At 39.1% G+C, this 144,179-nt stretch overlaps 4 protein-coding genes and 1 pseudogene across 5 annotated transcripts; all 5 read left to right on the forward strand.

Moving 5' to 3' along the window:
- LOC134000929 (neuronal vesicle trafficking-associated protein 1-like) overlaps positions 1-2,699 on the forward strand; it is a 7,512-nt pseudogene extending 4,813 nt beyond the window's left edge.
- A 33,832-nt stretch (positions 2,700-36,531) lies between these two features.
- LOC133997318 (homeobox protein MSH-C-like) lies at positions 36,532-38,042 on the forward strand. The gene is made up of 2 exons (XM_062436894.1): positions 36,532-36,956; positions 37,611-38,042. The coding sequence occupies exons 1-2, from the start codon at positions 36,532-36,534 to the stop codon at positions 38,017-38,019; spliced, it is 834 nt and encodes a 277-aa protein (XP_062292878.1). The 3' UTR covers positions 38,020-38,042.
- Positions 38,043-40,363: 2,321 nt separating this feature from the next.
- LOC133992539 (ATP synthase subunit d, mitochondrial-like) lies at positions 40,364-44,368 on the forward strand. The gene is made up of 6 exons (XM_062431194.1): positions 40,364-40,413; positions 42,254-42,384; positions 43,260-43,356; positions 43,745-43,816; positions 44,015-44,077; positions 44,185-44,368. The coding sequence occupies exons 2-6, from the start codon at positions 42,263-42,265 to the stop codon at positions 44,314-44,316; spliced, it is 486 nt and encodes a 161-aa protein (XP_062287178.1). The 5' UTR covers positions 40,364-40,413; positions 42,254-42,262; the 3' UTR covers positions 44,317-44,368.
- Positions 44,369-49,810: 5,442 nt separating this feature from the next.
- On the forward strand, positions 49,811-78,154 carry pnpla6 (patatin-like phospholipase domain containing 6). 2 transcript variants are annotated; one of them, XM_062427920.1, is made up of 35 exons: positions 49,811-49,899; positions 54,755-54,805; positions 55,065-55,152; positions 55,265-55,347; positions 55,554-55,645; positions 55,769-55,909; positions 56,243-56,402; positions 56,789-56,869; positions 57,332-57,460; positions 57,688-57,768; positions 58,007-58,142; positions 58,351-58,425; positions 59,754-59,854; positions 60,293-60,472; positions 61,592-61,669; positions 61,827-62,032; positions 62,320-62,451; positions 62,595-62,718; positions 63,297-63,410; positions 63,485-63,560; positions 63,759-63,908; positions 64,018-64,081; positions 64,372-64,540; positions 64,684-64,866; positions 65,038-65,156; positions 65,597-65,753; positions 65,986-66,102; positions 66,226-66,295; positions 69,183-69,299; positions 73,121-73,269; positions 73,453-73,605; positions 74,312-74,428; positions 74,537-74,624; positions 74,757-74,902; positions 76,106-78,154. In XM_062427920.1, exons 1-35 carry the CDS (start codon positions 49,852-49,854, stop codon positions 76,178-76,180), a joined length of 4,050 nt encoding a protein of 1,349 aa, XP_062283904.1. In that variant the 5' UTR covers positions 49,811-49,851; the 3' UTR covers positions 76,181-78,154. The 2 variants fall into 2 exon arrangements, with proteins under 2 accessions (XP_062283904.1, XP_062283897.1); XM_062427913.1 differs by lacking the exon at positions 69,183-69,299 and adding an exon at positions 71,143-71,259.
- A 2,827-nt stretch (positions 78,155-80,981) lies between these two features.
- LOC133988314 (ependymin-2-like) lies at positions 80,982-88,532 on the forward strand. The gene is made up of 8 exons (XM_062427932.1): positions 80,982-81,052; positions 81,271-81,339; positions 81,549-83,706; positions 84,259-84,293; positions 84,408-84,527; positions 86,868-87,051; positions 87,675-87,762; positions 88,081-88,532. Exons 3-8 carry the CDS (start codon positions 83,631-83,633, stop codon positions 88,229-88,231), a joined length of 654 nt encoding a protein of 217 aa, XP_062283916.1. The 5' UTR covers positions 80,982-81,052; positions 81,271-81,339; positions 81,549-83,630; the 3' UTR covers positions 88,232-88,532.
- Positions 88,533-144,179: the final 55,647 nt, after the last annotated feature.

The following is a 144,179-nucleotide window of genomic DNA, read 5'->3' on the forward strand; positions in this document are numbered from 1 at the left end:
ATTGCATTATGCATTCCAAAGTAGTCTGTGTGACACCCACTCAAATGGTAATTAACACAGTCTACGATGCTGCTCATCTGGTGCTTTGTTTCTCGGCACACCCTCACATCAGTCACTTGAGCAGATTTCTCTGAACACTGGAGCTGGAAACCCAAACTCATTATCTCCCAACGACACCTTGGAGGCATTGTGTACCGAGCCGACTCTGCCACGCATGTTAGTTAAAGAGCCTGTCTTGCAGAAGAAAATGAGAGAGTGGGAAAGCAAAGGAGGGAGCTGGAGCAACGCAGCCTGCTTTCTGGTCAGGCAGAGATTGGGATGCCCGCCTGTGAATCGGAGGGGTCTTTAATTAGGGCTGAGCGTGACTAAACTGTGATTAAAGGCTTAACAGTGAGGGGGGAAGCAAGGAAGGGAAGGAGGGAGGGAGGGGGCCTTCCGGCAAGGCTTTTGATGTTTTTGCCGGTTACAGTTGCTTTCAGCATTTTTTCCTGCTAATGCGTTGTTGGAGACATAAAAAGAAGAGTGAGGATGGAGGGCGGCGTAGTCACTGCTGTTCTTTTGAGATGTGAAACTCCTCACTGTGAGGGAAGGTCAGGTAGTAGATCCTTGAAGGGAAACTCTCGTGAGGTCAACACAACTCCGAGTGCTCTTCCCCAAACATAACATCGGGGTGGACGTTCAGTTTGTTTTTACTTTATTCACTCCCAGAGTCTCATGGTACACAGTTTTTCTCACCTCAAAAAGTACAAGTGGATGCTCTTTGATAACCAACTAAATTGACTTTTCTTCTCTGAGCTGAGTCTGGAAACTGTGGCCTATTAGTACTTTAAATCTTAAACTAAGCCTGAGCTCAGCGATTGAGATGAACTTAATACTTAATTTACTCCCTTGATCAGATTCGTGGAAACATTTGAAGCACACATTAGTAAAGAATCAATTAACATTTATTCTCTCTAAATGCTGGTGTGTAGAGACAGTCCAGTGTTTAGATACCATTTTCTACTGATAAAGGTTGTGTATAGAACTTTTTTTTTACCCATGCCAGTTTTTTAATTGCAGGAACTTAAAACCTGTGATCTGAATCAAGAACAAAGAACTTGAGAGGCTTTGGTGATTATTTCTTCTTTGCATTTGTGTTGTATTGTAAGAATTGTAACACTTGATGAAATCCAGTTGGTGACCCAAAGCACTTACTTTTTGTTCTACTGTGCATTTCTGTCCATGATTTTTCTATAAACAGGTTCAATTTACTTTTTATATGTATAATATTTTTCCTGCACTGTGATGCATTCTTAAGTTTTCCAAACCCTGCATTATCCTCTGGTGCACCTTTTAATTTGAACTTGAAAGTTTATTCTTGGCCTTGGAAATTAACACCAGTGAGAAAATTATTTTGTCCAATATTTTTATTTCCTTCAGCCAATTCCAACCCTCTAATCTCCCCGGAGGCTTGTCAGGGCTCAGATGTCATCACTTGTCCAACACACATCCGGTAGTTTGGTCTATTAAAATAACAGCTGTTGTTGCAAATGCAGTACTCCATGGTACTGTAGTTACTGGTTCATGCTTGTAGTCCTTGTTGTGATGTGACACTTTTACTTGACCAACTCATAAGCAGGGCTAGTTTAAGGAGCTTCCTATGGAGTGTGCGTCCTGGTTTGATCAGAATTTCATATCCAGTTTATGTGTTGAGGTTCTACTTCAATAGAAACCAGGATAATGTGCCATGTAAACACCATATCCATGTTTCTAATAGTCCTCTGCTATGTTTCCAGGTGTATTATCAACTTAAGTTACATAGTAGTAAGTCAGTTATACAAAAAAAAAGATGGTAAATGATGAGTGATGATCAACATGCTGAAAGGGAAAGTCAGTTGTTACTGTTGTTTTCCATTACCAGTGAAGAGATGAAGAGGCTAAATCCAGCTACATGATAAATGCAGCGTGTTCAGACAGCCAGAAACCAACATGTGTTCATTCTCGTAGAGGGAACAAAACTACGGAGCAAAGATGTTCAGGAATCAGGACATGCCTGCAGGCAAATCATCAGAAACCTGGCTATTGTATGATTATGTAAACACAGATATGAATAATCAGGTTTCTCATTTTCAATGTAAACACTTTATCATGAATGAGGAACTCTGACTGTGAAAGAACCAGAAACATTTTGTACCCTGTGGATCAATTAATGCTGACAAATACCATTATCATATACATGTATATGTAAACGTAGAGAAGGAAAAGTTAACGATCATTTCTTCAACAAGGATTCACCGTGCATAATAAAGACAAATGCAGGTGTTCAGTTTCATGAACTGCACTTCAAAACTGGTTTATTTACAAGTCTATTAATCACTATTAATAATCATCATACATCATCAATAATTAATCATACAGTAAATGCATTTCAGGAACAAATGTGCAGTGTGTTTTGATTTTTTTTCTTCTTTCTTTCATAACAGCAGAAGCACTGCACCCCGGCAGCTCTTGAGATGTATTACACAGAGCAGCAGCAGGAGCCGGGTGTTCACGGCAGCACCAATCCTGGGTTGTATGCCGCCCTCAGCCACCTCAACCAGGTCAAGAGGACTGGGCCTGAGCTGCCATCACCATGGTTACCAGTCATCAGCGCTCTGAAGGAGGCTGAGTTAGCAAAACAAGGCAGCGAGCCACTCAAAGGACTGGAGCGAGAGGAGTGAAGGGGCTGATAGAAAAGCATGATGGGAGGTAGTGTAGGTTATTTGTGGGTGTGTGTGTGTGTGTGTGTACGTGTGTCTGTGTGTGTGTGTGTGTGTGTGTGTGTGTTATCAGGTTTTCTTTTCTTCCCCTGGACAGTCCACTGGTGGTGCGTCAGAACCTTTAATGTGTCTGAATATCTGCTGAAATTTGGAATCAGAAACACAAACCACAAGTTTACACAACTTCAATCTAGTTAGATTCTGTTAATATTTAACACAAGTTAATACCCAGCTGTGGCAGTGTGTGTAAGTGTGAGGATATATGTGCGTGCATGTGTGTGTTTGTGTGGTGAGTTGTTGTGGTTAAAGGCAGGAATGTTATTAAAGTGTGAGAGACTGTGCCTGACTTTTACAGTGTTACTGAGTCATGACTAAACTCTGCCATCTGCATTCTGTATGTGTGTATACACTTGTGTATAAACTGTACACTGCAAATACTTACATACATATGAGTGCACATGTATGTACTGTACAGTATATATTCATTCATGTGCAGTGTGTATGTATTGTACACACTACATGACTTGAGTTCTCAGTTCCTGTCTGAGAAAGTTGGAGGTGAGAGAAGGGAAGCACAGTGAGAGCACAGAGCGAGAAGTGATGATAACAGGTTTTAATGAGATTACCGCGAGTTTCTCCTCATCACTGTGCCTCGTTATCTCACCGTCTATTTGAAGGAATGTATGAAATCATCAGTGAGTGTGCTCACAGCATAAACATTAAGACAAGAAACTATAATTGAGTATTTAAAGTTTGCTGAAGTGAGTTGATTTCACATCTTATTATCACAAGATTGCAGCTCTGTGTTCGCTCACAGTTCAATTTATGGGATGGGAGAGTGTGTTTTTTGAAAGTCAGGTGTTGTCAGACTCACACAGTGGCTCTTGAAAATATAAAACTATTAAAAATCTGAAATTAAAATCTATGAAAATGACATTAGTAAAAGGGTTTGAATACTTTCCAAAGCCACTGTAAAAATTTTTATTTGAAGACGTATTATGTACGATATGAGCTACTACCTGAATCATGGATAAAACTTGAGTGTTTAATGTATTACTACAAAAGAATCTACATTTTAATGATGCTGTATGTTCATATATGCAAACTGATTGTAAAAACTAACCAATTTTGCTCCATCCAAGTTTTGTTACTTTAGTTTGTTTTTGATTTACGTCACTGTAAGTACTCTGTAATGCCCTTGTACAGTAAATGAACATGTACAGTAGAACCACGAGGGTGATGTAACGCTCATCAAGATCCTTATATGAATGTATATGAGTGGCTGCAGTAGATAGAATTAGTGCTTATAATGTACAACCTAAAAGCTTCTACAGTATTGACATTTTTCTATTTATTTAATTAACAGACTATTTATGTGTGGATTATTTGATGCCTTTCAAATGGAAAAGTTCTGTTTGCAGATCTTGTAGAGTTCTTCTCCCATCCATCATACTGTACATTCATCTTAAAGGGAGCAAACATATTACCCACAATTCTCTGATGGACCTTTATAGTTTGTTGACCAATCTTTCCTATTTTTGTTGCTCAAACAGTGACTTTTTAAAAAAAAAATTTAAATGATGGATGTCTTGTTTAGAAGAAAACTCTTCATGCGAGTAGGAAGAATGTGAGATCACAGCACAGCTTGTCCTTTGGGCTCAGGTGCCAAACATTTACATCAGACCCATCTGCTCTGATATCACCGATTGGACAGAAATAAAATGACTGAAGTGTTGAGTTCTGTTATTCACAACAAGCCCTGCTGATTTACATTCACCACCTCTAATGAACTGAATTATTGATTCGCTGAGAATGATGAAATTTTAGTTTGATTCAACAGAAACCAGTCATTAGATGATTTTATCTAGGACTGTTGCATGAACTCAACTTTGAGGTAGTATAATAGTTTGTACTCCACTACATTTATGTATTTGACAGATACTTTGTGGAGTAAGTTTTAACAAACAACACATATTATCAGTTTGTAAAATATGATGTATTATTGTAGTATTCTGGTGACCCGACATATTGTATAAAGAACCGTTAAAACTAGCTCTACTTTGACCTGCCAACACTTTAAATGCTTCTTGCACATTTATGCATCAATAATAATAATGAAACACTACAATATTGTATAATATACAGGTATGTCCAGGTAATATACAGGTACATGACATACTGTGCAAGGAACAAATCAGGAACAATTCAATCATTTATAAGCAGTTCCTGAATAACTGTGTCACATATAGCAGATATTGATAAGTTACTTAAAAAAGGAATTGATATACTATATTAATGGAACCATATGTGATGATGATTAGTTCACAGATACCAGTGAATCGACATACTGACAACTTTATTCAGTCACCTCTGATTAACGTTGAATCAGCCACTGAGCAACAAAAAACTAAAAGTTACTCATTAAGCATTACTTTTTTTTTGTCCCTTCTCAAGTAAATTAAAACATCATACTACAGAATTAACAAATAGCTACTGAATTTTTACTGAGAATTCATAGGCAGAGAATGACTGAAAATGACAAACCCAAAACAGCAGGACTCTCTGTCAGTTATTTCCTGATTTGTTCCACACTCAAGATTTAGTAAATTGTCACCAGTATAACAATGACAGGGATCATCTGCAAAATGATTCATTTTACTTTTTATACTCACATTTAGCCAGAAGTACTTTGAACTTTTAGTTGGACAGTAATGGTGTGTTTTTTACAATCTGATATTGCTACTTTCATTTCAAGGATTTAAAGGATTTAAATACTTTTTCCACCACTGCTCGAGCTACACAGGAGGACGCTCCTGCGTGTGTTTTTGTGACAGATTTGTCATTCAGAGTCTAAAAGATCTAATCCTAAATTACAAGCATAAAAAAACCTGCTGCTCCTTTTACACTCTGCTGCTCAGAGATGATCAGTATGCATAGAATTCAAAATATGATTCCTTCCTTCTCCTCAAAGTTTAGTTTAACAATTCAAAGCCAAGCCACATCCTCTCTCTCTCTCTCTCTCTCTCTCTCTCTCTCTCTCTCTCTCTCTATCTCTCTCTCTCTCTCTCTCTCTCTCTCTCTCTCTCTCTCTCTCTCTCTCTCTCTCTCTCTCTCTCTCTCTCTCTCTCTCTCTCACTCTCTCTCTCTCTGTCTCTCTTTCTCTCTCTCTCTTTCTGTTCACTGCTGTGAGCCTGTCTGCATCTCATTTACAGTCACATATTTTCACCACCATTTCTCTAAACCCAGGGATGTGTGGCTTGAAGGTTTTTGAGTGTTGTGTGTGTGTGTGTGTGTGTGTGTGTGTGTGTGTTTGTGTGTGTGTGTGTGTATGTGTGTCCATGCTTAGCTTGTTAATTAAATCTACATTACGCCCTGTTTAGCCTTTAGGGTTTTGATCTCCCCACTGTTACTGGGTGACATACTTTAGATGCTGTTGGCCCAGGGCATGGAACTAAATAAAGTGCTAAAAATATTTATTAGGGCATTTACAGAGCCCATGCTTGGTCAAGGCATAGCATGTTGTGCCAAAGAGGCTTAGATTCAGGGCCCAGGGAAAATCACGTAAAATCACCCGAGTAGTCACATAAAGGCTGCCAGCCCCGTTCCCCTGCTTTATAGCATCAACAGATCTGAACAGTAAAATAGCAGGTTGGCTTTTTAATTTGTCCTGACCGTTCTGAGTCCACGCCCCCCTTCCCCAGCATTCCCCGGGAAGATTGTGAGGAGGAGCCGTGCCAGGAGTCATTTAACCGTTAACATCCCCCAGAATCAAATTCCTCTGAACCCTGATGTCACTCAAATTCTGGAGAGAAGGAGGGAGGCTGCATGGTGATGCAAGTACTGTCTTCCTACTTTTCCCTTTTCTGTGGATTTCAGGCTGATCACACAGGAGGTGTTAAGATCATGCAGATCCCTCTGAAGCAGTGTCAGCATTTCAACACAATGGAAAACAAATAAAAAAATGAAAGATAAAAGTTTAAAGTCACTTTAAAAAACGTCTTATACTCCCATAAAGAATAAAGGCTAGCTATAAAATGTCATACATTTTAAAAATTCTCTCAAATTTAAGAGAGCTCCAGAGGTCTCTCAAGTTATTTAAGAGTGGATTACTGAATACACCTTCTGTGCAATATACCATTAGTCATCATCCATATCATGTTAGCTGAAGTAATAGGTACTGTAAACAGGGTCATTTTAACATTCGATAGGATCTTACTCCCCTCTCTTTTTTAGCTTTTATCAAGGGTGTGAACAACAAGAATAATGCTGACTATTTTGTTAGCAGTCACTTTCAAAGCAGTTTCATTCACTGCATGTGGCAGTGCGGCGATAAATTCTCCTCATTATATGATTTCTCTGATGCACCTCGTCTACCAGCAGCAGAGTTTGTTTCCTGCTTCAGTTTGTTTTTCATTTTGTTTCTATTTAATTCAAATTATTGCATCCTTGAAGTTACTTGAATGTTGGAGAGAAGGAGGGAGGCTGCACTCCAATTATGAATCCTTATTTATATATTGTAAATAATGTAGGTTGTTATTAATTTTACATATTAATAGCCAGAGGGAGTATTAATGATTTCACACACATAGAAATAATACATTTTTATTAAAATAAAAATATTTTATTTTTTTGTGTGGTAGATTTTATTTCTCAAAACAAAAATAATTTTTTTTTAAATGTAAGGATTTAAAAAAAAAAAAAAAAAAAAAGACTGAACAAATATGGCAGATGTAGAGAAATCCTTGTCTCTGATTGGCTATTCCTGCACAGAACATACATGAGATCGATCGTGATTGCTTGAGATTGCTTATTGTTCACACTCAACGAAGAATGTTCTCATAACAGAGAGCGACCCTGTTTACATCAGCTAGTTTGTAATATGACTAATACTAATAAAACTACTACTAATAATAAACTTTATTTATAAACTACTTTTCTTAACAATGTTACTAAATGCCTTACAAAAAGAAAAGAAACCATGTTTTGAAGTATTGCATTAGAAAAGGCTGATGGAAACAGCAACATTTGAAAAAACATCTTCAATTTCACAAAAAGCATTTTTTGAAAAAGAGTTAATGTGCTGAATAGAGGATGGAAACACTTTTGACGAAGAACTTCTTACATAATGAATATTTAACTCACATTACTGATCCGCTGTTTCTGTTGTCGGCATCCTCTCAAATATTCCCCTCATGAGCGTAAACATGACCAATACTAGTTCACATGATAGAACAATTACAACTTTCCCAATTTAAACAAATTACTGAAAACGTTCCTCTATTTTCTCGCATAGATGGCCAAGGTGGCAAACTCTACTTCTTCTACTCTGTTTATTATGGCCATGTGTAACGTAGCCTACACCGCCAACTTCTGACCAAACTACACTTTGTGTAGCCTAATTTATTCGCTCCAAACCAGTTGATGGAAATGTGCCTAATTTGCATTTTTTCTTTTTTTCTTCTTTTTTGTGCCATTTTAAAAGTTTGCTTACAATTCACTTGACATTAGATAGAAACACAGTTGGTGAGGGCGAGAAAAAAGAGACAAAATGGGAGGAAAAGCCGAAGAAGTAAAAAGGATGAGCATAAGAGAAGGAGCAGATGAGAGGCGGCGCGGCCTGGGAAGGGAAAGCGGGGGGTGAGGGTTTGGGCTGGAGAAGAGGAGGCGGTGGAGGCCAAGAGGCCTGGAGGTGTCGGTGGTGGAGGAGGAGGGTGAATCCAGGCTGACCCCTGTGTCTGTGTGTGTTGTTGTGTGTCTCAGTGGGTTTCCTCTGCCCTGGCGCCAGCTGGAAATGCCTCCACTAAGCAGAGGCAGTACACACATCATCCTCCATTCACCCCCATTCAGTCCCCTTTGATGAGAGTAACACTATACATGCCCAGCGCGCCTCACAGATCCTATCAAGCTGCTGTTTAAGGGCGGGAGCGAGAGCCAGGGCAGCTGATCATAACTTATCGAGTGTTCGGACGCACTGTCATCCAGTTTCGTTGCCCGCAGAGCAAATAAAAGCGAGCACAATTGAGGAGGTTTTGTAATTGGAGTGATGTTGTTGCAACAGAGGTGGAGGTTTCATGAGATACACTGCCACCTAGGGGTCATCTCCCATGGTTGCAGAAAGGAATGTGGTGCAAGGCTGTGTCCTCTCTTATGTTTTCTTAAAATTCATTAAAGTAACTACAAATCTGGTGTGTGGAGACATCATAATGCTCATCTTTTATCACTTCAGTAGGGCCTTTTACCTTGCTGACCATACCTTGAATACTTGCTATTGGGTTAGTCACTTGGGTTAGTCACAGTTGCTCTTTAAAGCTGATCCTCATGATGGTCTTTTTAAAATGACTCAGTAGCCATGAAATTAGTCATTAGCTTTTTATCCTGCCGTGATGTTGCCCTCATGCAACAAAAACTTCACCAGTAAACAATTATCCGACCGACACAGCAAGGTAAAGGCCCAAAGCTGCGGCCCAGACATGCCATGAGGAAGAAAAACAACCCGCTCTGCTTTGCTTAGATTTAGTTTGCTTTGTTCTGGCCATTACGGAGCCGAAATATTGTCATTACTCATAGACCAAATCATTTTACGACATCCTGCAATTAAACTTTAAGCTAATAGGTTAATGAGACAAATGGAGTTTGAACGCTGGAAGTTGGTTTCTATTAGTGATGGCATTGCAGGGAGAAGTGCACTGTTGCACGCTCTACAAACATACACACACACACACACACACACGTTTTCCTCTCTCTCTCTCTCTCTCTCTCTCTCTCTCTCTCTCTCTCTCTCTCTCTCTCTCTCTCTCTCACACACACACACAGACACACACACACACACACACACACACACACACACACACACACACACACACACACACACACACACACACACACACACACACACACACACACTCATGCAAACACAAACACAGAGAACAGACTGGTTTGATTTAGGTTTTGTGGTCCCCTCCCGCTGAAGCCTCAGACAGGCAAAGAGGACCAGAGCAGAGTGAACTCCAGTTCAGCCTTAGCCGGGCTGTCTCTGCTAAGCTTCAAGTTGAAACCATCCAAATTGGGTTTAATTTGTGTTTTGCTTTGCCAATTATCGACCCGCAGAGCTGCATGGCAAATGGGGATGAATGAGCCTTAGATGGGTCTGGTGGAGAGGAAGGTCACTGCGTGATTAATGGGGATCTATTGAATCCGTGACTCGGCCTGCAAAGATGTAGCAAAGGATGCACATCTGCAGGGAAAAAGATAAGATGTGATACAGCAGACATTCAGTTTGAGATCTGAGACTGAACACAGAGTATAAAACAAAATTAATGTCAAACACTTACTAAAACCAAGAAGGGTTTACCAAACAGTACATTATTTTTTCAATCAACATGGCTGCTGAAAGTTTCCAGACAAGAGGTCTGGTTTCTGTGTCATGTAATACCATTGCTGTGGTATCAGGAGTTTTATGAAGATGTATATGGGCTACTGTCTTTGAACTTGCTGTTCATTGTAATCACTGTAATTATAACATGTTCACATCATAGTGGAGCACTTAAAGAATGAGATGACATCTCATTTCCACAACTTTGAAATGTTCATACGCTTAAAGGATGAGTCTGGTGATAGTTACATTTTTCTTGTCAGCAAATTCCACAAAAACACTAAAACCAATAATGAACTGATCTTACTAACATATCTTGTCTATATTGTCTAAAGCTCTGTGCGAGAGCTCCTAAAAACATCAACGAGCCACACCATTGCACTGGGTGACATGTTCCTTCATTACAATCATCCATCTTGCTGCTATAAACACTCAACTACTAAGTTTATATTTATCTACAGCTGTAAAAACAATAAATGCAATATTTACTCCTGTTTAAGGACATTTTAGGAAATGATATACCTTTTTTTTATTTTAAAGTGAAACATTAAACCTAAGAACAGTTTTTGCAGATCTATACATTTATTGAGTAGGAATCAATGACTGAGTGCCACAGACAGGCGGTGAAACTCTGAGATAGACTAATGCAGCGTGAATTATTTAAAGGAATTTGTTGACAATAAAGCAATATACAGAATACTCGCAGCCTTATCTTTGAATTAGTTGCACCTTTTATATCCTCAAATTCAAATAAACCTCAACCCCCCTACAGAAGACAATACTTATGTCTGTGACTTGCATTATTGTGAATATGACTAATCATCCTCATTTTATTTAAGAGTTCTGCTTCCAATGTGCTGATAAACTTTTTCCATCTGTGTTATTATCTGTGTTAAAACATCAACATGACAAACACATGGGGATAGAGTGTGTGAGCGTCTCCCTCTCAATTTGAGTGTTTCTCTCTGTCTCTCTTCTCTTTATTTCAGCTACAAAAACTCACTATTAATGACATTAAACTAGTCTTAATTGAGGATTTTAGAGTAGTTTACCAAGAAACTCTATAGGAAACCTGTAAATACAATACACAAGGACCAGGTTATCCATGTAAACAAATGTGTCTCTCTGCAGGTTTTCATTCCAGCATGATTAGTTAACAAACCACTGCTCTGCTCTAAATGCACTTTACAAACTGATCTCACTCAGAGCCTGTTTCAGCCAACTTTTCATGATGAAAGTGAATTACTTATTGTCAGTTCTCCCATCATCTCCCATAATTGTTAAAATTGGGCAATTTGAATTTGCACCGCTTTAGCTTCATAGCAATTTGTTTTATCTGGGGACAGTTTTGAGGTATATCACAGGGGCGCGGTTGGAAATTCTGGGAGCCCTGACAACATCTCACAACCCCCAATAGGTTCCTGATCCCTGACATGTTCCAGTGTGTCTGGACTTCTCGGAAAAAAAGCCATCACAGCCCAAAACATTGCAAACCATCACATGTGCTCCAAAACCAAACAACCATTTCTTTAAGTAACATTTTGTATGTGATTTTGTCAGATGATAATGCTGGCACAGCCACTAAGTGACATTTCTCCTCTCTGCAGTAAAACCCACAAATGTTAAAAATGTTGTGTCAGAAAACCAAATGAATACTTTTGATATGTGAAGTGTGACTGTGTTTTGCATCTCTCTGTCAGTGATGGAGATATCACAGTTACATTTTTTTAAATGTGTTTTTAATTACCCATAAAATGATGATTACCCATACAATTATTTACAAAGCAAGTGTGGTAACTAACTAAATTGAGCCTTAAAGGAACTCAACAAAACAGAACTGAACTGAACTTAAAATACTGAACTGCACAACTAAACTACCCTCAACAAAGATAAAACTGACCTCACTGATGATACATGAGGGGAACATATTTACTGGCTGACCAAACTATTTAACTAAACTTGGACTAAACACAATAGCTATTTTAACCACAAAGCAAATAAACACTACATAGACAGTTTGCTTCAAACTCCACACACACTGTGCAAGTTATAAACAAAATAACTTTTTTAAATGATAAATGAAACTTATAAAATTAGCTGCCAAAGTATACAAACAAAAGCCCCCCCTTGCCGAGGCAGGGGGTTGGTATAGTCCAGGCCAGGGCCCAGGTGTAACACAAAAAGATAGTAACTGATTTTAGTTCAGCTTATGTTACGTTCAGACTGCACGCTATCAGCCTGATAATAGCCCGACGTAGGGCAAAATTGGGCATCGGGTGCGAAACGTGATTGTTTTAACCTGTGAGGTGTATCATAGTGAACCAACAATAGTGGACCGATCGGATATGATTGGTTGAGTATTAACATGTACTATCATTCTCTCGGCCACGTCACGGCAGGTATTCATGACTGTATAATTGCCTAATTGAACACTGTGACGTCTTATCAAACTAAAATATTGTCTAGTCTGAACCTGGAATTAAAGACAACAGAACTTAAGTGTTGAGAATGCAAAATTAACTACATGTGCACACGTAATCCTAAAAGTATGTATGTCAAAAATTATAATAACCTTCCAAAACAAATTGTGTTGATTGTTTGATTATGAAAATTGTTTAAGTGAATGTGAATCTAAATGAGAAATTAAACAATTAAAGGTTATTAGATAAGCTATTATTCAAAGTATTAGTCTTCTGGTATGGCTTTCACACAGAGGCTGCAGAAATTCCATCATATCATTCATGTAATTTCCATGAGGAGGATGAGATGAAGGTCTTTTCCCAGTTGGACGCTTGTGTTAACAGTAATTCCATCATTAGGCTGACAGGTGGGTGTACTCTACCACACCCAGCTTCAGAGGTGGTTACACTTCCTACAGGCTTACCTCAACGCACCATCAATGGCACTTTTGCTCTACACTGTCATTATCATGCAGGACTTCAGTTAACAGGCAGCTTATATGCAGATTTTTGCAGGATTAACTTTGATTGGCTCTGCTGACAGATTCCCCAAAATCCCTCAGTGAGCAATGCAGAGCCACTTACCAACCGAGTCGACTGTCAGCAAACTCACTGAGATCCAGTTAGAGCTGCTCAGCAGCAGTATTCACTCACGCTGCATGGGTTATTCTTCAAACTATACAGTTTCATCTCTTGATTTTCTTGCTGCCCAGAGATGATATATCATTTAAGCCACAAAAAGGAATGAAAACGTCTTTGTCAATTTGAGGTGTTATCCAGGTCTTCAGGTCTGGTTACATGGTGTAGCATGGAAGCTAAATCTGAGACAAGAATCTGTTCTTAAAGAAAGGATATTGATATTTATGAGAGTATCTCTTGAGCAAGATTCTTAGCAAAATGAGACCCCCTCCCCACCACCACCACCACCTCAACCTCACCATAAATAGTTGAGAAAAAAAGATGTAATGTGCTCATTGCCTCACAGTGGCCTAATTCTTGACATGTTTTCACCCCTCACTTCATTTGACAGTGGTCATAACTGCAGAGAAAACAAAGAAATACTTTCAAGAAAGTGCAATAAATTTTGAAACGATGATGAACAACTGTCAACAAATAATGACAGTCGCTATTAAAAACCGAAGCGACCCCTTGCCACAAGCTTCTCTCGAGGGGGACGAGGGAAGCCAAGAATAAATTGCCTGTCTGTAGTCATTTGAATGCAACATTTAGCTGTGATTTATGTGAAGGGGGAAAAGCATTATGAGAAAACATTTTCCAAGTGCAACAGCTTGCAGCAATTTACATTATATGGGGGGAAAACCGCTGAAACAAATATTTGACTGGCCTCCATAATGAAATGGATATATTTATACACAGTGAATTGAGTCAAAGGCTCTGTAATGAACGCATGGCTTCACCAAAGGACCTCTCTGCGTTCTTGTAGTAAACATTTTACTGATGCTACAGGGGCCGGGAATGAAAGTTATTAGAGCCATAATTCTCTCAGTAAGCCAAGAGATACAAAGATAATCCACATGAAGAGGGAGAAGATACACTAGAGGAAAATCAACACTGTGTTTGTATCAGTTGCAAAAAGGGATTCAGAGATTCACAAATTCAGCTTCAATTAGCCTCAGTTAAAATAAGTAAAGCTGAAATTGATTTGTCTTTGCTATTCTAATCTGTGTGTTACTCTTAAACCTGCTGCTCTGTGCCACCTTTTTTTCTTCTTTTTGCAAAAATGCAAGGAAAATGTGCAGCTATTTCCGCAGAGTGACCTTGAAAAGAGAATACATATAACAAGTTTTACTTTACAACATGTAGTATCTAACCTTTGCACAAAAACACCTCCTAAAAATGTCATCTGCATTCTTATTTTAACACATTATACTCAAACATTTTGAAAGCTACTTTGATTTTTTTTTCTTAGCATGAAACCAGTGTTGTACATGCAATTTGTGTGTTTTTGTTCATTCTTATATACTGTATATATATATCTCTAATCCCAATGACATTAAAAGTTTAGATAAAGGATTTTATCATCTTTTTTAATGTTTTAGTGGAACACACACACAGTGGGTATTTTAAAGCTGATTACAGTCATTTTAAAATGTCACTATGTTCAGGTTTGTCTACTTTTAGGCCAACAGAATAATAAATAAATAAATAAATGAATAAATAAAGACATCAGCAATCCCACAAGAAGTTATGTCAGCGTAGTGGAAAAGACTTTAAAATATAATTCGTAGAGAGAAAACCGAACAGTAAATTAAATAGATGAAAATTCCAAATAATTAGAAAAGAGACACTCAGTCTTTTCGGCAAATGCTCAATGACACAACGCTACAAAGCGGCTATGGAAATTATGGTTCTTGTCTGTCAGGAACAAAGGAGGAAATAGTGTGAAGTCAGAACCACAGAGTAAATACTAATCTCTTTTAACCATGACCATGACGCTTCATTGCCTTTTCATGCCTAAATCTAACCAAACTTAAAACATAGTGGTGTCAATTGAGAAAACAAATTCTGTCATCCAATATATTTTGTTGTTTATCTTACAGAGACTTTCTCTTTGTCTTTGTTTTAAGTGAGCTGACGAGTGACAGTCTTGTCCCTGTCCCTGTGCATAATGTAGCATGCACAAAGGGACACACACACACACACACACACACACACACACACACACACACACACACACACACACACACACACACACACACACACACACACACACACACACACACACACACACAAACACACACACACACACACACACACATATAAACACATTTACAAGCACACATGGAGAATTTCAGCACCCCTCATGCACAGGCGAGAAGACACAAACGCAGCACTCTAATTAATATGTCACAGAGAAAATATTTTAATGACTTACAAATGGGGGTGACTGCACACTGCCCTGTGCCATTTATTTACAGTGAGGCTGAGACTTACTGGCATGAGGCAACACATACAGCAAATTCTTAGACATCTAAATTAGAGGGGGCCTGGAGTGTCGTGGCTTCAGATACATGTGTGTAACCCCTGTGGTCTCCAAACCCCCTCCTTCAAATTTGCGTCTTCCCTAATCAGTGCCAAATGGAGGTTTTTTTCCCCCCCAGTCTTCCCCAGCTTGGGCGATACAAAGAGAAAGAGAGGAAGGAAGTCATTGTATTCAATGAGAGCCTTCCATTTTCATTTTTTTACAACCGCGTCACATTCACCCCCCCACATAAACTGCAACTCTTACAGTTACCAACGCTTTCATGTGTCCCAGTCAGTGGTCGCTGGGGAAGGAGGGCCAATTGCTTATAATTAAGAGGTATTTGTTTGGGAGCTGCAGGGTGCTAAATTCTTCATCCACATGGCACTTTTTTTGTCATATTAGCAGCACTATAGGATAAAATCTCCAGTACAAAAACAATATAAAAACTGAGCTCAAGAGTTTACTAAAGAGACTCTGAGCTTATGTATCTTATGAGATTTGAATGTAATATAACATTTTAAATACAAGTAAAGTTGTTTTCATTATTTTTAACCTTTATAGAGAAAAACTAGTCGTCGACGGTGCTGTTTAAAACAAAGTTGTTGGATGGATGGTCTGAACAGCCATTACTGCACTTTTAATCTCATTTGCACCTAATGCCACAGTAAAAGAATTCCACACTTTGAGCAGCATATGCTAGTGATTATTAATTAGTGTTTTGCCTGCATTTTAGGTAATAAGAGAGAGAACCAGTAAAATTGCAAGCCCTCATACCCAAGGCAAATGCCTACAATTAAAGTTTACTACGTGTTTGTTTTTCAATAGGTTTTTAATGTCTGGCTGATGCAACAACTTGGCAGACATACAGACTCAGAGCAACTATAGTTCCTCCTGCAAGATAAACAAGAGCTGCTGCGAAGTTGAAGGATGGTGTTGCCACAATCAGCCTCCTCACAGTGTATGTGAACAGGTCAAGGTGAACTGGAGGAGAGAACCACTTTAAAAAGATAAAAAATAAGGAGAAGATTGTCTCAGCTAAAAATTCAAAACAAATGTTTAATGGGAAAATGAGCTTAATTTGTCCAATTCAACACAGTTGAAGGTGCTATAACACAAAATATTGTACTTATAAAGAGACTGACAACATAGGACCATTTATCCTGTATTTTGAGATGGATATGTTTTTCAGTAGCCCATAACCTTTTTAGGTCTTCCAGTTTAAAATGACTTATATACTGATATATTGATACCTTGGATATTAATAATAGTTTTAGATACATTTAAATAAAAGATTAATCTGATTATATTTATTGTTCTTCTAAATCTAATGATCATATTACTTAGTGTTAAAACCTGCTGATAATTGATTTGTCTGTCATTGTTCCACACAGTTGCACTGGGTGACATGTTCCTTTATTACAATGAAAATAGGCATTGTAGTTTATATTGAGTCAGTACTCAGATACACCATCCTGCCAAATGTGTATTAATCTGCAGCTGAAAATGGTCCCCAGCAAATATACCATTTACCTATGTTTGAGGAGCATTTGCTAAAAACTTTTTCATGAAATTACTCTACTTTTATTTTTATTTATTCCCCCTCCCCAAAAAATAAAAGTATTTATCAAAAGAGATGAAGACAACTTTGCAACTATTAAGAAATACATTGTTGGTTTTGGTCTTTTCAAAAGGTTTTACTTACAATAAGAAAAATACAGAATATCATTAACCTTACCCTCTAAACAAAGAAAATTCAAATGCTGTATCCTACTGATTCAGTCTTTCATCACATAGAACTTTTGGATTTTTGTCTCAGGCACAACATTTATGTGTACTAGAGTATATAAAGTTTTTATCCTTCCTGCTGGTGTCTCAGCCTGATGGGACAAATAGGAGGTCGCTTCTTCTCTGCTCACCTCCGGGGACGACGCAGTCATTCAGCTGATCAACGAAGGAGATGTCCAATTCTCCACTGAGACACACACACACACACACACACACACACACACACACACACACACACACACACACACACACACACACACACACACTCTCGCTCTCTCTCTCTCTCTCTCTCAGCTATTGTGTGTGTGCGTGTGTGAGGGTATTACTACCATAGCACTGTCATGTGGTCCTGCTGACATGGCAGAAAACCGTCTGGGTCACAGAGTCAGCTGGCACCAAAGCTAATGGGCCAGGCCTGTGTGTGTGTGTGTGTGTGTGTGTGTGTGTGTGTGTGTGTGTGTGTGTGTGTGTGTGTGTGTGTGTGTGTGTGTGTGTGTGTGTGCGTGTGTGTGTGAGTTGCTCCCCGGCCCCCCAGCTATGCTCTCCATCCACAATGAGCCTTGCTCTGAAACGTGGAGCCGTGTGATGACAGGCCGATCGGCGGAGGACAATGCAGTGTAATTTGTGAGGGGCCTTGCCGCGAGAGGAATGATGGGTAATTAAGAGGAAGACACTGAGAGACATGACGGGGGTTCGGTGACAGGCGACAGGCCATTGGCTGTGTGTGCCAACAAGCCAACAAACCCTTCTCTGGTTCTTCCATAACAGACTGGTCCCCCGCTCTGTTCCACACACACACACACACACACACACACACACACACACACACACACACACACACACACACACACACACACACACACACACACACACACACACACAGACCCGCTGTCTCAACTACTTGCCACATATTGATTCTAACCTTGTAGTGTTTCAACTCTAGATAAATGAAAATAACTATACTTATATTAAAATACCTAAATGATATTTACGCTTTATAATATCACTACGACAAAGTCTGACATGACAAAGAACACAAGCAGTCAGACAATCAGGTTGTGTACAAGCAAACAGTTTAGTCAGATTACCAAAGTCACTTTATTTGGAGGTAAAACTAAAGAGAGTACATAAGAAATGACGATAATAATATCTACACAAGAAAGTTGTGTTTACACAGAACTATGGCAAGTTGTCTGTAAACTGTGATTGATGTTCACAACAGACAGTTTAGGTCATACTTTGTTTTCTCTTCCTAATAAGTTTGGCCTGGGAATTGTTGAAAACCTTACTGATCATCTGTTTCTCGTCCATTTGACTTCTTTTTATTGATGCTGATGCATTCTGAGAGCACAGCAATTAAAGGAATAGCTCAAAATCCCAATCCCAAAAATGTTTAAGTATTCTTTGAACTTGAGTATTAGTATTGTTATTTCATTGTTTTAACTTTTGATTTAGTCTTTTATCATTTCCCATTTGTACAAAACAGTGTTAGCATGTGTAAATAGTGTTTTTACTTTACAATTATAATATACAGTTTTATTGAACTGGGACCCAGTGTCTTTCTCTCTGGCTCTCTCTCTCCCTGTCTGTGGGTGGGACAATACCAACCTGAGGCCTTTGTGTACCTGAATAAAAGGACAGAGGAGGCACTGATGTGTTGCATATCAAATGATAAGAAGCCACATGCTCTCTATGCTCTTAGACTGAAACATTCAACACACTCCATCTTTTTAACAAATCTCACATCTACAGGTATGACAACAACATGTGCCAGACGTTCACCCATTGGTGTTTATTTAAAAATTACCGTCTACATGAGGGCAATGAGTTACATCTGTGAATGTAAAGAAAATGGAATTAATGCATGTTGATATGTGAACACATAGAACACAAATGTCATACTTATGCTTGCTCCTTAGGTAAAAGTCAATCCTCTGAACCAAAGTGTTTATTCATGTGTATTTATGCACAAATCTAAAATGACCATGAAAAAGCAGGTTATGCATATGAGGTGCAAAAGTTGGCATATTGATAGAGGGAAGACACTGAATAAAAGATGAGTTGAGGAACCTGCCAAAGAGTTTTATTTTCAGCAGTGCAGCCATCAGCATGTTGCTTTCACCCACTTCACCTTCAAGCAGACAGAAAAGACAAGCAATTCATGGCTGTAAAGTTTTTGTGACTACATAATGTTGTTGTACCCTCTTCAGAATTTTAACATTGTTGAAAGTTGTTTTTGTTTTTTTTGTGCCAAATTTTTTTAACTTTGCTCGAAATCTATGCAAAATAGTATTAAAACTTTTAGCGGGCGATTTCCTTACAGCCCTCAGAAACTATGTGTGTTTCACGTGCCCTGCGCTGCAGCACAGTGATCAGGTTCCTTATTTTGTGCCTTTAAGTCACTGGAAAGCATTTGCAAAAAATAAACGCAACATATAAAGAAATAAACAAAATCAAAAAGGGTTAAAATGAGTTCATCTGTTCAAAGGAGCAGTCTGTGAGGTATGTTTGCCTGAAGGGAGTGTATGATTTTTAAAAAAACAAACACAAGACTTGTACCACTTAGTTAAAATACAACATTTATTAAATGATTGACTATTGTTGCTGAAGTAGAGAAATTCTTTTGGTATTTGCAAAAAGCCAAATGATGTAAAAACATTCACTGTTTTTATTTATTTTTTGGTGCACAAGAAATACCTTCATATGACATCACATAATCTACATTTGATTAGTGAGGGAAATACACCAAACAACAAAACCCAAAACCCCAAAAAGTGCAAGGTGTATCATGTTAGCAGTTTTTGAACAGTGCTGTGGTATTTCTTTGAAATCAAAATTCTAAATCCACAACATTTATACCTTCTGTTCTTTGTCTCAGAGCATTTCCATAGCATATCTGAAGAATGCAGATCAAGCACAAAAAAGGCTGTGGTTGAAACCCAATACATATGAAAAGAGGCATTAGGCCCTCCAGAAAATCTCAAAAATGTTCTCTTTCCTTTGCATTTCTTCTCTTCCTCTGCAATCCTTTTCATCTTATGGAGGTTTCACCGCATTACTACAGGGACCTTAAACCGCAGGACCAAATCCTCAAGGTACACACTACATATAGGCTTGGTTCCCACAGACTTAAAAAACCCATATCAGCCCATGTCTGCACATCTCTCCCTTACATCTCCCTCGCAGCCTGTAAATCACCAAAGCTCACTCCCAGCCCCATTAAATAAACGTGCTGGAGTCGCTGACTAATTGATACCGTTACAATCTGAACTGGTTCACAGTGCTGCTAAATTGAAAACATTGGGGGAGGAAGACAGGGGGATGTTGGTAGTAAAGAGAGGGAGGAAAAGTTTAAGAGGAGGGAGACAGAGCATGGGGGAGATGTCGGGAGGAGACAGAGAGAGGGAGGGAGAGGAAAAGGTTTTGATGATAGAGGAGAGAAGAGAGGGAGACGAACGGATGCCGATAGCAGAAGGGAGGAAAGGTTCCTGAAGAGGAAGTTCAAGGAGAAGAGAGACGGTAGAGGAGAGGAGGAGCAGTATAAGCAAGATGAAGCTAGAAAGGCATCTGAGAAGGAGGTTTAGACTACATCCACATTAAGTCGGCTAAATATGAAAACACCATAAAAACAATGTGTAGCCACACTAGTGTCTCCAATAATCTCTGCCCACAATAAAACACCTCAACAAAGAGCGCTTGTCTAAATATGTGAGTCTTTGTCTTTTTGGGTCAGTAAACAACACAACTGCACATCACAGGCAACATCCTGCACTCTTTGATCACCCAAACTGGGTTTTAATAGTTAGACTCAATGTTGTTTTCATTTACATATTTTTTCAGTTTCTGTTGTTGGACAACAGAAATGGCTTTTTCTACATTTTAACCAGATGAAACCACAAATCCTCTAAACTGAACATTTGCTCCAAAACTACACATATGAGCATTTTAATGGATGGCAACACATTAACATATCTAAAAAAACATTAAATTTGACCATTATAAAATGATTTTTATGACTGTTTGTGAATGTTTACTACTTACTACAGAAGTTTCACCCATCAAATATCCAGTGTCAGCACTGACAGTCGGTAGAGAAAATTTACTCTGCTGGAGAACACTAATGTAGTGGGCATTATAATGGTAAACACTTAAATATCTTCTTTTTAGAATTTTGACCAAATAAGTGCAAATGTCAAGACAAACATTAAGGATGTGTTTCATATGAAAAATGAATTCAGTTTGACTTTAAAGGGACGTACTCTTAGAGGATGCATATGGAGGGAGAGAACGAGAGATAGAGAGACAGAAAGCTGACGGGGAGGAGGAGGAGATGAGGGAGGAGGGAGGGGTGAGTTTGTCTTTGATCTCAGTGCATGTCTGCCATGCTGTTTTCCTTCAAGGCTTCCTGGTAAGTTTCAGTAGACACCAGCGGGTCCACTCTCGGGGATCGGACGCTAATGGATCTGTTAAAGGGGCCTATTCTTTATGGCCGGGCTAAGTGTTATCATCTGGGGTTAAAGACACTGACCATGGAGCAAACTCCTGCCAGATAGCTGCTCCTCTGGGGGATTACAGTAGGCCCTTTGCCAAAGTAAGGAGGTGACTGAGGGAAAGTGGTCCTTGTTCTTTGTTTTGTTTTGGTTCATTTATCTCACTTAGATCTTTCTCTCCTATCTATTTTTTTCTGTTCCTCTGTTCCTTTCTACTTTTGTCTCGCACTTTCTGCAGACACACATCAGGGAATACCTCTGTAAAACTCCCTGAATGCTGTTTGAAACCATTTGTCAGTTGTGCAAGACAGAAAGCTGACGATGGATTCCAGAAGTTGAGGTGACCCCTTTCATACAGCAGTTTATCCGTGGGACCTGTCAGGGCCGACTGCTTCAAATACGACACAGGGCCCGTCAGATAAGGATCACAAAGACAGAGACATGCCTTCTAAAGTGATCACTCTGCCTGTGTTTTTGTTTAACGAGCAGTCCGAGGGCTGGATTGACAGCTCATAGACTCCCTCTAATTGAATGTGATAGATTCAGTCATTACGTTAATTGGCAGCTGGTTTTGATCACGACCTGTCACACTCGCTCAGAGATTTTATGGCATAATTTTTGAAGCCAGTTGCGAAAACCTCGGTCTCTCAGTGAATACCAGCAGTGTGAGAGTGTGCCGGACCTTTCAGTTGTGTCTTTTCATCACGTCATGTTAACAGCATGTGCTGTGCCAATGTGTCACTATCAATACAAAGGTAACACAGATGCTTTTTTTCCTAAATTAGTGCTCAAGACGAAGATATTTACTTCATGTTAATTCAGAAAATCCTCTTATTTTCTAGTATTTTTGATGACTATATATTATATACTATATATTCATGACAGACAAGAGACTCAGATACAACTACAAATTGGCAAGAAAATATTACAGCTGCATCTAACCATTCTTTTCAGTGTCGATAATCTGTATCATAATCATTATATACTGTCGATCGGTCAATCATTGGTTCCATAAAACATCTGGAAGCATGGAAAGAAGACCACTACAGTTTCTTAAAATCCAATGTGACTTCAAATTGTCTGATTTGTTAGACCAACAGTCCAAAAAAAAATTCAAATATATTAAATTCATTATTGCACAAGAAGAAGAAAAGCATCAAATCCTCAAAAATGACTGTCTGGAACTGGGGAAAACTTGACATTTTTGCTTTAAAAATGAATAAAATGGGCGCGCAGGTGGTCGAGTGGTCAGAGCGCATGCCACATACGCAGCCGACCCCGGTTCCAATCCCGGCCGGAGGTCCTTTGCTGCATGTCACACTCCTCTCTCTCCTGTTTCCTGTCTGTCTACTGTTAAATAAAGGCGTCTGTGCCAAACAAATCTTTTTAAAAAAAGAATAAAATGATTAATTGATTATCAAATAGCAGAGGAAGAGTCTTCTGTTATTTGATCAATCAATTTATCGATGAATGTTGCAGCTCTAAAAAAATATATAATCATATTTAGATTTAGATTTATATTTCTTGATTTGAAATGGCCCTTTAAGGTAAAAAGGATTAGTAATGGATTACTTCTAAAAGTAACTCTCCAACACTGACATCAGTTAAAATACCCACTGAAAATAAAACACCCACATAATGTCTTAACTCTTTCTACCACCTCTGTATTTGTTAAGCTGTCAATCAGAAAGTCTTACTGTCTAAACCTGAAAAGGTCCTCGTTACACACCAAAACATCTCAGTCAAGTAGAAGAGCGGACCTGTCGTAAAATAGCCAATAACACGTGTTTTAAATTGGCCATTGGTTATAGATTGGTTTACAAGGCTGGCTGGTTATCGGCCCAGTGGCATTTCCCCGTGTTGATAACGCACCAGGGAGTTGTGGGTCAATTAGTTTGCCACAGCAGAAATTCCTGCAGACAGCCAATTAAAGCTCTTGGCCTGTAGTCATGCAGCACGCTCTTCCTGTTGACGGCTCACACAGTTATTCTCAGCCCCTGGCTGCTCCTTGCTCTGCCGATGTTAAACCTTATCCTAAGCCTAGTGCTATTATGAGAATGCTTTAGAAGATGTCCACAGTTAGGTGAAATGACTGAAAAAAGTTAACGCATGTGTGTTGGAGGGTAATGATCGTAGTGATCAGGTTCCTTCTTTTGTACTTTTAACTTACTGGAAAGCAAATGCAAAAAGATAAACACAACATATAAAGAAATAAACAAAATCAAAAAGGGTTCGTCTGTGCAACGAGAGCAACAAGATGATTGCAGGCCCGAGTGGTGCCTAGTGTAGACAAAAGATGACAGGAGATGATTGCAGGGAATCAATTTTCCATTTTGCTCCGTCTGCCTTTGTCACAATGGCCTCTGTGAGCAACCCATCCTCTGCAGCGAGGAGGATAAACTTTTATCTTTTTCCCTTTGCCTCTGAGTCAAGAACTTAAAAAAAGTAAAGTGCTTGTGACAAGCACAAGCTTTTATTATGAAGTCTTTTGTTCACTTACAGGCTGCAAATTGTTGTTTTGTGACATGACGCAAACGGAGCATAACAGTAAACACTGGTCCATTGTGGGATGTCGGTGGAGGTTTGGAGATCACCAAACTCTTTGTGAAGGGCAGGAAGAGCAGCAGCTGAGTCATAAGCTGACGTGTGTGTGTGTGTGTGTGTGTGTGTGTGTGTGTGTGTGTGTGTGTTTGTGTGTATATGTGTGAGAAAGAGAGGGAGAATATGCAAATAAGCACTACACTCTCATCATGTTTTACTTTAATCAATATCATCATAAAAGCCCACAAATGACAGAATTAGCCAGAAAGATCACTGTCATTACAATCATCCACTTTTAAAGGGAGTGTATCACTTCAAAGATGAACCTGCACTCAGTAACAACCGTACAATTTGATCAGACTCAGTCACACACCTTCGGGCAGCCTGTCTGTGTGTCTGTATGTGTGCCGGGGGCCTCAAATAAAAGAGAGTTGGTTTCTGGGATTGCTATCATCCCCGCGGTTGTACGACTACATGCACAACCACTTATGATCACTTATAGCAAGTCCATAGACACGGCGGCCGTCAGCTGATCCACGCCGACAGGCACAAGGAGAGGCACCCTGGGAGAATCTCCCTTTAAAGCCCAATTATCCCTTGGAGCCAGTGTCGTTTCAAAGGCCAACAGTAGAAGATGTTGGCCCCCGATAAGGGACACATGTGTTCCATCACACTTAATTGAAGCAGGGTTTCCTGAAAAAGAAACAACCCCGGAGCAATATGACAAAACAAACAGATTTAAGGGCATAACAACTGTATTCGTAATAGGAACTGTTTTTCATGGTGCATGGAAATTGCGTTTTGTGGGGGCATTTTTCTTTTTTGAAAAACATCTTTTTTGTCAGAGTTCAGCACAGCGTGGTGAATGTGTGCGAGAGCATTTATTCTGTTTTTTACTGGACATCATTCTGTCTTGGAGAGCGCACCATGACGATAGGTTTCCAAACCTTCCCAAATTTGATTACAGGTCTGCAAAAACCTCAAACAATGCCGTGGCAAGCATGTCACTTATGGTCACAAGCCAAAGTCCTTCTCTGTTTTTTTCCCTCCCCTTTTCTTTCTTTTTATCCTTATGATCTAAAGTTAAGAATAAAGACATACTGTAAGTGATGTGTTTTAACAGGAAACACACAGAATTAACAGAATGTATTTATTTTGGCTTTAATTTTGAGAAGCATGCGTCAACTGTATGAAGAAATCCCTGTTCAGGATCTTTTGTGCTTACGGTCCACATTTAGAATCATTTGAAAGAAAGAGAGAGGAAGGTTTGGAAATTCAAGGCCAATCCTGATGATAGTTCAGAAAGTTAAACACAGTTGTGCATTGGTCTCTTTGTTTTATTTTTAAGCAACACTGGAGCCTGGAGTACCTCGATGCTGCTCCTGGTTTGTTCCCATGATCTGTAGGATGTATTTAGCATTTGCAATTCCTCATTTACAGAGATATTATTACCTCTGTGGCACCGAGCCCCTTTTTTTGGAATCCTTCCCTTTAATGTTAAATCATGTGGACATTAAAGTCTTTCCTTGACTTACAAGACATGACATCTCGGGAAACATACAACCCAGGTCAAAGATGGAGCTCGTTAAAGGATTGCACACGACCACAAATTCACAGAGAGAAAGGGGATAAAGAGAAAAAATGTTTAGTTAACTCAGACTTCACTCGTTGGAGAAGCTGAAGATGAGAGACAAAGACAGTTTTGTGCAGACTGCTCAATAAGACTCCCCTGTCTTACTCAGTTTATCACAGGAACATTGTGTTTGCTATCGACAATGCTTTTAACAAGCACCACAAGCAATGAGGGGATATGACTATAAGGAGATAAAACCTCAAAATAACACACACTGTACTTTGGTCCCTCTGATGTTAAATTAAGACCACGTTTTTTTACAAAGGTCATATATGATTAAAAGCTGGTGCATGCAGCTATTTGATCACAAACTGTCTTCCCACCATTTTCAGTGGCACCTACCAAGAGGACCGTTGGCTCTTTTCTCATTTTTATCAAGCGAATCATCCCTTCTTCCTCATGACTTAAGCATTCATACTCCGCCTTCAATTATTGTTAAACAAACCAATCTGAAACACACATAACACACATCATTCAGCCAGTGATTCTCACCTAGAGAGTACAAAGAAATCTCAAATTGACTTGTTTAGTCTTCACAGCATCCACAGCCAACTGTCAGCCAGGCAGAACTGCGGCTAACTATTTGTCTCATTAACTGCAGTTTGTATCCCATTAAAACAAGCCGGGGAGACACTTAATGACAAGCAAATTACAGAATTAATATTGTGATCTTTAATTAGACTTTACAAGCTGCCTTCAGATTTGGAAAAGTTATTTTAAAGTCTTTATTTTTCCAAAGAAATCCAAAAAGACCAGACTATAGCTCCACCAGACAAGTTTACACATCCCATAACAGTTCAATAATCCCATTCGCTTCATTTGGAGCGCTTGTTTTTTGTTTTTTTTCCCCTCTCTGCTAAATTTCCCAACATCATGATGCAATTTGGGTTTTTTAATCACCGTTTTAGCAGTTACAGCGTGGCTGTCCGATTTCCTGCTACAAAAGTGTGTAGTGCCATTAGCAAAAGTAATTCCACACAGCAGGCCTCCAGTTGTGCATGTGATCGGATGAGAAGAAAAGAACGAGCTTCACAATGGAAAACCTGAGCTAATGTCCTCGATCGTCCCACCTTGTTGTGGTTGTTTCTGGGGCAATTACATTCTTCGGACATTATGGGGGAGAAACACCCACAGATGGGATATAATCCCTTGGCCCTGTTTTTTTTCTGTGGAGTGTGTGTGTGTGTGTGTGTGTGTGTTTATGGAGGCTCGCACTGAACTTCAGGTGTGTTTAGCGTTACAGCATTTTAAATGGGATACTGAAACATGTGACAGTCCCTTAAGATTCCCTAAATGGGTTTTAGAGGAGCACTGGAAAGTTACTGCAAGGTCAGCGGTGAGTCATGGGGCTGATGGCGGACCACTGGGGAGTGTGGTGCAGTGCTGGGATAGTTTGCTACTGTGTCATCGTTGCATTAAGAGTTGTCAAGGTCAGGCTTTTTAAGTGCTTCCACAAAGAATTCCCCTATTCTCCCCCTGTAAGTCAATTTGTGGAAAACCATGCACATCTAGTAAAGTGTATTTTTACATATACTCAGTGCTATATGACTGAAAACATAGAAGCTAACCTCACCATCCTGGCAGAATGCAGCAGTCAAACAAGCAAAGCCACGCAGCAGGTCAGATATTGAAAAATGTGCACTTAGAGAGTGAAAAGCAAAACAGATAGAATTCTTGTCCTGTTTAAAACTTTGTCTTATATAAACGTAGCCTGGGCCGGGTGATATCTGATAAAATAGATCAAAATTACATTATTGGCTTTTATAGCCCACTGAAAACATAGCCCAAAGGTATGCTATTTGGCAGAGAGCAGCTCGTAATATGTCTAAGAATTGTTACCATCTGGCTTGACTGCAGGGAATGCTTCTCTCTTAAAAACCTCAAAGTCAAAATGATACAAGTAAAACGCAGCATTCATAACCAGGTTGGCTTTTTATGGACGCCTGTCCACATCGATTTGGCTCCACAGTGTCTTGAAGATAACTCGTGCTATTTAGAAGTAATCTTTTTTTTCTCTAAAAGTTGGTTTCCCCATTACACAGTACGGCTTTCTGTCTGAAGCTCCTGCCTTAAAGAAGAATTGCTCTATGTGATGTTTTGTGACTTCCACGTTATGGCATGTCACAGATAGTAGATATCAGAGTGTTGCTACCAGTTTTAAGTTTGTATGTTTCTTCTATTTATCTGGTTTTATCAATATAACCTCCCCAAAACACAACATGCAATATACAATCCCTCTGTCTGCACAGGAAAATGTTGTCCCCCAGACATTTTAACCCCTTTCTTTCCTGAGCTACACCCTTCTAATCGCACCCCTGTACAAAGTTTCAGCCCCCATTACCTTATTATAAGATTACAATGTCAATGTGCTCAGAATTGTGACAATTACAGTAAGTGGTGGAGTAATGTTCAGCATTAAATGGGGTCTTTGTGTACTATGTTGCCATATATTTCCGCGGCCTGTCATAGGTTGAAAGAGGGCATTTTGGCATTGAGTCAAGTGCATTCTCATATGTACAATAATGGGGGCAGGTATACAGATGCATGTGTATATACAGGCGCAAATGAGTATTCATATTAGTAAACACACGCACACAGTCACACTGACAAGCTGCCATGGAGCAGGAATCTCTGTGTATGTGTGTGTGTGTGTGTGCGTGTGTGTGTGTGTGTGCGTGTGCATGTGTGTGTGTGTGTGTGTGTGTGTGTGTGTGTGTGTTGAGGCCTGTGGCATATGAAACATGAGTCCCTGTTTAGCAGTGTGAACCGTGGGGGAGAGGAAAAGGGGGAGGCTGTTTTCTCAATGCCTCCTTGACCTGTCACTATTGATGATGTGTGTGTCTGTGTGTGTGTGTGTGTGTGTGTGTGCGTGCGTGCGTGCGTGCGTGCGTGCGTGCGTGCGTGCGTGCGTGCGTGCGTGTGTGTGTGTGTGTGTGTGTGTGTGTGCGCGCGCGCATGTGATTGTGCATGAGAGAGTGTGTGAGAATCCGGCAGACATCTACAGGGGGACAGCCACCCCCTCTCCTCCACCCTCCTCCCCTGCTGCCGATATCCTCTCATGCCACCAACACCACAACCACCCCTCCCACCCCACCTCTCTGCCTCCTCTCCTCCCCTCTCCTGGCGCCCCGGTATGAGAGAGAAAGCTGTTGTTAATAAAAAGTTTTCAAAGAATGGGATGAAAAGGGAGGTGAAATTGAGCGGCCCTGGCCGTATTATTTCTTCTCCGTATGGGATCTGGCCTCTCGCGGTCTCTCCGACGCTCTCGGACCAGGAGGGGGTCGCTGGCTCGGTGACCATTACTGCCCCGGGGCCAAAGCAAATGATTTGCCTCTCTGAGGCTTCAAAGAGAAGCAATTATACTTAAGTAACCAAATGAATAGATAGCCCAGCTTGGCAGCAGTTTGGGGGAAACAGTGGAGGCCTTTGAGGGAAGAGGCACCACACCTCAGGAGTAATATGTAACAGCTCGCATCACAGAGAAGAAAAAAAAAAGAAGGAGAAGAAGAAGAGGGAAAATAAACAAGAGAATATTCTGCCACTGAATTCAGAAAAAAGGTGGTGAAATCTTTCAAAAACCAAAACAACAACATAATTTAGAGTGGTTTACCAATCCAGCCGATAGCTTTTAAAGTAATTGTTGCCTTGTAGAAGAACAGACCCAACCACCGGCCACTTTGGGTTACATATCACATAGACACTTACTACATGCAACATTATAACATGGCACATTTGGGAGAAATTAAATTAGAAAGTGTTTTATTGAAAAATGTGCTGTATTGTAGTTTCACTGATTTGTTTTAGTTAGTGACATGACACAATCCTCTGAAACAGCCAGTCTCTGCCACAGACACACTGTTCATATGATGTTTGCCTTTGTTTGTTTATGCATATTTATAATTACTGCACACACAAACCTCGAAAAGATATGTTAATGTCTTGGATCCGAGTGAAGTTGAGAAGATGACCCCGAAACGCAATATAAATCATCCCTTTGCTGAATCAAACTGTAACACAATGAATAACATTAATTGCAATCTTGAGAGCCATGAATTGCATTTCTGTGAGTGGCACACAGAAAGTCAGCCTCTCCCCGATGATAAAAGACTTGAAAATGGCCCTATTGAGTGAAGTGGAGACTGGGAGTTTGGTAGGGGAGCTCACCTGTGGAGAGGAGTCTATAGCTGCATAGAAGGCCCAACAGCTGCCAGGGTTGTAAGTCTAGGCACCTAGCAGAGCCGCAGAATGGGAAATGCAAGGCCCTCTTTCAATGCACTGCCACTTAGTAACAGAAGGCATGTGCCAAACTTGCAGAATGAGAATGAAAACTCCCCCTTCGGAGTTCACTAAATATCAGCAGCGACTCTGTTTTTATCCCCTCCCCTCTTCTGCCCCCTCCCCTCTTTCTCTTTTCACCCTCTCCTTTAGTCTATTATAATTCCTCCATAAAAGAACAATGGTTGACTGAAAGACCCCCAAACCACAGAGATATACCAACAATCGGCAGGGAGAAGGAAAAGGGGGGACTCGGCTGAAGTGTGGAAGCCATCAATTACTGAGGGCCTAAAGTTAACATCCCAGCAGGATATGTGCATTAGAATGCAGATATAAGCAAGCTATGGGCAGCAGATGCCTAGCGGAGCGGTCAAAAGAGCAGCCAGAGCTCATGAGAGGACATATGCAATGTGGGAGACTCTCGCCTCCGCTCCTCGCCATGGAATCTACAGAAGAATAGAAAATTGAATTGAATGATGATTGTAGTAGCGTCTCAAAAGAGCCATTGTGTGGAACTAACTGGAATTATGGGTTTGAAATGTGACAAACAACTGACATCTCACATAACGGATGCCAATACACATGGCTGTGGTGCAGTCTCAATAAATCTCTCACATCAGCAGTGAGATTGCCGCTGCAACAAGTGGCCCTATCAGCTGCACTCCAGGCCGAAAACGCACCATGATTCCTCCACATCACCACCCTAACAGGATTTTCCCCTCTCACCACATCTCTCTATTCTGGCCGCTCAGCAAGAGTCAGCCCTCTGGGCTTCCTCGCACTGCTAATTTACACTAGCCTGCAGGCTACCTTCACAGTCAGAACAGTGCAATTGTATTTTCAGGCTCATTAAGCAATAGCACAAAAAAGGAGAGCTCTTACCCCCCATCTACTTTCCCGTCCACACTCTGTTCAGGGGGAGAGAAAGGGGAGTACAGAGGAGATTTAAAAACAGGGTGGGATAAAGAAATAAAGAAAAGTATTAAATTATTGTCGTGCAGCTTTATCAGGTTGTTTGTGTTTACTACATCAGTTTGTTTGGGAGCCGAGGAGGAGGAGGAGGAGGAGGAGAGCATGCTCTCAATCTTCTGAGAACCAATCCGGCTGCTCTGTAGCTGCCCTATTCAGGATCAACCCATGCTTGTTTATTTGAAAGAGCCCCCGCTTTTTTAACTTCCCACCCTTTCCATTGTTCGACTTCTCATGGGGAGGACTTTGAAATTGTAATCTCAGGATATTCAAACACACACATTTGTTCTGACCTTTGGTGCCTGCAATAACATTATTACTATCAGTCATGCATTGCCAGTTTGGATCTACACTGAATTCATGCATTATGACTTAATAGTTTGGTTACACATTTTGTGGAAAATATTTATGTAACACTAGTCTTGCTGTTAAAATTGTTTAAGAAAGGTTGATAAAGTTTAAACTTAACTAAAAAACAGTCTTACCATAATTATAGATTAATTTGTTCATCAAGATTTGTCAGAGATTATCAGTATTTGCCAGTAAAGATTTCTTGTAACAAATCTATGTAGAAATGTTTCTCAATTTTTATGAAAGAGTTAATAATTACTTCTAAAAAGATAACACTATCCCATACTGGATATTTGAAATCAGGATTTTAAAAAAAAACAACACCTTTTTTTTCTCGATGAACTGCAGGCAATTTAACCTCAAGAGCTTTGATGTGCTGTGAAAATGTAATTTTACCTGCATGTGATCATAGAGTGGATGATCATCCCAGTTATAGTCCCTTTAAATATACAGATGAAAAAAAAGAAAAAGAGGAAAATTGGTTGCAACATATGTTCTATTTTTTTCCTCACATAGTTTAAATATCAACTAATATGTTTTTTATGATGCAAAAAAGAAAGAGATTTCATATAATGTATACCAAATTGCTGTAATTTATACAATAGTTGCTGGTTTTGGCTTCACTGGGATTTCAAGCCAGCAGTAAAAGAGAAAATTGATGCTGCTGCCTTGGGTTTTTTTTCGCAAATATACTGCATCACAGCTTTGGCTGCTAAGAGCGTATGAGATTGTGGCGACATTCTTCGGTTTGTGAATGAGACCACAGAGTAGCCACACAAAGTTCCTCATCCCCAGTCCTCAACCTAACTCACCCACTCGCATTGTCTCTAGACTTTCCTCAAGAATGTGGATTTCTATGGTCAACGGCAAGCCAAACAGAATTGCCAATTGCATTGTCACCTCTTGTGGTTTCTCTCCTTAACAATCTTTATTGGCAACAGAGTTCAGGAGGAACCCTCTCAACAAAAACATCAGTTTTTGAAGTTACTGTAGTTATGATGCTATTAAAGATTTAACCATTGGTATTTGTAGCGTAGCTTCTCATTAATTTTATCTTATAATGCAAATTCTCAGTCAAATGAAAGAAACCCTGCTGTGTTTAGGTTTGAGTCAAAAACAGCAGCTATAATACCCCAGGACACTCCATCCCCTGATTGCTTTTTTATAGTCCAAAAAAAGAGGCCATGATGAAGGCAATTTGCTGCCTTCACTTTAGCACGGCAAGAATATTTCCCTCATTACCCGACATTCAAACACAGGGTGCTCTGATGCCACAAGAGGAAGTGGCTTTGGCAGAAAATGTCAAACCAGCGTTTAAGTGCAGGATTGAAGCTGTTCTGATGTGGATTGGATCAACTTGTTAAGTCAAATGAAAGGTCAAGATATTTTCCACAGTGTTGTGCAACCCAAAGCACTGCTATTTCAACTGCTGTTAAATGTGAAGTGCTATGCTGGTCACCTTATCCGCGGCAGGCACACGAGTCGAGGTTTTGACAAAGCCAGAAATTTCAAATGATACATGAAAAAATAGATTGTTACCTCTTGCTTTTCTTGCCGGTATAAAAAGCAAACTTCCCCACAGATATGTTAACGTCTTATGCCTAACATCTAATCACTGGAGGCACTAATGTGCAACTTTAGCACCTTAGTGTCCCGCTCTCCTTCTGCCGATTGCACACAAGAAAAGTGAGAGCAATGTGAGAGTGACGTGCTGCTGAGAATGGCACTTACTTGTCCTCATCTAGTCCGTCATGTCAGCAAAGTGTCCATTTCATCCAGGCCTGTACCTACAGCTCTTTGTGCCACTGTCGACACATCTCACAGGGATTGGGTTCCAGAGCTCCCTCACTCCTCTAAATGATCTGTTTGTTTGTCAGAGGGCCTAGCTACAGCAGGGAATTCACACATTGTTGAATGAGGACAGACATCTGCTCACCTGGACTCCCACAAAGCCTGAGCTCATCAGCTGGTGCACCTGACGAGTCAAGTTCTGAGTCATTTAGAAATTGATTGGATCATCTTTGGACCATTTTTGAGGGTCTTAAAAACATACACTAACTACTTGTCTTTTCACACAGCTTATCGTGCCACCACTTGGCCCTTGCACTTTAAGAAATGGCTAAGTGGTTTCATCGAAGCATGAGACTATTGGAAATGGCCCCTTACATGCATGTGAAAAAGTTTTCATTTCGGGTGCCAGCTGAGGGGAAAGTGCTTCCCATTGAGTTTGCACCGACCTTGAAGGACAGATCTGCTTTCAAACTCACTAACACCTTCTGACATAGTTCGTTCGCCTGCATGCTGTTACAGAAATGTCTTTTGGGGTAGGGGAGAGGGGGCCCGAAGCTAAATACACTGGACAACACTGCAGGGGAGGAGAAGTAACTGTACTTCTTATGTACATTTATCTCTAGGCGTACCTGATGAATCTCTGTATGAGACTGTGTGCTCCGCGGGGCAACTCTCATCCCCTTCTTGCACGACACTATGGAGATTAGACAGAGGGAAGGGTGCATGGTCGCTGGGATTTAAACCCAAACCAGCTGGGTGACGAGAGGCCCTGGTGTGTGAGGAGACAGAGGGTCGGCTTTGTGAGATAGGAAATGAAGCAGCGGACTCAACATCAGGATTTACTCAAGTTGAATCATCAACCAAAAGTTGTACCTCTTAACTGATGAGAGGTAGACTGTTCTTTGCACCTGAGGGCTTTCAAGAAGCTGGACATCACTGATCTTAATAAAGACATTTGTCAATCAAACCATCTTTTGTTTAACTTTTTTTGGGGGCTTTTTTTTTTAATGGGAGCTCATTTAGAGCATTTTAGTTGCATGACAGTCATGTGCTGTAAGACACCAACAATTCCTCATGGCTCCTGAACAAGCTGATTTAAAGAGGTAAATATATTCGTTTTTTGACCCAATTTAGCAATTAAGCATGCAGATGATTCATTAAGTAATTTGGTGTGGCAAAAGAGGTTGGAAAACTAGGGATATAGCAGTCTGCTGAGCACAATCCATCTTTACACTTAACCACCACTTCATTGTGCGTGATAGTGTTGATGATTGTGGTGCTTTCAGTGGAGGGGTGTGTTAGGTTCGACTGATTATATCCAGGGAGCAAAAGAGTGCTGCTGACACATTTAATGTGATATTTTCTTGGAAATGTTGTATGGGACAAATTTAGATTGCAAACATCATGAAGGAGAGTTTACATGTCTCTTTATAAAGTGATGCTGCAAGGAAATAATTTATATGTGAAGGCCTGTGGACCACAGCCAGTGGAGGAAAGCAACTCAGCACATTAATGAAGAAATCCTCATAAGTACAATTCTGAGGTACTTGGACTTGAGTATTTTCTTCCTATTTTTTAACTTTTTACTTACAAGAGACAGTTACTTTTAAGATTTTATTAAAAAACAAAAATCATCCTCTAGAATATGATTATTTAGACTTCATTGTCCAACTATAAAAAAACTTAAAATGTAACAATTAGCTTCACCACAACTAACTACAGCAGTAAAATGTACTTTACAAGCATTTATAATAATTATCCAGTGGTGTAATATATAATAATACAACACAAGGTACTTTTATTTTTACTTCTTTCAGTGCATTTTACCATTAATATACTTTTTTACTCAAGTCATTTCTTGAGGGCATGACTTTTGGAGTAAATGTAGGCTACATTGTGGTATTGACACTTTTCCATGAGAAAAAGGATCAAAATATTTCTTCCAGCACTGACCACAACATCATCCCAGACTGGATTCATGAACTCACCAGTAGTTCCTGTCAGCAGGCCATACTCCTGATTAGAGACTGCTCCTGCACAATAACACTTCTTGTACCCTCCACTCCATTATCAGACTAATTCTAATACATTCACATTACCTTGATTCAATTAGTTTTTTAGATTGACCTAAAGCTATTTCTCCCTTGTTGCCCATAATAATGTTAAAAGTTTGGTATTACTGTTGCAGATCATCATTTTAATGCAATGTGTCAAAATGGACTTAAAGACAGTCATCCATTTCAGACTAGACGTGAAACAGTTAACTGCAGCTCCATGCAGTGGACTATGAAATATTTGGAGGACAATTGGTTAAGTGGAGTTAACCGTTGCCTTTTCTCCCCGAGGTATCTTCCTTTTTGATCCTGCCGAGCCTGGCGCCTCGCAAAACACAACTTGTCTGGCTTATTAAATAGTATGACCTGGAGAAAGAAAACGCCTGTTGCTTCTCAACTAAGGCCATTGTGAAGCGAGAAGGGTTCATGACAGGCCTTAAATTGCTGTAATGCTGTGTGACCAACAGTCATACCTAATCAATTTCGATCATGGTTGCGCACGTTTTCTTGTTTGTTTTTTTCTACTCGCATTTTATTGCAGATTATGATGCAATATTTTAATCTATGAATAGACCTAAACATCTAAGCAATTATCTCTTTTTCTTTTCTTTCTTCTTTGATGAAGGTATTACTTTGATATCGACACGACTCTTTAGTTGCTACACAGCTTTACAGTAGGAGATGAGACTAATTCAACCAATAGTACCGATGGAGAGCCTGGCTAAAGGATGTAAATGGTCAAGAGAGTCCTCCCCACTGGTTAATTGCGCTAAAATTGGTCTAAGCTACTTTGTGAGGACCATCAATAGTACTGCACCGCATGGGGTCTGTATGATTAACTTCTCCTTCCTTTCAGAGGCCTCTTGATGTTCTCTTGGAAGGCAGCGGACCAATCAAAACCGCACTCTGAGACGTCACGAACCCAACTTGACAAGCTGATTGGCGGGACCGGGGAGGGGGGACAGCCCTTGTCCTTTTATAGACGACCCCGTCCAGCGCGTAAAAGCTACTGGGCACCACTGACAGCGCAGAGACGCATATTGGACACTGTACACCTCATTCCTCTGAACGGGCCGCACGGAGGTGCATGGCCCCATCCCCTTGTATTATGATGAATCCTGTGCAGGGGTCGCCATCCCAAGACGCCAAACAGCTTCATCAAAAAGAGGAGACGGATACGGAGGGCGAGGAAGTTCAGCCTAAAGACATGACGACGGAGAAAGGATACAAACTTCAGCGGAGCAGCCTTCCCTTCAGCGTCGAGTCGCTGATTTCCAAGAAGACCACCTGTCGGACTTCTTATTCTCCCTCAGATTTATCTCTGGTCCTGCCGAAGCCCGTGGCAGGGCAGGGCGGGCAGTTCTCTCCAAGGACTTTTTACGCGGAGAGGAAGGTTTCGGCGGAGAGCTCACAGGGTGTTTCCAGTAGTTCCAGCGAGGACAGTCCGCAGTTTTGTGAGAAAGATCAGAGCACTTGGTTCCAGACGCCTTCCTTTTCTACTCCTCCTCGTAAGTCCGTCCCTCTGCTGTCCTCTGACTTGATCAAGGACCAGGATCTCACTGTTTGTATTCTTCATATCCACTGTCAGTAATAGAGGCTGGATGTTATTAGCTTAAAGTTACATAAGGTTATTATTTCCCTTGTTGTATCAAAGCGATGTAAATGTGTGTACAACTCCACAGACTATGCCTAAATTTCCTTCTTGCATTTTTCCGTTTGTTTACATGCTGCTGTAATATAATAGTGTGTTGTGATGCTGTGCACGTGAAGTGCAATTTCGCTATTGCACGAATTCCCTTTTAATTATTCTATTCTTAGCCTTTATATTTCTTAATATATTTACCTACAAATGTTGGATATATACAGTATGTATGCGCAAATTCAAGATTTAAGGATGGATTTAGTTATACCGTAGAATTCACGTTTGGAATAAATGTTTGTGATGCAGAGTGATATAACACTTACATTTGTCAACAAAATATATAGTAGCCTATATTTATTTGCTTGCTGTAACATGTTTTTGTTTGCATCTGCCTCTGAAGGCTCATATGTTAACTTGCTTTGATGATTGAGGTTTCCCACAACAATATTAAACACAACAAATAACCAAACCCATATAAAACCTATAACCAATTTTTTGTTTTTTTATTTTTTTCTAACAGGGAGTTCAAGTCCAACTCAGTGTACTTTAAGGAAACACAAAAACAACAGGAAACCTCGCACGCCCTTCACTACCTCTCAGCTGCTGGCGCTGGAGCGCAAGTTTCGCCAGAAGCAGTATCTCTCCATCGCCGAGAGAGCCGAGTTCTCCAACTCTCTCAACCTGACGGAGACTCAGGTCAAAATTTGGTTCCAAAACAGGAGGGCAAAAGCCAAGAGACTGCAAGAGGCCGAGCTGGAAAAGTTTAAACTGGCCTCAAAGCCCGTCCTGCCCGCTTTTGCGCTGCCGTTTCCCCTCGGAGCGCACATGGGGTCTCCAACATGGGGCCCGTCAAACGCCTTCCCGCGGCCCAGTCTGCCGGTACCCGGACTGTTCAGTGGACCTGTCACTTATGGAATGTACTATTTGTCTTAGTATTCCTGTGTGTGTGTGTGTGTGTTTTTAAGAAAGAAAAAAAAACATGTCTTCAGATCACGGTTGCTATACACTTATGGGCGTAATGCGTCTTTTACATCTCGGAAAACCATTTTTGTATTTTCACTTTGGAGTTTAGAGAAATGTTCTAACCTCCAAAATCGAAAATGATTAAAAAATTGGGACACATTTAAATATGTAATTGTGTGCGTAAATGGACTGAGTGCGTTCACTCGCTTTCCTCATTTTAAGACAGTGTCCAGTGCTGTGGATTGTGGGTTCACAGGCCTAAATTACTTGGGCAAAACTCCAAATGCAAATGTCAGGGTTTTAAACGACATGCCTTAAATATCTCATTCCAGTCCATCCACCAACTCAAGCAGTAGTTTGTGAAACTGGACATTTAAAGTGGGTCCAGACATGAATGCAATAATCTACTGAAGCGAAGGAAAAAACAGAAAAGTACTTAAACGCTGTCAGTGCCTTAAGACCAGTGTATCACTTGAATTATTTCTCCTCATTCAGCATTGACTGTTTTCTGTCGTCTTCGGGTAAAACTGCAGATTTGCTGTTTGAATGTTTGTAATTCTTCACAGCAGTTCCTGTCAAGATTTCTACATTTTGTAAACATGGAGCAAAATTATATTTTAGAAACCACATGTATTAGATATTTTTTACTCTCACAATGTGGCCTTTATGGGAGTGATAATAGTTTTTTGGAGGAATTTTGCTGTAAATGTAAATAAAATGTGTAGAGTTCATAAAGTCCTGCAGCCTGGCTTGAGGAGCAGCAGGAAAGTGGTATTTATTGAATATCTTTGTATCTGTACTGTGTACATACTGTACATCACTCTATCTAAATCTTCAGTTACTTGTAAAAACTGATTTTAGTAAATAAACATTATACAAAACCTCAATGTGTTCAGCTCATTGCGCCACCTTGTTACTGTTTTTAGTTGTGTATTCACACCCGCAGGTTCTGGTCGAGATTAGGCCTAATGAACCAGTGGAGCAGGCCAGTGCTCCTAGAAATACGACATTATTAAAAGCAATAAATATAGGCTTAAGACCAATGACTTCATAAATGTTATTGCTTACTTGGTTTATTTATCTGTTTACTTATTTATGAAGTCATACGTTTCTTAAGCATGCCAAATGTCAAACACTATTGTGCCAAAATCCTTACTGCCTGACCAACATTTATTTAATTGGCATTATTATCTAAATTGAAAATGGCCTAAAATGACTATCACTTTTCCCCAAGTTGCAGTTTAGTCCAAGTTATTAATACTTAATGCAGTTTGCGCAAGTTTAACTCAAAATAGCGTATGACTCACACACAAAGTAAATCGTCAGGAAAATATTACTTGGAAAAAAATAAGATCATATCAATTAAACTCCTATTCTGTCAAAGTTTTAGATATTATTTTAGACATCCTCATTTATCAAGTTTTCTTGGGAACAACACACTTTTGTTTTGCTTTTTAACAAATCGTTTGCGTATGAAAATATGTTTCAGTCCAGCGTGCCTTGTCATTTCAGGCGTGTTGAAAACCAACGTGTTGTCCTAAGGGATGCACGCGTGTTACATTACATTTTGAGGCCACAAACAGTACCTCCTGTCCAGTATAAAATAATTAGGCTTACGGTATCGTCATTGCATTATTAATAGGTTAATAAGACAGCTTTCATGCTGACAAAGAAGCCGTTGCTGCCTAGTACAGACAGATATTAGTTAAAATAATGATATGCTGGTACATTACGCCCATAAAATAACAGAAATTGAGATGAGCACAAATGAATCATTTTCCATACAGCTGGAAAATGATTAGGCCTACTTTTTAATGACCAGGCTAATATGAAAAGTTATGCATTTTAGTCTAATTAGACTAGGCCTATGTGATACACGATGTTACAGTCTGCATTATTCACACTGTTTAATGGTTTTCATAATCAGGCCCCCATCGCCTAACACAGCATTAGACTCGGGTAATCAAACCTTACACATTTTCCCATTTCCATGCTCGTGCCCAGGGCCGTCTGAATTAGTTTTCACTAACGGAATCATAGAAACACTTAACTATCGTTTGTTGTGCGGTATGGAGCTATTTACATTGTTTCCAATTATACTTCTCAGTTGTAAATATACTATAAAACACATTACATGTACTGTTAGACTAAACAGTAATTTCAGACGTAAGCTGAAGTCTTCATTTACATACAGACGAACAAATGAAGGCAGCTCTGTGTGTCTCATTGTAGATGCTCTGGCTGTCCAGCAGAGGGAGGTGGCGGGCTCGCTGCTGCCGCTGCTCCCCCAGAAGAAGAAGTAGTAGAAGAAAAAGCAAAAGCACTTCCGCTGTTCCTCCCTGCGCAGACGAAGATTTCAGCGAGGTGAGTATGTCAGCATCGACTGAAACTACATTTAATGACAAATTTGTTTGGATAACGACTCATCCAACACACACACGCATTGCATGTGCAACAGACTGAAGCGTAAACTTAACATTAGTCGATGTTTTGTGAAAAACCATGACGTTGAAGGAAGACTTGTCTGACCTTGGCTAGCAAGCTAACCGAGCTAGCAACTGTGAATTGAACAAAGTGTCAAGGACCCGGTGTCATTGATTACTTCTACACAAATACATGCATTTGACTGTCCTGTCAGTTAATAGTTAATAACAACATGCAATTGTGGCAATATCTTTTTTGTGGCGTGAATCGTACTTTTCATTCATAGTGATACTCAAGGTGCTGCAGTATTAATAACATATAAGACTCAATATAAAGGAAACAATGAGTAGTAACATCACTAATGATGATGATGATAATAATAATAATGATGATAATAATAATAATAATATAAATAGAGTACCTGCTTTATGTGTCAGTGGGGTTAATATAAACGTATCAACTCGTATCGATTAAGAATTATCATTAGGAAAGCACTCGTTTAAAAACATTATGTAACGTTATTGACATTTCATTTACTTGTTCTGAGGTGAACAGATCAATCAATTGAACGTTATATAGCACCTTCCAAACAAATCAAATGTAATTCAAAGTGCTTTACAAGCGATTGATAAACATAAGATGTTAAAAATTGACTTATTAACGCATTCCAATATAATAAAGTTGATATAAAAGATAACAATACAAGATGATACAACCAATAAAAATAACAATAATAATACTGTGCAATACTACACAAAATAAGTAGATTATAAAAAAGAAAAATGATGTTTAAAAAAAATAGAATATATAAAATAAGTATATAATAATTAAACTATGAAATGATAAAACTATATAAAGGCCAGACTAAATGAATGAGTTTTTATTTTAAAATCAGCAAACCAAATGTTTTTGCTCTTCTTTGTGGAACAGCTGAAAGAAAAGAACCGGAGGATCTAACCGGTCTTCCTGTCTCATACACTAAACGCATTTCTGAGAGCTCTGCATCTCAGTAAAACTACATGCATTTTAAAAAGTGTATTTCCACTTATGTTGCGACATACAGTAACATTACTCAGCATAAATACAAAGGCACTAATATTAAATTTCCAGCAAATGTATATATGGTCAATGAAATGCTGTTATATACATGAAAATGCTTAAACATTTATAACACACTTAAACAGGCTTACAAATAATCCTTACTGCACGAATAAATACGCACGAAAAAAATATAAATCATTCTGCACACAGTGAAGCTCAAACATCCCACTGAAAGAACGTGAAGAAAAACATAATTTTGAGTGGAGGGTAACTTCAGGGTCATTTTAGAGACATTTTTCATGATGCTGTTGAATTGAATTTATACAGAGAGGGGAGAGGTTGTGAGAGGTTTTAATATTTAGTGTACCCACATTGATATAAATAGGGTGGTGGATACAATACTAGAAACACCTGTCAGCAAAACACAACATCAACTACAAAACCCAAAATGAATATAAAATTGAATCAACACCAACCCCACAAAACAGTAGTTTTTCTGAAAATTTCAGACAAAGACACTCACTCAACTAGAAAGATTTCTATTGTCTATTTATCTTGAACAATTTCAACAAAAACTGAAATTTATTTTTGTTAAAAACTGGAAGATAAGTGTATATGTATAATATGACAACATAGTTACATTAAATCACCTTTTCAGTTAGATGCAGTGTGGATGATGTCTTTTGTAGAGGGTTTTGGATTTGTCTGGACTAAATATAATTATCCTTTTGCCTTTCAGACAGACAGGATGGCAGGTCGTCGTGTAGCCCTCAAGGCCATTGACTGGGTGGCGTTTGCTGAGCGTGTCCCACCCAACCAGAGGGGCATGTTTAACGCTCTGAAGACTCGAAGTGATGCCATCGCTGCCAAGTTAGTTACACATCAACAAAAAGTTATAACAACGTTATGATACATTTTGCAGTTCCTCGTGTGTGGGCGTTTTTTTAATGAATTATTTATTTACATGTCAGGATCACAGTCAGTATTAAATTCTAAAACTTTTTTAGTAAACACTCTCAACAAACATATGTGCATGTAACCACTATGAGATGTTTTAGTGAGAAAAAGGCAAACTGAAGACACTAGGTAACTTACTGCCCCAAGAAATTAGTCAGTTCTTTTTCTTTTTTAATGCATTTCACATAGGAGTATCATCTCTCTGTAGTATTTGTCTTGCATATACCTATTATTGCTAATAAATAATAATAAGGTTTGTTTATATAACACATCGAAATGTGCAATTACATAGTGCTTTACAGAGGATGGACATAAAACACCAAATACACATACATTCCTACATATATAACATATAAATCATATACAGATAAATCAATAAATAAATATAAGTCTGAGATTCTCAGGTGGGTCTTTCCACAACATTTGTGCTCTGACAGAAAAATATCTCCTTTAGTCCTCAACCTTGCATTAGGAATAGCCATCATGTTCCTGCCTGAGGACCTCAAACTGTGTGCAGGTTGATTTGACGAGAGTAACTCAGACATGTATGCTTTTAAATGTAATCAGCAGGATCTTAAAATCAATTCTAAAACCAGCTGGTAGCCAGTATAAGGATATTCAAAAGGATGTTATATGATCTCTTATTTTGCAGTTGTTCTGCATTTTGTACATTTGGTTGCTGCTTTATATTTTATATCATTATTAAATTAATTATTTTATGTCGTCACTACTTTGCTCTCTGTATCTTTACTCGTATTTATTAAGTATATCATATTTTCTTATACCAGACTAACCTCCCTGCCAGAGACTCCTGCAACCATTGACTGGAGCCTCTACAGGAGCACAGTGGCCAAAGCAGGCATGGTTGATGAGTTTGAGAAGAAGGTGAGTTCACCTTGAATAGTTAATTCAGATGTTCATGAGCACTATGCTGACTCTCCATGTGGTGTGGGTTAGAATCCTACTTTGATATTACACAGTAACTTTAACACACTTTAATTGTTGGTGACATGTTTTTTTTATGGCCTGAGACTTTTCAAAATAAGTGAAAATAAATATTCCTGAATCTCAATTACTAGTGAATTCAAAGTAGAATGAATTGCTTTGAGTCCTCTGTAGAGGCTAGAGTCTAGCAGCCAACTCTTGCTCATCATTCCCGAAATCAGTTGTAATCTGAACAGATTTTACTGTTTTGTTATATAGAGTACATGGCTTGATTAGCATTTGTTGGTTTGTATTACAATTGCAACTCATAAATGTTCCTCCTACACAGTTCAAAGCTCTGCAGATCCCTGAGCCTGCTGATACACAGACCAGTGCCATCAACGCACAGGAGGCCGAGTCTGTAAGTGATTACATCAAACAAATCCATTATTGCCTGAATTTCACTTATTACTGGCAATAACATATTTTTCTAACTACTGTGGGAATTGTAAAATTTTCCATCACAAAACTGACCCAATAGAAAGCCATACATAGTAAATTCAGAATCAAACAGAGTGCTGTAATGTGATCTGCTTTTTCAAAACTATTTCTCTAACAGAACAAAAGTGCATCAGTCTACGTTGAGGCATCAAAGGCCCGCATCGCTCAGTATGAGCAAGAGGTGAGAGGCATCTTGCATTTGTTGCTAAAATACCTCAGGAACATCTGAAGAAAGTTTGCATTTTTCAAACCTTTCCTTATCTTTTTGTTGTGTTTTTTTCATCTTAGTTCGAAAAGTTTAAGAACATGATCCCCTTCGACCAGATGACCATTGAGGATCTCAACAATACCTTCCCTGAGACCAAGTTGGACAAGGTCAAAAATCCCTACTGGCCCCACAAGCCCATTGCTGAATTGTAATCCTATTACCAGACGCTCACCTCACAATAAAGATTATGTATTTTAAACTGAATGCTTTGATGTTTCAATTATTTGACTAAGATGTATGTATCCAAGTTCTTTTGAAATAAGGGCCAACTACAGTAAAGGTTGTTAGTGATATTGTTGGTTGTGCCCACGAGGGGGCGATGTTGCTTTAGTTTTCCACTGAAAGGCAAACGTTTTTAAAAATAACAATTATCAAACATTTCAAGATTCAAGATCTTTTTTTGTCATTTATGACAACAACATTAAAGGTAGTTAAATTTGACTTCATTCAAGCTCAAATTCCAGTTTATGTATAAAATAATTACATTATTTTTAAAAGTGAAAAAAGGAGAGAGAAGAGGTTAATTTAAATATACAATGTATTTCATATTGGTGTGGTATTGTACAACATTATTAATCTTCTCTCGGGTTAAAATCTGTCGCCACTATATTATGAAAAGGTGTCAAATGACGCCACTGCAGTGCCTCTACAGTTGTAATGAAATCAGTCACACAGCAATGATTCAATTTAAAACAGGTTTGATCTTCAGTTTCACACATACAGCTGATAAAATAATTGATCACTTTACCCACTGTACTGAAAAGGCTTCTCCCCAAAGTGATACCGGTGATTATCTTCGTCATAGGTCAGCACATATGGCAATAATTCCTTTTATCCAATCATGTATCATTAAAAATGTGTTCTCAGATTTGATTGGACATCGGCTATTTATTGACATAAATAGGCGGGACATCTGGCAAATGACCCATCTTTGGATATTGATTGGTTCCACGTTACGGCATCTCGGTTGCTGATTGGCCAGATTTGCAGTAGAAGTAACAGGCGGGGCTTAATCAAAGATGATTTCCGTTACATGTTATTTGACAGTCAGTGACGTTTGACGGGAGTCCATCAGCTCAGGTAAATGTTTCGTTTTAATAACCTTAACTGTCACATAAGAGCATGTTCTCAGTATTATGTGTTTTTATCGCTTAGTCGTGTGATTTATCGAAAGTTTTACCTCAACCCTGCGATGTAAACCGGTGGTGAAAACAAGAGCTAACCGTTCAAGTGTGTCTGAACGGCGGCGCTCAGTCAGTATGCCCTGTGGAGGTCAAAGAAGGAAAATAATAAGCATCACATGAGGTTTTCCTTTCTGTACCCAATCTGGTTTGGAGTTGTTTTGCTCCCATGTCCTTTATGATGACCACAGTAGACTGTCATTAGCAGCATCGAAAGCTAGCTAGCCGTTTGCCAGTCACAACGTTAGCTGCTGGAGATTGCGTTATAGATGGGATAGTCCGCCAGGTGCCGTCTGCCCTGAATGCTGAAGAGATGTCAGCCAGATTTTGCTATTTTTCACCCCACAGATTTCACCGAAGATAATGGATATTATCATATTAAACGCGTTGTGTTTCTCCAAGAGGAAATCACTTATTTTACACTGAATAAACAACCAGGCCTATATCCACTTCGCTATAGTCACCTATAGGCTTCATGTGACTAGCCACCGGTAAAACACTGCGTCAAAACACCCTCTGCTGGTGTGAATTGTCTTAATTGATATCATGCAACTCTAAACAGTCAGATAACTTAGTCTTTTCATAGAAAACATCAATATTTGGTGCTCTGATTAAAGGTTACCGGCCAGGTGGTCTGCTTACTGCACTACTGAACAGTCCTGCCAATGGGAATCACAAGAAATCAGTAAGGTAACACCTCTGAGGGTGCAAATGATGCAAAACTATTTTGGCTGGAAAGAAATACGAGCTGATATCCTCCTCTTGAGTTCACCTTGGTCAGTACTTTACTGAGGGTTGAACACGTGCTTATGTTTTCCCATTTATTTCCTCATTAGCTGCCTTTTGCTCAAACCTCCAGACCAGACAGACACCTACAGGCCACACGTTTGGCTGGACTTCTGTGATCAAAGGTGACACACCCGGTTGTGCTTTGGTGTTGCAGCAGGGCTTAAAAGATTGTGTACAGACAACGATTGCATTGTTTTTTCTTGTCGTTGTCTTCCTTTATTGTTAAATTATTGCAATATTTATGTGGTGCACGGTCACAGCATTTCTTACTATGTATCATCATGTTCAAACACATTACGCAGCCCATTAGCTCTACATGCTTGTCATCTGGAATCTCATGGCCATGAGTGTTTATCGTGTTGGGTGAAAACAGACACAGTTGTGTGCTAGTGATCCACCCAGGTCTGCCTCTGGACAGTGGAGTCAACACTGGCCTCATTGTTAATTGAGAACAATGGGAGTAGGCTTGTGTGGAGGGAGGCACTGCTAGGAGACTAGAGGCTGGCAACTGTCTTATCATCTCTGGGGGATAACAGGCCTGTGCTTCTCTTACAGTGTTATTACCACACACAAGGCTGTGTAGAGACAAAAGGGGACAAACTGAAGCAAAGTGCCATGTGTTGCAAGTTTTGGAGGAACTTTATCTGATATGAAGGTTTTTTCACAGAAGTTTGCCTCATCACAGACAGATTATGAAATGTTTACAACACAGACTAGTCTCAAGGTTCGAACAAGGTTATAATATAAATAGAATAGGACAGTGAATTATTACTCCTGTCACCTTATTTATTCTACTATGATATCAGTTACATTCCAATTTCCGTTCTTAATTTCTGTTAAAAAGCAAATTTCCCCTATGACATATGAATAAATATATATACATGAGAATTAAGCCACATGATGTAGATTAATAGACATATTTTAATGCTATAAATAGCTGTTGTACACAGGCAAGTAAAGATTAATGCCAAAGATTCATATCTGAGATATTATGGACTTGAAGCTTTCCGTCCCTCGCCACAGCATCCTGGTCTGTGGTTTGTTTGTGACTCATACGGTTACTCAAAGTAACCTGACTCCCATCCTCAGCCTTTCACTGACTGAATTTCCTCCATACAGCAGTTCTCCACTCTCCCCCATCCACTGACGACGTTATTGATTATACAGGAAATACATTAGCCTGGAGGTGCAGCTGATGCCCGCCTGTGTTGTTACTTATATAGATAGTGGACACAATATTGGGACTTTGCAGGTATCATAAGCAGAAATGATCTAAACATTTTAATGTCAGCACAACACATAACCATCATTATTGGTAAACAAACCTCAATTAGTTGATCAGTCATTAGACAGAAAAACTATTTTTATAATCGATAAATAATTTCAGTCGTGTTTCAAGCAATAATTATGAAAAATATGCCAAATATTATCTGGTCCCAGATTCTCAAATGGGATGATGTGCTGCTAAGTTAAATATTCTTTTAATGTTGGACTTCCTGATCAAACAAAACAAGACATTTAAAGATGTCACTTTGGGCTCTTAAAAGTTGTGTTTGGCATTTTTCTAACTATTTTGTGATTTTTCATAGACTGACTGACAAATTAAATAATAATGAAGATAATAAAGTTGCAGCCTACCCCAAGATTATAATAATTATTATGATAAATTGTAGTTGAAATTACTAGTAGATAAAAGTGGAGTGATTGTCAGTCAGTTGCATCATAATCTATTTTCATCCTTTACATAAACAGAATAAGAGGCCTATTTGTAGGCTATCCTATGGCTACGTTAATGTCTTTTTTCTAATGGTCTTAAAGTTTTGGTGACTAGCAGTGAGAGGCTTGCTTGTTTATTGGCTTCTTCATGCTATCATGCTTGTGCAGGAGCCTACTTTGTATGCCCTCAGCAAGCATAGAGTGCGTGTTGTTGTCCAGCTCGTTCTCCCTCCAATCTCACTTTCTGCTGGAGTTGTCAGAGTGGGAGTGGGAAATCGGTGGACCTCAGCTAAGCTAGCATAGCTGTTTATTTGTCCACAGACACTGAATGAAGCTTGTTGTCCCAGCTACAGCACAAACGCCTGTGTCAGCTAAATCAGTCGGTACTGGCAGATGTGGGCAGGGAGGTGGTATTAAGCAAGCCTGGATGAACTTTAGGAATTATTGCTTCACTGACCACCAGCAGAGGACTCTTGTTATACTGGGCTACTTCCAGTAAAGGTCCATGGCTGTGTGACCATTTAAAAGAAAACACAGAAACTGACATGCTTGCACTTTGATATTTACCAAAGAAATTGCATAGAAAGAGTATGCCCACATACATTAAATTAAAAAAGAAATCTGTTTGGATTCTTTTGATTACATTTCATTGTCTTAAATGACCTGTCTTAATCCCCAGTAGAAGTGGCACCAGTTTATTGGGAAGTGTAAGAAGATCATACCATTGGGAGGGGAATGGAGAGGGATAAATAGAAAGAGGGGAAGGGTTACCATCTGGATAGGTTTTTATTTGTTTGTGTCTGACAGAGACAAAAGCCTGGGCCAGTGTCCTCTGCTGTAGGATGCAATAATGTGATCCTTCTCTGGTTCTAGCACTCTGTTAAAGCGATTTTGAAGAAGAGATTAAGTGTGGTCAGACAGTCAGGAGTACAAACAGTTTATTCATGGATTCTCAAAACCTTTGCCAAAGGCACAACAGTTTCATTTTTGCAAGCTCGGTTTCTTCTAACCACATTTGTTGGTTTCTTTTCATTGTATTTGTATTAGCCTAGAGCAGTTCATTGTTTTTATGTGTTTCCTCTGTATTCATCTGGAGTGGTGCACTGCTGCTGCAAAATTATGAGCGCTGCTGCTAAATTTTCACACAATCGTTAATCTCAATGGGTTACTAATGATTTACACTCACACACTGTGCGAGCACGATAACACTGTAGTAACTGTGGAATATAATTACACATAGAGTAGCGTAGCTCCTTTAAGGAATAGGGCAGTGTGTGTGTGTGGCAGAAAAGTGACGGTGAACGTGAGCAGAGCAGAGGAAAAGGTTAGCAGTAAGATGTCAGTAAATGTACAGGATAAACTACAGTGTGTCATTAAATAAATGCTGCAGCTTCTCAAGACCAAGAAAACTCTTGTCTATTGTTTTCCCAACTGCTGGAAAAGTGAAGGGGGTTAGCCCCAAAGTTGGTGATAACGGGTTAGCCTGACCTGATCAAGCTCACTTAAGGGAAACTGAACTTTATGGTGGACCAGTTATTCTCATTTCTGTGACAATCTCTCTCATTTTTAAACAGAGAACTGAGAAATGTCTGGTGGTTGAGTCCCCCCTGCCACCCAAAAGCAGTCAACCTATTCTATAAAGGGCCGTGTGCCTGCAGGTTTTTTTTCCCCAGCCAATCAAGAGCACTCGATTCGACTAATCAGCTATCTGAAGACTGAGATCAGTTGATTAAATGAGTCAAGTCTGGTGTGCTCCTGCTTGGTTGGAATGAAAACCTGCAGCCCCATGAACCTTTATGGAGTAGTTTGTACACCCTTGCTGTAGGGGAAACACTGGTGTATATGTGCAGAATGTCCACAGCAACAATACATTTTCTAAATAGGAGTGAAAAAAATGCTGAGGTAATTTCATAGTTTCCCCTTTGATCAGTGATGCATGATTGTCTGTTTTTGTTTGCAGTGGCCGTTGATGGACCATCCCTATGAAGAAACAGGGTTACAATGGGACAGAGTACCTCGGAACAAGAGGTCCAAGCAGACAACCCCGAGGTTAGTACCAAAATCAAACTTCAACAACGCAAAGTAGTATTTCAATTCTTTAGTGAGCTTATTGAACTTCAGTGGTTTGTCTTTCAGTTAACACAGCCATCTCAGGGTTCTCGTAGCCTTGTGCATTTTTTCCAAGCGTACCAAAGCAATGAACCAAAAGCGACCCCTTTTGAACAAAATAACAACTGTCAAATTACAACATAAGAAACATCCCATCCCCTGCATTATAAGCCATAAAAATTACAACCCTCTTCACTTTATTTTTAAACAATAACTGTCAACCTTTGTTTTGCATTATGCATCTCTGTCCATTCACCTTATTCAAAGTCAACGAGGTATGATGTGGGTCCTCTGTTTGATGACTGTGACACAGGGGTCTCAGGGGCTCTGGGGTCCTGTCCATGACATCTTGCCCACCATCCATGAATTTCAACTCACATGACTGAGAGAGGTGATTTTGAGCCACTGATAGAGTCTTTAAGTGGGATGAGTTTCTGGTGATGATATCGTTGCGTCTGGCTGTCATCATAGAACCTTTGATAGCGATGAGCTTGTATGGGCAAGGGTTTGTAGGCGGGGCTTAGCTTTCCTTCTTTCTTTGAAGACACAGGACCACTTCGCCCTCTTTCAGAGCCACAGGGGCAACATGGCACATCCTGTCAGCATTATGTTTCAACCTGTTTTTTTCCCCAGTGAATCTGCTTGTCGTAGCTTTGCATCACTCCTAGACTGGAGTGGAGATTCAGGCAGATTGGTCCTGAGGGACTTACCAAACAGCACATTGACAGGAGCCATTCTATTTGAGCAGTGAGGTGTGGCACAGTAGGTGTGGAGTAACAAATACAGAGTCTGTTTCCATGGACCACCTACAACATGGGCAGCACTTGTATCTTTTCAAGGGTATGCATAAAATGTTCAGCTTCTACATTGACCTGAGGCCACAGTGGAACTATCTTCCTGTGTCTGAAACCCAAGTATGTTGCTAAGTCTGCATATTATTCCAAGCTTTGGAAGGGTACGCCATTGTCTGTTGTGAGCTCAAGTGGACTTATCAGTGAAGAGAATGTTTTGGAGTTGTGGCTTTGGCTGATGTGGACTGCAGAACCTCTTATCTCTGGATACCTGGAGTATTCATCAGATACCACCAAAAGGTAATCACCAGAGGGGAATGGACCACAGGCCTCCAAAACAGGTTTTTCCCACTATGATGATGCCAGCTCAGACATGCAGAGATTGGGCACAAAAGCCTGACATGGGATGTATGCAGTTATCATGGTTTCTACTTGTCTGTCAATATCAGGGAACCAGACTTTCTCTCTGATTAACTTCTTACTATTGACCAGCCCTGGTGGCCTTCATGTGCAAGTGATATTGGCCTGATTTGTAAATAATGGGAGACAAACAATCCTTGGGCCCGAGACCGTGACAGCAGTAGCAGTCGACAGTTGATCCATGCAACATTTGAGATGCAACATTAACTCCTTAAAACCAAAATCTAGCTTTTCACAAGTTGAATGACTTTGCATAGAGTAGGGTTAGTTTTGGCTGTATCCTGAATTTCATTCTGTGTCATTGACTTAGGAACAGCAGTGGCAAAGTTCACATATTCACGCACTTGTCTTTCAGGGTTTAATGTGTCTTGAGAGATATGCGATACTTATGCAGGGTGGCATGACATATATGGCGCTTTTCCACTACACCGTTCCAGCACGACTCGCCTCGGTTCTTTTTGCGTTTCCACTAGGGAAAGTACCTGGTACCTGGTCCTTTTTTAGTACCTGCTCTGGTGAGGTTCCAAGCGAGCCAAGCCGGTACTAAAATGTGACGTCGACACACTGCTGGCTGCTGATTGGTAGTTTTCGCTGGAAGAGTCATGAGCCGTCCCACACAAGAATCAAACCCGGCATTTTTAAATACCGGCAGCAGCGTTACAACCATAGTTACAGCCATACGGCTCAATTTTTTTGCTTTGTGTGTGACAAAAAGCCAAATACAGCAGCAAGTACACCATCGCCTCAATGTCTTCCATTGTTTATGTGTTATGTGTCGCGTATAAAACGAAGTCACGGCAGTTCGCGGAGCCGTGCTATGATAACCCAGCCCACGTTGAGTAGGTACTTTTTTGTAATGGAAAAGGAACCCTGCCGAGTCGAGGCGACGCGAGGCGAGGCGAGGCGAGGCGAGGCGAGGCGAGGCGAGGCGAGTCGTGTTGAAACTGTGTAGTGGAAAAGCGCCAATAGTCTGCCTGAGCAGGTGGCTTGGATTTGCAGTTGTTGAATATCCACCCCAAAGGTTTGTGATCACTGAAAAGTTCACTCCATAGAAGTGTATGTGAAAATGTCCATAACCCAACACATGAATATTTATAATATTTTATAATATTTATGTGCAATGTTTCTTTTTGTTCAATGGGGGCCGGTGATTTACTTGCATAGCTTATCACTCTAGCTGGTTAAGGTTAGCCAATACTTGAATCTGAGTAAGTGCCATGAGAGGAGATCAGTCAACATCATCTCTGGACCCTGCAGTTTATCACACAGGCATATTTGAATGATCACAGTTTTTGTCTTTCTTTCAACATCAGGAAAGCCACAAGTTGCTGCAGCATTGTGTGATGATAGTTGTTTAGCTTGTCTGAATTTGTAAGTTTCACAGCCTTTGTTATTTTAAGGGAAAAGTACTTTCTCCGTTTGTCCTTTATGCATTTATAGTCCTTTGTTTCCCCGGTGTCGGTGAGCGTATCAAAGATGTCCTGCACACTCTCACCTGCATAATGCAGAAGCATTGGACGTATCATCATTTATATCTAGAGAAATTATGAAGTTTTCAAAACTCTGTAATAGTTCCAGACAGTATACCGGTTTTAATTTCCCATACGAGAGGAATTATATTATGACCACACGTTAGCTTAGCGGACCAATGAGCTTCGCAAATCCAGCTGCCTCTCAATGTAAGATGGTGATAGACAGATGGTTCATCCAATTACCTGACTAAATAATTTTTTTAAGTGCCCGCCCTTCCAAACAGTTTCAGTGGACGACTTCTCAGATGATTCTGTGTAAGAAACCATCTGGCGTGCCAGGTTAGACAGGAATGGCAAAGCCATTTGTACTGACAAACTGCAAATCAGAACTCACAGTAGGTTTTTATCAACCTTTTAAAAGATAATGCCTGCTTTGGACAAAGTGAAAGCGATAGACTCTCACAAATTAAAAATAACTAATCGGTGAGCAGTCAAAGTGGTCCGACACATATTAAAGCACTCTGGCATGTCAGCAAAAAACACAGAAAGAGCCTTCATGATAGCCAGTAAGCCATTCCTGTTTTTTATATTAGTTAGTTGTAATTTGGCAGCACACAACACTTTGAGCTCATTATATCAAACCCACACTATTATCTGTATTCAGTATAAAACTCAACGTTGGTGGTAAACTCAGAACCTCTTTGCCTGTTTAACTATGAATTATAACAATCATGTAGACGTCACCGTTAGACAATGCAAATGATAATTGCACCTATTTTAAAGCCATATTGTGCCAACTTAGCCTCCAGCTAAATGTATTTCTGTTTGCACATGCGGCCTATGCGCTCAGCGTCTGTCAGCTTACTGTCAATATCCCCAGAGTCAAGCTTAGGCCTTTTACTGCCAAACAACCTTTAGCTCCTCACACACTAATCAATAACCACAGATAACAGACATGTAGTCTCACTGGCTGTAAGCCAGAACACTAAAAACCTATTACTCTTGCTCTTAAAATACTGCATCTGATTGTTATCCAAAGACACACACACACACACACACACACACACACACACACACACACACACACACACACACACACACACACACACACACACACACACACACACACACACACTCCCTATAAAACAAACAAGCTTATCTTGGCTGTAAGATTTTTCCTTTCCCTGCACTTCCCTGACGGTTTGGTTTTAATGAGCAAAGAAGTAATTTTGATGTTAATGAGCTCAAGTGATAAAAGTCTCCTTAATTAAGCCAGAGGGAAAAACTACTCTGCTTTCTATGGGTAGGTTCCTTATAATCTTCCTCTGTTAAGCCATTTGTTTTTGTAGGACAGTCCAGCTCCATCAATTTAAATGATATCTTGTTTTGAGCCTTTAGGCTTCGTCTGAATGTAGAGAAACTTCCTCTTCATTCATTTGTGACGGACATGATTACAGCCATACTACACAGGAGTTTAAGTCAGTTATGACAAGGTCATGCAATATTTTTTATCCCTATTCTACGCTTGGCTCCACTGTCTAAACCAGTAGACTTGAGGAGCTCTGGGCCTAATATTAAAAACAGGGTTACCTGCAGTGTAAAGTGGAGACTGGCCTTTCCAGAGGACACCTGACCCCTTGGAGCTTGACATGATTTTTTTCTGAATATCTTTTCTATTTATTTATAGGCTCAGGCTGCATCTGTTTACGTTACAAATGTATTAAGCTCAGCATTATCTGCAATCTTTGGATGTATTGTGGCAAAATAAACAAGCCACAGAAATCAGCCTTAGTTTGTTAGTAGGGAAGAGAGGCAAGAAATAATATTATATAAGGAAAAGTGGAACTAAAGGGCACATGTGAGGGCACAAGCATGATCATTTAAGATGCTAGATCTTTCCCTGGCATTGATAGCCAGACATTCCTGCCTCCGGGGCAAATCCCTTATTCCCACATTCCATTACACTTCAGTGGAATTGAAGCCTTCAGCCTTGGCCTCATACAGTGGTTCAGTGTGAATAAAGGAGGTAGCAGCATACAGTATACCACTACAGATACGTGAAGTTTGGGTTGTTTGAATAAATAATTTCTCTGTATTTCTCTGTCACATTAGGGGTTTAATAACATCAAGACATTGGTGGAGGAGGAACTACAGACGAGCATGGTGAGTGTGTATGATTCGGTTCAATTTAGACATTTTCTGAGGAAATTGCTACAATACATGTTTCATCATGATTAAAGACAATAAAATTTATCTTGATAATATTTAGAAAGTATAAGCATGTAGATGAACTAATGAGGTGTAATACATTAAACTAAATATAATTTTAGTGCTGCAGTCTGTGCTTATCAGTAGAGTTTATCATCATGCAGCTTTTGTCTGTACACAGGTTAACTCTCTTCTCCTGTTCTTTCCTCTGCAGATGGTGGGGATGGTGATTGGTGCTGGAATCGTCATAGTCCTCATCGCCATCCTCATCTTCTTCATCTTGCGGCGGATCCAGCTTCGAAGTCAGTACTTGCTGAGATGCATTTCTGACTATGCAGTGATAGCATATCATGATAGCTTTGTATATATATTTCTGTGTTCATTTTCTAATTTGTCATTCCTCATATTTCGTAGACCTAGAAGCCCAGGAGGCCCCCAAATACCGCTTTCGCAAGAGGGACAAAGTCATGTTCTATGGGCGAAAGATCATGCGTAAAGTGAGTGACTGACTGACTGACTGACTGACCTAAAATAATAATATTTGAACAGCCAGTATGCAAATCAGTATGATGGTCAAGCCATTCCTTTTGTTTTCCTGTCTAATATATAATGCTACGGTGATGTCATTTAAATAATTCAAAGCAGTATGCTAGTAGTCTGTGCTCCTCCTCCCCTCTAATATTAAGTGAATTGCCTCCAACAGGTCTCTCAGTCTACCTCTTCCCTTGTGGGTACATCCTCCTCCTCTCGGCCACGCCTGAAAAAGAAGCAGAAGATGCTCAACATTGCCAAAAAGTACATCAGAAAGCCCACCTTCACCAACCATAAATAACATTTCTTTTATGACTCGTTCAGTTTGTGGTTTCTATCTCCTTACCTTTCCTTATCCCACTGTCCTCCCATCTCTCTCCTGTGCAGGATCCTGCGCTTTAAGAAGGAGGTACCCATCCTGCAGGCCAAGGAGCCCCCTCCCTCAGTGTTGGAGGCGGACCTCACAGAGTTTGATGTGGCCAACTCTCACCTCCCTTCTGAGGTGCTCTACATGCTTAAAAATGTCCGGTAGGTTGGTTTTCCTCCTTACGTCTTTATAATTGTGTTATTATGCAATTATGTAGAGGCCCAGACATGTTTGTATATTATAGTTAAATTTGCGTGAGACAGATTGCTCCTACAGGCGTGCCTTTTTAGATGTGTGTATTGTTAGGAGGTTGCCAGGAAAAATGTGCTCATAAAGCTCAGTTAATAGCCTTTCAAGCAAGTTAACACAGAGTGTAAATGAGTATCACATTTTTGATGTATAGACCCAGCCAGATTAGCTGTGCATTGCACATTTGTATACACCTGTTTGCATGTTTGTGTACAAACCTCCTAACCATCTGTCTTTTGCTGCAGTGTGCTGGGTCACTTTGAGAAACCCCTCTTCCTGGAGCTGTGCAAACACATGGTGTTTCTGCAGTTCCAACAAGGGGAGTACGTCTTCAGGCCAGGCCAACCTGACAGCAGCATCTACGTGGTTCAAGATGGAAAACTAGAATTGTGCCTTACTGGAACGGTATGCAAACTGTTGAAGTATCGTTTTCGCCTTAAGGATTATATGATGTAATGTGTTTTGTTGCAGTAAAAATGTAGTGCAAACCGCATAAATGGGAGCAAATCTACTAAGGGGCTAAACCATGGTTGTTTTGCTTTAACAGCTTATTAGCATCTATTAACATTTGACTCGGATGATCTCATTAGCAAACCAGGGGACTGGTCACTGGCTGTGAACAGTGAAGGTTGCTTTCTTGATGACAAATACATCCAAGTCAGGGGCATTCAATACGTTTAAATGGGAGTTCAGGCTCTATCTAGTATGTCTGTGAAACTGAGTGTGGCTACTGAATTAAAACACTCATCTGATCTTTGGTGTGTACACGGCTGCTCATTCTTGTGTTCTAGGATGGCAAAGAAAATGTGGTGAAGGAGGTTTACCCAGGAGACAGTGTACACAGTCTCCTCAGCATCCTGGATGTCATCACAGTAGGTTACTCATACTTCTTGCCACACAAACACACACACACACACACACACACACACACACACACACACACACACACACACACACACACACACACACACACACACACACACACACAAATACACAAACGTGCTGTGTCACTCCTATACACACAGACATACACGTAACTCACACACCCTCTTAAATTTCAGTCAGGCTCCACCCACCTCTTGCTTCAAATTCCTTACTGCTCACATTATGCTCACTCACCAATTTACTCAACAAACCGCCTCCACTGGCACACACATGAATCATCTGTTGATCTTTACTGTAGTTGTAAATCAATCAAAAACTGTATGGCCTCAAAGTACATTTGAAATAAAGAGGTTTAAACCATGAAGATTTCAGGCCCCTATTTTGAAGCTAATTATAAATGGATGTTTAAAAAGTGTAAATTGTCTTAAGTTTGCTGTTTGTGTTTCCAGGGCCACCAGAAGCCTTACAGAACGGTGTCAGCACGGGCTGCAGAGGTTTCCACTGTTCTCCGTTTACCTGTAGAGGCCTTCCTCTCTATATTTGAGAAGTACCCTGAGAGCCTGGTACGGGTTGTACAGGTGGGTTTTTTGTCAAATTCTGTTGATTGTGTATTTTAGTTTGTATTTATTTTCCAACAGGTATGCTAGTATTTAGCTTAGTAGGTTAAGAATTATGCTAACATACTCATATTTATTGGTCCAGTTTCCATCTACTGTGCCCTCACAAACCAGAGGTCTTTTTGATGAAGTTATGTCAGATTACACATGATATGTCAAATGATTCACTTCCTGTTATATCTGTTCAGATTATCATGGTTCGTCTCCAAAGAGTAACAGTGCTTGCCCTGCACAACTATCTGGGTCTCACAAATGAGCTCTTCAGCCATGTAAGTTCATACAAGCACACACACACACACATACACACACACACACACACAATATCATGCAAACATCTGATGGTGATGTGGTTTGGCATTTCTTTAGGAATTCTGCATCATTAGCTCAGTGAACAGACAGTTTTTGTTGCGACTCAAGTCACCTATAGTGCTCAATTTGTGTCTCTCTTCCATCTCCCCATACCCCCCATACACATCATATGACATACAACTTGCACCTGTCCGATAGGAAATGCAGCCCTCTCGTCTGCCACCGCCGTCTCCCCACCCAACTCGTACCAGTCCCATCCGCCACGGCAAGCGCTTTGGCAGCCTGACAGTGCCTGAGGAGCATCGGGAAGTTGCCATTAAGGGTGAAGGATCAGGTAGGGAGAGAAAACTAGAAAATGTGATAATGTGATAATAGAATGTCATTTCTTATATTTAACTAAGATCACTGTGAAATACAGCTAAAGTTGAGAAAATGAATCTTCTAATCATTGGTTTTCTTTAAATCTCGTTAATATCTTTACTGTCTATTTTTCTCCAGTGAAAGTTTTGTGTTACATTGGCTGTTAAATGATTTATTTACAGGAGGAGAACAGGGCAAGGATGGAGCAACAGTGCCAACTCTTAGCAGGACCATCTCCATGCCTGTGGATATTGCTGGTGAGGAACTTTGTTTCTGTTTTTGAGAGATAAAATTTTTTTTAGTGTTCTTTCTTTACCAATAAACAGGATACAAATACTTGTGTAGATGTATGTATGGGTTGGGAATGAGTTACAGTCCAAAGTGAAATAATTCAAGTATCTTGGGGTCTTGTTCTTGGTCTTGAGTGAGGGTAAGGTTGACAGGTGGATCGGTGCAGTATTAGCTGATTCAAAAAGCAAAGCTCTCAGTTTACCAGTCGGTCTTCGTCCCAGCCCTCACCTATGGTCACAAGCTTTGGGTAGTGACTGAGATCACGGATACATGCGGCTGAAATGAGTTTCCTTCTGAGAGTGTCTGGGCTTAGTCTTAGAGATAAGATGAGGAGCTCAGACATCCAGGGGGAGCTGGGGGTACAGATGCTGCTCCTTCGCATCGAAAGGATCTACCTGAGGGGGTTTTGACACCTGGTTTGGATGCCTCCTGGACACCTCCCTCTGGAGGTATTCCAAGCATGTCCAACTGGTGGGAGACTGGGGGCAAAGCCAGAACACGCCGGAGGGACACCATATGTCTTCTGGCCGGGCAGAGCTGGAGGATGTAACCAGGGTGACGGATGTCTGGGTTTCCTTACTCAATCTGATACCACTGTGACTCAGCCCAGGACAAGCGGCGGAAAATGGATGAATGTGAAACCACCAACTGGTTTAGTACATGAACCCCATCAGATGTCATACATGTCCCTAATAGTTGGGCGTGTTCATATCAGTCATATTGAAAGTGTTTTATTCAAGCTATGGACCCTTTTAGTTTTCCTCTTGTGGACATGTATGAAGAACTATATCCAAAGTCAATTGGCACAGGTGAACCTCACTGTAGCTGCTTAAAACCAGAGGTCTCTGTTCTCTTTAAAATGAAGCACAGTGCGGTTAGATAGACAGATAAAGCTATCTGAACTATCAGCAGGTTACAGCATGTTAACACAGAGAGATTTATGACTATGAAGACACAGATGTAGACATGTTCTAGCCAGCAGCTAAGTAATGCTTCAATGCAAATTGCTTTATTTTCACTGTTAATACGCAAGTGTGGTTACCGCCATACAAACATGTTATATCTGATCATTTCTGACTTTGTTTGCTCTTTTAGATTTTTCCTCTCAATTTTGTTTCTTTTAATTGAAACTTGAACTTGTGGATCTGACATATTTCCTTCTGTAAATGTTTGGATGGTGACCAATTTTGAAAACATGGCACTTGTATTGGCTGGAATATACAATTTTTTCACCTAACTACAGCAACACATTTATTAAAGACTGAAAACAACTATTTGAATTTTGTCTTTGCAGGTATTCAGAAAAGTCTGAGATCAGACTTTGACATGGCATATGAAAGGGGACGGATATCTGTTTCTGCAGAGGATGGCAACACTCCTCCCACCTTTAGTCGGGTCAGTACACTGTGGACTCTTCAGACAAATCAGATAAGCTTGACTTTAATGATTACATGATATAAGATTGGGTAATTACAGCCACAGCTACAGTTGTGTTGATTTGAGAACAAAGATTAAAAGTTCAACACAGGGCATTCATAACCACAAAGTAATGAAGTATATAAAATATAAAAATACATAACCTAAACTAATTAAACATTTTTTTTTTTAAAGAATCTCAATATCCTCCAATTTTTGTCCGTAGCTCTCCACTGTGTTATTTGTGTCTTTCCAAAACAATGTATCAGTTTTGAAAATGTAATTGTGTTGTTCATTGTACATTATGTCAAAACACAGCTAACAAGAATAGTATCATCAAGATCAATAATGACAACTACACATAATATAAATCACATAACTGAGGCTCATGAAATATCACCTTGTACATCATTCCAGTCTGTATCTCAGGACCAGCGAGAGAGGAAGGTGACAGTGGATGATGTTCCCTCAGGGATTTACCTGTATCCAGAGGAAGAACCGGGAGTGGACAATATTTTCACACCTGTATCCAGTCGATCCAGTACTGCTTTGTTTGAGGAAGCTCAGAAAGAGATCCTCAAGCTCATGAAGATTGAGGTTTGCGTCTGTCATGTTACAGTGTAGTGGTTTTACACCACACTTACCCAGTATGCTGCTGACACTATTAAAAACAGTATCACAGATTGACAGAAAAATAATGTGCAAGTATTTTGATAATCCTTTTATTGTTTTTTTAGTTTTAAAGCAAAAATGTCAAACATTCCTCAGTTTCAGCCATTTGTGAGGATTTACTGCCTTAGTTTGACTTACGCGATAGTAAATTGAATATTTTATTTTTTGGACTGTTGGTCTAACAAACCAGGAAGTTCAAAGATATGACTTTGGATTGTATCAAGAGTTGTCCAAAATCAAACACCGACCCTTTGTATAATTTTCCGAGTTTGTATGTTTGGAAAAATGAAAAATGTTTAGCTCAAGCAAACTAATGCAAGTAAAACAGGGTCTAAATATTCAGTTAGCGCAGTGTTCTCCCAGTTATGCTAGATACCGTCAGACCAAATTTGCGTGGATTGAGAAGTAATAATAGCCTCATCACATTATTATTTTTTCTGCATGAATGAGCCCATTGTTAAAAATGAGCCCAGAGCATCTGCTCACAGATTATGATGTTGAAAGGAGGTCAGTCCGCAGGCGCCCTCTAGATGAGCTTTAGCCTGTCTATGGAAGAGGGTTAGGGTTAGGGGAGGGAGGCCTTCAGTGTTAACCCACAGTTTCTTAAATGCTGAGACAACTGCATCTCCAGCATGTTAGATGAACTTTAACTTACATTCCAAAATCCAGATATAGAAGTACAAAAGTTTGTTGACAAAAATTAAACACTAATCACCTCTATGCTACCTTTACGCAGACTGAATTATAATAATGATTTTAGCCTAAGCCTAAATGTAGCAGGGATTTGTACATGGGCATTTGATGCAATTTGAAGTGAACCCTCTTTGTGTGCCTCTCAGTAGACATTGGTACAGGAAATCTTTCAAAACCCTGTGTTTATGTAACTAGATCAAAACAGGACAGATGAAATCAATGTCTGGAATTTGACTTTAATCCAAATGTGAACAAAGGAGTAATCAAACATTTCACCCAAATTGTTCCTATACTTCAGCGTACTCTCTAAACACTACTTGACATTGTCTTTGTTTTTCTTTTCTCATCCAGGACCCCTCCTTGTTAAACGGGAGAGTGACTCTGCACCATGCAAAAGCTGGAGCTGTCTTAGCCAGACAGGGAGACCAGGTAGGTATCACAATGGACCCTTTTTTGATGAATGTCCTCAAAATAATAGAAGCAATATAATAAATAAATCATTGGAGCAGAAAATGATACAACAAAAGATTCAAAAAATAATGCAATCCTTGTTTCTGTTTCTCTCTTCCTCTTTTCGCTCTTCAAGGATGTTAGTCTGCACTTTGTCCTGTCTGGTTGTCTACATGTCTACCAGCGGATGATCAATAAGCAAGATGCCGTCTGTTTGTTTGTAACCCACCCGGGGGAGATGGTGGGCCAGCTCGCTGTGCTGACCGGAGAGCCCCTCATCTTCACCATCAAGGCAATTCGAGACTGCACTTACCTCAAGATCTCAAAGTCAGATTTTTATGAGTAAGTCTTCGGCTCTAACATTGGGCAAACATTACAAAATATGTAAAAATTAGGTTGGTTTTACAGTTTAATTTAGAGCAAGCATAAAACTGAGAGTAATACTTTTAATAAACTCTCTAATAAAGGACCATTATTCTGTTATACCTCCTAGAATTCTTACACAGTCACCTAAAGCACATAAAAAGTCTCTGACTAAACCATAATCTTCTAGTTTTACTTCACCTTAAACTGTATTAAGGAGCAAGTCAGCACTTCTAATACTTGTGGCTGTTTGCTTCCCCCTGCAGGATCATGAGGGAGCAACCCAGTGTGGTGCTGAGTGCAGCGCACACGGTGGCCATCCGTATGTCTCCATTTGTCAGGCAGATGGACTTTGCCATTGACTGGATGGCTGTGGAGGCTGGCAGAGCCCTCTACAGGTATTGTACTGCTGCTCATAGTTCACTTCTTTGGTGCAAACTAAACATTGTCATTATCACCACCTTGTTCATTCACTCAAGCATTTACAGTTTACTTATAATATTTAATATAATATCTGTGTTTTTTCTCTTCTGATTTACAGACAGGATGACCAGTCAGACTGCACCTACATTGTCCTAAATGGACGTCTGCGTTCAGTCATCCGCAAGGCAAATGGCAAAAAAGAACTAGTTGGGGAATATGGCAGAGGAGACCTTATTGGAGTGGTGAGGGATCACAGCTTTTTCCCTCACAGTTAGAGTTTCATGCTGGTGGCGGATAAAAAAAAAAATTAACCTATCAAATTGAAATATGGAGCTGAAATGCAGCTTATCTTTTTATTTCCGTTTCGCACCTAATTAACCTCTAGAAAGTTACAACAAGCTAAGACAAAAATGACAAACCTAACAATGTTGCTTGCTTTTGATCACATCTTGATCTTGATCACATTTGTTTTTACACACTGTTTCTTTGTTCCCACAATATTTTTAACCATCACATTATATACATGTATCAAAGCAATGACAACAAGCAATAGGAATCCACTGGCTACAACCCAGTTATTTACACCTGTTGTGACATATATAAATGTCCTCAGAGAGAGGCCAGGAGTGACCACAATAGCAAAGTTATATAATAGCAGTTAAAAGCCAGACAAAGAAATTAGTAGAAGAAGTAGAATAAAATGAAACAAACAACCAATTATTATTACCTTCTTGCTTGCATTGCATTTTGAAGTCTCAATCAGACCTTTGAGATCTCAAAAGTATGATGTATCTAATGGTGTCCTGCCGTTTGCTTTAAGGTCGAGGCCTTGACCAAACAGCCAAGAGCCACCACTGTCCATGCTGTGAGAGACACAGAGCTGGTCAAACTGCCTGAGGGGACGCTCAACAACATCAAAAGACGATATCCCCAGGTCAGTGACTTCACCTTGATTACTGTGAAAACTTGTTGTGGTTGTATGTACTGATGCTTGATGTCTGTGTTTAGGTGGTGACGAGGTTGATCCACTTGTTAGGCCAGAAAATTCTGGGGAACCTGCAGCAGGGTCGCGGGCCATTCTCAGGTAAGGTGATGATGATGGAGACTGTAGAAGCAAGCAGTAATGGTAGTAATTAGGTAATATTAATGAAAGCAGTTATAATAATAGTAATGAACATAATCAGAATAAAAAATGTGTATGCTGACACATACAAAGACTTTCACTCAAGAAATTAGGCAGGAATTTGATCCTTCTTTCACTTGCTGTGATCCTGCCTTCCAGGTTCAGCCTTGAGTCTACCCAGTATGACAGCCAGTGCTGATGTAACCAATCCCGCCAGCAACCTCTCCACTGTGGCTGTGCTGCCTGTATGTGATGAGGTGCCGATCAACGCGTTCAACCTGGAGCTCAGCCATGCCCTCAGTGCCATCGGTGGGTCTGCAAAAGCACATTTTTTTCTGTTGAACTGTTGGATTTCTGATGAGATAGTTGTTTTTTTTTAATACTCATACATTTTATCCTTTCTCTGTTTGACATTTAGGGCCCACTCTGCTATTAACCAGTGACATAATCAGAGAGCGACTGGGTGCTTCTGCTTTGGACAGGTTAGTGACAGTCAGACAGTCTCATCTCAAAACCTCTGAACTGTAAATTGTTTTTGTGATCTCTTACATTTTTTTCCCATTTAAGTGTGTCTGTATTCATCACTGTCACTGTTTCCTCTTATATGTGTCATATTCTTCCTGCTATCATAGCCTCTTTACCTTACTGTGTAAAGACCTTGTGGTTACAGTAACTCTCTTTCTAATACTTCATCACTCTCTTACTCACTGTATGTATCTGTTTTAATGTATGAAAACACGCCACATTCCTGCTTTTGCCCTCTATTCACCAGTATCCATGAGTACCGTCTGTCCGGCTGGCTGGCCCAGCAGGAAGACATCAATAGGATTGTCCTGTACCAGACTGACAATAGCATGACCCCGTGGACTCAGCGCTGCATCCGCCAGGCAGATTGTATCCTCATCGTTGGCCTGGGTGACCAGGAACCTGCCTTGGGAGAGGTATGTTTATGTCTGGGAGAGGAAAGGTGGAAGGACAAGAGAATAAGATTCCAACTAGCCTTTCAAATACAAAAAAATACAACACATTTAGTCTCTGTATCTTTTCCAACTCTTGTTTCCCCTCCACTTCTCTTCGCCTCAAGTTGGAACAGATGTTGGAGAACACAGCAGTTCGGGCTCTGAAGCAGCTGATCCTTCTACACAAAGAGGACGGTCCCGGCCCCTCCAGGACAGTCGAGTGGCTCAACATGCGTAGCTGGTGCTCCGGACATCTTCACCTCAAGTGTCCCCGCAGGGTCTTTTCCAGACGCAGCCCCACTAAACTGGTACAATAATTTTACCATTCTTAGTATATTGCATTAAAATCATAGTATGTTATTGTTTTGTTTTGTCTTATTTTTGATCAATGTGTAATAACATTGCTGTATTGCTGAATGTTTGTGTGAAGCTGATGATTTGAATGTGTTTTCATGTATATTTTCTGTGTTTGTGTGCAGAGGGAGGTGTATGAAAAGGTGTTTGAGAAAACCGCAGACAGGCACAGTGATTTCTCTCGGCTGGCCCGAGTCCTGACAGGAAACAGCATCGCCCTGGTGTTGGGAGGAGGTGGAGCAAGGTGAGTAGAGTCTGCCAGTGAGATTTGAGCCCTAACTAGCTGTATAGACATGTAGAAAACAGTTTTTTCTTACAATTCTGAGAGTTTTGAAATATAGCTCACTATTATGTAATGTCACAGCAGCTCTAAACTCTAACCTCTGTTTACCATCGTGTAAGGCAATGCAGGGAAAGGATTTCTAATGTAAAAATATACCTTTCTTATAACTTAAATTCATAAAGTATACCAGTAATAGAATAATTTTTTCATTTACTCTATTTTGAACTTAGTGTCAACAGCAATCACTTGTGCATTTTTGCCAAAACTAAATTCATATGTTAGGAATGAACACTTTTATACCACAGAAACATTTCAAGTAATGTTTTACCACTCAGTAGCATGTGTAGCTGGAAAGAGGTGAAGTCATTTCATATTCCTGCCTGGTGTTTTCTCTCCTGCAGAGGCTGCTCTCATGTTGGTGTTATCAAAGCTATGGAGGAAGCAGGGATTCCTATTGACATAGTTGGTGGGACCTCGATCGGCTCATTCATTGGTGCACTGTACGCCGAGGAGAGGAGTGCCGTTAGAACCAAGCAGAGAGCGAGAGAGTGGTCAAAGGTATAGTATACATCCATATCCATTATTCAGTCATGTCTATGATATCATGTCGAGATGACATAAAAGAAAAATGTGTAATTCACTCAGCAGCCTTCAATTTAACTTCTTTCAGTTTATCAGAAAAGTAATGCTTATTAACTGATAGCAAACAAAACCTGTATGTTATTTTTTATAAAGTAGTTGCTGAAGAATAGACATATGTCTGATTTTTCTATTTTTTGTTGTTTAATAGGCAATGAACTCAGTATTTAAAACAGTCCTGGACCTGACCTATCCCATCACTTCCATGTTCTCTGGATCTGCCTTCAACACCAGCATCTACAAAGTGTTTCAGGACAAGCAAGCTGAGGTGAGCAGATGCTACACAAATAAATCTTTCCAAAGAATGGATTTACTGTACCTCTGCAGTAAAGGGGGAGAGTAATGAATTGCAAAATGAATAATAAGGTTTATGGCGGTTATGTGTCCCAAGGATCTGTGGCTGCCATACTTCAACGTCACCACTGACATCACAGCGTCAGCCATGCGTGTTCATCAGGATGGTAAGTGACAGCTGAACTGACTGCAGGGGCAACCAACCCTCACCATCGAATTACTATTTTAATAGAAAGTATACCTTTTTTAAGCTTAAGAATATTTGGTAGCTGTAGGTGAGCCCACATTAACGCAAACATACACATGCGCGCGCACACACACACACACACACACACACATAATGGCATGAATACTTTATTGCTAAAATCTTTTTAATGCACTTTCCCGACATTTAACACAACTCAATCCAGTAATACTGTTCTGAATGGCAGAGAACTAATGTGTGAAATTGGCATTGTCATCAATTCGTGTTTCAAAAGTAAATAAAGAGTGAGTAATGCTTGAAATGGCACAGTTGTTGCCTAACTGAATATATTGGCACGTCGTGGCACTCAGTCAACATCAGGAGTGACTTCAGGAAATAAAATATTTCCTTTCTACAACATATCGATAAATATTGTATTATCAGGCACAGCATGAGGCAATACATAACTTTAAAAATGTATCTGGAGTGACTGGACTGCATGCTTTCAGATTTATGATTCAAGGTAGAATACTCCAAACTAAATTGAAGTTGGTGCGCTCTCAAATTGATGTGGACGATGACACTTAGACCAAATGCCAGTATGCTCACTAAGGCTTAAAGTGTGATCATTTAATAATGTCAACGCCAATTGGAGTACCTTGCCCGATTCAGCGGGAAGAGACAAAGAAGTTAGCGTATTAAAAGTAGTAAAACTTCACTGCCTTAGCTGAAAAAGGCTTAGAGAATGTTCCACAGACATTCACATGACATTATGGATGATTTGCAATCAAAGGTACTTTAGAGATGGGTGATGAAGAATGAAAAACGTATAAGTGGCTGGCCTGCACACACAGCATCTCTCCTCTTTGGTTGCAAACGCACTACTTTTCCTGTGAGAATATGCCAGTTTCAATCCAGTTTGGAGTATACTGCAACCAAGATTTCACTGGATATAGACCAAATAAAACACTGTGTAGATGTTTCTGTGCTTGTGTCTCTATTTGCTGGTATATTGGCGAATGTGTTCTGTTTGACTTGCATAAAAAATGCACCATCACTAACACTAGCTGAAGTAGATGCCTGAGATGATCCCCCCGCCCCCCCTCCTCTCCGTCCCGCCACCCCGCAAATCCAGTGTGCCATTTTCTACACCATGTCAATTCAGTGTAATGCTACATTGTAATTCACAGCTTTATACATCAAATTAAGACTCTGCCAGTTTAATTGTAAAGGCAATGTTTTGAATTGTTATAATTCAGGCTAACTGCTGGATTTAAGGGGTTTGTGGGTTTGCAGGCCTGAGTCCTGCAGAAAAGCATTGAATGCTTATGTTTGCATCTTGGCATGTGTATAAACTGCTGGAGCAAAACCTTTTCCTTTCTCAGTCTCATTGTTCCCAATCATATACCTCTTTTACTTTATGTTTCGTGTCTTTTTTTCCTTTCTTCATTTATTTCTTATTACTTCTTCTGTCCTTTTTCCACCTTCCTGTTTCTATATCTTTATTTTCTTTTCCCTCCTCATCTTTTTTTCTATGTAATACCTTTTCATGAGCTAAATTGATCAAGCTGTAGCCTTTTCATCGTTTTCCCCCCATTACATTTCTGTCTAAAACTCCCAGATCGTGCCTTAGATAAATCCCTTACTTTAGGTCTTTCTGCACATAGAGAGACATCACAGAGCTGCCTATCTATAGGTTACGCAATAGACAAAATAACCTGTGTAGTCGCTGACCCCCAAAAGCACTTATCCCCTTCCCATGTCCATGTCAACATGTAGGATCCAGAACACTCCACCTTGCCTTTCTTACTCCCTCCTCGCTCCTTTAATGACATCCCATGTTGCTTCCTTCACTCCTTCACCTCCATTCTGTGCTTTCTGTAGTTTTACTTGTCTGTTTCCAACATCAATAGTGTGGTGCCATTCTGAGTAACGTCATATTGAATCTAGTAACTGAAAAGTAACGTAAAGACTTGTTCTGCACTACTTTTTATTGGTGTACAGTTACACACTGTCTTAAGTTTTATTTGGTGAGAAATATCACCGATACTGAGATCTGAAACTAAACACAGCAACTCTTTCCGGTAAAACCTTAGTCTAGTTTCCCTTACAGTTTCCTCCCCATTCTACAGTTTGGAGAAATTTAATTAAAGGTCCGACAGTACTTCTTGTAGTGATGGGCTACCGTTCTCCCTCTCTAACTTCTCTGTCTCTCTCTTTCTTTCTTTCACTATCTCTGCTCGTCCCTCCTTTGCTTATTGAACCAGTCATCTAACAACGCTAATACAATTTTTTAAATATGCTTAATGAACACATCACTGTCTCTAGGTAACAAAGCTAATTGCATATATCTGTTGTCACCCATTCAAGATAGTGTATGTGTAGTCAATATATTGTAGACTGGTTGTAATGTGCAATTAGAAATGAGCAATCGAACAGTCACAAAACTAAATTGTGTTGGTATTTTAGTATGTTGTATGTCATTGTTATCAAGATGTTTACGCCTCTGTAATTAGGCTGGAATAGTTCCATTTGGTCTTGGAGTGGTCCTAGAGTGTGTTTTTTTATATGAAATTGGCATCATATTGGAATTAAGTTTTGTTGAAATTGTAGGTCAAAGTGAGCAATTCTGTTGAGATTGTGTTCCCCTCTCCTCTCTGTCCTGCTCCTGGCAGCTCCTTGCATTCTTCTCTATGTTGCTGGCATCTCTTTCTCTCTTTCTTTCTCTTTTCTCCACTTTTCTCGTTTTTTTCAGCACTCCTCTCACTCTCACTTCTCTCTTTGTCCTTCTCGCTATAATTTAAATCTGTGACGTGGAGTCCGGCCCATATTTGATGTGTTCCTCCTTCTCCATCTCGATTTCCCGGCAGGTTGCGTCTGGCGCTATGTTAGAGCCAGTGCCTCCTACACCCCCTATTTACCTCCCCTCTGCGACCCCAAGGATGGCCACTTGCTTGTGGATGGTTGCTATGTTAACAATGTCCCAGGTCAGATTTTAAACCCCCGCTCACCGAAACCTCCTCTCTCATCCCTAAGTCGACAATCAGTCACTCGGCTACCCTCCTCCTCCTTCTTGTCCTCTACCTCCCAGTTCTCACTTGTAACTAACCCACCATGACCAGTTGGACATTGGGAGCCCATGGTTTGGAAGGAAAGACTAAGTCAAAAAATATGTCTTTTGGATTGATACAATCAGTTTGTTATCCAATAGTATATCTCATTCCCTCCAATTTCAGGCTCTTTGATTCTCACACACACACACACACACACACACACACACACACACACACACACACACACACACACACACACACACACACACACACACACACACACATTTTCCAGTTTGCTTGGTGCCATCTCTGAATCTTCACTTTCTTATTGGATTTGAGGTTTTACTCACGCATGTCTTAACATCTATTGGTCACAGAGAGATGCATGATGGTCTGGCTTCTTCTGGCCCCCTATATTTGCTTTAAAAAAAAGCCCCATATCCTTTATGTCTCCATGGATTTGGCTTGTAAACACTCAAGTCTTCATACACCACTTTTCTTGCTTATTTCAACATATTCAGGTCAGTTTACCTTCAGCTGGATTTTCGTTTTGACATTCGGGCATAGACAAGAAACAGCACCATATGTTTAGATTAAAAGAAAGCTGATCGTTTGAATGAGACACTTTGCAGTACTTTCCTGCCTCACTGGATATTGTGCAGCTCTACCTCATGTCAGCATCACATCTGTCTGTCGTTGTGGATCATTGTGCGTTTCGGTAGGCCCAAATGTTTCTGTCCCGTGGACTCAACTGCAGCCTGTTCCCTTCGTTTCCCATGAGGACGTTCTTGGGAAATTGTTTCTGTTTCATTTCATTCATCTTCACCAACAGGAACATGTTTGGTTTCTTCCACACTGCACCTGTCTTCTTCCCTGGCTTTGCTTGCTTCTATGTGCATGCCAGCGTTGGACACAGTGAGCCAATCTATATATTTCTTATAAATATATATTGATGGCATGTTATATTTTTTATTTTCTTTTTGTTATTTTTTGGGAATATGTGTTCTGGATCCTGCTGTTGCCAACTGTAGCCCCTGTACAAAATGAAAGACACCCTTTGGTTAGAAAGAGATTTTAGTATTACAGTGAGACAGTTCTCCTCACTGACTTCACATATACTCCATGCACAGTTGCACCTCCCGCTTTTCTCTGCGGTGCTCCTTATCCTTCCAACCCATGCAATACCCGGCCTGTTCCTGCCCCCTGCTGGCACTGTACTGTACTGAGGGACTGGGCAGGCAGGTTGCTCCCTGCCATGTTCACGGTGAGAGATCTCCAAACTTGTCACAACATCTTCTCCTTCTCTGACATGTTGATGTTATTGTAGGTTCACAACCTTTTCCATGACTAAAGCTCAGTTTATCATGATTAGTTTCAACTTCAATATACAGTATCTTTGAATTTGGCAACAACTTAGTGTTTAATAATTCATACAGCAACATGAAACAAAGAAAGCGCTGCTGTTGGGACACAGTTTGGAGATTCAAACAGCCTTGGCACTCTGTGATGGTTGCCATTTACTTTTTTACCTTCTGCACAAGTCACGCAGGATCTGTGTGCAAGGTAATGAGGTTTGCAGTGGTGTACAACAGAGTCTTAAGGTGGGCAGAACTGCGGTCCTAGCATTTGCAGGGATCGGCTACCTTCCATCAGCCGATCTCTGTCTAGTGTTGGGATTGCGGTCTGTGTCGACACTAACCTGAAACGTATAGCAAACGTTATTGAGATGTTATCCCCCCCCCCTTCCTCCTCCCTCCTTCCGTCCCTGGTGTGCCAGGCTCTCTGTGGCGCTATGTGCGTGCGAGCATGACCCTCTCGGGGTACCTGCCACCTCTCTGCGATCCCAAAGATGGCAACTTGCTCATGGACGGTGGCTACATCAACAACCTGCCAGGCAAGTAGAGGTGGTGTCCCTCCACAGTGTCCACCAAACTCCTATCCCCCAGAGGAGAGCAGAAAGTGGAGTGAGGGATGGGGATGCTTATTTGGGTGGGGTGGTAAGGCTTTGATCAAGTTAGCAGTGTTTACATGATGGGTAAGTATGTAGCTATGGGCTTGTTTTAATACTGATGGAGGGAATTCCTGTTTGCTGAAATTTCCCCATCTGAATATTATGGATTCATATTAGACCATTGATTACTGCATCGGATACGACAAATTGAGTCTTAAGCAACCCAGAGAGTAAACAAGCTTCATCAGACCCTAAAAATTCAGTATTTTGTGAGATGGGGAAAAATCAGCATTTAGAGTTGGATATTTGAAGTGATTTTAAATTAGGACAAGGATTCACTTTGTCACTTTGTGATATAAAAACAAACCAATTGAAATAAGAAATACCACATCAAATTGGGGAATGGGGTATTTGTCAGTCTAACAACCTGGTGTCAGAAATGTGTGGAAGTATCAAATTTGAATTTGACATTTTTAACAACTGATCGAATTTGGATTTAAAACCTAAGATGGAAAAAAAAGATTATCGTCTGTTTTTGACTGACAAGACACCAGTTTGCTTTGATATTGGTATCTGGTTCCCCTCATGTGGAAATTAATATTTTCTGTAGGGCTGAGCGATTAAATAGTATCATTTATTGGCTTTCAGCAGAATCATATCATATTCATGCTGTCTTTCTTCAGATTTCTGTCATCCGGATGAACAAGTTCTTGAAGGTTTTGTTTAAAACGTGAGAAGTTTAGTTTAACAATGGAACAAAGTTCTGCTTGAATTTCAGTTAATTTTCTATTTGCAATATCTTAATCAATGCTTGTAATGATTTCAACAGTATCGCCCAGCCCTATCTTTCTGTTTATCTTTGCTTCAGTTTTGAAATAAGTATTTGCTTCATTTCAACCAGAGGAAAGATGAGTGGAGTCTCTTTAGAAAGAGGGGAATCGTGTTTTTTTGTCTGCGGACCATTGAGTACCTCTTGATTACCTGAAAAATGCACCAGACCAATGCACTTATTCCAGTAACATTCATGCAAAGTACAACTAAAGTAAGACACAAACAGTTTCTGACATTCATAATGGTGCGCAGATGAAAACTCCCCTGAGTGTTTCTGTGTAGTTGTTGTAAAGAATGTACTTTGTACTGATGAAAGCCACATTTCACAAAGCTCTGGCCTGAGCTGTTGTAACTCTCTATTTGGTATGGGAATCATGTCTCACCATCTCCCAAGCAATAGTTATTTCTGAGGTTTGTGAAATGTGATGCTTTCTGGGCCCAAAGATTGATCCAGCTAAATAGACCCTTGTAAAATCACCATCCTTTATTTCTGAACTTTATTAGTATGCCTATTCCCTGAGAAGTTTGTGCTCAATCAACTGTATTTCTAGTTGTTCTTGGCTTGGTTCTGGATCCGTGCTTTGGGCTTCTGGGATGTCTTCTTGTTTCTGTCTTTGAATAGGCTCAACACCACAAAAATGCTTACAGCCCCAAGGCTCTTTTAAAACTAGCAATGAGCCCATTGGTTGTTGGCTTGAAAAGTATGCATTTTCCTTTTTCAAAAGTTACAGTGTTCTGTCTCACTAATTGGCCATAAATTTCCAGCAGATTGTTTGACAGCTTAAAAAAAACTGATGTTTTTGTGGTGCAAGTCTGTTTGAACTTGTGTCTTCTAAAATAAATAAATTACGATGAAATAAGCCTAGTAACACTGGAATTATTTTCTTATCATCTCTGCTGCTGGATTTTGTCGTGTTGTGTTTGTACGTCTGCGTGTTTGTGTGTCTGTGTGTGAATGCTGTACAACCTACAGCGGACATTGCGAGGAACATGGGTGCCAGAACAGTCATTGCCATTGACGTGGGTAGCCAAGATGAGACCGACCTCTGTAACTATGGGGATTGCCTGTCTGGCTGGTGGTTACTGTGGAAACGAATCAATCCATGGGCAGAGAAAGTAAAGGTACAGTACAGGTTGACAACTTTTTAATGTTAAAAAGTCACCAGCACAAGGTGTTGGTAACTTATGATGACTAAGCAACATAAAATATTGAATATTGCATGTGTAGTGACAAATGTATCATGTTAGGGGGGAATTCAGGTAGATGTGGCCTACATGTGATTCTCACTCCACTAACTTCATCAGGTGCCAGACATGGCTGAGATCCAGTCTCGATTGGCCTACGTGTCGTGTGTGCGGCAGTTGGAGGTGGTGAAGAAGAGTGCCTACTGTGAGTACATCAGACCACCCATCGACCGCTTCAAGACCATGGACTTTGGCAAGTTTGATGAGATCCATGTGAGTAACTTCATTGCTTGTTTTATTTATTTGGGGATATGTAACATCAATGTTATCTACCCTCGACAATTATTGATTTAGAGGCAGCAAGCAAATGAGAGATAAATCAAAATTGCCTCAGTCCTCCACCACTCATATTGATAGTCTGTCGTTGTTCGAGGAGAATGTGTATTTTTCAGACAGACGTCAATATTGCATGAAAAACGCAGTGCTGACATAATTTCAATGAGACTGCTGATTTGGCTCAAGAAGGATGATGATGATGCAGAAGGCTCTGGCAAAAAAAAGAAGAGGAAAAAGGCTGTATTGTTCAGCAAAACGTCTGGCTTCCTGTTTTCTTTAAAGCAATGTGACATTATCGTGCAAATCATACATGTTGTAATATGAATGCATAATTTTACTGGTCACCACGTAATTGACGATAGGATGGCTAAAATAACTGCTGCCATGATTTTCAAATTTCTTGTTGCACTTCCTCTTTCTTGTTAGCGAAATCCAACCCAACATTTTCTGAAATCACTTCAATCACTTCTCTGCTTGTTTCATTCAATGATGACCAGAAAATATGTTTCAAAATTAAGCAGTTGATGATTTAGGAATCTTTAAATGGCATTAGTTGCGCCTTGTGATGGAAATGAGTTACATGCATCTGTTTAGTTTATTAGCAAACGCCTTGTGCTTCCGTTTAAACTTTTTTGTATTTCAGGATGTGGGCTTCCAACACGGCAAGCTGGTGTTCACCGGCTGGGCTCGAGGTGATATCATCAAAAACATGCTGAAGGATCACCGCTCAGCCGACTACAACGACAGCAAGATACCTGACGTGAGAGGACACACACACACACAAATAATTGATTTATAACTACATTGACGTTCGCCATCAAAGCCACCATACTTCAACATATAATATTAATAATTCATTGCCTCTTAGTCTTGCACGTGTTCAGGAGCTGACTTCACGGACCTTGCAGAGATTGTGTCCAGGATAGAGCCTGTCCAAAGCTACGTTGCTGCAGATGGTGAAGTATCACTTCCTTCACCTGCTCTGTTTTATGGAAATACAGCAGGATGTCTCGCTGATTTTTTATGGATGCTATCGAAAACCTGGTAGCTCAGTCTCTGTAATATCTCTTCTAAATCTTTCTATTCAGCGGAGGAGTCAGACTGTCTGACGGAGTACGAGGAGGACGGGATGGACACTGTGAGAGAGGAGGAGGGGGAGGAAGAGGAGGAAGAGGCAGATGACCCTGAGGACCACTCCCCTGGAGAGTGGGGCCAGAATGGAGTCTTCCAAACTGTGAGCACACACAAAAATTAAAAATAAAACTGCCTGTTTTATAATATCAGGTATCAGAACATACCAAAGAAAATGTCTTTAAATTAATTCAAATAAAACCCGTACCTGCCTAACCTTGAAGGATAAGTCTGCTGATATTCTATATTTGTCTTATTGTCAACAGATCCCATAAGAATTGTCAGTGTAACTAAAGCCTGATAATTGTTTCTTTGCTATATAGTGGCTCCTGCTGCCCCAAACTACTTAATAACAAATCAATCAGCCACTCTGTTGATTCATTTCAATGGAAACGTACACTGTAGTTTATTTTGAGTCCCACATATGCTGTCCTGTTTCTGTCAAACTCATTACTGCACCAAATGTGTTTTATTCCTCACCTATAAATGGTCAACAAGGAACACGTTATTTACACCTAATTGAGTAACGTTTACTAAAAACCACAGTGTCCAACTGTTTTCGGAAATTAGAAATACAAAAAAAAGACATGATATTCTTGTCCAGTTTTGAAAGATTTTCTGTAAGTGAAGAGCCACATCATGGACATTGTTGGTTTTGGTATTTTAATAGGATTTATTGGCAATAACACAGATGTAGATAATCAACAGCCTTTAACTCATAGGCTTGATACGGAAACATTTTAAATGAAGCCTTAGCCTTGTTGAACCTTGGCTATAGGTAGGCCTCTCTAACTATCACACCAATCAAACCTGAAGAAAACATATAATTTGTTTCACAAAAACTGTTTATATCAGGCTTCACTCGATGTGTATAGAAGCCACAATTTTACTTTACAAAATACAAAATTTCAGAATAGAATCAACAGTGTACTGATGATTGTTTTCGGATTTTTTCTGTGGTTACATATTTGATCAATTCTCTGGAAGCACATATACATCTAAAAATTCATAACAGGCGCTTGGTTACAATAATCTTAACAAATTAAACTGATGAAAAAAATATGTGCATAGTGTTTTCTAATTTCCCTCTTTTATTTTACATCGTCACGTCCTTTAGGTTACTTGTCATGATAATTAAAAGGTTTATTTTTGCTGGGTGGATAAATTTAATGATTAATTATTAATTTACTGTAATATCTTGTGATTATCTAGAGTTTGGTGGTAGAGGATTAGAGGGTTCCTCATCAACCTTTAGATTTCAGTTATACTAAACAGGTACAAAAAATGACTCTCTTTTGCTCTGCAGGATGAGGAGAAATCTGTGAGGAAACGTAGGAAATTCACCAGTGACTCCAACACCTCAGAAGTCTCCGACTGCTGACAGCGGGCCATGGAGGACTAGGAGCAGTATAAACAAGATCAAGGGCCAAATTACGAATCCATAAATTGTCAAGGCGAGGGACTTGGACATCACACTCAGCTCCTGTAACTTCTGAAACTCTAAAATACTGTTTTTTTTGTTGTTGTTTTTTTTTTGGAGGGAATCACCGTTCATCCTCTAAACTGCTGAACCCTTTTCTTTGACTGTGTATCAAGTGGCTTCCTCTTTCCTCTCAAATTGGTTTCATCTGTTCTCATTCTGACTGCATTGTCAAATGACAAATACTGTTCATGTGGGCTCTTTGAAAGTTTACCCCACCCACTGTTGCTCCCTCAGCCAGAAACCCTGCCTGCCAACTCTAAAGCCCAATGGGACCTCCCCTCTCCCCGCTAACCAACACAAGAAAACAGGGACACCTACAATGTTTAAGTCACTTTCTCAGCTTCATATGGCCACAAAGACACCTCCTGCATGTCCCATCTGTCTCTGAATCTTTACATACGTCTCTAATGTCAGTACGGCTTCATCGCACTCCATTATTGACACGTCCACGGTCCGCTCGTATTTGTCCAGACGAGTGTGTGTATGCCTGTTGGTGTGCCTGTGTATTAGGATGACTGTTTGGTTCACACTTGAAAAGATGCATTGAAATAGTAGCAGGGCAGTGAAAAGAGGAGTAGGGCATACACCTAGTTGAGCTGTAGTTTTATACGAATTAGGTAAGTTTACAGTAGATGTCAAATAGGGGAAGCTACAGGAGGAGTATATGTAGACACCAAAGTAGAGTTTATGTTGAATAAACAGAGGCAGGGCAGGTGATTAAAATTTAGAGATATTTAAAGAATTAGATGTGTTTGGGCTTCAGAAAGATGATGTAGAAAGTTTTTAAATGTGGAAAACTAAGCAAGAAGATTAAGGGTGTAGAAAAGGAAAAAGATGGACCAGTGAGTAAACTGTTTTAATTTTGATTTAATTTATTTAAAAATTCACGCACAATAGATTAGAGTGAGCTTGATTTGTTGTAGGTAGACTAAACTGAAAAAGGAGATGGAGAGAATGTGTAATGGAACATGAATGAAGGATGAATGAGTTGATCTTAGTGAGTGGATGACAGTTGTGTCTGCTTGCTTGATACTGTGTTTCTGCCGTTTCATTTAAAACGATGCCAGACTAAGACAATGCCTTTTCAACCAGTGTTCGATGCACTCTCAGTGACGGTGGAGAAGAGAGCGAGCGATCATTGCGACTGACACAACAAAGCAGTGTGTTAGCCTCTGCTTTCGAAGTCACATGTACAACACTCAGGGTTTCTGCATTTACAGAAACAGACATAAGAAGAAACTTCCTCTGCTAAGACATGATATGGTATACATGAGAATTTATCTCAGACTGTACAGAAAAAAACAACCCAACAAATTATTGTCAAAAAATTAAGTCAATTTGAAGTGAATGCTACACAGAAACCCTGAGTAATCCTAAACTTCAACTGGAAACTCACCTCATGTAACTAACAGTTTAATTAATATGGACCTCTTGTAGAAAGTGTAACAGGATTATATTATAATAAACACATTGTTGATATTCCAATATATGTATATGAGGCGGAAATTTGTAAGTTGATGCTTTGCTGCAAAACAAGGGAACCTACATCTAAACAAAAAAAGGGTTTCTTCTCTTAAAATGTTTTTTGTTCTCTGGTGTGCCAGATTTGCTTTTTGTTCTTTATTTATATGTGTTAACCACTGGGTTTTTTTTTTTTTTTTTATGTTTTTCTTTTTTTTATTGGGGGGTGGGGAGTGTCTTATTTTAATTAACTTGCTTTAGCTGTTTTGCACTGAAATATTTGAAGTATTCCTGGCTCAGAAGATGTTTGATTTTTAATAACCATTCACCTTGAGATGCCAAACGAAACTCCATATAAAAAGAGATCATTTAATATGCATATTAAAAAAAATAAATATAATATGCATCATGTCCTGTGGCATTTGAGTTCTGTCTTATACCATTTTATGAATGAGAAGCGCCTCACCATTTTTAAATGGACCAAAAGCTTTGTATATTACATTTCAACTGGAAAACTGAATACAATCCTAAACAAATGGTTGATAATACATTGATCGAAGACCCTAAATGGATTTTCAGAAGGACACAAGGAAGTTTCCAAAACCAGAATCAATATTTGGTTGCTGTTTGCCTTTCCATTGTGAACGTGCAGCTGACATAGTTCACACTGTGAAACCACAAGTTCAAATTCTCATGCGTACGTGTTTTGTGGGAACTGTTGTATTGGACATAACAGACACAACAGATCCCTCAACATGTAATTTTTTCACCTGCCTCACATGTGAGTGAGATCATGGTAAACTGCAAACAATATTGCTCAAGGGCACCTTGGCAGATGAGATTATCACCACAGTGTTAATTCATACAGTATTTCTAACATTCTGTAAGGGCGTCTAAGAACAACCTGGAATGGTTTTTAGGTTATAGCATTCATCATTATCTCCTGGCAGATAAGCATATTAGAGGGAATTGACCAGTCTCCTTTTGTTCTGCTCTGTTCATTTTGGTAAATTTATATTTTTGTGGTCAGTGATAGCAAAACAAAACAAGAGTTTTTAAGTTTTGGGGACAACAGACGGAGCTTACAGAAAAGTTTGCACTCAGTCTGCCATCTTGCCGGATCCTCCAGGTGAACATGAAGGAGCTGAGTTTGTGTACATGACGGTGGACGTTATAAACTTTTTTCCAGCGGTGTTTGTTGGCTACTCAACCATACAGCCTTCCAACCATGTAATTATCCTTCCGCGACATGAATTCACGCATTATGTTACTCTTTGTCTCAGAGTTAAGATGCTTCTTGCTCCACAGTTACATAATAACTACTAACAAAAACTTTGATTTATGAATGAGGGTCCGGGATCATGTTGTTAGCACAAATAAATGCACTGCGGACTTACACACACACTCATACACTCTTCTGGCGGTTGTAGCGCCTTACTAGCATTTACACCAAAATACTTTTGTGCAGATAAATGTGAGAGGATGACACCTGAAAACATTTTTTTGGTAGTTGGATAATGCTGGAAGTAAAATTATTGTTGTTTTACGAGAGGCTGCATTATTTTGGTTACCACTACAGCCAAGCTGCAAAGTAAACAATCACTAGCTATATATATAAAGTATATATATCGACAATCAACACATTTCCTTTTCAACTGCCTATTAGATTAGGGTGGGACGTAAGGTCTCCACTGAGGTTAAGGTGAAGTTTAGGTTCATAAACTTCATTCTGTACATGCTTCCACTTGGTCAGATCCTCCGTCACCATGGTCTCCAGTTCCACTGCTACGCCGATGACACACAGCTTTACCTCCCCTCCAAAATCATCACTGCCTCCACCCTCTCAACCCTCTCCAACTGTTTGACTGCCATTAAAACCTGGATGCAAAATAACTTTCTCAAACTCAACTCCCAACAAATCTGAAGTCCTCATCATTGGTCCTGACTCCCTGACCGACTCCACTCAGAACTTCTCCCTCAACATTGACGGCTCCACCATCACCCCCTCCACCAAAATCCGTAACCTTGGAGTTATCCTGGACCCCACTCTCTCCTTCCTCCCCCATGTCAACCATACTACCAAAACCGCCCTTTTCCACCTCCGAAACATTGCCCGCCTCCGCCCCAACCTGTCAACTACCGCTGCTGAGACACTCATCCATGCTTTCATTACTTCCAGGCTCGATTATTGCAACAGTCTTCTCTACGGCACCACCACCAAAGTCCTCAATAAACTCCAATACGTCCAGAACTCTGCTGCACGCCTCCTCACCGGTACCCGCTCCAGAGAACACATCACACCTGTCCTCCGTGAACTTCACTGGCTTCCAATTAAACACAGAATCAACTTCAAAATCCTTCTCACCACCTACAAGGCCCTCAACAACTTAGCCCCCCCTACCTTGCTGACCTCCTTCATCACCACGTCCCCTCCCAATCCCTCAGGTCCGTCTCTGCCAACTTGCTGCAAATCCCCCGGACAAAGCGCCGGACTTGGGGTGATCGGGCCTTCTCAGTTGCTGCCCCCACCCTATGGAATTCACTCCCCCCTCACATCAAAATCTCCCCAACCCTCTCCTCTTTCTGCCCTCAAAACACACCTTTTTACACTAGCCTTCACCACCTAGCTCCCACTGTACTCTTCATGTTTTAACCTCTGTTTTTGTTTTTTTTAACCTTCTATAATTAATAAAGATTTGTTTACATAGTTTTAATAGGGAAATTGTAAAGCGACTTTGAGTACCACATAAAGCGCTATATAAATGTGATTTATTATTATTATTATAATTATTATAAACAACTTCTTCAGCAGAGAGCCAGCAACACATGTCACCATTTCTGACGGTCACAGATTTTGGTGTAACACCAGTTAAAACAAGGGGGAAAAAATTTTTTCAGACAAAACTTGCATAAAATATTACATTTTTCTGAGGTAATGAGTATTCACATTTTCCTCTATCATTATCCATTCTTACCAAGATATAGAAATGATTACTTATTATTTTTGTTTTTAACATATGACTGTTTTCATTAGCAACTAGATCATACTTCACAATGTGATTATGCATGTAAAGCCTAACCTTTTCATGCATTGTGTCCACTATTTACAATTTAGTCTGTGTGTCATAGCCTATATAAACATTTTTCAGAAGTCCCATTATCAATATATATTGACTTTGTTAACCAGTGGTGTGTCATAATGCATTATCTCATTTAAAAAAAACTGTCTTGACTTTTCAGCAGTGCGCTGTGAGGACAATTGCCACAGAATGAGACAGCAGAGGTCATCAAAGCCGCCTGAGGCTACAGGTACTCATACCTAGATAAAATACCTACCTATCTTAACTAATTCATCCCACAGCAACTCAATAACATTCTCATTTACATACACCATCTCATTCACACATGGCCTAACATGTCCTTGGTAATGTGGATCTAATTTCAAACAACTATCTGAGGCAACTACACTCATGGATTGTAATTTACTCAACAGCAAAATAAACTCATTTGAAATATTTACTTTTCAGCTGAGCCCTGTGAGAACAATCGCCACCAAAAGAGACTGAAGACGACATTGGCGCCACCTCAGGTTACAGGTACTCATACTTTCTGATTACCACAGCTGATTCATCCCACAGTAACACCATTAACAATGATAATTTACATACACAATCTTAATCACAAATGGCCTAATATGGCCTTGGTTATGTGGATCTTCTTTCAAACAACTATCTGACTCAATTACACTCATGGATTATGATTTACTCAACTGCATAAAAAACGCACTTTAATATTTACTTTTCAGCTGAGCGCTGTGAGAACTATCGCCAGCGAAAGAGACAAAAGAGGTCATTGGAGCCATCTCAGGTTACAGGTATTTTGCTAATTTTTCATTCAGCCCGCCCCCCTGGCCCCTTTTAGCAAGTTTTGGGACAATCGACCAACCTTCTTCATTTTGGGCTTTTTCGACAGCGCCGACCCTATCGTTCTTTTCAATTTTTGCCCGTTTTGGAAAATCCTTAACAAGTTTCACACAACGCCCCCACTGTGCTTAATTTTGCTCATTTTTCATTCAGCCCACCCCCGTGGCCCCTTTTAGCAAGTTTAGGGACAATCCGCCACCCTTCGTAATCTTTTGCAATTTTTGCCGTTTTGGAAAATCCTTAACAATTTTCACACAACGTCCCCACTATGCTTAATTTTCATCATTTTTCATTCAGCCTGCCCACCTGGCCCCTTTTAGCAAGTTAATTTTATTTGTATCCAATATCACAAATAATTGACTCAAGGGATTTTACATTCTGTACAGCGTTCTCTGCTTTTAGACCCTCACACCCTTGTACTGGGGGCTGTGACCCACAAACTGGGAGAGTGGCCCTAGCAGATTCCAGGTACAACATCTGAGGTCTGTCCAGTTTGTTTATTTTTCTGCATCCATACAAATGCATCAAAGCTTTAAAAAAAAAAGCTTGAACTGAAATATTATATATGTTTAATAATGTGAAAATATATTGGATTGAATTTCATAAAGAGATGTGATGTGATTAAGACAATAGATTGTCTCATTTAATTTAATAATCGAGTGCATGATATGAAAACCATGTGAAGTACCAAAGAGAGGAGATATGTTATGGAAAATTCAGTGTTTGATCAGATAAATGCAGCGCAGAGTAGTAGCACGCTGAGAAATAACCAGATGGAGTTCACTCTTTGCATATGAGATCATTTGCACCTGCTGTCAAAACACTGAAGTTGACTGATAGGACTGGAGGGTTTAAATGTGCAAACTCATGATGTACAGCTAAATGTGCTTTTGAGCAATGTCCTACATTTCCAGGTTTAAATTATTTTAAGATGTAGCTATATAAAATTCTCTACTTTGACTAATCATGTGTGTCTAATATAGTTTTTCCCTGAAAAAAGTTCAAATGTCATATTTAAATCCTTAAAATGACATCTACTCTTTCTCTTTCCTTATAAACTCAAGAATCTTTGAATATGTAAACATTGTTCATTTCAAAGTTGAACTGTTGGACGCAAGATGTATCTTCCTTGATTCTCAATGTGCAATGCGCACTGGAGGTTTCAAGTTCCCAGTTCCTTGTGTAAATTCAATGAGCACAGAGAAACTTTCACTTTCAGCAGATAAATGTGAAAACAGCTTCTATTGTGAAACTCTGCACATAAATCATTCTGCACCGTAAAGGTAAAACATTCAACTAAAGAAACAAGAAGAAAAACACATATTTAAGTGGAAGGGAACTTTACAGAACTAATAAAGAGCAGTGCAGGTCATAAAAGTTTAGAAAATATTTCTAATATAATACACAATGAAACTTTGCATTTTTCTTTTCTTCTTCCTGTTTTTTTTTTTTAAGGACATTTTAATTCCTAAAAGGGAAATTCAAAAGAATAGCGGCAAATGGGAATAATACATTAATCAGGAGGTCAATAGAGCATTTCATTCAAAACTGAATTGTCTTTCAACATCAGTTTTCAGTCATATGTTCACTACATTTGTTTTTATATAGACAGAGATAGAATATTTTATAAAGCATTTGAGCAAAACTATTTATTTCAAAGAGACGCTTTTATGGATTATTATTTATTGTTTCTATTTTTAATGCCCAGCATCTAAACAAGCACTCAGTCTATAGGGCAGACTAATGTACTTCAGTAGTTATCTCCATACTCTGATGAGCTTGGTCTTTGAAGATAAAACAAGCATTTGGTCATGTTTTCCCACATGGTTGCCGTCAGCAGAAATTGCATAAGGGGTTGAACCACGTGGGTGAGCGCAGCCAGCTGTACTGTGAGCAGGTATATAAGGAGGCCAGAACTCTCCATCCTCCTGCTACTCCTCATCTGACTCCTAAGGCTTCTCAACATGGACTTCATCAGAGTGCTCTGCTGCCTCGGCCTGCTGCTGGCAGCCTGTGCCGCCCAGGACCCTAAACCCTGCAGTAAGTGTTGAAAAGTGGCTGGTATTTTTCAATGTCAAAGTGAGTCATGCTGAACTTAAGTTGCATTTAGCAACAGCAGAAGAAGTAGAAGATAGTTTTGACTGTTTGGTAAAGGATTAGAGAAGGAAAAACACAGTTGTAAAAGATGTGTGAAGAAAGATAAAATGGCTTAAGGTGTATCGCAATACATGGAAGGTGCCTTTACTGGACATTAGCTGTAAATGTTTTTTTTCTCTTTTCAACTGGTATTTTAGTTTTTTTTGTTTCAGTCAAAAGTCAAATTGCTGTGTTACCTGCTTTAATATGTGTTACAGTTATGTTTGTTTATTCAGTCAGATATTTGTCAAGATATTAATAAAATATATCCATCTTTATATCGCCAATCAATGACTCAGACAAGACAAATCTCTAATCATGTACAAGCCAGGCGTTCAAAGTATTTCTTTTTCAACAACTCAGTTATTTAGCCAGTTTTAAAATGAGGATAGATGAATATCTAATTTTAAATCAGGAAAAATACAAATTTTGTTTTTTTGTTTTTTTCTTCCACAGCTGTTCCCCCTCTTATGAGTGGAGGCTTCAGTGTGGTGAGTTGACTCTTGACTCATTTACTCACCCCATTTTTGACTTTTCAGGCTCTAAATAATTGACCCATGTTTAGCGATCTCTTTCTCCCCTTTCACTCTGTGTCTGTCTTTCAGATGGCCACCAACGTCACGTCCACAGGAAAAATAACCTATGATGCTTTTGGTCAGAGGATGCGGGTTAGGGCCTTCACTTCTTCTGGAAATGTTGTGGACCAGCTGATTCTTTTCGGCCAGGTATTGAACTCTGGTTAAATTAAGCCTTAAACCTACGGTGGCCGACAAGGGCTAAACGCGTCTCCGTTAAGGAAAACAGCTTCAAGTACAGAAACGATTCAAATGTACAAACTCAAACACAAGTCTAAACGAGGTGCAAAAAGAGAAACGTGTTGCAAATGAAAAAACGCGCTGCAAAAAACAAAGACAAATGCTGCATCATCAAACGCGCTGCAAATAGAGAAACGATGCAGAGCACTAAACGATTCAAACCAAGAAACCTTCTTCAAAAGCAAAACGCTTCATAGCCGGTCACTGCTCCAAACCTGCAGGGGGCGCTCGGGATGCAGAGAGACAGAACAGCTGACTGAACAGCTGACTGAACGGTGTTTCAGCGGAACGGTAATGTGATTTTTATTTGATTATATTTGTATGTTATGTTTATATCACTGTACAACGCACATTACGTGACGTTTTTTTATTTATTGTAGTTTACATCAGACTCTACAAGGCTGCGCATTTGCATGTAGATTAGCCTGCTTAATAAAATGATTAGAGATTGATATAAGCACCCGTTATAATAAAAAGCCCTCTTATCACAGTCTTCCATAACATACAGCACTACACATTACGTGTTATACTTATTAATGACAGCAGTTAACTTGCAAGCAGTCATGAATGATCTCCACTGTGTGTGTATATCAAGAGGTAGTGAAGAGTATTAATACGTTGTTTATAACATTTTTCATTTTTAGTTTTCTAGATTATACTGATCTATCATCTTTTTTTCCAGGCTACTATGTTTTGCCCTTACTGTGGACAAGATCTGGGAACAATTCTCATGTTCTGTGGCTCATGTGGGTCTAATATGCAATAAGGACGTGGTGTGAACTACATCAATGTTATTAACAAACTGGATATGAGTCCACTTACTGTTGTCTGCCTCTGCCAAAAATTGCACATTAGACCCACATGAGCCACAGAACATGAGAATTGTTCCCAGATCTTGTCCACAGTAAGGGCAAAACATAGTAGCCTGGAAAAAAAGATGATAGATCAGTATAATCTAGAAAACTAAAAATGAAAAACGTTATAAGCAACGTATTAATACTCTTCACTACCTCTTGATATACACACACAGTGGAGATCATTCATGACTGCTTGCAAGTTAACTGCTGTCATTAATAAGTATAACACGTAATGTGTAGTGCTGTATGTTATGGAAGACTGTGATAAGAGGGCTTTTTATTATAACGGGTGCTTATATCAATCTCTAATCATTTTATTAAGCAGGCTAATCTACATGCAAATGTGCAGCCTTGTAGAGTCTGATGTAAACTACAATAAATAAAAAAACGTCACGTAATGTGCGTTGTACAGTGATATAAACATAACATACAAATATAATCAAATAAAAATCACATTACCATTCCGCTGAAACACCGTTCAGTCAGCTGTTCAGTCAGCTGTTCTGTCTCTCTGCATCCCGAGCGCCCCCTGCAGGTTTGGAGCAGTGACCGGCTATGAAGCGTTTTGCTTTTGAAGAAGGTTTCTTGGTTTGAATCGTTTAGTGCTCTGCATCGTTTCTCTATTTGCAGCGCGTTTGATGATGCAGCATTTGTCTTTGTTTTTTGCAGCGCGTTTTTTCATTTGCAACACGTTTCTCTTTTTGCACCTCGTTTAGACTTGTGTTTGAGTTTGTAACTTTGAATCGTTTCTGTACTTGAAGCTGTTTTCCTTAACGGAGACGCGTTTGGCCGTTGCAGTGCGTTTGGCCCTTGTCGGCCACTGTATTAAACAGATTAATACCAAATAGTAATTGTACAGTTTAGTCTTGATGCAATTTTATTAAAAATAATGCAGATTGGTTTAGATTTCTCAAACAACTGAACAGTGATTAGTTTCAGTGAACCAGAAATGTATTCACCACATTTCAAACACAATACACAACACCCTCTTCCATCTTCTCTGTGCTACTATGGCTCTGTGAACATACTCTTCCATCAGTATGTTATAATATTTCTTCACTGGAATAGTAAATTACATTTCTAACATGAGTCACGGTTACTGGCTGTGTTCCACAAGGCATCACTTTCATCATGGCTACTACATCTCTTGAACCCTGAGATCCCCATGCTACCTGGCTTGCTAACATTATTTGTAACGCAGTGCAATCAAATTACACTATTTTGTCACAAACACAATAAAAAAACATCTTTTATGACAAATCTATACACATGGTAATAAAGTAATTTTCCTTTCATAGTCAAAACATTTGAAGACAAAGGCAACGAAGATATGACACAGACAAAAATAAAGCAGTGGTGGGTCAACACTCATTTTCTGCATTCATCTTTTCAGAAAGTCTATTACGAGATCGACTGGAGCAATTTCACTTGCAAGAAAATGCCGCTGGACACCAGCTTCGTTCCCATGCAAGTGCCTTCTGATGCACAACTGATGGGTCAGGTAGTTATGGGCTCTTCCTCTTCCTGGGGAATGGGCGTGCTCGTCAACACCTGGTATGGGAGCCTGCCCGGGAACGGTAAGAGGGAATATGATATCCTGAACCAAGAAATCACACTTTTTTTAATCAAAGCCCTAAGGGATGATGGCCCCTAACGTGGTGCGCCATGTCACTGATTAGCCAGATACTGGTAATAAAGGCCAACATTTGACATATCGCCTTTACTGTGGCACACTAGTTGCTACATGCCAAAGCCATTCTTAGAAATGACTGTCCTGATAAAGGCAGGGTTAGGGCCCTTACCCTAACCCTAATCCTGTTATAAGATGTAAACATTTTAAACATAATTCCTGCAGCATAACTTTGATGCAAAAGTGTGCAAAAGACCTGATGAATGTGTAATTACTAAAAGTAGCCTAACATTTAAAGTTTCAGTCAATTTCTAGTTTTGTTTTGTTGTACATTTGTGTACTGTGTTTTCCAGTAAGGTTCATGTGTCTCATTTACTATTTCTACATGTGCTGAATGTGTTTAATGTGATGTGGACTTTGATTGAGTCGGGATAAGTAATAGAAAATAATGTAGTGACTTTTGTAGATAATTACCTGCTGAGTAATGTGTGATTTTTCCGTGAGTAAGTAGTAAAGATCACTATGTTTATTGTTGAACCCTCACATGTAACTTATGATTCATGATTTCAGGCTTTTATTCAAGTGTCTTTACTGAAATTGGCTGCATCCCTTTGACCGTCTCTTTGGTCACTCCAGCATCTGGATGGACCACTGTCAGGTGAGAACTGGGCCGAAATAATCACAGAAACAGCTAAATAATCAACATCACCAAAATAATGCTACTGTAACGCTGGGTGTATGTTATTGTAATATATTTATTTAATCAAATATAAATATTATATGTCTCATGCATCATGTTATTCACATTTCCACCCAATCTTAAATTAGTTTCTGAGGGTCTTAACAAAGTTTGGAAGCACAGCATGAGTTTGAGGTGGCTGACTCAGTCCAAGCCAGTGGAATTTGATCGTATACAAAAATAATTTTGACCCCCAACAAGTAAATAAATAAAGATACATTTTTGTTCATATTTCAGCACATTCGACTGGGTTTTGGGCATCTCAACAGCCATGGACTTTGTTCCTCCCTTCTTCTGTGCCAAGTCTTCACTGGAAGAGACAAAGACCCCAGATAACTTCTTCACTGCCTTGCGGTCTCTGGCCATGAAGTCCAACAAAATGGTGTAAACATGTCCTATCAAGACACAAATACTGCTTCTTTCAGGGCAGCAGAACAGTAAGATTGAATCTGGGATGTGAGACTAAACATTAGAGGTACACAGTGTGAGTCAATCTGGAATAACACCTTGTGTAGCTGCATTGCTGCTATGACTTTTATCTCTGTCATCCTCAATAAAAAAAAATAAATGCATTGAATGATATGGTGCTTATTTGGAGTTGGATGCTTGGGGGAATCACATTAACATAACATAGCATGGCATAGCATAGCATAAGATGAATAACAACAGAACAGTACAGAGTCTGATCAAAAATATTGAAAGTGAAAAGCGAATGTTTAATCCACATCAAACGTTGAAGCATACCTGTGGCGAATTGATCAGTGATGTTCAACATTAAATAATAAACCACAAACGATTTTATTCGTATAGCCCAATATCACAAATAATTGACTCAAGGGATTTAACAGTCTGTACAGCATTCTCTGCTTTTAGACCCTCACACCCTTGTACTGGGGGCTGTGACCCACAAACTGGGAGAGTGGCCCCAGCAGATTCCAGGTGCAACATCTGAGGTCTCTGTCCAGTTTGTTTATTTTTCTGCATAGACAACAACCATACAAATGCATCAAAGCTTTAAAAAAAAGCTTGAACTGAAATATTATATATGTTTAATAATTTGAAAATGTATTGGATTGAATTTCATAAAGAGATGTGATGTGATTAAGACAATAGATTGTCTCATTTAATTTAATAATCAACTGCATGATATGAAAACCATGTGAAGTACCAAAGAGAGGAGATATGTTATGGAAAATTTGATCAGATAAATGAAGCCCAGAGTAGTAGCAGGCTGAGAAATAACCAGATGGAGTTCATACTGTGCATGTGAGATAATTTACACCTGCTGAAGTTGACTGATAGGACTGGAGGATTTAAACGTGCAAACTCATGACGTACAGCTAAATGTGCTTTTGAGCTATGTCCTACATTTCCAGGTTTAAATTCTTCCAGACATGTTTTAAGATGTAGCTATATAAAATACTCTACTTTGACTAACCATGTGTGTCTTTTCCCTAAAAAAAGTGACATCTACTCTTTGTCCTTCCTTAAAAACTCAAGAATCTTTGAATATGTAAATATTGTTAATTTCAAAAGTTGGACGCAAGATGTATCCTCCTTTATTGAAAACTTGATTTACATAATGATTGGACATTTAATTTACATGAAATTCAGATTTGGTTCATAAAAAGATAAGGTGGCCAAAAAGGGGGTAGTTTCCTGTCCATGTTTACCGAGTTGTCGATCTTTTCTCCTGCATCAAATAACCCCAAAGGTCATTTATGCTTTTAGCTCAGGCCATAATTTAGTTATTGGTCAGAAATGGTCTTTCAGGAGGTCTGTTCATGTCCATTTTATCAGAGTTTAATTTCGGTCAGTATTATGTTGTCAGATCCTCACTTGGCAAAGAGGTCAGTTTGGGGTCCAGGGGTGAGGCACTAAGACATGTCTCAGTGGAGTTCAAGCTCCTCAATTTGAGATTAAAGAAGGGTTGTTTTATCCATTAATTAAAGAAAAGGCTGATGAGTGTTCTATCTTATGTTCTTACATTATCTGACTTGACATGTTCTGATCCTTGTTTTTCTGATAACTATTGTATTTGTCTTAATGTGGTTTTACCTCCTTCGTTTAACAGCTCATGTGCACAGTTACAGTCTAGACTTTTTAAAATTCTACCAATGCCACTTTCACTTGTGAAATATAGTCATTATTATGGGTGGATGAACATCTAAATGAATTCACTATCATTTGCAATTCTATCCTTGATGAAATTGCTCCATTTAAAACCACTCCATTTAAAACCAGAACAACTGAACACATGTCCCAGTCATGGATAAATGAAAACATTTGTACAATAAAACATATGTTATAAAGTAGAGCATCAGTGGAAGGTCTCTAAGGTCTCTGGCCACAAGGACCTTAAGGCTCTGATGAATCGGGTATTCCTAAGGTACTTTTTAACATTTCAAGCCATGCCACTGATGCTCACCGTCCGTTCTGTAGAAGCTTCTCCTGAAATCTGCAATGAGTTTTTACATTTTTTTTACTCAAATCTCTCCCATCATCAGAGTATTACCTCTCCTGTAGATTTCCTGTCAGTTGTTTTACCTGCTAGGCCTAATACTTGTCTCAATCTCTTCAAACATCTCTCTCACTTCCCCCTTGTTTAAGTAAGTTTTTTACACAATTTAATGTTTTATACTGAACATTTTAAATAGCTCCTTTCTTCTGATTATTTATCCCATTATTTTATAAAAACATTATTAAAGAAGCCCCAGACTCAGGAATCCTAGCTTAGGAGGATTGTCAAATCAACTGAAAGCAAGGAAGGGGCATGAACTTTTACCGTAGTGAGGAAGTGTGGTTGACCTTGTTGCTAAGTAGGACTGTTTCTTTGAAAAGGTGATTGGTAGTGATAATTTGTGTAAAATAGACAGTGAAATTGATTAACCTTTATAAAATTTAATCTCTATTAAGATATGGTGCAATTATAAATAATATTTTATGTAATGAACATCTCCATTGAATACGGATGTGCGCGTCTACCAGTTTTTTCACATCCTATAAAAGTGAACCGAAAGAACATTAAGTCACTATTTTTATACATTAAAGCAGCATTTTTGCTCCTCTTTAAACCTCTGATGTCTACCGTGCTGCGGAGGAAAAGACAAGCAGCAGCACATATCAGTGTTTCTGTGTGTCTGAGTTTACAGTAACGTGATGTCTGAAACATCTGATGACAGACAGTCTCTATAATCCGGTTGCAGACATAAAACTCGTCGCTCTTTTACAGTCGTGGTTTTTAGTTTGTGGGAAAAAGCTGCTCAGGATAATTTCACAGACTTTTTTTGTGGCTGTTGCCATGGTGACGCTGGCATTTTGTTTGGAGGTGTGCGCGAGCCCGTCTTAAATGATCGATGTCTGATCGATGTTTTCATTTTGCATCGATGCTATTGAATTGATGTAGATCGGCGTATCGTTACACCCCTATGTATATAAGAAGGTGTGTAAGGTCAGAGCTCTTCATTATGAACATCCTCAGTGTGCTGTCCTGCCTCAGCTGTCGCCAAGTGGCTCTGTGGTGAGTGTTGGCACCCCTACTCATGTCTACTGACCAATGTTGATGAATTTTGTTTAAAAAAAAGCTGGAATTCAAGTGAATTTATGAAAACTGAGGAAAAAAATTGACTACTTTAAACTTAAGCATAATTTTAGAGGACAAAATGGATTATAAATTCAATTTTGTTTATGGTGGATGTAGCAGCTAATAACGTAATAACGGCCTATAATGTAGTAATTTTGCCCATTTTTTAAAGCAATAAAGCAGATAATAACTTCCTTATAACATTTCTGAACCAATAATAACTTTTTGCCAAGAATGTAAGTTGTAAGGTAAATGTTAATTACTACGTTATTGGCTAGATAAAACAATACATTTTTAAAAAGTAATAACTGGAGCCGATAACATAATATATTATCACATCACGTTTAATTTATTGGATAAAAAGAGTCACACTTCCATGGCACTTAAGTCTTACTATTAGGTCTTTGAAATAGCTGCATAACCCTTATATTATTGTTGGGTCAAATGACCTGTTTTATGCTGCAGTGAATTGTTTTTTTCTTTTTTAAAGGCTTACAGGAGCATCAAAATCAACATTTATAGATTTAGGTTTAATTTTAAATATTAATCTAAATTCAAAATAACATTTGGCTGGATGCTGACTATTTTATGCAGCTCAGTCATTCTTTGTTAAAACTTTTTATAATTAACTAATACACATTTCATGTCGCCACCTACACTCAGTTTAGCTGCTTCCCTGTGGTCTTCAAAGACTACACTCCAGCATCTGGATGGAAACTTGTGATTCATGCAATACAATTAATCGGAGGAATATATTTATATCTCTCTCAGCCCTATTTTCATTGTCCTAATTAAACTCAGTAATCTTTCTTACTGCAGTTTAAAAGAAAAAGTAAGTGATTCTAGACAATGAAACAGAAAATGAAGAGGTATAGAGTGAGAAAAATGTGAGGGTGATAATGGAAAAACACCATATGTAGCTGCATCCCTGCTTTGTATGGTATATTGATCATCCTCTTCGATCAAATAAAGTAAAAGCAGTGGACTTAAATGTTGGGATACAAAAGATATCTTTCATACTCAGAAATGAAGCATATTGGTGGCAAGGACGTGACGTTCATGACTAAATATTTAAACCACAGATGAGCTACTGCATGTTACATGACTGTTTTTAAATACTGAATATTGTACTTTTAAATAAAAGTGTGATTATTTTATTCAGTTAATCCCCGCGTATAAAACTGCAGTACTGACGGCCCTACAGCAGATGGAGGCAGCATTGCTCTTTTCTCAGAGGCTTTGCTTTATTTTTATCTAATGTCACTAGCTATAAAGGTTTTCTGAAAGTAAGTTGAGCATTTCCAGCACAACTTACTTATACTGCTTACACAAGTATCTCCTATTTTAACCCATGTGACATTTTATAAACAATCAATGGTTTATCACACTCAGTATAATGTAGTTGTAAGAGATATGGAGGTTTTATTATTGTGTGTTTACTAATATTATTATTATTATCATTATTATTTGTAAACAACTCAAATGACTCCTTTGAAACACATTTATATATTTATATAAACACAATCATATAAAGTGAAATAATTAATTATATTTATTATTGAAGAATGTATTAATATAAAACTTCACTGTCTATAACAAATTAGCTGCATTCACTGATGAAGGCCATGGGACTTGGCTGAGAGCTCCACAGAGTAGGAAAGTAAGTAGGGCAGTAAGTATACCTTACTTATTTTTCCTTTTCATTGTCAAACTTCTACTTTTAAAGACATGCGCTGACCTTCAAGTTCAACATGCCTTCAATAATTTTACACTTGTCTGTTAAAGAGAATAGGTGTGTGACATTTATTTAATGTTTTATAACACTAAGGATGTGTTCTTATGTAAATCATGAGATATGATTACTGTTAGATAGTGTTGACTGATTACAAATGTTTGTTCACCTGTTACAAATGTTTCATAGGAGAAGTTATAATTGTTGACAAAGCCATTAATAAACAGTAGGTATGTCTTCAGCTACATTATAGTGTGTCATTAACAACTGATTGGCCTATAATGAAAGATAAGACTTGTAGTGAAGATAAAGTAGCTAGACTTTATAACATTTGTTGTCTGCCAGGTGAAACATTGTTATTCAAGTTCTTTGCTGCCATGTTAGATATTTAACACATATAAAAGGAACAATCACCCATTTAAGTTATCCTTTGTTATTCAACGGTTGAATAACAAAGTGATGAAATTGCTCTATTGTGTCTTCTATAGTAATAGCTGACTAACCCTATGAACATCACTAATACCAGCATCTCCTTTACCATTAGAGGCTCTTCACACTTTCCTTCAGGGATTTGTGAGTCATCTTCTAGTAATGAACACCAAGGTGTTTCGAGGTGGCTACCTAACCCCACTGTCAAAAATTACTCATATTCCCTGTTTAATTAAAAAAATGAGTCTGCTCTAGAGGCATTAATAGCAATAATAGCCTAGCTTGGCTGTCCAATTAACAGTCTAATGATTATCTAAGCATGCTGAGACTTTAGCATAGACCTGCACAGGAAGAGACTGGACTGAGTGTAAAGTCCCTGTTGTGATAAGAAAATTACTTCGTTAAAAGTCAGTTCTACCATCCAATTTTACCAGATTTAACTGAGCCGAAATGTTAAAGAAGGAGACGCTGTATGCAGATTTGTTTATTTTGTGCCTGGCTGCTAATCACAGGAAAGTCAAGGCAATTTTAGACCCTGTTGTCTTAAAATTCATAGAAGTGTCACATGAGCAGGTCTAAAATAATACTTGTTTAACAGCTGCAAGCAAGAATGAAACTGCAATTAACTTCAAAACAAAGTAAATACTGCACAATCAGCTTGTATGTTTATTTTACAGAAATGATTTTGTTGACAGTGAATCAATCTTTGTAAAGATACATATTAACCAGAGTTTAATCCTTCTGGTTACCCAACTCTGTTTTAGTCAGTGGGGCTTGCTATCCAGCTATTTGAAAAAGTCTGAAAACGTATTAATTGGATTGTCAGGAAATTTGCTGAGTATAGGCTGCCCTGGCCTCGCCTAGCTCTTAGAATCATGACATATTTAACAAATAGCATATATCCCACTGGACAACCTCAAAAACAACAATCATCAGCATGTTACCTCTTCCTCCCAAAACGTTTGTGTTGTGAAGTGTTAAGACAAATGATGATGAATTAAGACCATTTTCCAGACATTAGGAACAAAATTATAAACAGAGCCTTCTTTTTGTAACTTTTTGTTTTTGTCTTTGTGATGCAAACATCAGGGTTACTGTTTAAAATGTTATTGCATCTCTCACTTTGTAACTTCAAAGTGTTGGTCAAATCACCCTCTTCTATTCCTGTGCTTCCAATATGTATTATATTTTCCTTTATTTCTGGTTTGAGGACTATTTTCATGTATTTACATATCCATGGTAACTTGGTATTTTTCAAAGTGTGTTTGCTTTTTCATTTATACAAAAAAAAAAAATCTATCTGTACTTTCATTGTTGTGTGTACAAAGGCCCTCCATGTAAAAGAGTAAACCTTTCTCATGGAAAGCCCTGTATTTATAAATGATGATTATATACAGGATATATATGAATAAATCAGGAGCACATCTTCATTGTCTTCATTACGAAAGCTGAATTAATTGCATATTTTTTGCTTTGAATCTTAAAGGATTAATGAGTTGACTCCAAACCATTTGGTGCAAATCAGGAAGACTTACTCCACTGCACTTGTTGGGGCTTGAATGTAAATCCAAGCTGTTCCAGTGATTACAGGGTTTGTCATCCACATCTGATGCTTCATCAGAAATGTCCAGACGTAAATTAATGCATGCTATCATCTGGAGAATTGTGGTGACTTATTGATCAGCTAGCAGCTACTTTTTCCTTGACTGGAGCCGGCCATGTTGTCTCTATGACGGGGAAAGAATCTAGTCAACACAGAAAGGAGTCCACTGAGGTTTACCTTTGGTTTATGCAGATGAAATATTAGTGATAGAGGTTTTTTCCTATTGGTCATGCTATCTATGGAAATATGTCATCTTTTGGCTACACTGCATGGTGGAGGATCATTGTACAAAGGGGCAAAATAGTGAGTTTGCAGAGAACCCCATTCTGTTGGATGCCAACACTCAAAGTGTACATAGAAAAATCCCCTGAAATAATATCATCTCCAGTTTGAAAAGTAGGACAAGGATCAGAAAGTAATGTTGCATATCAGCTGTCTTCATTTTCTTTTCTTTTGAACTTTGATGTTTATACCTATTTTGTTTTAACAAGTAATCGCAGCACTACATGTTTGTGTTTGATCTACAAATGCAAATTATCAGGCCTGTCATAATATTTTAATGCCTGTGGATATTCCTTAATTATTGTGAATCACTCACATTTACAATTTTAAAGAGAAATTTGTTTTAACACGTAACTTGCTCTTTGCAGCTGGACCAAGAAAGACAAAAAAATGTATCAACAAATACACGCAGGAATCCTCTCTTTCACCCACCTCACACACACAAACACACACACACAAAACAAATGGGCTGAACACCTCTTTTATTACTACTCAGTGTACTTATTGAGTGCTCATCCAGCCTGATCAAAGAGCCCTAATTACACGCATTAGTGGGTGACAACTCCAGTAAGTGGGTACTACACATACAAATAAGACTCAAGGTTACAGCTTTTAATGTGTGTGTATGAGAATGTGTGGGTGACTTTTGAGCGTGAACCACTGTGTACACTGATACGTGTGTGTGCACGTGATGCAGCTGCCCCTATTGCACCGGAACTGTGTTAGTCACTGTCACCCCGCTATTCAGCAGATGGATGACGAACATCAGCCACCAATTATCCTCTCTACACTGATGACAGAGGCCGTCCGTCCTCCCCATTGTACTCAATCTCCTCCCCTCTGTCTTTCTCCGTCTTTGTCATTTTCTCTGTCTCTAGGAAGAAAAGGAGACCAACTATTTTTGTTTGTGTAGGAAATATTACTGCTTATAGACCCAAATGAATCATTTCATTCATTTAAGGAAAAAAACAAAACTTTTTTCTAATATAATTGTATAACTTATTCTTTTTTTTATTTTCTTTTTAGTATTATCTTTTCTTTTATTAAATGATACTGGAGTGGTTACCAAACTGTTTGTCTTGTGACCTCCCATATGCCTCGTCTAGCATGTGACTGATTGTTTTTTTTCTCCATTTGAATAAAATGACGCAGGTTAGTGCAGCACAGATTATGTGTTTTTCTGCTCTCCTATCCAGTTTATCATCTTGTGACTCGTGTAATGTGGAAATGTGCTGAACAGACAATTCATTTTTAAAATTCAGTATGTGTTCAGTTCAATTTGCATTGAACTCACACAAAACCAGAGAGTTGCACTTCTTGGCATTAGTGTTTAACTAAGATCATGTTCATGTATTATGGGGGGATTAGTGCTCTCAGCAGAATCCTTGTGGCTGCTCAGTTTCTTGAGAGCTCTCTCAAAAAGCAGAGCTTTTTTTCCACCAAAGCAATTATTTTTTTCATTGCTTTGTGTTCAAAAAATCATTTATAGAAAAAGTTTACATAGAGAATCTGTCACTATAAATTATTAATTGGTTGATGCAAATTTGCAGATTAATATTTTACATACACAGACTTACATTCATCAGGTGGATGAAACATGACTCCAAATACATGCTTATGTTGATTTGTGACTGCTTGATTTGTAAATACGGAACTGTTTGCTAACATGTCCACCGTAACAACTTTATAAGGATAATATTTCAGTGCCATATTTACAGCTTGATGTGCTGCCCCAAGTGGCCAAAAATAAATGCAACTTTAGTTTGAAGGACGCACTTACCATTTTTGTGCCTCGAGCTGGTTATGCGTTAGTGATTGTTTGCCAACTAGAATTTCATTTTTTAATGATACTGAATCCCAGTATGGATTGGGAGGATTAAGTAGTAGTTTTTTTCTTTCATGGAGTTAATGTAATTTACGTCATCATTCCGTTGCTTCTATGGAGGAAAAATTATTTTAATTTTAATTTTACAGGTAATTTCTGTACTAGATGAATAAAGTAAATCTGGTTTTGAAATAAACATAGTGAAGGGATGAAGAGGAAGAGCCACTACACCGTGTATGACTTCTTTCTTAACCCATTACAGTACTGGAAGCAACTGTTCTTGAAGACCATCCCACTAAATGTGAAATTTACATTGTTATTGACGGGGAGAGAAAAAGTAGTAGTTATTGGGCAATAACACACTTTATGACTTTGCTGAGTGGTTTGTTCTGTGGCACAATATGCTTATTTAAACGAGGTCAAACATATGAGCACAGCATATGGTCATTTATATGTACATACACATACAAAATCCCAGGTTCATACATACACCAAGCTGGTATACACAGTTGACTGTCTATAAGAAAAAAGAAAGGGAACAGCTGTTATCTTTCAATATGCATCACACAAACACTCAAATCAGGAGCCATTAAAATAGGTACATGATGTTTAGGTCATGCACTTCTATCGTGACCGAATGTGGAAATGAGGTGTGACAGCTACAGGTAAAGATTGGAGCACACAAATAAAGGAAACCATGCCATTAGTCTTTTGTGATATCTATCACAGTTAATTAGCGTTGGTCTAACTTGCTGACAGGGAACAAAATGTCCAAACAGTCCCCTAGAGAAAACATATTGTTCCCTTTTCAACAATTATCCAAGAAAATCTCCCCCACATGGGTACCCCATCTGAGCCTGTTACTTCTCACAGAGGGTGACTTTTAGCAAAAAGTTAAACAGGATTAAAAACAGCTTTTCCCAAAGCGTACGATTAAATTCAGCCACAGGCAAAACATGTGACAGAGGGTGTTAATCTAATTACATGCCTGTTTCGAGGTCTGTCTCCCTAATATGAACAAGTAAGCCGAAGGTAGTAATTTGGTTTTCAAGAAGCTATGTCAGTTCTGCATATAGAAATGAGGGCATACTGTAGTAATATAGACAAAGTCACTGCAGCAGACCTTTTTAACATAGCTTTGCTTTCCAAAATACTGCTTCACTTTTGTTTCAGCTTTAACTGAACGGTTGATGAGTCTTGATTTCATTTTGCCAATGACAGTAGAACACAGTAGACATTATGGGCCCGATTTGCTAAAGGTTTGTGTGTGTAAAAACGTGTGCAAACTTCACATCACACGCAAAAAATGTGCAAGCTGAGCTACTAACGCGGCGCACTGAGACTTGCGTCTTTCAACTGTGCAAAATAATACTCGCTGTCCATTTAGTAAGTTTGCCTTAATGAATATTCAATGTTGGGTGTTTTAACCCCAGTGTGCATAATACAGGGAGGAGAAAATGCAAATATTTTATTTAGCACACGCATTGTGATTTACCAAACTCAAAGGTAATTTTGCTGACAGTAACTACGTCTATAAATAATATCTAATTAACTGGCTGTGCACTGCACACAGATGACTGCTGTCACTGTGGTGAGGAGGAGACGGAAGCACAATGACAGAATCCACACAGGACGGATTGTGCACTGTGCATGCAATTTAGTACCCATTATTTGGGATCTTCACATGATGCTGTGACACGATACACCTATTCTTCCAAAATCCAGGTTGTAATAAACCATCATAACCAGGTTCAGAGCAACTGTTACGCTGTGTGTGTATAAGCGTCCCATGATGTTTCATTCCAATGCGTAAGATTTTCATTTAAGCAAGACTAATGGCGCTTTTCCACTACTCAGTTCCAGCACGACTCGGCTCGACTCGACTCAGGGTTTTTTTTGCGTTTCCACTAGGGATAGTACCTGTTACCTGGTATTTTTTTATTAATACCATTTTTTTTTGCTCTGCCGAGGTTCCAAGCGAGCCGAGCCGATACTAAATGTGACGTCAACAAACTGCCGGCCACTGATTGGTCAGAAGAGTTGTCGCTGGAAGAGTCATGAGCCATCCCACACAAGAATCAAACCCAGCATTTTTAAATACCGGCAACAGCGTTACAGCCATACGGCTCAATTTTCTTGCTTTGTGTGTGACAAAAAGCCACATACAGCAGCAAGTGCACCACTGCCTCAATGTCCTCCATTGTTTATGTGTTTTGTGTCGCGTATAAAACGAAGTCACAGCACTTTCACAGAGCAGTGCTATGACGACCCCGCCCACATTGAGTAGGTACTTTTTTGTAATGGAAAAGGTCATTCCTGGAACCGTACCGAGTCGAGTCGAGCCGAGTAGTGCTAGAACTGTATAGTGGAAAAGCGCCATAAGAGTCAACAGCTATGCTAGTGGCTCTGTGAGGCTTTGGCACTGCTATGTAACTTTTCCTCATGGGGTTATCTTTATTTTCTGAAGCAAATGACACACACATATTAAATCATAAACTTATTTATTTGCAAGGACATCCAATAACTGTTTAAGCGTTTCATTAATGTTCAATAAATTATATTCTTAGCCTATTTGCTATTATCATTTAAATAAAATTTTGTTCTGATTGAATTGTACTCGTTAATTACAAAAGACACAAGAAATTACAAATATCATTGTAACGATTATGAAATAAACAACCTCTAAGTCATCTTAATGATAACTCATTATGGGCTGTCAGATCTGGTGCCCCATGTCCTTCTCCTGTTTCCCTATTTTTTTTCGGGTCTGCGATTCGTGTTTTCAACTTTGTCAAACCATTTTTTTAACTTTCGCCACTGGCCGAAACCTCATGGGACATAGTATTCACTGCCTCAGTTATTGCAGCCCAGGCTTTGTTTTTTTTGTTTTTTGTTTGTTTTTTCCACTATCGTCACTCCAGAGGACATGCCACGGTGTGTCTTTTCTGGCTTCCACCTCCGACACAAATATTTCTACTATCATGAAATTCTTCTGATTTTAACCTTCTGAGGCCATCTCTTATAACTCAACTTCAGTGTTCAGCACACCGCTCTCTTCGTGATACACCAAATAGATGTCCTTATATAGAAAACTTGCGTGGCAGTATGCTGATTATAGATAGCAGACACACACCTGTCAATTTAGAATGATTCTGATTCACAAACATACGCATGGTGATGAGAACTAAATTGGCCGGTACACACGTGTCATGAATCAGGCGGTGATTTTGCGCAAGCACTTATTTTGTGCAGAGAGTAAGAACATTTCTGCACACATATTAGTGAATGAGGCCCATTGTCCTTAAGTCCTTCTTTTCCACAAATTCCTTCAGTGCTGACAGTGCTTGTACCATCTGATACCGCATAGCCTTCAAACTGTCGATCCTCGCCTCCCATCTTGTCACTGATCAAGATTTCACTGTGAGGTCCTTGACATGTTGCAGGATTGCCCAGAGTGACACCGATGAACTAAAAAGGTTGTACAGTCTCTGCAAAATACAAAAGAGGGACATAAACAGCACAGAAAGATTGGGCCAGATGCAAGAATATGTTCGTATTTTTCTTCTTAAATCTGTCATACTTTTTTCGTGAGGTGGAATTTACGAGTGAGCCACGTCGGATTCACCAAACACTCGTATCACCAGGAAACAGTCGTAAATGACCTTCGTAAACATGATGAATCCCACCTGTTCTAAATGAACGCGCGTTTCCGAGAATAGTAAATTAACATGAATGACGCCCCCAAAATACCATATAAGGTCAGACGACCGGCAGGTTGTGGAGAAACTCCATTCATGAAAATGGCACTAAATACTAAGAATAAGAACTTTACGAGCTCTCAGACTGAGGTCCCGCTCTCAGAAATAGATCAACAGAAACACATATTATTATTTAGTGTGTAAGTGGTGGAATTAAAGGTCCTGAGAAAGACAAAGAATGAGGAAAAATGACCCGTGCTGTGAACGCTGTCTCAGCTGTTGCGCGCAGCATCACAGAAATAAAAACAAAAATGACTGAGCATGAATTATGCCAGAGGATGTCATCAGCCAGGGAGTTAAACTATTACTTCGATAAGCAATATTTCAATTAATAGAATAACAGTTATTAATAAATAGTCAGTTTATATTGTGGAAAAGTAACTGTGGAAAAGTAACTGTGGACAAGTCGCTTTGTAGTTTCAGCCGCTAATATTTATATTGTACGCTTGCATTATATCATAGTTTCAATTGTCAATTCAAATGACTGATATATCTACCTAAATTGTTAAATGGCCTACTTCTTAATACTAAATAGCCTAATTATTTTACAAACAGAGTAATGTCATCATGATTATGTATTCAGAAGTGCAATTTAATGAACGGGACATAGTATACACTTTCCCCCCCTTCTCTACATCCCCTGTAGTTCACACCCATTACTCAGGGGTCTCTAAAATACTGACAATATAATAATCGCTCAGCCTGCGGATCGACATTATTCATTTATCTGTTAAGTGGTAGTCAGCATACAGTGATGTCAAAAAGAAAATCCAAGTCAGTTGATTCTGAAGCTCAACTGCTGATTATACACCTGCTGCCGGATTGCTGTCAGCACAGACCTGCTAACACCCGGGATGACAACGCAGGGCAAGCCGGCAGAAGAAGTTGGAGATGAGGGTACCCGTGTGGAGGTGTTATGTGTTCATTAAGTGATTATCATATCTTGCTTATAGTATATGATGTCAACCATCTGGCCGAAAGCCTTGTTGTTGAATGGCAGTAATCTTGCCTGAACCCGCTGTTTGTCTCCCATCATTTTGCTCCCAGTGTTGTAGGTTTGGCCATAACATTCTGAAATATTTATGTTGTGCTTTTCCAGCTTCACCAGAAGACTAACAAACAGTCCTTTTCCATGTGTGTCATGTAAACAAAGAAGTTTGTTAGTTGTTCACTAGTTAGTTGTGCAAACTGTTCACTGATAGAGGCAACAACAAGAGTTGTTCTGTGTGGCTTATATCGGCGAGCAAACCATAATGACAGAGTACTATTTGGCCTTGATTACTCTTCTGATTATCACCTCAACTACTTTGTCTCCGACCAGTACAATTTTGGATCTCTACTGAGATAATGCAGTGTGGTTCCCTGTTTCTGGATTCTTTGCGTGTTTGAATTTTTGCCATCAACTTTTACCATAATGTTTTCATTATGTCTGTCAAACAAGATATTTGTATAGCCCCTTAGAGCTTGGTTCCTTTCAGCTAGATGGCATATAATGGTCCAGTGCTCAACCTCATGCTGCATCAAGTCTTGTCAGACTTGCTCGCTCACTGTCCTGCTTTTTAATCTCTTTTACAAATCATGCCAGCATCCCATATTGTCTGCATGTGGCTTTGAGAACTCATCCTATTTAAGATGACACTCTAAATTCTTCCAGCTTCTGAACCCTTCTCTGCTGAGTGCATTTGCCCTATTTCCAAACAGAGCATATGCAGAGCAGAGGACCATATCTCCTTTAATAGAGTAGAGCAGTCATAACTGTTGAATCTTTTCCAATTTTTCAGGTTTTGTAGGAGTGATCTTTTGTCAATCTTTGTGGAATCTTATTCACGTTTAGGAACATCTAAATAACTTGAACAGGCCATTTTCTAACAAGAAAACAATGCTTTGGGGGTTATATTGTATTGTAAACACTTTGACACCCAAATAAAGCTAATCATCCCCATCATCATGCCCAGCATTGCATGGTGACAGTGACGGTGTATCTATTAGGGCTGAACGATATATCGTTATCGTATCTATATCTAGATATGACCGTGCAAGATATTAATATTGCACAAGTGACGATTTGGACGATATCAAATGTGGAAATATAAGGGATATAGGACAAGACGTTATCTTCTTTCATGCGGATTGAATTGTTAAATGACTGAGTGAAGTTGTGACAACTCTCCACCTGTATGTCTGTGTCCGGACTCAGCTCTGCCCCCGCTGAGAGAGAGGAGAGATTAGCAACTAACTTTAGTCCTGCTGCAGTTTGCTTTCATTTCTCGTTGCGCTGCTGTTCAATATGGGAATACTGTAACTTTATTCCGTCTCACTGTTGTGTATAAAAGGTCCAGACACTGGGTAGGTGGACAGAGTTTCTCCGTCAGTAAGCTGCTACAGAGGAAGCGGCTACAGGACGCTGTTATTAGCAGCTGTGGTCGAGAGGTAGAGAGTGAATGAAGAGAGGGAGCACTGACAGTAAGAAAGCTGGTGAATCAGATCAATAAAACGTTATTATTTGATCATTTCACAGCGGTTATGATCAACAGCACAAATAAACTTCCCCACACACCTCAACTCAACCCTGCAGCTCCAACTCAAACCTCTGAATCTGAAACGCTGGCATGCACATGTAGAAGCTTATCTTCAGTTTAAAAAAGCAAAGACTTGATAGCTTTATGTCCATCTGGAAAATAAATCACCTATGATTCTGATCCACTTCTAAGTCATCTAGAGGTCGAGTCTTTTATTGATTGGTAAAGACAGTTAGTTTAGTTATTTGAAGAAACACAATGTAGAAAGAGATATGTTTGGTTTAATAAGTCCAATAAAGATTTAAAGGACATTTTTATTTAAAGTTAAAAACTCTTAATTTTGCTCTCACCAGAACGATGCATTTGACTTAAAAATGTACATACCCTAACTTTATGAGTGCAAAATGAGTGTGGTGTTATTATGCTGGTTTGTTTAAGAATGCTTAATTTTCACTGTTGCTACACTGTAAATTTAAGTATGAAATCATAGTAATATCGTATATCATATCGATATCAAGATTTTTGGCTTCAATATCGAGATACGATAATTTGTCCATATTTTGCAGCCTTAGTATCTATGCTAGTTTCTGGGAAGAGAGCAACCGTGTTCACTTGTCTAAATTGGGCTTGGAGTTGGCTTGTGCTCTGTAGGAGTGATGGCATGATGGGGAGGCAGCAGGGTGCCATTCTCATCATGTTTACCTTGTGCTGTATGCTCTCCCTCATCATGGATGGCATGGATGGTGGTTGAATGGAAGTTGATGGAACTGCTGCAAGAGAGAGAGGGGGGGTGCGGCCTAGGATACTTACAGTCAGTGTCAGAAGTGATACATGGAGATTGTGCTCCTAATGTCAAGTAGGTAGAATCACTCCAATGCCATTAAAACCTGTATTGACTTGCATTTTAATAGCCTATAACTGTATGTCATTTTGCAGATAGCAAAAGTAACACTGAATGACAACTACAGGTAGCTAGCTGACTGTCTTAACTAACTGTATCCAGCTGTTGTGCTGTATCTAGAAGGGGCAGTGGGAGTGCACTGTATAGCGCTTTTATAGGAGGTTTATATATTGTCATTACAGAATGTGCCAATATGAATGGCCATTAAGGGCCCTTTTGCCACATTTTTTTAGGGGGGCCCCAAAAGTTTGCCTGGGTTGCCTCTGCTGAGGGTGAGCCCCTGTGATTGCAGTAGCAATAAACACAAAGTAGACTAATGCGAATGTTGTTATACTGTAGATATTTAGTCTTAAACCAAAGTATTGGACCAATCAAATTTTTCAAAGTCAGGCAATCAATAATTCTCCTTAAAGGACACTGAATGTCTGCACAAACATTTCACAGCAATCCATCCAATAGTTGTTCAAACATTTCACACAAAACCACAATTGTGAACTTCAAGGTTTTCCTAAGAGAAATCAGGGGATCACCAAAATCATTAGGATGCTCTGGGGTCCATGAATATCTGTACAAAATTTCATGGCAGTCTAATAGTTGTTGATCTGGACCAAAGTTTTGGAATACAAACATTGCAGAGTCTTAACTTCAAAAGTTACCCATAAGGTAAGGTTTATTTCGACACTAACCAACAGTTTTGTCAATAATAAAACTTTTCAATTACACTTTCCCCACATACGGAATTTCACACAAGCATTTGAGATGATCACAGATGAATCTGCAAAGCTAACCCTCTGTCTGATTAGATTAATTTATCTGGCCTTGACCTGTCCTCTTTAACAGATGGACATGCCTGTACCATCAACAGACACATACAATGCCCCAAAATGAATAGGCTAATTGATTTGTGTGGTACAGTCTGAGCATACTGTGCCATCATAAGCTACAGGTACAAAAAAGAAGCAAATGTGTAATTACTGAAACACACTGGGTCTGGAGAGGTCTGCTCTAATTCTCTAATTAATTGTGTCACACAGTTTGTGAGTGTGTGTGTGTGTATACAGACGTACTCGCAATGGAGATGAAAAAAACACCCACTACACTGCTGACACTAATACATAAACCTACATGCAGTATAAAGCCCCAGAGACTTTCACCACCAATGACCTAAGCATTTAGGAATTTAACAGATTGTGCACTTGTTGAAAGCCCACACTGGTATTTAAACGTTGAACACATTATTGCAGAGTGATTTTTGTTTTCTTCTTACTCCCATTTTAAAAGGCCACTCAGCTGCAGCAACATACTGAAAGTAATTTGAACTAAACTCACTCTCGATAAGCCATTAGAAAAAGTTACAGCAACATTTTGGGCAGGTTGAGCTATGAGGTGAGCAGGTTTAACATTTAAAATGGTAATGAGAGACTGTAATTAAAGGTGCAGTTTACTTTAAAAATGAGAAGAAAAAGAAAGCACATTTATTTTACATTGTTTTTCTTTCTGATTGTCCCTCTTCTGAAGTAGCGTGCCCAATAACAAAGGCCAGAGAGACGCTTCTCATTGTTTAATACTGCACTCACTGTTGATTGTTCCTCCCTCAGACACTCCTGTTAGGCAAATGAACACACTGTGCAGACATTGGGATCCTGGACGCTATGCTCTTTGGCTCACCATTAACCTGTGTGGTCACTGGTTTACACAACGTGAAGTTTCTGTTGATTTATGCACCTTTACTCTGTGGACAGCGGTATCACACAGTGGTGGTGAAAGATCCGGCTTGACATCCGTCATCCAGGACCCATCACTCATTGTGTCAATGCTGCATAACAAATTACAACCTTCAGTGGGGCTCCAGTTTGCATGTGAGTGTGTGACTGGGACTGGGTTTCTGTTTATATTTGGATAGAGAGAGAGTGTATTTGAGCATGATTGTGCTTGTTTGCTCATGTGGGAGGATTCTGTTTTAATACTACCAGGGATTAGGAACATACTCATGATCGTAGTGTCTACATTTTTCACGCTATTTACACAGTACAGTCACCCAAAATAAAAGTTTGCTTTGAAATATCTTGTTAATTACAGTTTTTGACATTTCAATAATATAAAACTGTCACTGTTGTAGTTCTGGCTGAGACTGTGAAGACAAAGAACCCAAGCAGTTAGTTACAGCAGTGATCTAAAACTTTTTCATATAGCTTATGTAAATATATTGATAATGTAAATATATTTTGTCACTTTATATGGTTACACCATATAAAGTTCTACTTATTCTTGCTATTTCTATACTTATGAAGACGAAAATGAGGAGAGGATTATATTAATAGCTTCTTTATTACACACAATGTCTGACCATTTTTCAAAGCATTCATGTCTATGTTTTCCTGCCTTCTAAACATGGAGAAAAGAAAGCTTTGAATACTTATATTTAATGCAAGTATATAATGACAGCACATTTTATGATAATGCAGTATTAAGAGCAGATCAATTTGAAAACTCACTGAAAACCGCATGCCAACAGGAACCCTGTTTATAAGAATACAAGGCGACAAACAAACCAGGGTTTCATTTCAGTTGGCCAGACTGTACCTCGACCTGCGGTAGAGGCTCCTGTTCCAAAATAAAAACACCCGCTATTACAGAGGCAGTTGTACAAATACCAAACAACAGATGATGGAAGAAATAATGCACCCAGCCCATCAATAACCTGCCATTATCCACTCGTTAGTCCTCACATATCCGTTTTAAGTTCTGTTTTTGTGCGTACATGTTTGTCCCCGTACATGCAGCTGCTGAAATAGCTCGCTGAGTGGATGTGTAATGGGGAGCTGAGGTTAAGAACGGGTGGCCTCCATTACCTGCGTTGCTACTGCTCTCAACTGGTTTTGTTCAGATGTTCTCCACTGATCTGATAGATTTTTCATGTATGGCTATTACATGCTGCATGTAACAGAGGGAAAGGTTTAACAATAACCTATCAGCTGGTCTGTAGGTGACCTCTGCTCACTGCCTTGATCCACCATCCTCTATAATGTTGCTAAAGTTATGCAGATGTTTTGTGTGTGTGAGATCCACATTGAGCTCGTTCATTTCATATATGCATTTGTTTGCATGATTCCTGCATGATTCATCATGGTAATCTCCTGATGGAAGGCTGCAAAGCTACAGAGTCATTACGTGGGCCATGTCATCCATGATGTTAAGCTGTTATCTGGTCAAAAAGAGCAGATGTACTGAGTACTCACAGTATTTATTTCTGTAGACTGTAAAAATCACAAAAAATACATTGACAAAATGTAGTTAATTGAAAACTCAGATCCTTAACTTAAGTACAAGTAAAAATATTCAATTTAAAGTCTATAAGATTTAGTGGCATCTTGCGGAACAGACTTGTAACATTCATAAGTATGTTTTAATGTATAATCACCTGAAAATAAGGATTTTCGTAACCTTAGAATGAGCCCTTTTTATCTACGTAGGGAGCATGTCCTCTTCCACGGAAGCCACCATGTTGCATCGCCATGTTACTACAAGTAGCCCAGAATGGACAAACCAAACACTGGCTCTAGAGAGAGCCTTTTGAGTTTTTCTTGCAGCAACTGTTGGTTCTCCTACACACTTGAAAGGGGAGGGGGAGGGGCATTCAGTTGGTTGCAATCTGCGACCTCACCACTAGATGCCACTAAATGTTGTATACTGGTCAAAGTATCAAAAGTAAATGCGCCCTTTCAGAGTTGTATGTTATATTATTGTATACAGTGTCTTATAATATTATTAATGGTATTTTCGCATTTTGATGTTGTAACTGATAAAGGTGAAGCTAATTTCAATTTTCTACTTATACTTTTGGGAATTGTAACAGCTAAAACAATACAATATATTTGATAAGCTCATCATGTATATTGTATGTTAAATATGATTAATTAAATTGGCTTAACTATAAATGTCAAATAGATAGTAAAAAGTAAATGTTTTAGTAGTGTTGCAGTGTCTTAGTAGGTATTATAACAAAGTGTTTGTAACTTCCCTTTAGAGCAACATGTGTTAGAATAAGGTATGCCTCCCAAAACTGGTACAAATCACTGTTGAAGAATAAATATGTTTTACGATGTGCCAGTGCTGTGGTTAAAGGATAGGTTCACAAGGAGGATTGGGGATTTTATGCCCCATCACTTACATTGTAAATGCAATATGAAGGGATATTTAAATGGCCAGTATGAACAGGAGGAATGATTATGGCAAGAAAAACATGTTTCAGTGTTCATTTGGGCAGCTGATTGTTGTTTTAAGACAGACTTGAAAATTTGTGTGAACCCGTCCCTTGAAGTCTGGTTAGGTTTAGGCACAAAACTACATGATTAGTTTTAGGGGGAAATTATTCCGTGAAGTTAGGGGACCTTTATTGTCATGGTTACAGTAATAACCATGTGGTTGCAGTTAGGCACGGATCCTGGTCTTGCTTTAAAAATATGAAAGATATAACATCCTATCTGTAAGACATGCACTGATGCATATCTGTGGTTATTGTTCCCCTGCCTGAGGTGGGTATACACTTTACACCTGTGTATAAAAACCCTCGAAATATTTCCCCCTGATGTGTACTAAACACACGCCTCAATTTGTCCTTGTTTAATTGTTTAATTACATTCAGTACGTTTATGTAACACACTTGTCAGTAGAGTCAAAAACACAGAATCAAGGATGTTGGCACCTCTTTTTCACAAAATAATAAACAGTTGCCCAAAAAGCAATAAGTAAATCAACATGTCAGGCTGGTAAACATGGGACATTTTACAGGATTTCTGTATTTTGAGTTTTTGTCAACTTGCACAAATGTTCTAGTACAAATTGAATTACTCTGTATATACTCTAAATTCTGCTAATACTCTAGCTTATTGCTGTCCTTGATTAATATAGAATTACATATGTAAATGTTGTATGTTTCCTCTTTATCTTTGGCAGAGTGATACAGGTTTAATTGTGCAAGTACTCCATCAAATTAACCTGAAAATGGCAGCGCCACAGCATTGTCTGTTGTCTCACCAGGTGTGATCATAATGACTTGAGGAGCAGAGAAAAAGGTTGATTCATCTGAAACTTTTCTTCACATAAATATTCAGGAGTCAGAATAAAATGTGTCACCCATTTAAATTATACAAGCAGACCCCCTCCAATTTATGATGAGCATACCAATGGCATTCACATGTCCATTAGGAATTAAAATTGCAAATTATTTGCAAATCACAACACCTCTGCAAATAATCATAATGAAAGACTCATCACTATAAAAACACACACACACACACACACACACACACACACACACACACACACACACACACGACAGCCACCACTCTGCAGATGGTGTCCAGTCCCGCAGTGGAGCAGCAGACAGGTTATAACTCAGCCAAATCCTCAACACTGAGACCTGGCAGAGCGCTGAAGGTCTACAGCCAACTGACTAGCATTAACAGGGAAATCACCCACCTGCACTAACAATCCAGCCACAGATGGTGCCGAGATTCTGCTCAGGGAAATCAGAAAGGATGTGACCGCTGATTCTGTCAGCAGCCGTGTGTTTGTTTACAGACATGAGGAAGAGACGGTCAGAGGTGACAGTTGATTACTATAAGGCTTGTTGAGTCTTGAATCGTTTCCTGTTAAGTTGTTTCAAACGATGGTGGCATTACAGAGTGATATCATTTAAGAAAAAAAAAAATTCAATTTTAGCAAGCCTGGGAATAGATGACAGGGCTGCATTGAAGGCTTGAGATAAATGCCCAAAATGTAAAAGAAAACAGGAATTAGAAGAAAAAAGAATAACAAGTTCCATGAAATTAGTTTTATAGCAAAAAAAAACACAAACCCTTTTCACTAGTCAGATACATTGAGTAATGGATTCTGATGTTCATCAGCCAATTTTATCTCATCACTGCCAAAGGGGTTTCAAGGTAGAAAAAACATTACCTAAGTCATGATGACTATCGTTCTAAATTGAAAGTGGAAGTGATAGATTCCTATCAACAACGTGCCAGGACCTGGTTTGTGTTCAGTGTGATGTTATTCTCCTGGATCAACACACAGGATCACAGACAAAGATATAACAAGCTAATAAATACACCCAATGGCATAGTTCAGTGCAAGTCCAGGAAGAACTGTGGTTTTTATGTAGTGGGGTGGTAAGTAATGGTGTGCTGGATGTGTGTGTAACGTGTGTCACTTTCATACAGGAGACCAGAGTTTGGGTCCTTTCATAGGCCTATGAAATAAATGAACATTCACCTTTTTTATTAATTGTACGCATGATTTCTATCTTCACCATGCCATATATTGTAGAACTTTTAAATATTTACATTCCTGTGTGGCAATAAGCATTACTACTGAGTATTTACAGTAGCAGGATTTATCTCGGATAACCATAAAATTAACTTCAAAGTAAGGCAAAGCTATACAGATTATATTTGTTAGTAGCCATTTGATTGTTTGTTTTAGTCTCTTTTTTTTTAGCATTTGTTGCTAAAATGTATAATATTGCCCTCTCTAACCTTTACTCCTCCCACTCCACACACTCAGCTAAAGTCCTGATTAAGTTAAGCAATATAAATCAATGTTGATAATGAGCAGTAGTGACCATTATAGGAGAGAAAAAACTCGAGTGTCGAGGACAAACAGTATGAGTGACTTCTCATAGTGAGTGACTCTGAACATAGTATTAATTATTCATCAGTCTTGGAATCTGCCTAACAACGATTTAGCCTCTGGGGCCAACAGCCAATATTTCGGGGCTTCTAATGTAGTCAGTGGATATCCGGATAATGGGCATCTGGGCCAAGATTTCCTCTTCCCTGTGTTTGTTGTTGTTTACAGTCCAATTAGCAACTTGTAGCGGTCCAGATGACATTTCAGCTTATTTTATATAAACAGATACAGTATAAGCATATGAATGCAGATCAGGGTTATTATGGTTAACAAAAACTAAGACTTAAACTAAAACTAGCAATGAAAAAATAATTAAGTTAGCTGAAATAAAAATACCAAATAAAAACTACAATGAACAATGCAAAACTAACTAAAACTAAACTAAATTTCAGATGTAATTGTCGTGGTTGGTTTGTTTTCTTCCTTGATTTTTACTGCGTCCTGTTCAGTTTGACTTCTTGAGTTACTGGGCTGCTTCCAGAAGGTGGCAGCATAGCGCACAAGAAGGAGATGCATGACGTGCAATTTACGATTTTCTAGAAAGAAAAGGTTGTTCCAGGCAGAAAACGTCACAGCCCAATATGGGAATATTTTGACTACGACCCTTTAGTAGATCAAAGTAAAAATGTTGTGATAAAGAGTGATGGGAACATTTGTGGGATACAGCTAAAAGGGAAAAATCCCACTAATTTAAAAGTCCACCTTTGAAGCTCTCAAAGAGAGTTGAGGGAGCAGGAGACAGCTAACATAAGCTCACAGTCAGACAGCTGCACCACAACAAGACATCCACAAATAATAATATAAATAATAATAATGATAATACATTTTATTATTGCCATAGAGGCACTGGTGAGTCAGGACCGAGATCTAGTAATCAATCCTGGCGGATATGGGAAGCCAATGAAGTGTAAGTAGAATAGGTGTGATGTGTTCATGCTTTTGCACTCTCATCAGGATCCTTGTAGCACTGTTCTGAACATATTGTAGTCTCTGGAGACTCTTGAGAGTCATAGAGATTCCAATGAGAAGTGCATTGTAGTAATCCAGTCTGGTTGATGATGATGATGTCGAAGTCGCAGTGGCGTGTGTATCCGTTTTCATATAAAGGTGTGTGTCATCAGCATAGCAATGAAATGAGATTCCAAAGCGACTGATGACGTGGCCAAGGCGGAGCATGTGAAGTGTAAAAAAGGATGGGGTCAAGGACTGACCCCTGGGGAACACCGCAGGTGACAGTATGTGTCCGGGACTTTGCACCTCCAAAGGAAATGTACTCAGTTCTGTCGGTGAGGTAAGATTGAAACCACTTAAGGGCAGTGTCATGAGTCAAATGGCATGATGTAACCAGTTGAGGAGTATACCATGATCGACAGTGTTGAAAGCAGCAGATAAATCAAGGAGGATGAGAAGGGAAGGTGAACCAGCATCAGCTGCCATCAGTAAGTCATTTGTAACTCTAACCAGAGCAGTTTCTGTACTGTTGTCAGAATGAAAACCAGACTGCAATTTTTTAAAGAGGTTGTTGTATTTAAAGTGGTGCTGAAGGTGGACAGCAACTACTTTTTCCAGTACTTTGGAGAGAAATGGGAAATTATAAATTGGCCTACAATTGTCAAAAACTTCTCCATCAAGAGTGGGTTTTTTGAGAATAAGTCTGATTATGGCAGTTTTTAGAGCTGATGGAATATAGCCAGCATGGAGGGAGTAGTTTATTACAGTGGTGATCAGGGGACTTATGGCAGAGATGTTTGCTTTCACTAGGGCTGTAGGAAATACAGCAACCTTACCTCAGTGTCATACATTATTTCATCCTTTACAGCTTTTACAAATCAAGGCTTTCCTCCTAATATCTGAAAAACTAAAACTTAGACTAAAACTAAACTAAAACTATTCAATTATTTAAAATAAAAACGAAACTAAAACTACTCAAAGCTGCAGTATGTAACTTAAAAAAAAAAAAAGTCAAACATAGACTGTATATAAGAAATGGACGTAACATCCGTGACGTCACCCATTGGTTTGTGGACTGCTGCTCGGAAGCCAATAGTTTCGGATCTGGGCAGAGCCATCTTGAAAATTTCCGGTGCATGCCGGGAAAAATAAAAACACAGATTCTACTTATATAGAACAGGTTGGAAACTTGGGCAGGACTCAGCGGAACAGTCCTAGAATGGTTCAGGTCCTACTTGGAGGAGCGGAGTTATTTTGTGACCATTGGAAGTTATGAATCCGATCGAGTGGCTATGACATGTGGAGTTCCTCAGGGGTCAGTTCTTGGACCCCTTCTGTTCAGTCTATATATGCTGCCTTTGGGTCAAATTCTGCAGAACTCTAATGTAGACTATCACAGTTATGCAGATGACACGCAGATATACCTAGCACTGTCCCCGGATGACTACAGTCCAATACAGTCATTGTGTCACTGTTTAGAGCAAGTAACAAATTGGATGAACCAAAATTTCCTTCAACTAAATCAGGACAAAACTGAGGTAATTGTTTTTGGCAATAAAGAGAAGAGGATTGCTGTCAGTAAACATCTCGAGTCACTCTCTCTAAAAACTTGCGACCAAGTCCGAAACCTTGGCGTGCTGATAGACTCAGATCTGACCTTCAGCAGTCATATCAAATCAATCACCAAAACAGCCTTCTATCAGCTTAAGAACATATCCAGAGTGAAGGGTTTTATGTCTCAAACAGACCAGGAGAAGTTGATTCATGCTTTCATCTCCAGTAGACTCGACTACTGTAATGGTCTTCTGACTGGACTCCCACAAAAAAGCATTAAACAACTGCAGCTCATTCAGAACGCTGCAGCCCGAGTTTTGACCAGAACAAAGAGATCAGAGCACATTACTCCAGTTCTAAAGTCTTTACACTGGCTCCCAGTCAGCTATAGAATAGATTTTAAAGTTATGCTACTGGTCTACAAATCACTGAATGGTTTAGGTCCAGAATACATGAATGACATGTTAGTAGAATATAAACCCAGTAGGGCTCTGAGATATACTGACTCAGGTCAGATAGTGGAGCCCAGAGTTCAGACTAAACATGGTGAAGCAGCTTTTAGCTGTTATGCTGCACACAACTGGAACAAACTACCAGCAGAACTGAAATCACCCCCAACTGTGAATATTTTTAAATCCAGGTTAAAAACACTTCTCTTTTCCTGTGCTTATGATTGAGCTCTTTCAAAGCACTTTAAATTGTAATCTTTCATTTGCACTCTATGTCCTTTTAATGATTTTAAAGCAAATCATTATTTTATGCTGCAATCTTATTTTTAATGCTCTATTATAGTATTTTATTTCTCTCTCTTTCTATGTTTCTGTACTTTGTTTTTAATATTAGTGTGTGTGTGTGGGGTGGGGGTGGGAGGGTATGTATGTGTTTACTATGATTGGGTTGTATTTTTATTTCTCAAATTCCATGTTTTTTAAAAAAAAAATTCTGTTGAATGTTTGTTTTATGTAAAGCACATTGAGTTGCCACTGTGTATGAAATGCGCTATATAAATAAAACTGCCTTGCCTTGCCTTGCCTTATATGGGCATCAGGAGGGGCATGAGGCACCCTCCTGAACCTGTGAACCAATCAACCTGTCAATCACAACGTAGCAAGGGCGCGCAGGTGGTCGAGTGGTTTAGAGTGCATGCCATGTACGCAGCGGACCCCGGTTCGATTCCCAGCCAGCGGACCTTTCTGCATGTCACACCCCCTCTCTCTCCTGTAATTTCCTGTCTCTCTACTTTCAAATAAAGGCGTCTATGCCAGAGAAAATCTTTAAAAAATCACGACGTAGCCACGCCCTAATGCATACCCTGCTTTATCGTTTAATATAAAATCAGGGAGGCCAAAATTTCACAAATGAACATCATACTGCATTGAAGAAGGCTTTAAACTAGCGATTGAGACCATAAACACATTTTGAAAACGTTTACTGAGGTTAGAAATCAAGTGAGAAGTTGGTGAATTCTCCATTGACTTGTATAGAGTCCTTTTGACAGCAAAATGGTCGCCCCTGGTGGCCTTTTGATAGAATGCAGTTTAAGCTACTTCCGCGTTGGCATCATTTCAGAGGACCGGAACCCCCCGCCTGGTTTCAAACAGAGCAGATTGCACCAGACAGGAAGTCCGACACAGAATCAGCATAAAACTTCCGGTCAATTGTCAAAATAAAACAACCCGTGTAACCAGACTCCTGATCGTATTTCAGCAACAAACACAAATAAAACAGACAGATGAAGACATAATTTATGTACGTAGCCTACTGACACATCATAGAAGCACAAACTTTTTTTTTTTGACAAAATCAACCAAATTTGAGCAAGTTAACAAAATCGGACCGTCTACTTTTGCTGCTACAACAGGGCTGCCGTAATTAATGTATTTACAGTGCAACTTAATTTAAAAGGCAGATTTATGTCCTAGAGCACGCTCCACTCTGCTGCTGTAACGCTGCTGGTGGGGTAGGACGCGGGGCAGAGGACAGAGCAAAACCGTGGCGCAGCCATACCGCGGCATAGCCGTTCCCGGTGGAAATCCCGGGTCACTTGGCAGCACCCCTCCCCCACGCAGCGCCTGCCGCACTGTCACTGGGTCAAACAGGCTTCCTGTGTTACTGTGGTTACAAGCCTGCTCGTGCACGGCAGGTTCCTCTGTGGGGAGGGGCTTTGAAAGCAGGGCTGCAGTGCAGCAGACAGCAAGGGGGAAGGACCTGGTAGTTGTACTCGTTCAAATTTTCTGGTTAAGCTCTGGTTTTCTCATAACTACGTACTGCATCTTTAATCACTTGTTAAACAAACTAAAACTAAACTGAAATAAACATTTAAAAAAAACAAATGTTACAAGATGAAACCCACATGAAATGTTTCAAATTGACTAATTATTTGGATATTTAGTATTTTTCCACCATAATGCATAAGCTAATGTTTGCTTGCATAAGTGAGCCAAGAGTTATGTCGCTATCAGCAAAAACTAACGACCATTGCTATATTTAAATATTAAGATCATTGTTTTATAGTGTGCTTAACTAAAAAAAGGAAGAAGGTAAACCATTGTTTACCCTTTTTTTGGGTTGTTTTGGCAGGCATCAGCAGTAGGGCTCTCTCTGATGACATCACAAACGCTGATTAACTAAGGTAGTTGTTGTTGTCCCAGGGTTATCATACAAAATGTTGGTCTCAGGACACTTGGCAAAATTAGAACATGCAACTAAATTGTCCTCAGATGACAGTTGATGGGCTCTGAGATTGCATTTCAGCCAATGCTTCCACCCATTCTGCTCTCCACTTGATTGGTCAGTACTAATCTGACTACAGTGGTCTACCAGAAACCAGAATGCTTCCAATACCAAAATGTGTCCCATTGCCTACAGATTCCTTATTCATATGCAGATGTTTTATAGAGATGAACTACTCACAGTGACTTAATACAAGCTCAGTAGTCATCTCTGTTATCACTGCCAAAGTAGTAATCTTTCTACCATTGGTTGACTGCGTGCCTTAGTAGTGTAACCCCTTCTTTTCGGCTCAACCTCAGCAGACTGAAGAGACCACTCGACAACCTTTCTCTCTGGGTTCACAGCGATTATTGATCAGGGTAGCACTTTTGAATAATAAAAAAACACATCAACGTGGCCGGTGGTGAGAATCATCTGTACAGCTCCTTGCCCTACACACAGCTGTGGTCGTCAACGGCAACAGGGACAAACTGATGCTGTTGCTGCAGGAAATATTACACAACGTGATCGTATAGTTTTCTTAAAATGATTACAGTAAAACAAAACACTTTTACACATGAATACTATTTACAAATGGCCATGAACCCATTTTCTAGTTTTGTATAAAAATTATTAACATTAAATGACAACCATAATACAACAATCTTGTGCAAAGGCCCTTTTAAAATGACTACCTATAATTATCATTAGAAATAATAAACAAAAATACAGTCAGAAAATACAAACATACTTGTTGAATAATATAAAATATTAACTTATTTCACAAGAAAATAATCAGAATGGAAAGGAACAAAATGCAGTGCTTTTAAAATAAAACATTTTGACTAACTTCATTGATCTATAACAACCCTGTTACAGTAGCACATTCAATAAAACTGTCACACTTCCAACCAAATGTTTTTCAGCATGTTATCCATGTGATGGATTTTAGTGATTTCCCAAAGAATGCAGATAAGGGAGAGACATTTAATTACGGTCACTATTTGCTTTCATAGAGTTAATAACAATGAACAGGTTGATTTTTGACCCTCTGCCTCACCAACCAGAGGGGAACTTTTCGATTCAGTGAACCTTTTAGGGCCTCACAGTTCAATGACCTCCAGAGTGCCCTAAAATGTAAATTGGGTGAAAGAAGGATGTTGTCAATTTAGGGTATGCCACAGATGTCCCCTTGCTTATTTGCTTATTTCATCCATGTCAATTACAGCTGACAATTCAGAATAATATAAGCTCACTGGACAGTTTGAAGAAGAGCAATGTGGCAGCAAATCTTGACACAAATTAAATACATTTATTCAAGTGAGGCAGAAAAATCAAGGAAGGATAAAAAGAAGCAAATTGCTTAACTCCCCAAAGTACCATCTGTTTTTTCTCTATAAATGATTCAGCTGCTAAAACTCAAATTGCTGCTTTTAGCAAAAGCTCCAGTGATGTGAGTATTGATGACGACAACAACAATGCTGATGATAATGATGATGATGATGATGATGTTGATGATGATAATGCCTCTTTCCTTCATGTTTGATGGTGAACACTTTACTTATTCTTGAACATCAATTATTCTTTACCCTGGTAGAGAAAACAACACAAATCACAGAAAGATCATTATTTTAACAACAAGCAGATCCAGAAGAATTTCATGTAAGGTAGGCAACATACATCAATTTCTTACATGTACAGCAGTCAAAGTTACATAAATACATACATACATACATACATACAAACAAACATTTTCTGTGCTAGTGTATTTAAAAGTCTGCAGTGGGAAACTCCTTTATAATGTGCCTTGTGTGTTTTAAGCAATTGTCTTAAGCACATACTTTTTCAGGCACATAACGAGCCATGGAAAGCTTTACGGTATATTATGAAGACTGCTTTTTTTTAAACACAATTTTTCATTGTTCATGCAGTGATTGGCCAGGTTCAGGTGTGCAGAAAGTATGGAGGTTTTGAACTTTTGTTTCAAGCTCTCTCTTTTCATCTCATCTCACATGTGGCACCAAAGCAGTGTTTCAACACTCTGCTCACTGTTTGGGTCTGAACACCCAAGTCGAGCCCCAGTCCTGACCCTGTGTGTCCTGAAGTTCATTGATTGATAATTGAGTGTCAGGTTGTAACAGGAAACGTTTTGGTCAATATAAGCTCAGACTAAACCTTTTAAAATGTTTTTGTATGTGGGCCTTCGTTGCAGCTCAGACATCGGGCTTTGTAATGCTTAATCGGTGGTAATGTCTTCAAGGTCGAAACAAAGTCTGCGGTCCTTGAGAGTTTTGATTGGTGTTGATGAATGAACCATTTTGGACTTAATCAGTCCCCTGAATAGAGGTTAGTCGAAGCCAGTTTAATCAACACCTTGACTTTACTTTTATGCTTCTTTGCCTAGCATTTAGATATAAAAACTTTGTTTTAATATTAGATAAGAGATTGCAACTGCCTTGATGAGAAACTATACAGGCTTGCTGCATTGTCAAAGCTTAATGAATGCACTTTTCATCATCATCTCTTTCATTCAGTCCATGAACCCAAAACATGACAGATGCTGGATCTACCAGGCATATTCCATCTCTTAAGCGTTTACATTACTGTTTTTGTTTTTCTACCTTGGTGGCTGTTATTGAAAGGTGCCTGCAGTCATTTAGGAGTTATTGGCTCCTTGAATGGTTAGGAATGTAAATATGACTAAATAGTTAAAAGATGACATTTATTAGGAGCTCACAGAGGCCTCTGGCTGCTACAAAAACCTGCATGAAGTCTAGTGGAGGTTCTCCCACCTGGTTGCAGCTTCAATTGGGCATATTTGATTTTTGGAAGGAATACAGAATCAGTCATTGATGTGTATGTTTCTTTTGGCTATATGAACATATTCCTACCTGGGCATGCATGGAAACAGAGTTTTTTTTAAATTAACAAATATCAGCCTAATAAATACCCTACAGGGGCAATGGGTTACTTGTTGTGATTTCTTTTTTAATTCTCTCTCTAAGCGTGGCTGTTATTATCCAAAGCACTGAACTAGGCACTGGAACACACAAACCCCCAGAGGATCAAAAATCCCTTTACTTTCCCTCCATCTGATTTCAAGTGACAGTAACCAAGCAACTGATGGCAGTGTGATTATCATTCATGTGGTAAACCACTTACTTTTACAAAAAAACTATTTTCCTTGCTGCCCCACCCCGTTCTGTTCCCAAAAATAAATGCTAAGGTCGACCATTGAAGGCAGCCAGTATTGTTTGGACATGATAAATACAATTTTCTACAATTTTCTTCCTCTGACACCCGTGGACATTTTTTTTCATGTATATACATCAAACTGAGAGATGGATATTGTTCTAACAGTGGATAGAAAATGTCACATCTAGATAATAATGCAATATTTCTGTGGCACAAAATGTTTGCAACATGTATTGATCCATTATTTTGACATTGGTTTTGACCTTTACTAATAGTTTATTGTGTTGGTAGCTGCAATGACATTGATCATTTTATTCCACTAATAATGAGAATAATAGCTCATATAACAAACCTAGAATAAACCATCCCTTTTATATTCTGCAGTGCAGCCAACTACATTGTCTAATTTTCCCTCTGATTACTCTGCTTTCATAATATCTATAATCTGTGTGTAAATGTGCTTACTTTTTTAAAGTTCATTCCAGGTTTTTTTTGTTTCCTGTTTCAATCTATTTAGCTACAAATTGCACACTTAACATTATTGCTGACCATTTTCCCAAGCAGATGATAGAAGTTTATAGATACATTTTGTTCCTTACAGGCATTTTGGTTTTTATTTCAGTATGCAATAAAAATCCTTTGCAATCACCATGCAGTTCTTTTTTTTCTTTTCTCAAAAAGTCAACTTGCAGAAATGTAATTCTTGCTTCAAATAGGAAATCCATCACAGTTATCTGCTCAGGGCCGTTATTTTTGTGACATAGCTGCATTATCGTCATGAGGTTCTGCAACTGAAAGGACTGACTGTTTTTTTAAACTTTTTATGCTGATGAGTTCAAGGGCTCTACGACATCTATGATTTCAGAGTGAGCTGCTGAACAGCAACGTTTTGACCAAATCAACAATGTGCCTTTTATAATGTCCATTAGTTTTTGTTTTCTAGATTTGATTTTGTGACATAAGATTAGATTAGATGTTAATCAGTCCTTGAGTGCACTTCTGAGGAGGGTTTTGAAAATGGTCTCTGCTCACAACTGCAGCAAAATGGAGTCTGGAGTGTAATAATTGCATCCCTTTTCAGTGTTTGATTATGATCAACTAATGCATTGATAAATGTATTATCAATAGTAATCAGAAATTGCAGATGCTCCTCTTCTGCTTGAATGTAAGAAAAAAATATTTTTCAGACTGTGTCAGCAGGAGTATATATAAGTATGTTTGGCTTTTGTGGCTTCAGGGCCCATTAAAGCAGTTCAATTTGAATGAAACCATGGAAATAGCTACTGTAGCAATTTTGAGACTTTATTGTGTGACCAAATCTCCCAGTCTTTCCCAAAAACATACAGTTTCTATACAGTATCAGTATCCTGGTACCCATCATTGTTTTGTTTTTTTAAATATTTAGGTGGCATTTCTATGCCTTTTGCTGTAGACTGTAGAGAGATAAAAGAGAGATGGAACAAACGTCCCCAGATCCCTGGTTCAGATCTGGCCAATGCTGAACAAAAAATACATTACCATAATAGTCCTATAATAGTTGCCATAACCAATTATTTTTTATATCAGACAAACAGTTTTTAGGTTTTGTCTGCACAGTTTTGAGGTCATCTTAAGAACATTGCTTTAAAATGACTCTGTTTAATAAAACTACTTATTCCTTCGTTATGAAGCTCAGAAGACCATAAACCAATGTGACCAATTACTAATTTGTGCAATGCCAAATTAAATCCAGCCAACAGCAGCAACAGGCAGATATTATTTAACAAAACTGGTTTTGTGTCGCCAAGAGGAGACATTGTTTTTTACTGCCATCATCGCCCTCCCACAACCCCTCTCTTCTCTCCTTTTTACCCTTCTCTCGTTTCAGGGAGCTAATTGGGCCGTAAAGTTGACTCAAGTGGTAAAGCTCAAACAGAATTAGCCCTGTTCTGCCTCATTTGGCAGAGGCAGAATAATCCAGCCTCCCCGTAGCAGTGTTGTCGGGAGCTTGCTGCGTGGGCCAACGTTCGCTGGTTAAACAGCTGTGGGTAAACATAGAGGAGGCGGAATCCCGGCCTCCTCCTCCAAGGAAATTTGGATGTTCAGTATGCAGAAGGCTGAGCTGCTCAGGTAACTGAGCTGCTGGACCACAAAAAAAAAAGAGTTTTGTTTTCTCTGGCTAAGTAAAGACTGGTTTTATTTCTGATTTTATCTCTGTTAGAACAGAATACAAAATTACATATATGAAGTTATATGTGCCAAGAAAGTAGGCATTCACTATAAACTATAAATGAAAAACCATCAAGTAACATTTAAAATTTCAGGTCATTCAATGAGTTGTTTTTTTTCATTTAGAATTTAATTATCAGGTCACAAATTAAAGAGTTTTGAGAAGAGATTGTAATTTTAGTAGTGGAAAATTAATTCATAATCTTTAATAATGTAGAGATACCACAATTTAGAAATACTCTGAATATATATTAAACGGAAGAATCATGTATGCAACAGGTTACTTAAACGAGTGTAAGATTTAGTAGCATTTAGCTGACAGGTTGCAGACTGCAACCAACTGAATGCCACTGCCTCACCCTCCAATTGTGAAAAAGAACGTAGATGCCACTAAATTCTACATACTGCAGAGACTTAAGCGTCTTCTTATTTTTTCTTAGGTTATAATTAGTAATTATACATAGCCAAATACATAAGTTGGCCACTTGATATACTGTATATGAAGTTAAAGAATGGGACACGATTACATTACATTTGTTGTGTCCTTACTCATCCTGTGTCTGGTTCTGTGTCGTCATGTTGTCCTGGCAATATGAAAGAGGCCAATGCATCAGCAGCAATGATATCCATGTTCTCAGATGAATACCAGCAAACAGATAATGTTAATTTTGTCCAGTAGAGTAATGCTTAATATTTATCCATATTGTAGGTTGTGACATTAAGTTATTACTCACTGCAGACATTCAATTTAAATTCAATTTATTCAGTTTCAATTTTATTAGGCTATATAGTGCTGAATCACAAAGCAAGTTATCTCTAGGCACTTTTCACATAGAGCAGGTTGAGACTATACTCTTTATTTTACAGAGACCCAACATTCCCAGTCAGGCTTGTGGAGTCAAACTCTGTGTCAGCCTGGCTCCTGGTACTGCTGCTCTAAATTTAGACTGCTGTCTAAGCAATTACTGTACTGCATGTACCGAATTCTGACTATCTCTCTTAAAATTCACTTTAAAATTGCATTTTTGTTGATCTTTTGTGTCGTGTCGCATTTGCTGCTGACAGCAATGCTTGTAAAATTACTGATTTCATCTCATTTTGTCCTTTTATAAAACCAATATATTTAATTACTAGCTACCTCTACCAGGTTATATTAAAAAAATAATACAAATAGATCAAATTCCTAGTCTTATTGTTCAGGGAACGCTAAGACCTCAGTTTATGGAATCACTTGATGCCATGTGTATTTGTGTGAGTTGAACATCTTGACAATAACATGTCTAATTCAGCAGCGCTGGCTGGTTGGCTCCAAATGTGCTTCTGGGGGAACCGTCTCCTGGTGACACTGAGTGGGAGCAGGTTGTACTGTGTGGTGGAGTATTTGTATGAAATACTATCCTGGAACACAAGGAGGAGGAGGACAGAGGGAGGGAGGGAGGGAGGGAGGGATGAAGGGATGGCAGCCCAAAGCTACTAAATAACACAGGTCCATGTAATGAGCTGCAGGCTGGGCACCGACGTCCTAAATTTGCTATTGATTTGGACAGATTGGCGGAGTCGCACCACTGCTGTCAAATGTAGAGGTTTGTGGATGGGAACAATGATGAAGTGTTTTGATTAATTTTGTCTATAACAACTTTGGGTCTCCTGCTTTAATAAAATACAATAAAAGTCACAGAGTAATATGTGTTGACTGAGATATCTGCATGTACTGTTTTGTATTTACCTGAATTGACAATGTTCTTTCAGCTCCAGTTTTCTTGAAAAAATCCTAATAAATAATTTGGTTTAAACATACACAAACACACAAATGCACTGTACCCACAGCACATTACAGAATACACCAAAGTCTGATCAGAGCAATGACAGAGACATTGTCTGCACCTTCCCAAACATTAATAACCTTTTCATTGACACGGTCACCATTGCACCACCAGCTTTGTTGCCCTTGTGTGCTATTTCGCACCATTAATCTTGTTCTGTTTGCTCTGGTTAAAATCACTCACCCAGACACCTGTTGGGGGGGGGGGGGGTTAATCACAGCTCCCATGGAGAGACTTGTGTGGTTAGCTGAGGTGGATGATGGCCGTCTAATGTGGTGACTATTAGCCCGTAGGCTTTGCTTCCATTTTCTTCCTGTATATTCTGACTGTGTGTGTGTGTGTGTGTGTGTGTGTGTGTGTGTGTGTGTGTGTGTGTGTGTGTGTGTGTGTGTGTCTGTGAGAGAGTGTGTGTGTCTTTCTTCCTTTATTTATTTGAATTTTCTTCCTTCTGTAGCTTTTTTTTACCCTCTTACATGCAGGCCATTCTGCCAGTTTCTCTCTCTTCCCCACATATTTCTCTCTTCTCTCATATTTCAACTCTCACCCACACAGGTTCAAACTATTCATTTTGCCTGCTGTCCTCTCAATCGTTTGACATTTTTGCCAGAGCACAGAAATTACACCTGATGGCACAGTGAAGATCTCTCTCTCTCTCTCTGTCTCTCTCTGTCTCTCTCTCTCTCTCTCTCTCTCTCTCTCTCTCTATCTCTCTCTCTCTCTCTCTCTCTCTCTCTCTCTCTCTCTCTCTCTCTCTCTCTCTCTCTCTCTCTCTCTCTCTCTCTCTCTCTCTCTCTCTCTCTCTCTCTCCCCAATTCTTTTTTATTTTCTTGTGCTCTCCATCCTTGTTCAAGTAGATGGTTTTTCTGAAAAAAACTAACCCATTTTCCCTGTATCTCATTTTTCTTTGTCTTCAAACACACTGTCTCTAGTTTGTGGGTAGAAAAGTGTAAACCCTTGTAGAGCCACAACCAGGAGAGTGTTCAGTTTCACTTTTGATGAAGATCTGATGAAGATTTTTGGACCTGGTAAAGTTAATTTAAATACAGCCATTTAGTCCAGTGTGAATATAAATTTGTTGAATACTGACATATTTTTTTTTAGGGGCACAGTTGGAAAGCAATCACTTTAAAGAACCAGCGTGGCATGTAGTGGAACAGATTTGAACAGACTACAGAACTTGTTCTACAGATGGCCTTTCACATTTTTTGCTAATTTTGCATCCGCTAAAGGTTCTCCTACACACAGAAGGGACAGTTGAGGGGAATTGTATTCATTTGGTTGCAATACGCAACTTTACTAGTTTCTTTTTTTATGGGATTATCATGAAAGTTGAAATCCAAAAGGCATTGCTAAGGATCTCAAATACAAGGAAAACTAAAACGAAAAGCAATTTCAAAAATGTATCTGTATGCATGGAGTCGTCTGGAACTACAGTATGTCATCATGATTGCAAATTAAACATTTCTCTTCCTCCTCACATAGCGATAAAAGCAATCAAGAGGAGTTCACTGACTGGGGGTAGGAGAAGGTGGAAATATCTAATAGTTTTTATTCAGACTTCCCTTCACCTTAATCTATCCCTCAAATATGCATCATTGTCATGGAAACCATCTTCTAAATCTATAGTGAGAAAAGTATGGAAACACTCCACCAGGCACTGTTGTGCAGTGAAAGTCTCTGGTTACTTCTCTCTGCAAATACTTCAAGATTAACTGTGATTCATCGCAGTGTTAACGCCATTCTTTATTCCTGCAAATTGAATTTTCTTACTGTGAGAGAGACGGAGAGAGATAGACTGTTCTCTCGCCTAAGCTCCATTTAAACAGGAAGCAAAACAGCAAATAGAGGAGACAATTTGTGGAATGGGTTTGTCTGCAGTGCCTGACAGAATTTCAGTATGAAGTGTGTGAGACGTCAGCAATGAGTTTTCCTCTTACAGCACATCTCAGCCTTGGCTTTCAAAGGTTAACAACATTAGAGAGGAGTTTGGCATGAACTCATGTATGCATCATTGGATCTGGTACACGTAAGTATCAGAGTCATTAAGTCTCACTCATATGCCTTATTTATAGCCAATTAACCCTTAACCTCTGTAAAGCACCTACTGTGAATGCACATCAATCATGTCCCTATAGGAGGTTTCCTGAGCTGCTGTTTCAATCTTGCATAATGATTAGACGTTAGCGTACATATTAGTAAGGACAAAAAGCCTGACGAGGATAACAGCACTCCATAGAGGCACTAATAAACTGTCAAAAAGCAGGACCCCTTTGACATCTGAATCCCAAGCAAACGGTACAAACAGCTTGCAGATTGCAAATATGGATTAATGCTCTTAGCCATCGGGGGATGACAACGGCAGTGTGTCCTTTGCTGTACGTTGGTATTTGTTCAATGTTTTGTTTTTTTAACGTCTCATCAATCATCAGATGAATTGCTAGGAACTTTTGTGCTGAAATTAATGGTCCCCAGAGGATGAAGCTTACAGACTCCCCCTAACTGTTCTTCTACAGCCATCAGTAAGTCAAAGGGCTCATTTATCCAGTTAAATATCTCAAGATCTACTTAATGGATTAGCACAAAATCTGGTGCAGATATCCATGGTGCCCAAATGATGGATCTTAGTTGAGTTTTTGATTGAAATGTCTCAACCACCATTAAATGGATTTCCATGAAACTTACTGAAGTGTACACATATTCATGTCCTCATTAGTATGAGTTGTCCTGGTAAGTAGCAAATGTAAAATGTAAGTAAGCAAACTGAAGATTATAAACATGGTAAACAATATACAAGCTTAACATCAGCTTGTTTATATTGTCTTTGTGAGCATGTTTGCCACTGTGGTTACGACACACGGCAGAATATTCTTGATTTGATGTGATTGTTTTTCATGCATATTTATTAGTTGCTGTGCTTGATTTTCTTTTGGCTAAACTGTCTGTGCCTTAGTGTACCACCTACAGGACTAAAAGCGCAATAAATGGGACAATTAACCTGATTGAGCGAAAGGACCAATCCTCAGTTGGGGGCAGCACACCAAGGAACCATTCAGCAACCAAGTGGAGCTGTAGGTGGGAGGAGGGTGTTTGTAAGGCTGGGCGGATGCCAGTCGAGAGAAGAAAAAAAGCTCGGCAGACTATGTATGTGTGTTTGTATGTTCAGCTTAGCTCCTCATTTGTTGTCTGTTGTCTTTATTTTAAATTTCATATCCCTTCAATTTTAGGACATTGCATCCTGGGACTTTTTTTAAACTTGAATTGCTGAGATTTAAAATGATTTAGCTCCCTCAGCCTTTAAGGCATATAATCTTGGTGAACTGTGTTTTATTGCTCAGCTTTTAGATAATTTAATTTTATCCTTGTAAACCGTGTTGGTGTTAGACTATTTGGGGAAATATAAATGGCTTTTTTTCTGCTCTAGTCTCTGTCCTTTCTACACACTGCTCTCCTTTGTAGAATGTAACTTGATCCTAGCTATTGAATTAAAAACCTTAAGAGTTCCTAGGCTCTTACAAACCTAGGTGGCGTTGTCGGTCAATGACCGACAATATTTGATTTGGCTCCATATATAAGTACAGCCTCACAGAGCCTCTATACTGTATGACTGTAAATTCTTAATCTTGTTAATTAGTGCATGGCATTTTACATTCATGACTTTCATTTGTTTATCACTTTGTAAACAATATTTGCTTCCACCGCCTCGAGTTTAAATAGAGATTGCATGGCAACTCGCCGCTTTTCGCCACTCTTCGGTGTGTTCCCGGCATTAAGTTGTACTGTCAAGCTGTTTACTGACATTCGCCATCAAAGGCCAATTAAATTTGGTGATGTGAGAAGACCTTGATTGCAGCCATTGAAATCTTTAGAATTATGTGAAAGACAGCACAAGACATAAAAGTGATACTTGTAGAAAAAATAATCATGTCACTCAAGGACAAGCTCTAAAGTCCTTTTGATTTGGGAGGAATCTTTATTTTTGGGCTCTGTTTTTTATGTTTAGTTTTTTTTTTGGTCCCAGCCAAATACATTACTCTCAGAAAGCAACATAACTCAAAGTTTAATTATTCTACATACTCAAACCATACATTTAAGGTTTCAGTATCTTGCTAAAAAAATCAGACAAGTAGATATTAGTTTAGGGCTGAACCTGCAACATTCTGTCAATCCTTTTAGCCACTATCAACCAGGCATTAATTAACAAAAGCTAAGGTATGGCATTGTGACCTTATAGCACCAATATACTTAATATGGCCAGTACATATGTCACAGCCCCAGCTGTGACCTGAGTTTCCTTGTCTGTCTTGTCCCCTCTGTGTTTTGTCTCTGTGTGTGTGTGTGTGTGTGTGTGTGTGTGGCCTCCTGGTTCCTCCCCTGCCTGTTCTTCTCCACACCTGGCCTCAATCTCATCATCATCGATCTCCACACCTGACCTCAATCACCTCAACAAGCTGCTGCAGTATTTAGGACCGGTTCTTCTTCCCATTCATCGCCAGATAGTTCCGCTACGCATGTGTTTTGGCCTTCCCTGCCTCTGTCCCCTGGATCCCTCTCCTCGTGTTCTGCCTTCCTCTCCTGGACATTCCCTCTCCAACCTTCCCTGGAACCCTACCTCAGACCTAGCCACTGCTCCCTCACTACCCCCACTCTGCCTATTATTAAAACCCTTTTTGTTACCTACAGTTCATTTCTCTTGTCTCTGGTCTGCTCTGGGGTCCTGTTGTTTCTGGACGTGACAACATATTTATTTCAGACATACTAAAACAAACTGCAAAAACATTACAAAATGCCTGTGTTAACCATCTTTAGGACACCTACAGTACAAGCAGTCATACATTGAGCTATGAGCTATGGAGATATGATGTTTAACATAGACATCCAACATCATAACAGTATAAAAATAACAAAATCACAAAATGTATGATATGTCCCCTTTAAATAGTGAGGCACAGGTGTAAAGTAAAATTAGCCTACATATTTGTATTGTGAATTTTATAGCCACTTTGAGGCAGCAGAACAAGCTGTAGACACAGTTCTGACACATTCTCATCTTATAAAGTTATGTCAAACATTTTAGCAAACAGTTGCCATGTATACAGTGATACATCTCTGTGTGTTTGTCACAACAGGCAGCCACTTTCACATTACACAGTAATTCAATGAGGTAATTATATAAAATATGGATCAGTGCAGCTTTAATGTCACATATGTAATAAGGAATTTATATTAAAAGCTCTTGTTTTCAAAGTTTAATTCAGCTACAGGCAATCAATCATTTGGGTGGGATCAGGAAGGTCTCAAATTTGCAAAGTCAGTGCTGAGGACATCAAGACCCAGAGTTTAGACAATTTTGAGTTCCACCACTGTTAGCATGAGATAAGGTCATCTGTCTCCAGCCATCCATCATTGTCATCAATCACTTCACTGCCTATGTATTACTAGCTAACACTGAGATACTGCGATACTGACCAGCTGACAGCATACACATAAATACTTGATAAACCAACGCAAAATAATTTGAAACAGTAAAATATTTTAAATGAAGTGAATTTGAGTAAGAGAAGGTAAATCTGAATATTGACCTGCAGAGGTGTCAACTACTAGCAACTATACACCCCATTACTGCTCCATTTTAGTGAGTGCATGGACTTCTAGAGGAAGGTTAATCCAGTTTTTTCTTTTTTACACATTGTAATTCTGTCAGTGCTCTCTCTCAGGTTGACGAAGGGTGAATTAAAAATTCATGAGGTGGAAACAAAAACTGTTCAAGTGTACTGGACAGTGAGAAAGATGACAGAGAGAGAGAGAATAGCATTCAACACATTTTCAACAAAGCAATAAAATGATTCACACTTCCCTTTGATGCCATCAAAAGTCCCAGACTACTGAAAATGTATAAATAAATTGCCCAGTGAAGGCGTATTTAAAAAATGATGCATTGTCTATTCAAATATGTGCAGAGGAGAAACCTGTGCATTATCATATGTGAAAGCTATATGTCATATGAAAATATTTTCCTCCTACTGATCTTGCTCCACATCTCCATACAGTCTGAATACACTTAATCTCACATGCAGAATATATGTTTTTAAAATCTACGTACATCAGATGTGTCTGAAGAGGTTTTCAAATGGTTTTCATAAAGCTGTGCAGCCTATCTCTAATCCTCTGGGTGGTTCTGAGTGTTTCAAGAAGCAAAATCCATTCATCCTCCATTATACTGCACTTCAGTGTGAGGCACACCATCGCAAACAAAACACCAAATTACTCAACACCTTCTCAGTGAATACACAGCTGGCCTGCACACAGATGTATATTGGAAACTGTGTGTGATGTTATCTATATGATGTTATCTATCTATATTCTATGTGGTAATTCAGATAAATTGTGATGGATAACACCCAAGGGCATGGAAATGTGCATGTAGTATACCAGTCTCAAAACTGATTTTCCATGACATATTCTTTATGCACAATTTATTAGGCTGTCAAAACTTTCCACATGATGTACCTTGTTGCTTTGCTTCAAAAATGTAGACGCTGTCTGATCAGCAATCTTTATCTTTTTCTTACAGTAAAGGTTACCACTTTACTCCAGTTTTCTTCAGTCGAAACCATCCAAATACTAGCTTTTTCCTGAACTGCACTATCTAGATTCCAGACACATTCTTTGCCTCCTATACCTGAACAACTCACACCTCACAATAACCCTGGAGTGTATTGTTTAAGAAGTCCTCTTGTGATCTTCATCTCTGTGTCCACAACAAGCTCTTAATGCAGTGATCGGCCCATTTGGTGTTCTGCTGGGCCAACATCTCTGAGTGAGAACAGAGCCACCCAGCTATATGTGACAGGCATCCATGCTTAATTTCTCTCTGGCTACAAGAAACCACAATGAAACTCTTTTTCGCCCCACCCCACCTGCTTTCCCAGTGTCTGTGATCCCTCTACAGCTCTTCTCAAAGATCGATTCTGGGAAAAAGCTTTTCACTGCAGACTCGTGGCACTGACTGGTCACAGTGGGGTCCTCCAACAGCCTGATTTAGAAACCAGTGGGCTTTTATATCAACACAGTCTCACGGCAGTTTGTGAGATAGTCACAAAATTTATAGGATAGATTTGTGTTCATGGACACGAATTTTCAATTTTGTTTTGTGACACTCAGCACGACGTTCAAACTAATTCATCTCAGTTGCCTGCACCACTTTTTTTTTCTGTCAGTTACGGCTGTAATGTTTTTTTCAATTGTTTTTTTGTTGTTGTTTTTTTACTATAACCGCTACATTAGTCAACATTCAATCACAAGATTTTATCCTTATTTTTATTTGTTTATTTTTATCAGTCTGCATCTGACCGGTTACAAAGTATTTTCCTCACAGTAAATTTACATGTTAATGTTTCATTTTACACTTCTCAACACAAAAACATGAACGTGTCCTTGATAACTCAACAATACGACAAGTTAGTGTTTATTATTAATTCTGTTTTGATTCTGAGAAATTAATCAAGTTTTTTTGTCAGTTTTGGATAGCAAAAGCATACATTACCCATGATCCCCTGCAACCGCTGCTATGGAAATGATGACACTTTTTTTCGTCCGTCAGCCAGCCCGCTCTCGAATATCGGTTGTTCAGTTTTATTTGGTGTGTATACCATGAAGAGTGGTGGTGTGTGATGAGTGTCCGTTCTTCAGTCTCCTTTTTTCCCATGGTCTCTCGTCTGCCTCCCCGGGTGACGTCTTTTCCAAAAACCTTCCGTGTCAAGTCCTGCCCAAAAACCTCCTTAGCAGCCCCAGTGGCTGCCAATTTGGGTTGATGACCCCAAACCACCACGCCCCCGGCTCATGTGTGTACTTCAGTAGGTCCCTACCACTTGACCTAAACCACACCCACAGACCCCCGAGAATACTGAATCCTAACAGCTAGTGTAAGAATACAAAGAATATATCTTGGCATTTGCTACCGAAAAATGCAACACAGTCCAACACAACACAATGCAGTTAAAATAGGCAATATAACAATAATAATGATGATGAAATAAATAAAGTATGTAACAGCGAAAGTTGAATTCCAGTCCAGTTTGATAACCCCGTCTTCATCCTGTTTACATGGCCATGGACATATGATGTAATTAAAAGCAAATGCAAGTTAGGGTTAGGGAAGGGCATTGTGTTGTGGGTGGATATGGCCTGTTCGACTACTGTTCTGGGTTGACTGCTGTGGGTGGGCTTCATTCCATTACAAATTGCTGCTATCCAAATCCAAACACCACTATATCTGTTGTGTGTGAAGGGAGGGACTCCAATAACACACACAAAATCTTAATCACTTTAAAATAAATGCAGTTATTAAAAGTAAATAGTGGATATGTAAATTACAATCTCCCTAGCAATGGTGGCTGAAGACAACATGGCAAATATATCTGCTATCCAAAGCTGAGAAAAAAACTGAGTTATCAAGGACAGTTTTGTGTTTTTGTGTTCAGACATGTTAAGGATATCATTAAAAGAAACCCACAGGAAAAATAGGAATCGATAGTGAGAAAAATCCTTCCCAGCAGCAGGTCCTCCAGTCCGCCAACAGGACTAATGCAGACTGTTAAAATGAAATAAAGCATTAAAAACATGGGTAAAATCTCATGATTAAATGGTGCATATTGTAGTGGTTATAGTTTAAGAAATGAAAATGAGTGAAAAATCCTGAATAAAATTAAAAAAATGGTAACATGTTGTTTTAAAAATACAGATGCAAATTATCACTGCAGGATCCTCTGTTAATATGTTTTTCTGTTCATGTGAGAGGTTTGACCATTTAAAAGAAAACCTTTTCTTTTTTTCCTTCCATCATGAAAAGTAAACTTCTTCTTTATGTGAATTCGTCATTGTTCTGCCAGCAGACATTTAAGTGTCCTTTTTCTTTTGTTGTAGACTTGTATTGATTTTTAGTTTTACCTTCATCCATATGCCGAGTTTTGTGTTATTCAACAAGATTCTGTGGCGTCAGACAGGTTGTATTTTTAGTGGAATCAGTTTCACACTTTAAGTGTAAATACCTACTAAAAATGTTTGTGTTTCACAAGCATGTGAATGTTTGAAAAGAGAAACAGAAAATGAAACAGAGAGTAGCCAACAAAAGTGATGAAAGAAAGAGAGGAATTGTCTGGCAAAGTACAAGGGCAGATGTATTGACATAATTAAAAGGCAGTTTGAAGACTTCTCTGTTGCTGCCAGCAATCCCCTGCAAGGCCATATTGGACATATCGAACTCCACTTGAGTCATCCATTTGATTCAAAACAGACTTAACAAAAGGGGCGGCCCTTGGCACAGACCACATAGGAGGTCACCTTAGGTTTTTGTTGTTGTTGTTTGTTTGTTTGTTTGTTTGTTTGTTTGTTTGTTTGTTTGTTTGGTTGGTTGGTTGGTTGTTTTACCAACAGGTGTGCTTTCATACAGCTTTTGGAAATAGGCAGATCTCAGTTCTTAATGTTTTTCTCTTCTTTTTCCTTATTGACTTTTATGGGTTTTCATCTGGTTTATTTTTCGAAAATTTACTGGTTGGTCAGGTTTTGCCCAACAGCGACCACATGTCATGTGCTACCTCAGGCCATCAAACAGTCACTAAATAGTGCATTTATTTGCCTTTTAGTCTGGAGGACTTTGTCTGGACCTGATGTACCATTGTTGCACTTTTATGATGTGTTCATGTTTGAAGTTCTAGGACTGGTGGTACTATTTTCTCTTTTTTTTGAGGGCTCCAATCTAAAAACTCACCTTGGGCACCAACATTGTTAGGATCCACCCTGCTTAAGATTGTTGAATTCCTGACTCACATGTATTTGATACAAAGACAGCAAGTACACATGCAGCATTCCTAGCATCTTTTATTAGAAATCATTTTCAGTTGTCCTGTTGAGGGATTAATTAAGGGTAGACTGAATGACTAACTGAGAACTAAAGACAACTTCTGGTTGACAACTACTGGTATGGAAAATGTCTCTCAGGGTAAATGTAATAATTACTGCTACATGGTAACAAGTGAAAACCATTATATTTTCAAAGGCAGCAACAGTCTGGTAGCTATGATTGGTAAATATCCAAGTAGCTGCCTTCACGCTGTTAGCTAAATTATGTAGAAAGTGTCCAATGCAGGTAAGAATAAATTGCTTTTAGTGGTTAAAGTTGCATTAATAAATCTCTCACCACAAGGGATACACACCCACAACAATTAGCATTTAGCATATCAAGCTTTTGCAGCTAAAATGTTAGGAAACAATTTTCTATTTGGTCCCCCAGCAGAAACAAAGCAATATGATCATCCTATTGGAGTTGTCTTTCTGGTAGCCTGAGGAATGTAAATCCAATACTCATGTCACCTTTATCTGTCTTTTGGTATCCACCAATTCTGAACACATATCTGACTAATTTCATTGTCCAGAAAAGGAGAAAACAACAGCTCTGGATAAAACTGCCTCCTAACTGGCAAAAGCAACCCACAAAAAAACACTCAAGCAGTCTCAATAGAAGTGTATAGTCGTTATCAGATTGGTCAGTAACGTTATGACAGTTATGTAGCCACAGGTTAATATCAAAAACACTGTGTACAGGAGTGTACATTTACTTCAGTTTTTTGAATATATCTGTTTCTCAGTTTGCTGCACTGCCATATTTTATCTTACCTCTTGAATACACTATACACTATTACTTAAAATGTTGAAATCACAATTCATTCAAAATGCATTAAAGCCATCTCTTCAAATACTGTTACACTGGAATTGCTTTTTTGTTGTGTTGTTGTTTTTGTTCAATTGCAAGGTTTCGTCTTCAAATGTTTGACTGTTGAATACGACTGCAGCACTTTTTTTTGAGGCCTTGCTCTCAGAAGAATTAATCGGTTTTGGCTGCTGGTGAAATACTAACAGCAAAAACAACAATGGCTGAGCATGTTTTTAGTTGGGGGTTTTTCCCCATCAGGTTTCAAGAGCTCTTAAGTCAAGTAAGTTGAGAAGTGGGTATAAACAGCATCAAACAGGCAGATAAAATGAATGGCCTTGAATAAAATTGTAACACATTTTTCATATTTTGTCCTGCTGTCACAAAAATATGTTAGTATCAGGACAGATATAGTATGTTGTGTTCTTTTACTTATTGTAATATAATATGATAATATGATAATGCTCATTTAAGTAGTTGTTAATAGAATACACCAAACTACATCTTCACACATCTTCAAAACAGTTTCTGAATTCATCCACAAATTTACCCAAAATGTAAACATACATTGGTTTAAGCTACAGATTATCTTCTCAAGTTTCTCAACAGCATATTCTTTCTGAAATGCATCTTTGGAATCTAGTTACCTTCTACCTCAGAGTTTATATTACCTTTAATTTTTTTCAACCTTTTACCTGAAGTTGTTAACCTTTTGTACTGATGGAGTAACTGGGAACGTTTTATTCCAATGCAGAAAAACATTTATTGTGTTTTTACTTACGGAACCAATGGTGTCCTAAGTAGCTGCTCCGAATTCACAACTCTGCTGGTCAGCAGTCTGGTCTGACTAATGCTTTTGTCTGGTCTGCTAGCCAGATAATTACTCATTTTGCTGTGGATTTTCATGATCTCCAGTGGATGTTTCTCTATTATTTTTGTGAGCTCCTAATATTTTGTAGATCACCATCATCAGATCAAAATCCCCCGATCAACACTTTGTGTCATGACTAGATGCCCTGAAACCTGCCCTGATTTCCACACAATTACTGTGGATATTCATAGTTTCTACGTGATGTTTTTGGTGATCCTCTGACATTTCTTTCTTATAAACCAGAAAATGATCATCATCAAATTGATTAGATCACTAATTTAAGACATATCATTATCTAATGAACAGATTGTTATGAAATGCATTGGGTACATTCATAACTACAAGCTGATAAAACATGACATAATGCCACCATCTCAAAAAAGCTCCACTACTGATAAAGCATCTTTGTGTTTTTGCTGTAGTGATTTTGGCATTTCAGACTCAACAGGCAGCTAATAGGCTTTTATTTTTCTGTCTTATTTTTTGTTTTTATGCTGTGTGTCATATGCGGGCACATCGATAACTAACAGTTCAACTCTTTAACCACAGTTAGTTTTGTTTGCTGTATTGATTTTAAACAATTCAGCCATGCAACTTTACAGGTGTATGCATTGCTGGAGTTTAACTTTTTACCTCATGCTGGCTGTATTACTGTTGTGCGCCACAAGGATTTTTTTTCCTATGTAAAATTCAAACTGGGCCTTATTTTCGCCTTCTTTTCAGCCATGACAAGAAATGATTTGGAAACTAGTCATTTTACTGATTTGAGGGTTTTTTTTCTCTCATTGAAACATTCAAAGCAGAATTGTCTCCAGTGGAATAGATGCAGGATGGGCTGCTTCTTCCTTGGTTAGCAGTGCAAGACTACAAGAGCTCAGAGAAATAGAAGATGCAACATGGCATATGATTACATCTTGCAGTTGGCAATCAAACTATGACAGCATCTGGTCAAAATATATAGCTTGGAACTGAAGAAAAAAAGCCCCGACAGCGGAGACAAGCGGCAGATGTGAATTCAGCATTTGTTTTCATTGTAGAACATTTAAAAGACATTCAAGCATACAGGCAAGTAGATTAAAGAACAAATTATATGATAAAGGTGGCCTGAGGAGGTAAACTGCCTCTTCATAGTGGGGAAGCATGTTGAGAGTCAAATAATACACCAATAAAATGCTCAGCAGAGGGAGAATGGGACAGTTGAGCAGAAAGTGCACACGACAAGCAGCAGGTGAAGTAATGAGGCTAGCAACTGGCACAACAGTAAAAGGAGATGAGCAGCACAAATGAAAGTAATCAGTACATCAGGAAGAAACTGAATAAAAGGGGCAGCAAAACATGGCTACTACAAATACATATAACCTGAGAGGCCACTTACACCTGAGGGGAAAACATGTTTGTTTATAGCAGATGGAGAGCAGCAGGAGCAAACACAGCCAGAACACAGTGAAACAAACACAAACGCGGCGGAGCATTAATCACTAATTACACCTGTTCAACATTTGCAACAGTTTACAATCATTTAATTTGATTTTGGAAAATTTTCAGCTGCTGTTTTGGCTCTGCATTTCCTCAGCGGATTTGTGCCATATACCAGCGTCAGAGCTGTGGTTGTAATATTGGGGTTGAACAGTCATATTAATTTCCCCATTGAATCGTGAACATTTTCCCATTGTATCAAGTTAAGTTTCTCATAAAGAAAAGTAATTATTTCTACCTAATGACCACCAATTTTGTCCACGGAAATTACGATTGCTAATACGCCAACTCCAATGTATGTTCTCTCCAGCTGATTTTAAAATGTTTCCAGTTGACTTGTTTTATATAAAAACCCTTTTAAAGGAGTATCAAATATGCACATGTAGATGGCACCATGTATGATATTGTGCTAAAAGACTGAAGCTAAAGCTTCGGCATCCTTAACAGTTAATGATCCATGTAAAAGACATGGAAATAAAAACAGTTTTGTTCTTGTGTTGCAGTTAGAAACTTTGATTTATGGTACAGTATCATAAAAAAGTAATTTACATCTAATTCATTCACGCATCCTGTTTGGAAGCTTACTACCAAACAAGACACACAAAGGTTAGATTTCTGCTATGTTGTTTGCATATTAAAATAGTATGTTACACTTTTACAAGAAACAGGCTTTTAAACAATGGCAATTTTAGGGGGTGAAGTAAACAAGTGATGTAAACATTAACAATGTGAAATACAGAAGAAATACTACTGAATAGATGCTATCATATAGTCCTAAATGACTTCACCAGTATTTGTGTTATTTATTGCTACCATCATTTTATTAATTAACACAGACGCCCTCTGCCTCTGGCTGCAGATTTGTGGTGCTGTGTTCACAATATGATGCTCTGCACCTTTAGACAACAACAGATAACAAAGAGACATCTCTCCATTTGATGAGCTACTGTTGTCGCGTTTCGGAACTATGACACCAGTGACTGTTTGAGTGTATTTATTAATCAGTACACCCTCCGCCCCACTGTATATTCCACTTAACCCAGCCCTTTTGCACTTGGTGCTGCAGCACAAACATGAACCAAAGTAGCAAGTGTGCTTGGAGATGCCTACATAGTCGCTGTGAACAAGACTTAACACTTTGCACTTGTTGATGCACTTGTGCGGTTAATACAGGATCCAGTACTACAAGGTTACTACTGTAGGCATTAAGTGAGTAAGCCTTCATTAGAGCACATGGTGTTGAATCTATTTTGTATGATTTTGCTCTTCTAAAAAAAAGACACACTCTTAAAAGTATTTAATTGCAAAGTATCACTCTGACTAGGGCCTCATACACCGCTTCATGGTGTAAAGAAATCAAAACACTGACAGGCATATGTACGCCTGGTACCAATATGTTTAGACAATGTCTGCTGTGGGAGGTGTTGAGCAAATGGTCAGCTGGAGATCATTCCTGCAGTTGCATTTCAGAGTGGGGTAAAAGCTTCATTGAAATGTCAAGAGTCATGAGATAAAGAACCAACACAGTCTCTCATTCCCTATTAATTGAGCATCTCCCGTCCTTCAGCCAGCCTCTCTGATAGTGAGACATCAACTGCCAAAACTCTCCCCTCTCTGAGGCCTCGCCTTGGCTGAGTTACATAACAAAAGCTGCCATATTAGCCAAGCAGAGCAGATACCAACCCCCTGTTGTCTTTGCATTAATTAATTGTACTAAATGTCAGTGGCTGTTGGCGAGGGTGCAGGAGATTAAAGACGGCAATCATTTAGCAGGTCATGATTTTGATAAGGGCAATTAGCCCACAAGCTGCTGCAGAAAATCGATGGGAAAAGGAAGAGACTGCCTCCAAGAAATTCCCAGGACTGAGGCTGCCAGCATCAAGAGAGAGGGGAAGGCAGAGGAGGAGAGAGCATCACAACAAGACTCATCTGAGCAGAAAAGAAATAAAATAGATACAGGTGAACCCTTAGGCATCATCTCTCAGCAAGCTTTGAAAAGTACAGCAAAAAGTGAATCTTTATGCAAAAGAGGCCATCAAGTTGTCATGAAACTGTTGACGGATGATTACAGTGAGAGGCGAAAACAGGAACATTGTAAACTATATAAGTTTAGCCAGGATGAGAGAAGCTTATATCTAACTTTTCTATTTGATGAAACTCCAGTTTTCAGTCAACTCCAATCAGAAGCAAATTTTCATTTGATCCACACCATCTAGCAGTTTCAGAGCCCATCATTCAATACAATAAAAACCCCACAATGCTGAATATTAAAGCATTGTTGATTCATTTATATCTTTAAATAATAACAGTAATTTTCAGGCAAAGATTTGATGTGTCAGTAAAAGGCTTTCCCCTCTCTTGTTTTTGAATATTCATCTCCATTCTTCTGATTACGTGCCTACTGACAGGTTTGGTTCACATGCATTTGAGGGATGCCGAGAGCAGATGAACCATCCTCTGGTAATGAAATACTCTGCAGCTGACAAATAGCAGTCTTCACAGCTCAGGCGTTATTAGGTTTAGCCCTCTTTAAATGTCTCCTCTGTGACTGAGAGAAAACTTTGCTTTCAGCTGTGAGGTGCACACCGCACAGACAATGTTCTGGGGCATTAACGTTACTTGTTCTCAAGGTAGTGACGGGCTGTTGCTGTCCATCAAGTGAAAACCTCTCATCTCCCCTTGCTGTTTTCTCACAACAAGAGAAAACAGCTAAGTGCTGCTATTGATGTATGACTGAAATTTTACTGTGACATTTAGAGTTTTCTACACAGGCCATAATATCGACGTGGCGCTTCTGACCTGAGAATCTGTCAGTTACACTGTGACATACGGTGTTAAAAGATGATGGAAAAGATTGTATTTGTCAGTTACTGTATATCAAGGGCCCGGGGTCACGAACGTTTCTTAACACAGAGGTGAACAGAAGATAAAGGAAAAAGCTAAAAGGTTTTTCACAGTGATGCAGTCATTGCAAGACTGTGCCTCATGCAACAACATTTTTGTATTCTTATTCTTAATCTCTCTGACTTTTTGTGTGAGATGTGTTTGTATGTTTCAAGTTGGATTCAATAAACTGTCTTAACTGCACAAAATTGTTGTAAATTGCTTACTTTCAGTGTGATGAATGTCATCTGTTTGTGAGGAGGTGAGCTTGTTACCAAAGAGTAAAAAACACACATTTCACACCACAGAGCTTCAACTCCTGCTGTGAGAAATCAGCAGACAAAAACATAGGTTAGTGGTATTAGCGGACCCACAGTGGTTAAAACATATTAAGCCAGCAAGCCAACATCACTGTATTTGTCAGAAATAAAGAAGGAATGGTTTATGTTAGATCTCTCTAAAGCAAAGCAGTGCAATCAAGTGATATGGCAGTCATTGAGATACTAGACAAGGAAATGTTATAGCCTGCAGCAAGTGATGTTACAGCACCTGATGTCAGGTGCAACATAAGATGATACTGGTCTGCAGAAAGAGCCTGAGGCAGCTGTTGCACTGAGAGAAGTTTCCTAGTGTTTTCAGAGCATGAAAGGCACACACACACACACACACACACACACACACACACACACACACACACACACACACACACACACACACACACACACACACACACACACACACACACACACTCCAAAAAGAAAAGATGATGCTGAACATTAGCTACATAGCTTCCATGAAGAAGCATTATACACATTCCTCAGTGAATATATCTCTCATTTCATCCTGCCATTCACATCTCTCACATATGTGCATTCATAATTTCCCTTGTTGTCATTGTCTGGGGTTGTCAATCAAGCTTTATTAGCTCAGCTCCTCTGTTATAAACCATGTTGCTGCTTTTATTTTAAATTTTTCTTTCTCTCTGCCTTTAGTGTATTTGTGCCACTGTTATATGCAGCCATCCATGTCCACATCATCACCTAGTCTTCACAGACTCATCAGTTTCATCACTTCATCAGCAGAAGTCATTGGCCACCACCACCACCACCACCACCACCACCATTACCAGTATCTGGACTCCGTGTGGGGATTTATCATGCTGCAGGATTGATGCCCCTCGATTAAAAATCTCCCTGTTGAGACTAAGGGCATTATGACCAATACTGAATTACCATTACATCATCTGTAATAATAAACAATTATCTTTACTTCATTCACTGTGTCTCCCCTGATTGAAATACAGATCTGGTTAGGAATGAATGATCTTTTCTCCATTATATTTAACAAACTTTATCCAAGATATCGCTTTATTTATGACATTTTCTGATGTAAATTTATACAGTTTAGTTTTCTTGTTCACAATCATTGGCTGAAAAAGGCTCATAGTTTGCAAACATTACACACACACATTTACATGCAGTAATTCAGCTAAATCATTGAACATTTTTGCTCAGTTTTAAACCAGCAACAGAAACTCTACTTTGCTCAGCTTTGAATGATGAAAAGTGCCAATCACACTAATGTGAAGACTTGTAAATCATCCTTCAGTTAACTCACTGTCAGTCCTGCTGCTGCTCTGTACTTATCCTCTGTATCAGTTCTATATTTCCCCACTTCCACCTGTGTGGTTCTGCTTTTATGAACTTTATAAAGATGATATACTTATGACCAAAGTCCAATTCATGTACAGCAACAAGCCATAAAAGCAAATCTGGAGTGTCCAAACCAAACCCATCATATCCATCTGCAAACAAGCTGTCCTGAGTCAATTTCCACTGTTGTCCTGTGAGCATTTGATGTTTGAAACAATAGATGACAAAAGATAACTGACAGAGAAAAGGACAAAACGTTCCCAGAGGAGTGATATCCGCTGTACGATTTCACTGATAGCTGTCACCCATGTTTGATATTTTTTTCTGCTGCTTTCTCTTCAAACTCTACCTCAGTCACTGATTTGCTGTATTTTCCAAAATGGCTTTTAACTGCTGCCACAGAGTTTACTATAACCTGTTACTTTCAGTCAAAACTGGGAGTTTGGGCACATGAATGGATATGAGCATGATACAGCACAATTGTGACCATTTCCCAGAAACAAAATGTATGTGTTACACAGGACTATAACTGCAATTAAGGGCACTGAGGTCATATACCTGTTTTTCTTGTGGTATTTGGGGGTTTTAGAAATTTGGGGGGGGGGTTTATGAAGCTTTGGTTGAAGTTCAAGAAGGAAGATCTCTCCCGTCATGTCCTGCCTTTTTTCACTTGGTGGATGTCTGCTTTTTCCTCTCTCTTTTTCCTGTTCTGTTCCTCTCTGTCACTTCAGCTTCCCACGCTGTAAAAAACAACAACAACCCAAACCCTCCATTCACATTTCCAATGTCACCATACTTGACCAATGAAACTTCTCAAGCCAGTCGATTTTTACATGCTGTTCTCTAAATATCACTGCTATTCTGCCATTCTGACACCCCGAATCACCTCCATGATATCTAGGAAGACTCGCCCAAAGGTTTCCATTAACCACCTGCTAGGTCCACCCCACCACCAGGGGCAGACTTTAACATTCAGCAAGATATATATGATCAGATATTAAACCTATAACATTATGTTACTATTCTAACTTATTATAGCCTGAAACTACTACCAAAGCACATTTTTAAAAAGTCATTGTCGGTGTACAAACCCCCTGCGCACTACATATTAATGGACTATTCCATCACTGGAAGAGCAGCTGTGACCACTGCACACCTCTCAACTCAAGTGTTGCTAAGGATGCTATGCTAAGGAAACTACTCGAGATAACGTGCAGTTCAGTACAACATCAAACAGTGACACAGAGTTATCACAGTGGCAAGGTAAAGCAATCATTGTAAAACTACATTCAATAAAGAGAGAGTGGCAACTGTAAGAAAAGAAAAATGCTTTCGGGACAGTGTTAGACAATGTGCAGCAACATGCTGGTCACAGTGATGGAAGTAGTCAGACCCTTAAAGTAACAATACTGCAGTACAGAAATAATCCAAGTCAAAGGCCTGGATTTAAAGTTTTACTTTTTATGTTGCAGGTTACTAGGATTATTATTACACATGGATTACCTTATAAACAACATTTGAATGTTAATTTTAATATAATATAATTTTAACTACCTTGTTTACTGCAGCATAGTTGAATCTATAATGCTGCTTCATCTTTTATCAGTTTATACATTTTGTATCAAAAATCTTAACCTGCAAAAGTAGTGAGATAGAAATATGAAGTAAGATAAAAATTAAAATATTAAAGTAAAGTACAACTACCACAGGTGAGTAAATGAATGGTGTTTTCACTGGCTGGTTCAGTGAGCAGTTCATGTCAGAGAAGCAGAGGAAATACTGGTAAATGATCACAGTTATAGAAATCATCAACCTCGTTTGTACCATAATTTGAAAAGTAGCTAAGTTCATTAACTCAAGTACTATGCTTACAGTTATGATGTACACGTTTGTTACTTTAATATTTCTATTTTATGCAACTGTGCACTTCTACTCCACTTCTACTGAGAGGGATTCAATAACTCTTCTTTCACAGGGAGGCGCTTCTTGTCATTAAACATTTATCTGACAGCTTGTTACTAGTGACTTGGCAGGCTAAAATTTAACACGAAAAATATATGATAATTACTATGGGTTATCATAAAACATTTGTCATTACTACACTATCCAGCAGTATACAGTATAAAGCAGTTAACATGAGCTCCACTGTGAACACAGGTGTTAAGTAGAGTACACTGTGATAATACTGCAGGACCTGTATTTTTAACAGACTATGTTTAGTGTGGTATTCATTTAAAGTTTTAAGTAAGCTACCTTTTCTACCACCACAAATACCAACATTCTCATTTAGACAATTGGTGAAAATAAGGCACTAAGTACAAACTCATGACTGAGTTTGCCTCGGGTCTCCAAATCGCCCCCTAAAAACTACTAAAAATAGAATATTTTTTGAAAATATCTCTTGATTATGTTTATTTGGTCTATTTTAAGACAAAAAAAATAAACCAAAAGAAAACATTTTTACCAACTGGGATCATAATGCGTACCATACTCTCCAGCTAGTCCAGAAATGACAAAAACTAGAAAGAGAGATCATATTACTCCCATTTTAGCTTCACTGCATTGGCTTCCTGTAAAATCTAGAATAGAATTTAAAATCCTTCTTTTCACTTTCAAAGCTCTTAATGGTCAGGCTCCATCATATCTCAAAGAGCTCATAGTAATTTATGCACCTACTAGAACACTGCGCTCTCAGCATACAGGCTTACTTGTGGTTCCTAGTATCTCTAAGGGCCCCATCAACGCATGGGTCTTTGTTAGTTTGTCCCGACGCAGTTGTCATTTTCTCGCCATGCGCTCACGTTGTCTAAATAGTAAATGCATTTGCACCGGTCTGTGCACCCATAGGCGTGTTGATCTCAAAATGAGGTGTGGTCAGGCGCATTGGTGGCGCGTTGCTATTTTGAGGTAGTGGAAAGTTATTGCGCTACTAACAAACAAAAAAACACGTCCTAAGTCACTGGCGCATATTTCACTGTTAT

This window comes from Scomber scombrus, chromosome 2 (assembly GCF_963691925.1).
Source record: "Scomber scombrus chromosome 2, fScoSco1.1, whole genome shotgun sequence".
NCBI classification, from domain to species: Eukaryota; Metazoa; Chordata; class Actinopteri; order Scombriformes; family Scombridae; genus Scomber; species Scomber scombrus.

Coding starts and splice junctions, on each gene's coding strand:
- LOC133988314 (XM_062427932.1), top strand. CDS start 83,631: ATGGACTTCATCAGAGTGCTCTGCTGCCTCGGCCTGCTGCTGGCAGCC. Junction 83,707..84,258: donor CCAGGACCCTAAACCCTGCA/GTAAGTGTTGAA, acceptor TTTCTTCCACAG/CTGTTCCCCCTCTTATGAGT. Junction 87,763..88,080: donor TCTGGATGGACCACTGTCAG/GTGAGAACTGGG, acceptor TTCATATTTCAG/CACATTCGACTGGGTTTTGG.
- LOC133997318 (XM_062436894.1), top strand. CDS start 36,532: ATGGCCCCATCCCCTTGTATTATGATGAATCCTGTGCAGGGGTCGCCA. Junction 36,957..37,610: donor TTTTCTACTCCTCCTCGTAA/GTCCGTCCCTCT, acceptor TCTAACAGGGAG/TTCAAGTCCAACTCAGTGTA.
- pnpla6 (XM_062427920.1), top strand. CDS start 49,852: ATGGGACAGAGTACCTCGGAACAAGAGGTCCAAGCAGACAACCCCGAG. Junction 73,606..74,311: donor GCAAGTTTGATGAGATCCAT/GTGAGTAACTTC, acceptor TTTGTATTTCAG/GATGTGGGCTTCCAACACGG. Junction 74,903..76,105: donor AGAATGGAGTCTTCCAAACT/GTGAGCACACAC, acceptor TTTGCTCTGCAG/GATGAGGAGAAATCTGTGAG.
- LOC133992539 (XM_062431194.1), top strand. CDS start 42,263: ATGGCAGGTCGTCGTGTAGCCCTCAAGGCCATTGACTGGGTGGCGTTT. Junction 42,385..43,259: donor AGTGATGCCATCGCTGCCAA/GTTAGTTACACA, acceptor TTCTTATACCAG/ACTAACCTCCCTGCCAGAGA. Junction 43,817..44,014: donor ACGCACAGGAGGCCGAGTCT/GTAAGTGATTAC, acceptor TTTCTCTAACAG/AACAAAAGTGCATCAGTCTA.